At 44.6% G+C, this 121,376-nt stretch overlaps 4 protein-coding genes across 4 annotated transcripts; 3 read left to right on the forward strand and 1 right to left on the reverse strand.

Annotated features, from left to right (window-relative positions):
- The first annotated feature begins 22,887 nt into the window (after positions 1-22,887).
- LOC125620257 (butyrophilin subfamily 2 member A2-like) lies at positions 22,888-79,244 on the forward strand. The gene is made up of 10 exons (XM_048814766.1): positions 22,888-23,045; positions 31,428-31,775; positions 38,506-38,622; positions 47,911-47,937; positions 64,428-64,775; positions 68,408-68,524; positions 69,815-69,835; positions 69,924-69,950; positions 70,050-70,076; positions 78,321-79,244. The coding sequence occupies exons 1-10, from the start codon at positions 22,931-22,933 to the stop codon at positions 78,872-78,874; spliced, it is 1,701 nt and encodes a 566-aa protein (XP_048670723.1). The 5' UTR covers positions 22,888-22,930; the 3' UTR covers positions 78,875-79,244.
- A 14,699-nt stretch (positions 79,245-93,943) lies between these two features.
- On the forward strand, positions 93,944-94,903 carry LOC125620260 (olfactory receptor 6S1-like). Its single transcript, XM_048814769.1, has one exon. The coding sequence runs from the start codon at positions 93,944-93,946 to the stop codon at positions 94,901-94,903; it is 960 nt and encodes a 319-aa protein (XP_048670726.1).
- An 8,967-nt stretch (positions 94,904-103,870) lies between these two features.
- LOC107147945 (olfactory receptor 2A12-like) lies at positions 103,871-104,833 on the forward strand. Its single transcript, XM_015492538.1, has one exon. It carries the CDS (start codon positions 103,871-103,873, stop codon positions 104,831-104,833), a length of 963 nt encoding a protein of 320 aa, XP_015348024.1.
- Positions 104,834-117,492: 12,659 nt separating this feature from the next.
- Positions 117,493-118,464, reverse strand: LOC107147946 (olfactory receptor 11L1-like). The gene is given in 1 exon segment (XM_015492539.1): positions 117,493-118,464. A coding segment is annotated over 1 exon segment (972 nt).
- Positions 118,465-121,376: the final 2,912 nt, after the last annotated feature.

The raw sequence follows: 121,376 nt of genomic DNA on the forward strand, positions 1-121,376 counted from the left end.
AGTGGGGTCAGAGCAGGTGGGACCAGTAAGACTTCTAGAAACTTCTGTGTGTCTTCAGTACCCAACATAGGTGGGATGGTGTGTTTTGAGGATCTTAAGTCCAGCAGTTGAGAAATAATCTCTAAGAGGAGGGTTTCTATCGTAGCTATGAATCAGCTCAGTGCCCATGTGTGGAGCAGGCCTTAGATATTTACCTGGAGAAGCAGCTCCTCACACCACACCCTGGTCCCCACTCCCAGCAGGAATCTGCACCTGGGAGGCTGTCCAGGTGAATGCCACCAGGGAAGTCCCTCCTCCTTTTTGTGCAGTTTTCCTAAGCAGTGAGTGATCAGGGTACAGACTGTTTTCACTGGCCGTGTGTCCACCCAGCACTCGAGGAAGAAAGCACCATGGGGCAGGTCATGTGCTGCAGTGTTTCTTGGGTCTTCAGTTCTCTGGAGAAGATAGAATGTGGCATGGAAAACTGCTCCATTCAAAGACCCCAAATCAAACCTAGGAGACACTCGTGCAGAAGTTAGAAGCTTTTCCTGGAGGACATGCCCATCAGGTTCATTTTACCTGGGCTGAAAAAATTTCTAATTCAAGGAGAAATCGCTGCTTGGTACAAAGTTAAAAGATTGATCCCACCATTCACAAGCTGCCCAGCTGCTCCAGCTGCACCAGAGCTGGGCTTCAGGGTGGTCCTGGGGTTCAGGGTGGACTTAACACACTCAGAGGGACTGTGTGGGCAGTGCCTTTATGCAGAGGAGACGTGCTATGGTCATCAGGGCCAAGTGAGTAACAGGTGACACCTGGGCTCAGATCCCTGCTAGAGCCACGAGGCCCTGGCAGGTCGTGTGTCCCTTCCCCTCCTCTCCCTACTGCTGTGTTCCATGTTGACTGTTGACTGCTGACAAAGATTAGGTTTGGCTCCAAAAATAACCATGAGCAGAGATGCCTGGAGTGGAGGGCAGGTCCTTCAGAGGTGCTCTGCCTGTCCACTCAGGGAAAAAGGACTGAGGGAGACCCTTGGGGGTTGGGGACCCAGAGCAAGGCGTGGGTGGCTCCAGGGCAGTGGAGAACGGGTTTGCTTTTCCATCCCACCCGAGTCTGGTCCTTCACAGCTGGTGTAGAACGTGGTGCCTCATCTCCTGAGATCTGATAGCAGCCTAGTGAGGTGGCCTGGGTGCGGGCTGGGCCTCCTGTTCTTCTCCTGGGGGTGTGGATGCCCACATATGAAGGCTGACTTACAGAATTACAGCACTGCTGAGTGAGGAACCGGGGAGGGTGGAAGTCCTTAGATCCTGAGGACAGGGCTCCTGAGTAGCCGAGGCCTCCAGATCATGTCCTGACCCCTGGCACTAGGACTTCCCTCAGTCCTTTTCTCAAATCCTCCTGCCCAAGCTTCATGGCAGGATGGAGTTGATGCTGTGCAGGAGTAAGGACAGGTGGGTTCCGAACCATAAATCCTTCCTTTTCCTCTGACTTCAAGCACCAAACATGACACAGTTTCCTACCAAGGGCGTGCTCAGAGGGTCTTTGGAAGGGGAGCCTGTGGCCTTGCATTCCCACCATCTTCACACTGCCCATCGTCACTCAGTGTGTTTGGGAGCCCAGGTGACCAATCTTATGTATGGGGTGCCCTTGTGCCCTAAGTGGCTCAGAGCCCAGGATATTGCAAACCAATTGTCACAGGAGTGTCCTACAGAGAAGGAACTCCCCTTCACTGACACACCCTGCATGGCATCCTTGGGAGTTGACTGGAGAGGTGGCCGTTGGGCTGGCGCTTGGTTGTCTAAGGAGCTGAGTCTGTGTCTCTGTGGTCTTGGTGTCTGCTTGGCTCAGCCTCAGGACCAGCCTGGTGAGAAGGGGCGAGGCCCCAGGAGCACTGGGCGAGCACCTGCTACCTCTTCCTTCCCCACCTCCTCTTGGATAGGCCCCTCCACGGCCATCTTGAATTTGCTGACAATGAGGAATCATGGATTCTGGTTCTGTTTGCAGCGCTGTGTGGAGTTGTCGACTAAGTCGGTTCCCTCCCTGTGTCCTGGCCAGCCATCATGGAGGGAGTGAGTCGCGAGGAGAGACACTCTTTGAACATGGAGGCTTTCTGCATCACCTTTGAGGGTGTGGGCCACCAGGTGCAGACCCCAGCTGACAGCCCAGGGGACACTGCAGTGCTCAGTCGTCTCAGTGGTCACGTCTGTAGTGTGCAGGAACAGGGCTCACACCTAATGTGCAGAATACAGGAAGCATCTCCCCAGTTCCTGCTGGGATTTGGAGATTGGTGGTGTGCTGGAGAGACCTAAGTATGCAGGGCCTCCAGCAGCTGGACGTTCCTCCTAGGTTGTGTCTCCAGCCTCAGAGTTTGTGATCTGGCCAGAAGCACGTGGCCCCAAACACCTTTTACACTTGTGCCTTGAAAATGTCTGCAGACCACGTGCACAAGCTGCGTCGGGTGCCGTGACCTCTGACTGTCAGAGGTGGTGTTTGGGTCATCTCTAGGCTGGACGGTCCAGGCAGAGCTGGCAGTGCTGGAGTCCTCTGGCACATTGACTTAGACCTGACTGAGTGGCCTCTCCAGGTTGTGGTTCAGAGCTTCCATTCTGGACCTCGGGCACTGGCACCCATCTGGCTCTTCTACTCTGCCACTTGCCTTCACCACTCATCTCTGCCATGGCCTGTCCATTTGTGGAGTGGCACAGCAGACAAAAATGCCTACTGCATACTGCTGGGAAGGTGCTGGCCCCTGTTGGTGCAGGAAGAGAATGTGTTCTGATTTTTATTGTGGAAGTTGCCCCTGAGGATTATCCAGGGGACCCCCCACACACACCCTGAGGCACTCCCCCAGCAGCTGATCTGGGGCAGGGGTGCATGACCAGGCTTGTTACTTGGCAGTGTGCTTCTTTAGTAGCCCCCAACCCCTGTTCCCACAGCTGGCTGGCCCCATGCTGGTGCTCCAAACAGCAGGCAGCAGCTCCCCAGGTGCTATATGGAGTGAGTCTTCAGAGTCTTTGCTTCCGGATACAATTTCCTGATTGTCCTAAGGGCACTGCAGTCAGGGAGAGGAAAATCACTGAGGTCCATAGCACCCCGGGAGCTATTTGTGCAGGCCTTTGGTACTCCTAAACTCTTCAGGCAGCCATGATGGGAAAGAGCAGTGGGTTCAAGGAAGGGTGGCTATAATAAAATACCAGAGTCTGGTCGCTTTGTAAAGAAAAATGTTAATTTAGGTCACAGTCTTTTTTTTTTTTTTGCTTTTTTTTTTAACTCTCAAAGCCCAAGATCAGGCGGCCTCTTCTGTTTGCCCTGTAGCATTACCTGACAGCTTCACCACATGGCAGGGAATCAGAAAGGGAGCTGCCATATGCACAGGGGTGCATGCTGGGGGGTGCCTAGCTGTATGCCAAGCCTCTCCTGTGGCAGCCCACTGGCTCTGGAAGCCCATTATCTGTCCACTTGCAGGGTGGTGCTCTGTGCCATGAGGAGCCTGCATTGGACCCCAGTCTCACAAGGCCCTGCACCTTGGCCCTGCCATGCTGGGGACCAAGCCTCCATCCCATGAACCTGTGGGGGACATGCTCAACCTTGGAAATGTGGAGGACATGGACATTCAGAGGAAATGAGTGACATGCCTGAGTTCCTTTCCTGGGATCAGGAATCTAGTTGCTTCCCTGGCACCAGATATCCCTGAAGACCTGAGCCCTGGTCGTACCTGGGACACTGAAGCAGGAGCCCCTTACCCCCTCAAACATCCTGAGCAAAGCCGCTGCAGGGAAGAGCAGCTGCCCAGGGGCCGAGCCAAGAGAGAGCTCAGGCCCATGACCAGCTGTCCGCTTCCCTGACCCCAAATGCAAAGCAGTTGGCCTCCAGCCCTTCTGAAGAATGAGAGTAGGTTTGGACTTGTGATCATCCCTCCACAGCAAGTTCACACCGTCAGCTGTCCCCTGACCAGCTGAGCACCATGGTGACCACCGTCTGCCTGGCTGTCCAGCTATCAGAATGCAGGGCATCCCAAGCCAGCCGCCCCAGGACAGCTCTGCCAAGAACAGCCTCGATTCTCTGGTCCCAGCCCTCACCAGCAGTTGCTGGAGGGGACCCAGTTGCTGTTTTGGTGGCTGATGAATTCAGTCTGCCAATCCTCTGGCAGTGTCCTTGGAGCACCTGAGCTACCTGCCTGAGCACTGCTCAGACGACCCCGGTACCCAGCACTGACCACCTACCCTGCCCTCTGCTCCCTCATCAGAGGCCCGTCTCCACACTACCCATTTCTTCTGAGACCTGCAGGGGCAGTGTTGTAGGGGACAGATGAGGCAAGGCACCAAAGATAGCAAGAAACAGTTTTATTTGGCTGTATCCAGGTTCAGAGGGAACTGCTTTTGCTGTAATCAATCAATCCCCCTGAACTCCGAGCTCAGGGAGTTTCAGAACGTTATACCCAGCCTGTAAGGGGAGGGGCTCAGAAGTTCACAGTCTGCAGAAGTTCACATAAAATCAGCTTTTCTTTCTCTGTTCTGGGCAAGTTAACCCTTCAAGGACAACATCTGAGAAGGAGAGAGTTGTTTCTCCCCTTTCTTTCCTCCCCCTGCCAGCTGTTATCATAGAGCCCAGTTGATAACTTCTCTTATCTTAGAAATGTAGACATCTATTTCTGTGAAGCCCCAGCTCAAGGCCAGAGGCCTTGTTAAAGGACCTATCTTTTATTTATCACATTTTGCATTTAGTAAACATACTTCTACAAACTACTACGCTGGAAAAATATGTGTGAAAAACTAGTAAAGGAGCATTCAGTACCTGGAGTGCTGATTTCTTCCAGGCCAATGGCCAATTAAAATAGAGCAACAGGAAAATACAAAGTTTACCTTCATTGAACTCTTTGTAGAGACTCTTTTGCTGATGGTCCTAAAATCAATTATGGTGAAGATTTCTAGAGAAACTTAGTTAAGATTTTCTGTGGAGGAGGGGGTGCCACTACTACAGGGGGTAAAGTCCCATGTCCTCTCATGGACCCTCAATAGCTGCCACCTGGGACCCACCTTGGGACCCTCCCAGATGTCACACAGGGCTCCTTCCCTCTGGCACCAAATGTCTACTCCACCTACCCAATGGCACTGCTGTCCCTCCTCACCATCTAGGCAGCACCCACAGGGCAGGCCTGTAGGGGTTCTGTGTTTGGGATTGGGGTTACTGATGACTTGCTTGGTGCCTGGGAAAGTCTTTGTGCAAAGGCATAGGATGCCTGGTTGCTATGGTAATGCCCTCTATGCTAGAGTCTTATCAGCTTCCACCTTAATCTTAGGCACATAACTCCTGGGAATAAAGGAACTTACTTGCTAGAAAACCACAATGTCTCACCAAGTTCTGGTGCTCCTGGATCTGCCCGCCGAACAGTGCCTTCAGACAACGGACTTTCTTGAGAACTGCAAAAAGCTCCTAATGTTGCACATTGTAACTGTGAAGTACAACTGCAGAATAAGCAACCTTACTGATACTCTAAACAGTAATGTGGTTATGGTACTAATGACCTATGTAACCTCTTGATATAAATAAGTGTGGCTGCTTGGACAAAGGCTTGGTTTGCAGAGGAAGAGCCTGTCTCCAGAGCACCCCTCCCTGAAGACTCTGCCATCTTCCCTGCCTCTGCACCCTGTCCTCATCAATCCCATGGATTTTCCGCCATGAGGCTCTGTCTTCTTTTTAAAAATCTCTGAGTCAAGGTGAATAATAGGTGCCCTGCATCCGCCAAGAGCTTTCAGAAAAATTTGTCTTTTAAGGCCCGTTTCTTGTAGGGCTTTCTGTGAGAATTGTGATCCTCCTGGTCAAATGAAGCAATGGGAGTCCCTTTGGCTTATTTCTGGGAATGTCTGCATACCATCTGGTAGCTTTACCTTTCAAAATAAGTGACAGAACCCACGAGGACCCAGGCGTCCACAGACACTGTGCATTATCACATAATGGAACATCGTCTGCATTGCTCTTATTTGGTGGTTGCTTTACACACTGCATAGAGGATGTATTCTAAAATACACTTTGTGGCCTTATAAGTATAAAATATGTGCAGCGGTGTGTGTGTGTGTGTGTGTGTGTGTGTGTACTTGGTGGTAGACCAGAGGGCTCTGCTTCAGCTGATGGTGCAATAAGAGATACTTGGTTGACGCGTAACTTATTTAAAACAATTTAATTTCTAGACTTGCTGAAAGGTGTGTTTTAAACGCATATATACTTAACCAGAGATCTTCATTTTGAGAAAGACAAAATGAAACAGAAAAATAAAGATACACTGAACTGTATTTAAATCATTATATAAAGTAAAATATTAAATTATATACATATAAATTGTTTATGCAAGGAGGTCAAAGCCATGGGATCATCATAAGATCATGACCCAGTACATCTGTTATTTCATATGTAAAGATGAAAGCAGCAACAAAATGTTTAAAGTGAAACATGAAAGCTTAACAGAAATAGGAGAAATTACTTTTATATCTTACATTTTAGAGAAGTTTAAAGCAAAATAAAACAAATCAGTCTTTAAAAAACACACTTGATTCCTGAAATGTAAGTGCTGAGTGTAAATCTCTGCGTCGCTCCAGGCCTATTTCTACTACCCGGGAACGGGTTCCTTCCCCTCTTCTCACCCTGATGTACCAGAACTGACCCTCCTGTGAGCTGGAGGAAAACCGAGTCACGGGAGCAGGATAGCCAGCCCCTCTGCCCACTGCACCAGTACCCCACAGACTCCGCAGCCTGTGCAGGGAGTGGAGGGCTTGGACTTGTGGGCCTGGGCCAGGGGGGCACTGGGCATCTGGGACAAGTCTTCAGGGAGGGGTGCTCTGGAGACAGGCTCTTCCTCTGCAAACCAAGCCTGCTGCCCACATGGTTTACCTTGGGCTTCCCCTATGGGAAAATGTAAAAATAAATAAATAAATAAAAGAAGCTTTTGGAAGTGTTTGAATCATGAACACAACTACAAAGAATATTGGAGAGAAAGGTCACCATGGAGTGGAGGGAGAACACCTTGTGTACAGTTGAGAAGGGTCAGCAGTGCCTCCTGGGCTTTTGTTTCCTCTCTCCCTCCCCTTCCCCTCCCCCTCCCCCACTTCCCTTCCCTCTTCTCTACTGATCTTCCCTCTATTTGTTTATTAATTTTGACTTGGTGATTGATAGATATGCATAAAGGTGGAAGTTGCTGGGGTATATTTGTACCAGCATATAGTATAATTCTGTCAATTAGCTTCTCATTTCCTCCCTTTTCCCCTCTCTCTTCCAGTTGTCTCAATTCCTACTATACTCATCTTCCCTTTATCTTCCAAGATCCTCCCCCACCTCTCCTTTATCCTCTGAGATCCTCCCCCAGCTCTCTAGTTTTTAAAATAATTTTATTAGAAATTTATTTTTTATTTATTAAGTAAATTTATATGAGATACCTATATAAACCCACATGGAGATCATCATTCATTTATAAATTTAAAAAATATATGCATGTAAATATATAACAGATTGCTATGTTGACTAATATGATGTTTGATATTTAGAATATTCAAGTAAAATGCCAAGAGATGATGGCATTTTAAAATTGGTGCCATTCTTGTACAGCTCTAACATATTAGAAGTCCTGGGATTCTGTCCTGTGTATGGGAGTATTTATGGCATATGAATTGTATCTTAATAGTACCGTTTAGAATGAATGCCTTAAAGGTTAAAAAAGTGTTGCATTCATTTAAAACATGCACTACCAATGTTCATTATACTACTTAAAAATATTATAATAGGGATTTTCAGATCTCACCCATCCTTTCTCATTAATATGTTTTCTCTGGTTTTCAAAGCATTGAAATCAGTGAGCAGAAGTGGGGAGGAAGGAAGTTCTGTTTCATGGATGAAAGGTCCCAGATGGGTAGAGCTGAAAACGCACTCCTTCTAGATGCAAGCTCTGCCTCTGCAGGGAGCGAGTGTCAGGGGGGCTTCTTCCTGAACAGCATCCCAGAAAGACTGTGAACCTAGCTAGGTACATGCGCATACAGTATCAGGTGGCCAGTGTCTCAGGTTATCAATGAAAAAAACAAAACAAAACTTTTTTATATTTCTCTCATTGGAACACATTATCAAAAACTTTAAAAGCAAAACTGAATTTCTAATATATGTTGCTTAATAAATGCATTTGGCCACTCACATAAGAGTTCTTGCAAACAGCCTGGATAAGCACCACCTCCAGCCCTAGGGGTGCAGTGGTTCTCCTTGGGGTCCTCCAGGAGTCCGCAACCCTCAGCTTCTTGCTTAGGGCTGTGTCCTCTCCTCTGATTAGCTTGGGAGCTCAACTTTGTAATTGAGCAGCCTCCCTGAGACACCCATGGGAGTCCCGGGGACTCTATGGAACACAGCAAGGTGAGCCAGGAGAGCCAAGCCACACAGACAGAACTCTGATGCCCTGAAGGGGGCGTTTCCAGTCGGTGAAACCCAGATTCCTGCAGAGGGCGCTCACTGCTCTTGCGACAGAAGAGTCCCCAAACACAGAGAGCAAGAGGAGCCTATGAAGACAGAACTTCTGTGAGATGTTCAGAAAACCAAGTAAGAGGAGGACAAACTGGAAAATGTGTGGCTGTCTTATCCCACAGGTCTTAACCCATGCAGCGCTCCACAAGTCCATGAAAACAGGAGGAAGACAACCCACCACCGTGTGAGCCACGACGTGGGCAGACAGGCCCCCAGAAGGACTCAAGGACCAGGGCTCTTAACCTCACCCAGCAGGGAAATTAAGATCACCAGTATTGTCCCCACCAGCGGCAGCGTTTCCAGTCCCACATGTGTCTGTTGGTGTGGCTGTGCTCACATGTGGCCAGGACAGTGGGTCCCACACCCAGGTAGAGGGCGTTGCCATGTCGCATGGCTTTAACCACCTGACCTCACTGGGCCTCATCACCAAAGCGGACCCAAAGAGCCTGAAGGAGAGAACACAAAGAGACTAAGACGGGGGCATTTGTGGGCAGATTAGCAAATTCAGAACACTCGTCTACAGTCAGTGTCCTCGAAAAATACCAGTAATGCTGGTAATAAATGAAGACAAAATTGATCAAACTATAGGTTTGAGCACACAAAGCTCAGTACTTTCACAGAAATATATAGAATTATTCATTTACATTGCTTAAGAAAATAAAACAAAAAGTCAAAAAAATAAAAAAAAGTTAAATTAGGTTAGAAATAGCATTACAATAAACAAAACAATAAATGGAAGAGCACACATATGGCAAGAGAAATTAGTGAAATTGAAAATCATTACATTAATAGAAAACCAAAATAAAGTCAAAGGTGGTTCTCTGAGAAAAAGAGGGCAAGTCTTCAGTGGAATTTATCAAGGAGAAGAGTTAACAGGAAGTCATAACTAACAATAGCAGAATAAAAGACAAGAAACACATATTATGAACACATTTCTCTTAATATATTTAAAACTGCATATGAAATACACAAAAGTTGCAGAAAAAAAGTAACTTTGCAACAGTGATTTGTGAGAGAATGGAAGCATTAAGCCTTATATTAGCAATACACTGTTTAAGTAGTTTATTGTAATCAGCAGCTAAGAAATAACTCTGTCTCTGTGCCCCACAAGTCCCTAAGGTATTATTGGGAAATATCATAATTTAATTTAGATGCCACTCCAGTCTTGTTCAAAAATTTTAATGTGTTGATTATAGAGGCCACATTCCTATTAATTCTGTGAAAACACTATGATGTTAATATCCAATCAAACAAAGGTTAAGTCCTTGGAAGGAAAATGATTTCCACTTTGACTCAGAAGAGCTGATATAAATGACCTAGAAGAATAGAACTTGTTGACACTTCTCATAATTAAAGAATAAAAGCCAAAACAAGTAAGTATATGTTTAAAATGAAATACAACAAAAACACACCCCAGACCTGCCACAGTCTGGCTGGGCACAAAATAACCGGGAGGTCACGAGCCACTTGTAGGTTCAAACAGGAACTACTTTATTGCCCGAACCCCACAGGAACTCTCCAGACTCCCCCGAAACTCCGTGAGAACCAACGGGAACTCAAAAGTAGCGGGCACCCGAGGTAGCAGGAGCCACCCTATTGCCGGACAGCAGAGGTCTACATACACAACTGAATACACAGCCTTCTCCAATCCAGTATCATCCAGTCACAGCAATCAGTCATCATCCCAATAATTATACACAGCTTAACCCAATTATCACCATCCCAATGGCTTGCTGGTGTTACCCCGCAACCACTCCTTCTGGCAAAATGCCAGGCACCATCCCAACTTGGTTATGGCTCTCAACAAAGACCTCTGAACCATGTGGGTGGTTTTGAAAAATAATAGACACTGTAAATCGATGGAAGTAGCTATGGGACACCTCCATGGAAGAGGTGAGGGAGAAGCTGGAGTTGAAAACACTGTCTTGCTGGAAATACAACCCCGTGGCAGAGCACTTTTCTAATCTGGGCAAGGCCTAAGTTCAATCCTCAGCACCACAGCAAAGCAAAATGCTGACCAACCCTCCTCTGTCCCTCCCTCTTTCCCATCTTTCCACTTCCTGCCTGCCGAGGTTTTTCTTGCTGCATGCAGTTAGAGCAGAAGCTCTCTTTGTGACCTGCTCTGATATTACTGTTATTTTCACTAGTGGCTGCCAGGAAGCAGAGAGGTGCAAAAGGTACAGGGAAATGAACCCTATCAGGTATGACCCAGTGCCCTGCCTCCTCTCATCATGCAAAGTCTACAATGACCACCCAGTGAGTTTATTCTAACCAACATGAACTGATTAGGTTACACTCTCAATCTAATCATTCCATTTGTAAAATATTCCTTCATTCACAAAGCAGCTCTCAGAGGACACTTCATATTTAAACTAGAACATTCTGCCCTGTCCCCCAAAAGCTCATTTTTTTTTTGAGGAGGGGAGTACCAGGGATTGAACTCAGGGGCACTCGACCACTGAGCCACATCCTTAGCCCTATTTTGTATTTTATTATAGACAGGGTCTCACTGCATTGCTTAACACTGAATTCTGAACTCATAATCTTCCTGCCTCTGCCTCCTAAACTGCTGGTATTACAGGCATGCGCCACTGCGCCTGGCTCCAAAAGCTCATTTTCATCTCACAATGCAAAATGCATTTAGTCCATATCCATTAGTCCCATAGTTTTAACAGCTCCAGCATTGCACAAAAACCAACTGCAAGATCTCCCCTGAGACTCCAGGCACACCCATACCTGAGAGACTCTGTTAAAGTCAAAAGCAAGTTACATGTGTGCAGTATACAATGGCACAGAGCACATATTGTGATGGTGGCAGAAGATAGGTATCACTGCCTATGTCCAGGGTTTTGATCAATCCATCAAGATTGGAGGGTTTGACCAAAAGCAGGGAAATGTTGAATTGGAGTGAATGGACCAGTGACAGCCCCTGTATATGAATGATGAGATGGTCCAAAGGACCTTCTGTGTGGTGAACTAAACCAGGCTTCAGGTGCTAGCCAAGTGTACCCTACTAATGAGAGTCTACCCTTATAGCTAAGCAACTGAGCCTCAGCCAATCCCGGGCAGAAGGCTGCCAAATATTGCCCAGATACAGACTCCAGGTGCACCAGTCAGGTCACTTCCACCTGTGATTTCCTGTCCTGGTGTTTGTAAACGTGGTTCACCACATTGCTGAGTGCTAGGAGACATTTGAGACTGTCTGGTGTGTGAAGCTCCTGGGTCTAGTGCTTTCCTTTTGCTGCAGGAGGCTGTACCCAGGTGAGGTGCTCTGTCTCTTTAGCTTCTCCTGTCACATTCACCATGGTAGCCAGCATCCACACGGGGCAGCGAGCACGGGAGCAAAGCTGGCTCCGTCAAGGTGGGAGCTCTTATTTCTCTTTAATTTTGTTTGAATTCAGCTGTGAATGTCCAAGGAGGCCACTAGCCACAGAGTCTGCACTGCATCCTTATCGCTTTCCCCTGCCCTTGCAAAGAGGCACTGTAATGGCTGGCTTCTGACCTCCAGGGTGTTACATGGATTCCCAGTACCTTGATTACCATATTTTTAAGATGTATGTTAAAACACAAGATTCTGGACTGATTAAACAAGTTAATATAGCATGTATAAAAGGTGACCCTGAGGCCTAGAAAGAGGCTTCTGGGCTCTCATTTCCTTGGATGGACACCATTCATGTGAGGCCATCAGTCTGTGAGAATGTAGGGACACTAGTCCACATGGAAATCTTAAAGATTTTAATTATTAAAGAATGGCTTCAAAATGTTCTTATGTATTCGCTGTTAGTGAAGAAAAGGTTGTGTTTATTAATGTAAGAACTGTGTGATAATGTGTAAGTCCTCATTATTATCATCACTTCTCTATAAATTTTAACTTCTTGCTGCACAATATCAGATCCTTTTTAGTTGATCCAATATCAAGACTGTTGAGGGTGGATGATTATATCACAATACAAAACTCATGTCATATTGGCTACAAATTTTAGAGGCTGATTAAACCTCTAATATGTAGGCATAAAAAGAATAAATGCACAATACTGGTATAAAAATTTTCACATGAATACCAACAGGTGCACATGGTGAACTTAAGGCAAATTAGTCTACAATAAGGAACAGCTGAAAGTAATTCTTGTGACTATCAGTGGTGGAAGAGTTCAATAACTTAGGATCTAATAAAATATCTCAAACTTGTTTAAAAAGTTCATGCTTGCTTAAGAGTCTAAATTCTAACATCTGTTTTTAGAAAATACATGTTCAAATGAAGTTTTTGCTTACTTCTTATATGTTATGAAAACTAAGAGTTCAGTACCTTTATATATATACTATATGCATGTGAGTATGTCCACACATACCTCTATGTGGTAGTTCTGCACAGAGGGAGGTGTATTGTTCCATGCTGACCCCTCACACACACCTGTTCATACTCTCACCCACCTATTTAATATTTAGGTTCATCTGAAATAGATCTTGTGATAAATACTAATTGAATTAATTGTGACTAAGTTCAAAGTAAAATATGATCTGATTGCATGGCTTGATAATGTAGACCTCTGAAAATTATACTTAAACACTTGTACATGGTGGTTTGCTCCTGAGTTAGCCTATTTTATGAAAGCACAACAGGCAGCTAAGTGGAAACAGCCTACTTCCTCTTGCAGAAGCATGTTTGAATTATGAAGGATTAGTGAAATGTTGACTTTTCTCACTTACTCTAGCCATTCACACCAAAGGGTCCTGCCTCTTCTTCCTGGTTAGGAAACAAAGCCAGTCAAGCCCAGTGCAATCCAGTTGGATTACCTGATAATTTCATAAACACACTTTTCTTCCAAGCACAAGTGTCCTGTCTCCCCAAGAACTCCACAGGCCCTGGGCACTCTTAAAACCAATCACCCAAAGAGAGTATCTTCAGGACTTAGAAAGTTTACCAGAGGGTGAAGAGATGTATTTCTCATTTTATAAAGAGATGCATTTCTCATTTTATAATTGCTTCTGCTCTCAATATTAAGAATGCCAAAAACGTTCTTCTAAGGTACCCAAAATACATATGTGTGTGTGTGTGTAATTTTAAGCTCATAGTCATAGACTCAACTCTAATTTGTATTGATCAATGATACTATAGCTCATAATCTCCATATTAAATACTACAATGAAGTGGCAAATTAGAAATATCTTATTTATCTCTCTGTTATTTTTCTTCATTTTAAACTTCTGGCTCATAACTGAAAAAAAAAAACTTTAATATTTTCAAGTAGTTGTTCCTTGACTTCAGTGTAGTTGACCCCATTTTATCTATTACATTGAGGTTGTATAATTAATTGTTTCAAAATATGGTATATCCTTGAGCCCAAATTCTGAAATAAAAATCAAGCCTTTGATATAAATCCTCTCTGTGCCTATGTTCCAGAAAATGTGCTCAAAATGACCATTTTATTTACCTGTAGGCTGTACTGAGGAGAAACATTGCTGAGATTTTTAGATTAACATTAACCACCTTTTCTAATTAGGTCATTTCAATCAGAATCTTCTCTCAGGCCAACTCTTTCCTGACTGAGAGTCTGGTCAACAGCCAGAATAAAAGAAAATTGAAACGTACTAAACCATCTTCCCTGCACAGAATGGAAGCTTCGTCAGGCTTCTGACATGCTGGCTGGGGAAGCTGACTGGTCCCCTGTGCAGACTGGCTGCTCCCTGGCTGCCCTGTGCCTGCTGTCCACCCTGCAAGCAGGCATGCTGCTAAGAGCAGAGGGAGCCAGCGTGGCCATGAGATGATCTCCGCAGCTGCCCTATCTCGAAGGCTTGAGTTCTGGAATAGGCCACAGGGAAATGTGTGGGAAACTGGTGTGGGAATTGGATTATTGCTCTGCTCCTCACAGTTATGGGGAGAGAGACCTCTGCCTGCACCGACCTGGTAATATGGAATCGCAGCCGACATTCACTGCAATGAGCCGCTTCCCATCCCGGAATGCGATCCAGTCTGCAGAGTGAGCTCAGCGATTGTGGTGTCCAGAATAATCCCAGATCCAGATGGCAGAAAATGTAGTGACCTAAAAGACATTTAAAGCTGTCAGTGAGTAAACACACACATAGGTAGATATTTCTGAAGTATACTATAAACACATTTTATAGTATATTTTATATACTCATTACATTTTCAGTATAAATTATGCAAAAATATATTACAGAAATAATAAATGTTCTGGGGAGATAATTATCCACATGAATGTCCTGTTTCAAAGGTCTCAAAATTGGCTGAGGAAACACAATGATATCATGAATTAGAATTTAAAATGATAAAACCTGAAAAGCATAAAGGAATTTTTCCATTCCATGCTGCTTTACTCATTAAAACAAAATTTTCATGATAAGATTTTAAAGGATACAATTAATATGTTTTCACAATTAATTCAATTAATGTGTTTTAATTAAAACTCTAAGGATTATAAACAAAATGAAAAAAAGACAGTTTGGATAGGATCCCCTTTTCTAAGATGGACTCCTGGTCACTATATGGGCTCTGGTTGTCCCAGGGCCAGGCAGCAGACAACCAGCGACAGCCCTTTGCCTGGGCGCCCAGGGAATCCGACTAAGCTCATCTGCAGTAAGTAGCCCTTTCCTCCTGTCCCTGCTCCCTTCCTGGCAGAGACCCCCTTCCCAGCAGACCTTGCCAGCAGCCTTCTCTGCTTTGCAGCTGTAAAGGACAAGAGATTCCCTTTTGTCCATCTGTCACCTGGTTGTGAGCCACCATTAAACTGTATTGAATCCAATGAAGCAGTTGGTGGTGTGGACAGGGTGGCATGGCCATGACCTCTGTTCCTGGGTAGCCTCTCTCGGGGGTCTTCTCTCTGGTGCCCTGGTCAGTTCCAAGCCCTGCTGGTGCCCTTGGGACAGCCTGGTGCCTGTTGCTGAGCTGCTTCTTGAGTTCGCCAGTGGCTCCCAGCATTCTCCTTACCCAGGCCTGAGTCTTGAAACCTCCCCTGCTCAGGCCTGAACTCCAGGGTGGACTCTAGACAGCTGGGGTCCTATGTTAGGACAGGACACGAGGGCTATGCCTTAGTATAGGTCTGGGCATTCCTGTGTGTGTTCCTAGTGATAGCCTGGGTTTGCTAAAGGCCTATTCCAAGGTCTCTCACAATTGAAAAGCACCAGAATTCATTTTAATTGACAAAGCATAAAAATGCACACTCATGGTGCACAGTGTGAGGTGTTGTCCCACTTTCTCCTCTCGTGCTTACTTTTATTAAGAGTACCAATTTATCTGGTCTGTGTGATATGGATGACCCCTTTGGAGGAGGGTGGTGGTGTGCTCCCCCATAATCAATCTATAACTGGTAACCTTAGTCTCACGGCCACCATCAGGTGAGAGAGGAGCCCACCTGTTACCATTGCTGCTATACACCATCTGCTCTTGAGAACCTTGTTCCTCCACTCCCTAGATCACCTGCCAACACTACACAGCTGCTGAGGTGCTGCAGGACCTCCAGCCACTGTGCCTGGAACAGAGCAACAGAGGTCATGGCCACGCCACCCTGCCCACACCACCAACTGCTTCATTGGATTCAATACAGTTTAATGGTGGTTCACAACCAGGTGACAAATGGACAAATCCCACTGCATGCCAATGCACAAAGGGACTGGAGGCTTTGCAAGCAGCAGAGCTCACCTTGCTGCTCCCAGGAGAGGTGATACATCTCTCCAAATGCAGACCCCAGTTCCAGGGACAGTGGCCCAAAGCCCTGGAATGACAGGTGCTGCTGCTGATGCTCTTACAATGCTCTCCTTCCTGTAGTCACGCAGAGGGCACACAGAGCCAACATGTGCACACTGAACCCCAAAGCCAGAGATGGGGCAGCTAGATCATAACAACAAAGGAGCCCAAAATACAGGGGAGTAAACACATACCTACAGAAATTAGCAGTTCCTAACTTGACCCAGCAGAATATTCAAAATTTGTTAAAAGAATTTGTAAAGCAAAGAAATAAAAGGACCCTGGTAGCCTTTGTGCTCTGTAACGTAGGTTCAGAACTGAGATCAGCATTTGTTAAAATGCGTAGTTGATGGAGTTTCATGGTCAGAATTAGTACTGGGGTTGAACTGGTGGTTGCACTTGCAGACCCTGCTGAACTGAACACAGAGCTCTAATAATCCTAGAGAAACAGCCAAGAGAGGCGTGAAGGGAAATGGGTTCGCCTTACTGTACCTGCAGCCCTGCAGCTTCCCACAGTTAGGAAACCCTGACCCTACAATAGCCCACTGTGGGCTCAGCTGCTCCAACACAGTAATAATACATGAAAACTAAACCAGGTCCTAGATACTCACAACCTAGCTTGACCTTGAGATCTAGCAGACTCCAGTTAAAGTAGCTGATCCCTCCTTGTAAGTTAGAACTGGAACTTTAAGAACTAAAATTCATTGTACATAATACCTGGTTAATGAGCAAGGGACTATTCTCACTGCACCTTGGTAAGAGCCCACAATTGCCTGAAATCTGCAAAAGGTCAGTGCTTAATTACATTACATTATGAAGTCCAGAGGCAACCAGCAAACACTTTGCTATAATGGATCTCACTAATGTATCCTAGTCAGCGCTGTCTCCACAGCAGGCAGCTGCAGATAGTCCACCTCCACGGCTGCCCCACACACTTACTTGAGGCCCCTCAGTACTCAGCCACCCATCATGCTTTGGTTCATAGAAACAGACCCTCAGAGTCTCAGCCCAATGGAGACACCCTGATTACAAAGTGGATCAACCACGGGCCTCCTGTCCTGTGGAATGGGTGACCCTCCCTGTTTTGAGAAGGATACCATGATGCTGGCTCAGGTCACCTCTCCTAACCCCTCGCCCCACACAGGGAGCCCCTCTGTAGGAAAGGAATGACTGTCAAAGAGAAAGCGCAGGCTGTGTGTGTGTGACACTGCCACACATCTGAAGTGGCGAAGGTCGGGAATCTGCTCCCTTTCACCCTGTACCCAGGATGCCCTTGATGAAGGATGAGTTGCTAAGGCCACCACATTTATCCATGCTTTTACAGATATATTAGCACTGGACCTCCTGGTCAACAACTGCCCCTGTAATCACATTCATGTTGAGCTGTTTCTTAAGGGCCTTCTGCTTTAGGACAGTGTGCTCTGGGAATCTCTTTCCTCTCAGAGTGTCAAAGTGTAACCCAAGGTCTCCCATGTTTCTGCAGATACCAAGAACACAAGGTCAAGCTTTGCAGGACACTCCCTGCCCTTCAGATTTGTGGACATTATTGACAATTCCTAAGACACATGTCTTGCTTCTCCAATCACACAGTCCTGAGCCCTTACAAACACCACTCAGCAGTACCTCCATTCCCCTGCTGGGTCTCAGACAGCTGGAATAATGTGTGGGCTACATAAGGACAAGTAGAGCCCTAAATGGGTGTCTGTCTCACCCCTGGTCAGCACCTCCCTTATAACAAGCTCCTGGCTGACTCTCACCTCAACTAGGCTTTCAAATTCCTTCCCATCTCCCTTTCCTAGGCTTTCCTGTGAGGCCTTGGTGTGTACATGAACTCTCTCCCTGTGGACCTGAAATGTACCCCCTGTCCCTTCTGTATTCCTTCCTGTCTGCCTCTCCTGAGGAGGCCAGTCCACAGGCTCACACTCTTCTGGTCCATGTTCCTCACAGCCTTACCCATAAGCTAGATTCCCGCCCTCCTGGTGGGGTGCATTTGAGCCTACGGTGTCACCACTTAACAACCTTTCTCGGTATTTAGTTATAAGTGGTGGGTATCTTATCTGGGCTCTTTCTCTGATCTCTCCATGGAATTGAAATTAGTATTCCTTGGCAATTTCCACAGACAATGTGGGTCACCAAGACAGGAGACAGAAAATCCACTGAGAAAATACCAATTAACATTGCAGACAACAAGGAGTTCAATTCCATATCCCAGAATCCAACCCTAACCTCCCACGAATGGTGATTCTGGTGGAAGTCAGGCAGCAATGCGTGGCAAGGGCAGCTGCACACCCCTCTGCTCACATTCCACCTTGTTACCCCTGGTCTGGGTGCTTTGATTGACAGCCAGGAGGCCCAAACCCTCCAAGTAGCCATCATTTCCCACAAATCCACATGAGTGCTCAGAGCCACATGACACCAACCTTCATCAGAGTTATCCCTGCAGTCTGAACACTCATTGGTGGACCTTCCCAGTTCAACCATTAGGCAGGTGAAAGGCCAAGGGTTAATTGGCCAGTGAGCGGGTGACCCCAGGTTGGTGCAGAAGCCCCACCCTCAGCCCAGATGCTGCACTTCATGAAACAGAGAGTGACAGCATCCAAGAACACCAGAGGGCAGGGAAGGTCCTGTGATTAAAATCTGTCAGCAGCATGCCCCCTCTCTTCACCCTGGGCAAGCCCTCCACTACCCAGCCCTCTAAGATTGGGTCCTTTGGTTCCATCACGTGGTCTTTTCCCTGCATCCCTCCAGATCTCCCCCATGATCTCTTCTCCTGTTCCTCCAACCATGAACACAGTCACCTTCTCCTTAATGACATGAATACCACTGCACTTCATATGTGCGTAACCAAACAGCTAAGTTACCACATCTACCATATTGACCAAAAGAATACACCATGATATCATTATTATTAAAAAAAAAACAGTTTAAGCAAAGTTTCTAATTCTACCAAGATATCGTTGGAGACACCAGAGCTTCAGGTGTGTTTTCTTGCACATTACTATGCAAGTGAGGGCACTGGGCTGCAGCTGGCCCACAGAGACCCTTTCCTCCAGCCCCTTCCTCTTATTCTCACTTTCACATTTCTCATGACCAATGTTTCCTTTGCTGCTTAGGGCACCTTGTAGCCTACTCTCTAAAAGGCTCCTCTGCTATGCATACCACTCAAATGCCTCAAGTAACCACATTCAGAACCAGTGTCTAGACACCAAGGAGCAACACTAATATGGCTTCTGCCTGAAGAATCCACACTTTCCTGCTCAGGGATATTGCACAGCATGCCTTTCAAGAAACTCTGGATGCACTTTTTTTATCTCTGGGGATTCCTATCTTCTGTGGAGTGGACCTGGTTACTTTATTAAACTTCAATATCTTCCACTCTGTAAAAAAGCCACAACAAGATAAAATGCACAGATACTCCAAGGACTACATTCCCGGGGTTGAGGAAAATTATACTGAAGACACACCAATTTATGTCTTCAGTTTAATATAATCCAGGACCAAGACATGAAAATTTCTATGAACAAATGAAAGCCCGACAAGAGAGGTCTATAAATGGCATGCAGGAAGCTGCTCCATCTGCCTGTGTGCCTGCTGCACCTCCTTTAGTCACAGCCTAAAGGGGAAGCGAGGAAGCCCAGGAAACAGAATGCCCACTTGTTGGAGGCAGAGAAAGACAAATTACATGCAGGGGGCGCCAGCATTTCTAAGACCAACTTGGTGGAGAGTTTCTCACCAGAAAGCCAGGCATTTGAGGGAAACATTCACGATGATCCCATCAGACTGGACTGATGTGCCAAGACAGAACCCATAAACCAGCCAGATGATGACCTAAGTCAATGACGATGCTCCTACTGGAAACATTTTTAAGAAATCAAGATCCCACCTAGCACAGATGACCTATCAGAGTGCCAGTCCGGTCATCTGTTGTTGAGTTGGTGGCTTTCCTCTTACTCAGAGATGATATCCATGGTATGAAATGAAGGGCCATTAAAATTAGTGATATGAATCCACCTATAAATTGCCTAAGTAGTAAATTTAAACAAAATCTAGCTTGCAAATTAAGCCTGATAAGTCAAAACTTCACAAAAATTCTGAGTAGAGAAATAAACAAAAATGTTTAAAAGTATAAATGAGTTCAAGAACATGTTAAAAGAATGATAAAAATCAACAAGTAAAACAACAACAATAACACTTTTTTCCTCTTTCACCAAAGTGAAACACCCTGTAATTAGCAGAAAGTTCTCATTGAAAGGTGTAGGTGAAGTTAAAATACATATGTAAGAGAATTGGGATAATCTACTTAAGAAGCATTTTTACCAAAAGGAAATATTTTCATTATTTTAACAATGATTGTAAAATTAATGTATCTTCCATGCAGCAATAAATTAATACCAAAAATAATTTAGAAATTCCACTATCCTGAGAAAATTACTATGAACTATTGTCTTTTACATTTATAGTTATTTTTCTATTGTTCATACCCATGAAATCATACCCATATCACTTGCTTCTTATTTACTTAAAAAAAGGAAAGAGTATCATATATATATATTAACTTTCTTTAATGACATATTGTGGATTTTTTACACTGTTATACTTAACTATATCAAAATACAGTTATATAACATATTTTTAATGTCTACAAGTATCAAATGATGACTAAATAAGAATTTATTAAAATAAATATTTAAAGGATATTTGACTTATTTCCAATTTCCAGTTATTTTCATTGACAAATAATATTATAATGGGAATCTTCTGTACATGTCTGGGTACTTGTCTAATTTCTTCTTTAGGCTAAAAGCCTAGAGAGAAATTGCTTTAGTAAAAAAGTGTTCATATTGTGGATCATCACAAGATAGATGTCTGAAGGGTCAAGACTTGGGCCAAAATGTGCATGCCACTTAAATTCTACAACAATACTACTAAATTGTTCTCTATAAAATTATTTTAAAAACTAAAACTGATGGACTTGGTGATGCACACCTTGAAATCCCAGTGCTCAGTAGGCGGAGGAAGAGGATTGTGAATTGCCAGAAGCAACTCATAGAGACCCTGTCTCTACATAAAATTTAAAATGTGGCTGGGGATGTGGATCAGTGGTAAAGTGCCCTGGGTTTAACCCCTGGTACAAACGAAAAACCCTCCTATTATCTGACCCTGTTGAAAAAGGGGCTTTCACCTGCTTTATAATAAACATATTCAACTAAAAAAAAACAAAACAAAATAAAAATAAAAGAGTCTGCTGTCTGTACCAGTTGGAGGCTCTGGCTAGAGGCCCATGGCTTCCCCTCCTTGAGCAGCCGATTAAGACCACACCCCAACCCCTTTCCTTATCAAACTCCCACTCAGGGCCTCCATGTACCTGCCTATCACCCTGAGACAAAAACCACAAGGAGGGGCAGCCCTGTGGCCAGGGCCTGGAGAATTATTTAAATCAGCCAATCCACAGGGTGCAGAGAACCCTGGCCAGTACCAGCCCAGCAACCCTGCTTCAGATGCTTCCTAGAGCCTAGCCTGTCTCCCTCAGTGGCCCTGCCTGGCAGCCTGCTCTTCTTCAAACTATAAGTAAGACTTCTAGTTTTCATCTACCCAGGCTCAGTGTTGTGTCTCATCATAAAGAATCTTGTTCTTGCAAGAACCCTAAATATGTTGGGGCCAGAACCTTCATGGGGTACTGAAGTGATCAGAGAAGAAAAGCAGATTCTCCTGATTGCTAAATATCCTTTTGTTGTTGTTGTTTGCTTGTTTTGCTTCAAGCTTTTTTTCTGTCCTTTGTATTAACAATCTTTTTAGAAATATAGAGGCATCAGCAAGGCCCAAGTCTGAACCTTGACATGCACATGGATTTGCAGACCCACCCCCATCAGGATGTAAAACTGCTCCTCTCCCCCAGGGAGCTCCAGTGCTGTCCCTGATGGCTCAGCCCTTCCCTGCCCTGTCCTCCTGGAAGTGAACTCTGGGAACCTGGACCCCAGGGCTGGCTCTGCTGTCCCATTCTTAGAGCAACTTGGGAGTGCCTCCAGCATGCAGCCTCTGCAGCCTGGCTCCTCCCAGCAGAGACCCTGCTGATGCACCTTCCTCTGTGAATGAATATTCCCTTCTGTTTGCCCCAGAGTGATACCTCATGCCTTTTCCCCACTACTTGGAGAATATTGGACTTGTTTCTAAATTTTGTCTCCTGTGAATAAAATTGGATTGTGTGCACACACATTTTCATGTGGAAAAGAGTCATTTCTCTGCCTGGGTCACACAGCAGGTGACTGATGACAGGAAGCCACCATTTTCTCCAGTAGGGCTAGATTTCTGTGTCCCCCCACCTCCCACAGTGCACAGGAAGGCCATCTTCTCAGATCACTCATGGAACCTGTTGGTTTACCTTGTTCCACTCTAATAAGCCTGGTGTGGTTTTATGTTGTCTTTTTCTAGTGACAACTAGTGTGATAATGTGATGGTCACTTAAGAGTGAATGAACAGGGTTGACTCTGCTCAGAAAACCATGTCTGGAATCTAAAATAAGGAGAGTGTGGGTGGGAGCTCTCCTTGTGTCCTAGGGGCTGGTGTCACCCTGTGGTGGCTGACCCTGCCTTGAACTCCTTCTTTGGCTATTTGACCTTGAGGCTGTAAAGGTGCAGCAAGTGGCCCCTCCCCTGCTTCCACATGCCCTGCTGTGGGTTTCTCACAACCAGCTTTCTGTCCAGGGATCCTGTTCACAGTGTTTCAGGAAGAGCGTGAACGGCAGTGATTCAGAGAAAGGACATGACCCAGGACAGCCCCTGGGAGGACAGAGGACTGAGACCCCCCAGGATGCAGCCCTGGAGCAGGAGCCTCAGGACCCTCCTGCTCTGCCTCCTGCTTCCCTGGCCAGGCGCAGGTGAGTGACAAAGGGCATAGCTGCCCTTTCCTTTCCCTGGTGCCTGGGTCAGGGCCCCTCCTCCTCAGGTGTCCCTGAGCCCAGCTCATGCCCCTTTGCTTGAGCTGAAGCCCAGGTGCTTCTGAATTCAGTCTGTTGACAACTGTGCTTTTCTATTTCCTTTGTGAGGATCAAATGATCCAGTCACCCAAAGCTGGTTTTTAATGGAGGTGCTGTAGAAGCTGTGTCTTAGGTAGCTTCTGTGATGTGCTCAAGTTTGTTTGCACCTTCTCTAAAGCTGAGCCCTGAGTGCAGGTGCTCCTGGGGACAGTGGCCGCCTGCTGACAAACCTGGGTTGAGAGCTCAGTTCCCATAGTGCAGGCCCTTGTCAGAGTCTCTGTGTTCACCCTTTGTTATGCTTTGACCTCTCCTGTTATTCCCTGTTGTGTTTGGCCCTGTGTGTTTGGGAAGGAGGGAGCCCCAGTGTGTGCAACACATAGTGCATCCTCTAACACACTGAGCTGGCGTCTGTCTTGAAGTTCTAGTGTTTTACAAGTGTTGTGGGGAAAGGTGATGAGAATCAAGGCATATGCAAAGGCACGAGGCCAACAAACCTGGGGACAAGCTCTGGGACCCCAGGGCCCTGCTGCCCCCACCTAATGCAGGCCCTTGTCAGAGTCTTTAATTTCCTCCTTTCTTAGGAATTCATTTCTCATATTATCCCTGTTTGGTCCTGGCTGGAAAGGAGGGAGCACAGCAGGGGCCCTGCATTATTCCACTGTTGCCCACAGAGCTGGTCTCCTATTTGATAAGTGCTTGGGTTTGAGCTGTTATGATTAAATGTTTCCAATATGGAAACTGATCCAAGAGAAGACACACACACACACCGGCCAAACAACATATTGCTTCACACCAGCATGCGTTCCCATAAATGAAAGATATCAGTGTGGGTGTGAAATGTCTGTACATCTCAATGATTTTATTGAGAAACATCTTGTTGAACAATACACAGACATAACTTCTCAAAAAATAAAACAGATAATTTTAGACTCTAAAATAGTAGCTCAGCCCTCTACCTCAGAAAATATTTTCTACTAAAACACTAGAAAGCAAATGGGACATTGCAATAGGAATATATTTATTATTTTTTAAAAAAAACTACTAAATCTATGAATTTCTCTTTCATCTTAAAACTGCTCAGTTTAAGTATTATCACATGACAGTATTTCCAACATTAGTAGAATTTCACTAAGTAAAAGAAAATATTCCAGTCTTGGCTGGAGATCATTTTTTTTTTCAATTAGTTCAAATTGTGAAACATCCTAGCATTAAGGAGAAAGATGCATGCCATACCTGCAATCCCAGGAACTGGGAGACCAAGGCAGGAGGTTGGAGGTTGGAGGACTGAGATGTAGCTCAGTGCCCCTGGGTTCAGTCCCCAGTATAAAAGAAAAAAAAATTACATATAAAGACCTTGTAATATGTATAAATAGTTTTCCTAGTAAAATCTCTTTAGGACTTGTCCTAAAAAGTGAGTGAATATACTCACAGAGACACAGACAAAATAAATAGGAACAAATTACCAAAATATATGCTCAGAATGTTAGAAAATCTATGGAGGAGATGAACATTATGCATATATATTATGTTATTATATTCCTTTTTGTACCACCTAATAATAAGATCTAGTAACAGCAGAATTACATTTTGGTGCCCTAAAAATTTTGAATGACTGTTTATGAATTATCAGTGCCCTGTGACATTTGTCTCACTTTATACATGAGACCTTTAGAAATTGATAATTCACCAAATGTACCTTGTCTATAATTAAGATTCACCTGCATCCACTGGAGGACAGCTGGGGAAACCTGCTGTTCCCATGAATTTGCTCATGATCTTCCCATTTGGATAAGGAATCCAGTTCATTTCCTGGCTCCAAAGGCCTGCAGGTGCCTGCTCACACTAACTGCACAGCAGGGCTTTCATTCTGAAGTTTGCTTTTGGGTGATCAATATTTTAAAAGCATACAGTACTGGAAGCTTTAGGCCAAGGTCAGAATTCCTCCCCCTGATCCTCCTCAATCCTCTCTGTTGACTGTGGGCTGTGGCTTCTGACCTTCCCTGTCACATTGTGAACCCCACGACCTCTCCTTCTGCTTTCCTCCCTCATCCACCTTCAGTGGAAGTTCATCCCAAGGTCGGGTCAGACCAGCCCTAAGTTCGGAGGTCATCCTGGCCACCTCGTGCCCTTCACTGCTGCTGGGAGGTTCTGACCCCACAGGCCGTCTGGGGGACTCTTCAGTTCCCTGAGCTGGCACCTGTCCTGGTTTTCTCATTTGCATATTCCCAGCAGTTCTTTCAATGTCTGTCAACGACTTAATTTTCCAAGATATGCTTTCCAGTTCCTCCCATTACTGGTTCTGGGAATTCATGAAACTCTCCTCCACCCTCTCACCATCCATCACTCTGAGGTTCCTTCGGGGTTTCCTGTGTGGAATCCCATCTGCTGTCTTCCTCTTGGTTTTTCCTCTTTTTTTGGCTGAGTCACATCTTGCTATGGTCCCTTAACAGGCATGCAGAAGTGCATTTCGAAGCTCCTACTCCAGGAATTCTTCTATTATGTCATCAAATTCAGAATACAGTTTGGCGAAGATTTAAGATGCCTCTGAATTCTGAAACACGAGCCCCCTATTTTGGTGCAGTGTGGTGGGCACTTCATAGGAGAGATTACAAATACTGGCATCTCAGGCATCTCAGGCCCTAGAAGGGCCTCTGCATGCTGAGTGAGGAGCCCCCAAGGCTCCCGGGCAATGCCTCTGCCTGTGTGTGCTGAGCAGGCCTCCTGGTCCCATCGCCTTAGTCTCCAGGCCTGGGAGCTCTCTGGGGCTCAGTTGACTCTCAGCACAGTGCAGCTCCTCCATGAAAGGTCTGCTCTCCCCCGCTGCTCCAGGCCTTGCAGGCTTCCTTCCTCCTGTGCAATTTGTCTGAACTTTCTGTGCAGAGTAGCTTGGAAGAGAATGAGAAGGCAAGTGGCCCCAGAACACTGCCTGGGGGAATGCAGTGCTTCTACCTGGGCTCCGGGTCTCAGACCCCAGCAGAGATCCCACTCTGGAAATCTGCTGCCCTCCCTGAAGGGCCTGCAACAGCCTTCCCTGTTCCCATCTCTGGTTCCCCATGACTTTCAGGGACATGGCCGGGGGTTGGAAGCTCTAGAAAAGTGGTATTTGTTTCTACCCTGTTTCTCCAGCCACCCACTGAAGCCTGGATTTGTCTGCAAGAAAGGAGATGGGAGGAAGGGCCACCCAGAGTGACACCCCTGGAGATGAAGGGTGCATCTGCCTCTGCTGTCACCCAGGGTGCACAGGAGGAGGTCCTGTCTAGGACACATCTGCTTACCCAGGGGCAGTGGCTTTTCCCTCAGCCAGGGAAAAACTCTTCAGCTGTCCTGGTCCCTGGAAATCTTTCAGCATGGGATGAATGTCCTTTGATCCCTTCATCTCCCACCATTGACCTTCTACTCAGTTGCCACTCACAGGATATTAGGAATTGATCTACTTTATAGAGGGTACTTTCTTCATCAGAGAAGGAACATTGGGCTATCCTGCAATGATGTGAACTGTTTTGCAGGAGAGCTCAGCTATTTCCTCTGCCGCATCTGGTTCTGATAGCACTGATGTAAACCTATTTGTGAGGATCAGTACTGTTTTACAACTCCTTTGGATGCCCAGGCTTATTTTTCAAATACTAAGGGGTTTGAAGACTAGAAAATTAACACAGAAGCCTGTTGAAGACATCTTAGATCACAGAACTCTTGAATTACTTGATGGTAGAAAAGTATGATATGCTTGGAGCTGCCTATAGGAAGGCTTGATGTAGAGTCTTACAGTTTTCTTGAAATGATCACACTGGGTGGCCATTTTGATCCCTCTTTCTTATCTTTATTTTTTTCAGTTATTCAGATTTTTTTGGAAGATAGCATTGAGGTATGACAAACATTTTTTTAAGAGAGAGAGAGAGAGAATTTTTTATATTTATTTTTTAGTTTTTGGTGGACACAACATCTTTATTTTATGTGGTGCTGAGGATGGAACCCAGTGCCACATGCATGCCAGGTGAGCGCGCTACCACTTGAGCCACATCCCCAGCCCCATGACAAACATTTTTAAAGTTGCATGTATTTTAAAGGACACATGTGGAGGAGTTTGGGAATTAGCATGCACCTGTGACATTGTCTTACTATCAGGGAACTAATCTCGACTTTCCTCCAGTGTCTCCTCCTACCATCTTGCTTTTGTTATTATTATCACCTTGTGTGTGTGTGTGTGTGTGTGTGTGTGTTGAGGATGCTTAGCACAAGACCTTCCCCTTAGCAAGCCTCTGGGTACTGTACAGCACTGTACATTAGACCTCAGATTGTTGATCTCACCTGACGGAGATCCCATCGATCCTTCAGCCCCTGACTTACTCACAGAGCCTCGTCACACCACGCTCTCATACAGTGTGGGTCTGCCTGTGTCAGCCACTCCACTTGGCACAGTGTCCTCTGGAGTGTGCCTGTGGTCATAAGGGTGCGGTGTCCTTGCTCTGGGAGCTGAACACGCAACTCTGAGGTGTAACCGCGTTTCCTGCAGCCTTTCATTGGGCAGCAGATATCACTGTCTGCACCGAGGTGAGGGACACAGCAATGTGCATGACAATGCGGGTTCCTCTTCCTGCTCAGAGTTCTCCTCTTTCACGTGTGTGTCCTGAGGTAAGAGGACTGGAGCAGGGGGCATTTCTGGGTAGAATGCACAGCCCAGCTCCAAGCTGTTGCCTGCAGTGGCGGGACTGTGCCCATTCCCAGCAGGAGGGGCCAGGCCTGTCTGCTCCTCACCTTTGCCAGCATTTCTTCTTTGTTCTTTGGCTGACAGCCACTCGTTGGGTGGGGTGGATAGTCCACTGTGGCTTTGTTGCATTTCCTTGGAGGTTCCTAGCCTTACAGAAGCTGCATGGTCATTTGCATATGTCCTTGAAGGAAGTGTCTTTGCATGTCCTTTCCTGTTTTCTTTTGGGCTACTTTTATTAGTTTGTTTTGTGGTATTTGATTGCCAGGTCATTTCTGTATCTGAATATCAATCTTGTCCAACACAAGGATTGTGATGTTTCCTCCTGTCCCCTGGGCTGCCCTGTCATTGCTTTAATTGATGCTTTGCTTTTTAGTTGGGTGTAATCTACTTGTTATTTTGGTTTCTGTTGCTTTGTTTTGGTTTCAAAAAAAAAAAAAAGAATCACTGGTCACACCACTGTCTAGTGGCTTTTTTTCTGAAATTTCTTGGAACCTCCATCCTTGGTCTGATGTTTGACACTTTAACCTATTTTCGGCAGACTTCTAAGTGTGACTAAAGGTGAGATCTCCTATTCCAGGCAGATGGCCAGTCTTCTAATCCCACCTCTTGGACTGCTTTCCACGACACCCATTCTTGATGCCCTGGTGGACCACCTGACCACATGCTTGTGGGTGTCTCTGGGCTCCCTGTTCTGTTCCAGAGGCCCATCTGTCCCCATCCTCCTGCCTGTGCTGTACCCTGCATTTCCATGCAGCTTTGCAGTTGGAAAAGTGGGATGGCTCCAGCTTTACTCTTCTGGCTGAGATTGTCAACTCAGTCATCATGGTCTTTTGTGCTTTTGCATGAACGTTTATAACTTGTTAACATTTTTGTGAAAAGTGCCATAGGAATTATATATATATATTTCAATCAACAGATAAATCTGTGTCTTTATCAAGTACAGCACTGGAAGTGCACACACGCTGTGCTATGGTCAAGTCTAGCTGGCGAGCAATGGAGAGCTCCCACAGTTGCTGTCTTTGTGGAGAGAAGGCTGGACACTCCCTCTGTGAGGTCTTCCAGAGCACAGCCATCCTTGAGAACTACCCTCTCCTCACCACCCAGTAGAGGCTGCATTGCTTGTGTTGGTGCCAATGGGAAACAGAGATTTTTAAAGTGTAAAGTCTTTCCATATATTTCTGCTTCTCTATTTCCCTCAAAGAGTTTCCTCATTTCCAGGGACCTGGCGATGCCACCCCTGGGTGTGGATCCAGGGTTCAGCTCATGCTGCTCTGGGGCATCTCTATCTCCACAAGCTGGGGACCTATCAGACAGGAAGGCTCTCAGCCTCAGTGTCTCAGGCCCTGCTGCACCTTCCCAGCCTGTGGCCTCCTCCCTGAAGAGGCACATGGGGCTGGAGCAGCTCAGAGCCTGAGGTCTGTCCAGACCAAGGCCGAGCTGCCCTCCCCTCCACCTGGTGCTGCTCTCTCCAGCTCTGAGGTGAGGTGACATGGGCACAGCCAGCACAGGAGCTGGAATGTGTGAGCTTGACAACAACTTTCCTTTGTTTCCTGTGAATCCCTAATTCCTAGAGCAGTGTCTGCAGTACCATTGAATATTTGAATTACAAGTTTATCAGGTAGAAAAAGCAGTCTAGGCAGAAACTGAGTGGGATCTTCCTGACTTTCTCTCTTACTTAATGCTTCTGATGCCAATTTTGGTCATTTCTGTATGTCCCCAAACAGTGGACGCCTTATTTCTGCACAGCAGGCTTGAACCACACAGTAAATGAAGAATGGCAGTTAGTGCAGATGAGGAAACCACATCTTTCTTGACAGTTCTAGTTTCCCTGCCATGTTACAACACAAAGTTAAAATACATAAAACTGAAATTGAAGGGTTCTGGATTGTTAGGGATATGATGGTCACATATGAACATATGTATATAATGAAAAATATAAAGATTATTGAGGAAATGGGAGAAATGAAGTGTCCTGCCAAGCCAAAAAACTGTCTCCAGAAAGGAAAAAAGAATATAGAACCTCGTTGTTTAACTGAGCATTAGAGAAAACTGATGCACATGCTAGGCTATCTGCTGATGGAATCCATCAGGCCCCAGAGGACCCACTCAGCCATTGCAGAGATGGATGAGATCTCCCCTGGGTGCTGGTCCCCAGATGCCCTCTCTCACATACACACTCTCAAAACAAGTAACTGATACATTGCTCTTGAGTAAGATGTGAAAGTACCTTTGCCACACATCTTTCACCTTACATTAATCTTGTAATTGAAGTTGCCATTTGTTTTAGTTATTTGCTGTTTTCCAAAGGTAAATTGGAACTCGTTCTGCTATAATAAATAGGTAGCAAAACTGGAGGCCTGGTGCCTCGGCCCAATCTGCACTGCCACAGGGAGAAGAGTCTCCCTCTGTGAGGTACACAGTTCAAACTGAAAAGCCCCAGGCTTTCAGACAAACACACCTGATTTAAAACTGGCAAGAGGCACATGTGCCTTTTTAGAAGATTTCCATACATTTCACAGAGACAGAAAAAGGCTGTCAAGAATCTCAAGTATTCTCAAGGGAGCTGTCTGAGGAGAGAGAGGGGAAGAAATATCTCTGTTTTGGCACCAGGAAAGTTCCATGTTTTCCTTTGGATTTGTACAGGTTGAGCTTCCCTTATCTGATAGCTTGGTACTAGAAGTCTTTTGAATGTCAGAAGTTTTTGAATGCTGGGATTTTTGCATATTTAAATGGCACATCTTGGGCTGTGACCCTAACGATGGCATTCACTTGTGTTATATGTGTACTTACACACAGAGCCTGCAGGTGATGTGGCATTATTCTCAGTGAGCCTTGTCTTGACAGAAACCTGCCTGTGAGCTCAGGTAGGCGGTTCCACATGTTGATGCTCAAAAAATTCTGACTTGGTTCTTCGATTTCAGACTAGTGGATTGGGGATGCTCCAGCTGAATTTTCCACTCCCAACGCTATGTCAGAGATAACCTGAGGTCAAGTTTCAGGATATTTATCCTAGGCCTTTCCCTCATGTTAATATACTACACTGGGAAAACTCTGTGGCATCTCATCTTTGTTTTTCCCCTAGCACAAAATCTTTACTTTAAATGCTTTCATATTATATCTCACTATTTGTTTATATGTATTGAATAACATGGTTTAAATCGAGGGGACATTTGCTGGATAGTATTGCAATTCTCATTTTATGCCATACTAATCATGGGTTGTGGGGCAAGTTACCAAGTCACTCTCTGACTCAGATTTCTCATCGCAGAGTGAGGGCAATCTCTATAACACACAGAGCTCTATGAGACTTTAATAACGTAATTTATATGAATTTGATTTCAAACTCTAGGCAAATGGGAAACACCTGAATCTTGATTTAGCTCATCTGACCCTTGCACAGTGGCTCTGTGTGGCTGTGACTTTTTATACCAATGGTGCTCTGGCATCCTGGTGTTAGGTCTGCTCCATAGCTTGGCACAGCTCTGTGTGCTTAGGGAGCTGGTCTGCTGCTCTCATCAGACACTTGCAGCCTTGCCTGACAGCCCCGGGCTGTGACACTTTATCTTCATGATTTCCAGGGCAATTCGATGTGATGGGACCAAGCTCACCAGTCATCGCCAAGGTTGGAGCAGAGGCCGTGTTCTCCTGCCACCTCAACCCCTCCACGGATGCCCAGGACATGGAGATCAGGTGGTTCCATGCCAAGAATTCAGAACTGGTGCATTACTATAGGAATTCCCAGGATATCCTGGAAAAGCAGCATCCAGAGTACCACAGGAGAATGGATCTCCTCAAGGATCAGATCAGCCAAGGGCAGGTGGCCCTGAGGATCCACCCCATCCGCACTTCAGATGGAGGGGATTACAATTGTTCATTTGCAAGCTCCACACACCACAGTGCAGCACAGTTCAGTGTGGAGGTCACAGGTGAGCCTCTGGCCTGAAAGCTGTCAGGTGATTGGAGGTACATTTTTATTCAACCAGTACCCTACAGTGTGCAAGGACAGATGGCAGTGGCCCAAGGACACTGGGGAGGACTTCCAGAATGCCAGGGTTGAGATTGGTCTAGAGTGTCTTCCCACGGATTCGTGTTTTGATAAAAAGGACACTGACATCCCTTTTCCTTTCCAACACACTGATGAAGGGCAGGTGCAAGCAGGGCATCTAAGCATGGCCTGTGCAGAGCCCCAGAAACATGTTTCTGTCTAGAGACTTTGTTCTTATTTCAGAAACACAGGAGGAGCTCCAGGGAGGTGGAGGGAATGTGATCAGCCCAGCCGCAGGCACAGGGTTCTGAACCTCATTCCATCCAGACAGAACGTGCCCTGGTTGACTAGAATCTGACTCTTGAGGGAGATGTAGAAGGGTGTGGGGAGCCAGGGCAAGACGGCCAGTGAGAAGGCCAGGTGTAGGGCCAGAATAAAGAGGTGTGTCTCGAGAGGGTCTTCTGGTGAAGTCAACTTTCTGGTTGACAAAATTGCTTGTGGACACAAGCTGGGGACCCATCAGACAGACATTTCCGTAGTAGTACTCCTAAGCAGAGGATCCAATAGAAAAACAGAATAGATGCATGGACACAGGGGACACCACTCAACAATAGTGAGGAGAGCGTGGACAGGGAAGGAGAAAAGAAAAGGAGGAAATTCTAGACACATAAAAAGAACATCCCAACCTCCCCCACTGGATTCCCAGCTCTGGGGTCCCTTCCCTTTGGAGAAGTCTCTCTCTGTATCTCTGTTGCTTTTGCAATAATCCTGATGCTTGCTTGCTATCCCTGTGTCCTGCTCTTCAACTCTGCTGAACAGAGACAACAATCCCAGCACCCCTAGATGGGCACAGACTTGCACACTCATCCTGGGATATCTTTATCTGCTCACATCTCTGCCTAAGGTGAAGCACTTACATCCCACATCTGTGCACACAGTCACCCCAGAAACTCCTGTGGGGCCGGGACGGAAGAGTAAGGAAGGTTTCTAGTGAAACATTACCTGAGCCTGATTCAGCCTCCATCAACACCAGCACAGTGCCTTGTGCTGGTCTCCGGGAGGAGCTTCTCTCTCCCATTCCTTGAATGAACCCTGGGAGAAACCAGCCTGGTCCATCTCAAGGAGCATAGGGTTCATAACCTTGCAGAGCAGGGAAGCTTTCTTCTAGGCCTCTGTGACCTGTGTACAGATATCCACCTGCCATTCAATGACAATCCTGAAAGTCAATGTGATTGGGAGAAGAGTCTGTCCATCACAGAGACTGTGCTTGGTCTAGTTTCATTAGAACAAGTTTACACAATAAATGGCAGCATTTACCTGATTCTTCCTGGACTGTAGGTAAACACTGAAAAGCGGCTTGCTGGCAAGTTTTAAACAACAGTTGGTGCCAAAGCTTCTGCCAACCAGACCCTTTATAAATCCACCAGTTGAATCTCAGAAGAGTCTCAGAGAGGACAGTGAGCCCTGTCTGTGGCTAGAGAAAGCCTCCTTCTTGCAGCAGGCTCAAGGGTGGTCTTAGAGTTCTTACTGCAAGAGCCAGCCCTGTGCGGTGGAGTGCCACCTGCAGAGGCCATTGAGAGGCCCTCCCAGAGCCGCAAGAGCCAGGCCAGCTGGGCTCGTGCAGTGGCTCGGCCTCACTTTCTGGGCAGAGAGGTTTGTCTGTGACAATGATTTCTAGAGGAAACCAGGCAGGAGACATCTACTTCTAAAGGTATTTCACATACTTCCTAAAGCTTTGGTGAAACCTAATTAGTGGCTATCATCTTGAGAGCCAGTTGGTAGTACTGTTTCTCCAAAGAAAAAAAAAAGTCCTTCCTTTCTCTGAACTGGTAGATTTGCCTGATCCCAGATGCTTTTGCTCTTGGCCCAGAGGAATTCCACCAGCAAACAGAGAACAGCTTCCCACTGCTGTCCCACTATACCCCAGATTCCCTGCAAGCACACAGCTCCCTCCTTGAAGTCAGTGGCTGGGCTGATGGGCCTCCTACTTGCAAATGAATGTGTTCTGAGCTTCAACAGAGGGTGCCTAACATATTTTAGTCTCATGAATCCATGGCTGGAAATATTTTCATACTAACTCTTTGACTTCTCTAAAGCAGATAGGAAAGCACAGGTGTTTCCCAAACAAAGTAGTAAAGGATTTTAATTTTTTAAGGATGCAAACAAAAAAATTAAAGCAAATTCAAGCCTGTGTCAGACTTCCTGGTGAGCACTGTGTGTCTGTGCAGCACCATGCCTGTGAATCCATCACCATTCTGTGGAGGCACTGTGTCCTCCCAAACCCAGGGCTGACTCTCTTGTCAGTTGTAAGCGCTGTGTAAATATCCCAGATTTCGCATCCTAGCTAGTTGAATGTCTGCAGATGGCATCTCTGATATCACTTCAGTGAGGTGGATTCTGAGCTTAGGAGTGAGATGTTCTTCTACCTTTGCAGGCAATTGCTGATGCTTCTGGTCTGCTACAATATAAGTCTGGATGCAAATATTGCAATAACAAATAACCACAGGTGTTTTTTGAAGAACCAATAGGGTTTTCCAAAGGAAAGGCTTCTCTGGTCCCTACATCCAGGAGCTCAGGGTTCCGTGATTTCCAGGCAGGCTGCTTTTTGCACGTGTCGTGGAGTGTGGTGGGAAGTCACTGCTGGCTTTGCAGTTCACACTCCTGGTGAACCAGTCACCCTGAGCACTGTGCTGAGCCAACCTCCTCTTCTCCTGCTGGCCAGCACTGTCCATGGGGCTTCCTGGACCCTGGGGTGTTTTCCCTGAGTACCTACTGCCCATGCCCAGTGCAAGGCAGTGCCTGGGCTCTGCACAGAGTAGGTCTCTTATGTGCTCCTGTGGGCAAAGGTCAGCCCCAGACAGAGCCCTGGTCCTCCCCACTGTGGCCTCAGGCTGTCCTGTGATTTTCTAGGCTGGTTGGGTTCTAGCATGCCTTTCTTCATCTGTCCCCTCCCTCCTATAGGAGTGAGGCCTGGCCAGGTCAGGAAGGGTTCCCTGGAGAATCAGTCTGTGCCAAGACCCCCAGAGTTTTACCTCTGTCAGGCTCCTTAATCTTCCCAGGGAGGAGAAGCAGCACACCTGCCGGCAAGGATGTCCTTCTCTTGCTCTTCTCATCTCCCAAACTAAACCTTTGCCTTTCCTTGCTTTCTCTTCTGCTTTCTCAGATCCCATGTACAGATCCTACACAGCCCGATGGCCTGTCTGCTCTGTTCAGAATATTTTAGTAGAGATATAATTATCCAGTGCCATACAGAAATGCTAGTCACTGTGCTTTATCCCAAGCCACTTCCCCACAGAGGCCTGCAGAGAAAGAGCACAGGGCGAAAGGAGTTCAAGACATGTCAGGTTTCCACATCAATCACCCCGAGGCTATTTTCTCAACAACAAATGTAGCCTTGACCTTGGGGCTGTAGATGTCTTACAGCCTTGTCTGTGTCTAGCCCTAGAAGATAGAGAGTACTTGAAGATAAAGCATGCTCCCTGCTATTAAGGACATCATCAACAGGAGGCTCAACCAATTCCAGTGAGACTTCCATCAGCATCTGGAGACTACTCCTAAGCACAAGGAGGTGGGACGTGTGTTCCACAGCTGGGGAGGCACTTCCACAGATAAAAACTTCATTACCCCAAAACTGCGCTGCCCAGGTAAGGCAGCTACCTCCTGCATGTGGCCACGCAGGTGCAGCTTAACCCTTACTAAATCATACAGGAATGCCAGTCCCACAGCCACCTGTCTAGTGGGTCTCACACAGAGCCCTGACCTTCCTGGGCTTCTCCCATGAGAAGAATTTGTGCAGGAGGCCTGAGCTAGAGGAGGGTGAGTGAATGTTGGGGAGCAGTTTAACCACAGGAGCCTCTAATCCACACGTGCCCTTCAGTTCTCAACCACGCTAAATGGATGGATGGAGGGTCTCAGCCCAACTATAGTGAGCATGAAAAGAAAGGATGAGTCCTGCACTCAAAGGAAAGGGGGAAAGAAAATGGTTCAGAGGGTGTTTAACCACTTGTTCACACACTGGTATAGATAATTCAATTGATTTCTCACAAGTACATAGAAAAGAAATTATTTTGGAGACAGTATTTTCATACTCCAACTTTCACAAGCAGAAGAGTTCGGACTCCTGTAGATCAACCAGGAAGCCCAAGTCCATAGGCCTCAGGGGGGCAGAGTCGTTGACCTCCTAACACAACAGTCTCTCTCTCTCTCTCTCTCTCTCTCTCTCTCTCTCTCTCTCTCTTCCCAGCCTCAGGCCTGGATCCTCGTATTCATGTTGAACCTGGTCCCAGTGGGAGAATTAAGCTGACCTGAATGTCCCCAGGGTGGTACCCGGAGCCAGAGGTACAGTGGAGTGGCCCAGGAGGACTCCTTCTAGAACCTGCCTCGGAGACCAGGACTATAGCAGGAGATGGCCTGTTCCATGTGGAGTCCTCTCTCTCAGTCAGGGAAAATTCCACAGGACACCTGACTTGTTCCATCAGGAACCCTGTCCTCGATGAGGAGAAGAAGACCCATGTGTCCATGGCAGGTCAGTTCCCTCCCAGGTGCTCCTCCAGAGGTTCCAGTGCAGATAGGAAGCTGTGAGGAGCAGAGACCCCTGACACAGACTGCAATGAGGGTCCAGTGGGTGCCTTGCCACTCCTGAGTGGGGACCTCCTGAGATATACCCACTTCCCCTGTGCACTCCTGCTGAGGTCAACAAGGTCATTATTTCACAGGGTAGAAGAGGATACGCCAAAGCCTTCAAGAGTGATAGGAATAAGAGGATCTTTCAGAGTCCCTTGGAACCTTTCCATATCCTCCTGCTCAGACTTATCCACACATAACAATATGGGCTTTTTCCCCACCTGTCAATTTAGCTAAAATGCTGGCCACAGCCACCTCTGTGACCGTGATACATGCACACCGTTTTGCGCCCAGTTTCCAACTACTAAAAAGGGCTAATAATACTGTGTCCTCATGCAGTTGTCATGAAGGCTAATAATACAACTCATTTTGCAGGCAGAGAGCACCAAGCACCCAGGTATGCCCTTCACATACACAGAGTGACTGGCCAGGGGACATAGTCTGGCTCCAACTCTGCCCTGCACCACCCTCTCCCTTTCCCAGCCAGGGGGCAGAGTGCAGCCTGTGCTCCAGGGTATTCTCAGGCCCTTCTCTTCTCAGCTCGTCCCCACCCTTCCTTCCTTTCCCTCCTCATTCCTGGTATCATTCCTTGGACATACCCACCCCCTGGGGCTCATGGGCACTGGGAGCCACTTTTCTTCTGTTCCCTCAAGCGCCCTTTCCTGCTGGTCCTTCAAGACCTAACCCAGGAGCCATCTTTTCTATAGAACTCCCCTATCCCATGTGCACCAAGTGTGCCTCTTCCCGCCCCCATTACCCTGGATTATGTTTGCCTCCTCTCAGGCTGGGTGTGTGAGCCCCTGAAGAGAGGCTCTCTCAGGCCTTGAACTCCCCACTGCCTAGCAGACACCTGCTCCCAAGAACAGATTGCCTGGTGAGTGTGTAAGTGAACATCTGCAGGACGTTATCAGGACCACCAGATCTGGTGTCCACCGCTTTCCCTTGTGTGGGTCACATGTGTTGTAGATCATTAGAAAGAGAGAACTGGAATGAAGTTGGGAATTTGAAAATAAAAGAAAATATATTAGAGGATAGGTTTTTTTTTGTGTGTAGGGGGGGCGAAGTGTTTGCTTTTTTCTTTTTTCTAAATGTCATTCTTGGAAATACAAACCTCCATGGGGGAAATTAACTCACTCCTCCTTAGACTTTGACAGTGAAGAAAGGTGTATAGAAAACTTGGGAGAAACTGGTGAGTCGGGGCTGAGCTTAGCAAACCTCAGCAACCCTCAGGACCTCACATGGAAGGCCCTGAAATCCACATGGAGGACGTGAAGGAGAAGGGCCTTCTTCACGTGAGTGCAGGAGGTCTGCTGAGCTGAGCAGTAACTCACAACCTGACGACCAGCTGCGCTCTGTGGTCATTTCCTAGCCATCTGGCTGAAGGACTGAATGAAACAGCCTGGAGAGAGGGCTGCTCAGGGCCTCTTCTGCAGATGGTGTTGGCCTCAGAGCCACTGTTACTGACCTCAGTCCCCCTCCAGCCCAGCTGGAACTCTGTTTCTGGGACCTGGCCAGGAGCTGTGCCTGGATTAGGCGCTGACACCTCACAGTTCCTGCTCTAATCTGAGAAGAGCTCCAGAGGATCTCAGTCCTCAGACTGTCCTTAGACTCACATCCACGTGATGAGGAGGACAACTGGAGGAACAGGCCTATGATGAAGGCAGTTGGGGCCTCAGGAGGGCAGGGCAGGCAGGTGAAGGAGAGGCTCTGTGGCATCTGCAGACTGTTCCTTATTATAGGAGCACTGTGTGCCACTCGCGTCATGTAGGCTTTAGTGAAATCTGGAGCTGTTCACACGGTGTCTGCTGCTTTACTTTCCTCTCTTCAGCCTGTCCACACAGCTGCCTGGTTTGACAGGGCAGCTCAGGGCCTGCCCAGGCTGGGAGGAGGCAGGAAGTGGAGGTCCTTAGGAGTGCTGGGAGGGCTGGGGAGGCTTGGGGTCTCTGCTGCCTGGTGACGTCTCCATGAGGAAACAGGAAGGACTCGTCCCCATCAGCCAGGCCACCTGCAGTCAGCCTAGATCTCAGTGCCATGGTCCTGTTTTGCAGGTGACCTGTTCCCCAGGGTCAGCCCCTGGACTGTGGTGCTGGGGGTGCTCTTCAGCCTCTTGACTCTCTGCTTGGTGGTCACCGGTATTGTCCTCCTGAGAACCAGAAAAGCCAAAGGTAAGTTTGAACAAGGGGGCTGACATCATTTGTGTAGCAATTAGACTTACATGTAGATCATAAGTCTACTTAGGGTTTTTATCTTTTACTGTTGACTAGGAAAACATGAAGAGTAGGGATGCTCCATGGACACACTCTTAGGTGCTGGGTCTGAACTTCAATTCGCCTTTGTACTCACTTTACCCACTTCTTGACTCATTTCCTTCTTGATAATTTCTAGAAAACATGCTTTCCATGTAGGAGAGAGGTGAGCTGCTTATTAAGGAGGTTTCTGGGTGCTCTCCAGGACCCTGTAGCCACACACTCTGTCCTCAAGGCACATCACAGAGAGCTCTGTGTATGGACAAGAGTGGGCCATCCGCCGTCCACCAAGTACCATCCACCAAGCACCATCTGCTATCCACCATCTTCCATCTGTCTTTTATTTTTTTCCTTTTTACTACACGTTGGGTCCTGCACGTGGGACACAAGGCCTTGGGCCTGGTAGGCCACCTCTACCTCTGAACCACATAATAGCACCCATCTTCCTTCTTCACTATTTTTTCCAGTGGCCTTCCTGCTGATCTGGACATGGCTCCTGATTCAGAAATATCGGTGAGGGGAAAAATGATTCGTATTAGAATGTTTTCTTCCTTTCTCTACATTTGGGGTGTGTAGGTGTGTGCTTACTGGGTTATATTTGTCAAGAGAATGAAGAGTTCTGTTTTCTCTGGTGGTCTATAGATTAAATGTCAGATGACATCTAATAGCCACAAAATCTCTCCTGTCTTATAATCCGTCTCCTCTCTGACTTGATCTCATAATGACCTGAACCTCATGCCTTGGGTTGGCCTTCTCTGGAACAAAGATAGCCCCAGGTAAGAGCTGTGGCCAGGGCTGCCTAGCGCACCTGCCCAGGGACATCCAGTCAGGCTTCACCTGACTGCAGGAGAAAGGACAGGAGGAGGGGTCTTACGGCAGTCCTGAAGTATTCGTCCTCCCATGGGGACATAAGTGGAGATGGACCATAGGGGAACACCCAGGATCCCAGTAAATGCCCTGCAAGACCAGATTGATCTTAGGCCTCTAAGCACACAGATGATCCTCCTGTAGGGCTCACAGTCTCCTTCCTGTCTGAAACCTCCCTGTGCATTGTCTTAAGCTTCCAGTCTAAGAGGAACCAGGGAATCGGGAGAGCTAGAGGAGCAACAGACCAGGTGGAGGGGAGGGAGCATGGGCAGGGCCACAGCCCCCACATTCCATAGAGAGTGGGGTCTGGGTGGGAAGCTTGTTTAAAGGGCTAATTGGAGAGCTATTGAGTCTGCTCCTTCTCAACTTCCTGGCTTTCAGGTGGCTCTTAAACCAGTCACAAAGGCCAGCAAGGCTGTCATACAATCACATGGAGACCAATCTTGTATGAAAGCCTGTTTATATGGGTTGGGCACAGTTCTGAAACATACTAGATAGTTTCTACTTTGGAACTTGTGGAAGGGCTTCTGAGGACACGTGCTGAAACCTGTGGCATGGAATTCCTGCATGGAGAAGCTGTCCGAGGTGTTGGGGGATGCACATGGACACTGTAACTGACAGTGGTTCTTTGGCCACGTGGTGGAGCCCATCTGGGGGCAAATGAGTCTGGGGACTGGATTACATGAGTTGCACTGAGAACACTTTGTGGCTGATGACACCTGGGCAGGATGCAATTGGGGACATTTTAAGGTGTGGATCAGAAAACAATAGGAGTATTTTTTTTAAAGCTGTGGACACATGAAGTGCATTTTTATGGACATGCCCCTTGCTTGACTTTTAAGAGGAGCCCTGCTCATTTGCCCAAGGGAGGATGAAGCAGTCCCTACCCAGTCCTCTCAGTGATATCTGTCCCTTAAGTAAGTCCTCACTTTGAATTATTCCACTTATAACGTGGAATTTGTGTGTGTGTGTGTGTGTGTGTGTGTCAGTTATAAATTCTCCCCAAAAATACTCTGGTGAGATTGAGAATCTTGAAGCTAGTTTCATACAAATCTCTGAAAATCCAGAGAATGATGTGCAGAATTTATAGATATTAATACCTATTTTCTCATCTTTGGGACTTCAGCCAAAACTTGAAAAGAGAGGGATCCTATTCACTCTCCCATCCTATTTCCAAGTAAACACAGTTGGAAATCTAAAGGTGGTTTCCAGTTCGTGACATGCTTGTTTATTCAGAAACCTGGAGTCCTCTCTGTGCCTCTCCTGAGCTGGGCTGACAAGCCTGGGCCCAGGTGCTGCTTTGTCCTTGGGGTTGAGTGGTGAGATGGGCCTCATCTACTAGGGAGAGGAGGGTGCTCTCCATCAGGCTTGTGTTGAGGTTGCTGTTTCTTTCCACAGAAGCAGTGGACAGAGTGAATGATGTGATTACTGAGGTTTGACAGGCAGTGTTGGACCTTTAAAACCAACATTACCTAGTTCATGCTCTTTTATTATTATAGGAACACCAGAGTCCACATAGAATTGAATGTTCCTCTCTGACCCCAGGCACGAAGCAGCCAACACACATTTCTGTACAAGTATTTGCCCCGGGGAAGTTGTTCACATATGTGCAGCTGGAGGAGATGGGCTGGTTTTCTGGGAGCTGCAGAGCTTGCGTATGTCTATTAGGGGAAAGTTGGTTGTTCCATGTACTTAGCACAGACCACCTGTTCTGTGTGGTCATTGACAAGTAATGAAGGAGGTGCCATTAGAGCTCATAGATGTGAGGCTTGGCCTTTTCACCAGGCTGTGGAGCTGCTGAGGAGCTAACACTGAGGTAAGGACGGGGCTGGGGACAGCGAGGAGAGCAGCAGGACATGTGAGGAAAGGAAGTCCCTAAACCCTGGAGTGGCTGACCCCCTGGTTCTAGCAGAGGAGATGAACAGTAGACAGGAGACAGACTCAGAAGGCTCCAAGGCAGACTCCAGGGCACATGGCATTTTAGCACTTTGCTAAGGATTTAGAGGGCAACAGAACAGGGAAGGTTCGTTCAGAAAAGGGCTGTTGTGACTGGAGTGACTTTGGGACGTGGCATTTATTCCCTGGGAACAGGATAGGTGACTAGGGTGCAATTTTCAGGAGGAAGTCAGGAAGGATCCATGGAAGTTCGTTCCTGTTGTCACCAGAGTAAATAGAGCTAAAAGTCATGCTTGATCATTCACTTGTCAGTGTTTGGTCTTCAATGCGACGACTCCTGTCCACTCCTGGTTCATTATGAAGATTAAGTAGTGTGTAATCCACTTAAAGACTAGAGGTAGAGCCAAAGGGAGGAATCCTGTGTAACTGAGTGCTTCGTCTTGCTGTGGATGGCTAGATTCATTGTTCATTCTGATGTGCCTTAGGAAGGAGGGGAGCAAGTGACGTTCATCCTCGTTTTCAAAGGACCTGCCCTGGAGCTGAACTTTCTGGGTTTAAGTTATGTCTCTTATCACTTAGTAGCTTCATCCATCTCTCAAAATACTTTCAACCTCCTGGGCACCTTCTGCCTTTGCAATAAGGCCACAATAATGCTAAGACAGGGGTACAGTTAATATTCAAAAGATCGGAACAGAGCTTGTATTTTGGTGGCAATTGTGCAGTTATTGGGTCTGGGAAGGGGAGATGGTTTTATCTGGGACCCTGTGAGGCTAAAATGAACTTAGTGCAACTGCTTAGTTTTGACCTTTCTGTGTAAAGAACAAACTGACTCATTGAAGTCATCACATAGAAAACAAAGTGTCACTGGACAGAAACTTCTCTCACGTGACTGCTCCAGCTACATGGTCCAGCTGATGGTGGTGATAACACTGAGCCGGTGGTATTGCTGTGTCACAGGACCCAGGCATCACCTGTACACATGGAGTGGAGAAGGGATTTTTGATATTGGTTACATTTCTATTTTCACTAATTCATGTAATTTTTATTTTTATTTTGCTAGTTTTCTTCTTGGCTAAAGTCACAAAGAAAAGTGATTTTTTTTTTAATTTTGGCATGTTATATTAGCCATTCTCTGTGAGGAGGAAAAATCTTTAACTAACCTCATGAACATGATAATTTGTCCAAGAAATGGCAGTGGGCTAAATTTTTAACCCTCAGTGAGGTTTCCTCCTAATTCCAGAGCATACTAGTAATGGTGTCATAAACATCAGCATGTGGACAACAGGTACCAGTTACCTGCCCAGGGTTCTTTCCTCAGAGCCAACAGTGTAATGTGATTTTACTTTTTCAAATCACACACTGTACCCTCAGATAAAGTTCCCAGTGAATGCAGATACCAAGAGAACCCATCCCCTGGTTTTCAGAAGGGAGAGCCAGCCACACCTCCCTACATTGCCTCTGTAGTGACACTTGGGTCTGCTCCGTTGCACAGGGTGCCACCAGAACACGATGCTCCACCACGAGAGCTAGGGCATGCTGTCCAGAGAAGTAGAGCTGATCCACTGCAGGGCCTGCTGGGCCCTCTAAAGCTTGCCCACCTTGTGCAGCTATATCATGAGATGGTTCTGGGGTGGCTGCCAACTCCACAGAGTGAGCAATCCTCTCCACCAGAATCCTGCTTCTCCTACAACTTTTCCAAAGTGGGCTTTTCTATTCTTGAACACATTTGTGATAAACTAAGAAAACCACATAAAAAACACCATTGCAAATTTTGTGTGCACAGCCTTACTTGCCTCAGACACCTGGTGCAGTTCTGATCTTGGCCCAGCCCTGGGAGATGGTGCTCTCTTAGCTGCCCCTGCCTTTTCTCACTTTGAAGTCACACTCAGATCCAGACCATCTGCTGAGAAGGACCTTCCCCACAAGACAAGCTGTGCATCAGCTGTGAGCTGTCCCCAGTGGACCTGCAGGACAAAACTCCACCCAGGCTGGATGCAGCATCAACCGTGAATTGATCCCCATCTGAAATGACACCTCCACTTTTTCACATTCCCAGTAATTCTGCTCAACCTGTATTCCTAGAACTGAATCAGTTCTGGTTTGCAGTGAAGGAGAAAATAAATGAATTAGAAAAAAAATCTGGAAGAAGAGACCATTTATCTATAAGCAGTCTAAGGGAGTCACCTGAAAACATTCCTGACAAGAAGGTTGTTTCACCAACATCGATGTCATTTTACACCTCACCTAGGGCCTTCCTGTGCAAATATTGTACTTCACAGTGTGACATTTGGGTAAGCCAGTTGGAAATGGTCCTCAAACCTGTCATTCAATATTCAAACAGAAATAACAAACGTTAAACAGATGAGCTGTGGAAGAACCAGCAGAAAAGATAAGCGGGAAGAGGCAGAGGGCAGACCATGAGGCTCCTCTTGGGCAATATTTGGAGTTTAGATGTTCATTCCCTAAGTGGTAAAAAATTCCCAAGGATTTAGAGTGAGAGTGGTTTAACAATATGATAATTGCATTTGAGATTTATTTCATTTTTAATGGGTGAATTAAAATTAGACATAAGATTCCACTGTGGTATATCTATAAATGCATACAATATAATTTGGTCAATTTTATTTCCCAGTATTTTCACTTCTCCTCCCTTTCTTATTCCCCCTCATCCACATTTTCTGTTTTACTGATCTCCCTTCTGCTTTCATGTGATTCTTTTTATGCCTTTTATCGCTCTAGTTTCTGCATATGAAAGAAAATATTTGACCTTTGACTTTCTAAATCTGGCCTGTTTCACTTACCATGATGTTCTCCAGTTCTATTTTCCTATGAATCACAATACTTCATTCTTCTTTATGGCTGAGTAAAACTCCATGTGTACATATTCTTTATACTTTCTTCTCCTGAAGTATCTTCACTGGTTCAATGACTTGGCTATTGTATATATTTGGGCTTTGAAAAGACTGCATTACAGAATCCATTGGTGTGTTCAAGAGAGGGCACTGGAGGACCAATGAAGGTCCTGCTCCATTGCTGAGGAAGAGTCAACAGAGCAGTGGAGCTGCTGGGAGTGGGGGGGTGGGGGGACACATTTCTGAAGCCCAGGATGAAACTGGGAGTACACTGGGAGCTGATGGAAAAGGCAGTACAAAAATTTGTCCCTGTTTCTTGAATGACAAATGGATTCAGTGATTTCAATCACTGGAGTCCGTCTGAGTCTTCAGTTCAAGTAGTTTCTGTTTTATGTAACTAGGTGCATCTACATTTGTGACATCAATATTTTCTATCATTATCTATTGTTGAATTGTTCTTTTTACGACTATGATGTAACCTTTGTTTTTTTCTGATTAATTTTGGCTTGAAGTCTGCTTTGTTCAATATGAGATGAGAGTGGCTACCATTGCTTGCTTGCTTGCTTTGGGTTTCCATTTGCATGTTATATCAATTTATATTATTTCACTTTCAGCCACTGACTGTCTGTGCCTTAAGGTGACTCACTTGAAAACAATATAAGGTTAGGTTTTTTTTAAAAAAAAATTACAACCTGCCAGCCTACATCATTTAATTGGAGATTTGAGACCATTTATAGTCAATATTATTATAGAGAGATATTCACTAACTACTGCAATTTTGATTCATTTTCTTTTTTTTTTTTAAAGTCATGCTGATTTTATTGACCACTTGATAAAGAGGGGAAACTAGCTGTCCAAGGGTACCTAGCTAATTTGAGACAAAATAAGTCTTTGATTCTAGGTCTGCTGGATTTCAAAAGCCATGTTCCTGATCATTTTTATGTTTCTGGTTTGACCTTAGACAAGCTATTATGATTTTCAGTCTGCTGAAGCGAGAAGTCGTTTCCTCACATGTAAAGTGGATGTATAAACTTTACAGTTGTCATGTTGCCTTGTTTTTTTTTTCATCTTTCTTGCATTCCTGCAATTGGTTTGTGTATCTGTTGAGATGGATTTATCTTTCACACTGATCTGTGGACCACTGAGGCAATTTTCTTTTTTCAAAGTGTTCTAGAGTGATATAGATTGATACCCCATATGGGTGTGGTATCTATAGCCTTTGTATTAATACTATTTTCATCTAGAGGAGAATGTTCATGAGTGGACCTAACCATTCCTACTGGGCCATGCTCATTTTCTTGAGTTTTTTTTTCACTTCTGCTCTTTGTATTCAAGTGTCAACAAAGTTTGAATTTGTTTAATATATGTGGGGACTAAGTTGCATTGTTTCTTGACTCAGTTTATCTGAGGAGCAGATTCTCTCCTCTCCTTATCTCTGACTGGAAACCCACAGGGCACTCTCTTCTCTTTGCCTGTTTCACTCACATTTTGCTAGGTATACCCTAGGTCATGCAGTAGGTGCAGCATGGCAATATTTGTTATAATCTCCTGCAGCAAATGTCAATGTGACCTTCTCCAGATGGCTCTCACTTAGCTCTCCACTTGCCAAATGAAAAACACAGAGAATTATTTAGATCCAAGTTCACTGTGCAGGCTCTGAACCCACTAAGTTGAGGATCCTTTTCTCTTCTACAGTGTTTCTCTGCCAAAGGTCCCACTGTGTTTCTTTTTCTGTTTGTCTCATGTTTCCCCTCCCAGGGAACTGGCACCACTGCTAGTGCCACTGCCACCACCAGCTGGATTACAAGGTACTTTCTTGTTCTCTGTTCAATGCACCCAAATTTCTAAATCTCTAAAAGACTCTGATTGCCACTTATTGAATTTCACCTAATTCCCTGTTTCACCAAACTTGCTGAGGAACAGTACCTTCTGCTTGAGTACCAAACCTATGAACAACCGCAAATCCATCTTTCCTCTCATCTGCCATCTTGAGTCATATTTCTTTTATTTTTTTAATTTTTATTTTTTGCATTGTCTTTAGTCTTTAAGTTCAAAAAGCTGCTTTTTTTACATTTTAACTTGATTCACTCAGGTCATTTTTCTCCACATCTATTTTCTTTCTATTTCCCTTTTTTCATCATGAGAAACAGAGATTTTTTTTCTTTGATCTTATCTAAATAGGAGGAAAAGACAAGGGCTGGGGATATAGCTCAGTTGGTAGAGTTTTCCCTTGCAGGCACAAGGCCCTGGGTTCAAACCCCAGCACCACAAAAAAGAAAAAAAAATGGGGTGATGGGGGGGGAGTCAGTAAATAACCAGAAAGAACGATTTCATTCTATACGGTTTACAAAAGTAAGTACTATTTAGCAATTCAGTGTTTCTATAGAAGAGAGCTTATTTTCATGATAAGTATTGAAAATTGCTTTTAAACTGGATAATGACAAAGGATAGTTTGATCCTTTCTCATCATTGAGTGGCAAAATTATACTAATGCTTATTAAAAAAAATTAAAGTATTAAAGCTTATTAACTGAAATCCAATAGGATTATTTATCTCTTCATGTGATTTGTTTAATAAAAAGAATACATGCTATTTTAAAAATTTGTATTTGTAATACAACAAAAGCATAAAATCCTCTGTCAAAATCCAAAGGAGAACCTGAGATCCCATTTTTGTCCTCTATAGCAGTCTGCTCATAGCATTGAGCTATAATTGACAGGTGCCTGTCAATGGCCCTGTAGGGGAAAGACCCTATCTTGCTCATGGTGATATCCCTAGTACAGAAGGCAGAACCTGGATTAATGTGGGTCCAGTAAGTGTTTCCTGGCCAGGTGTGGTGGCACATGTCTGTAATCCTAATGGCTCTGGAGGCTGAGGCAGGAGGATTAAAGTACAAAGCCAGACTCAGCAACTTAGTGAAGTCCTAAGCAACTTGCCAAGACCCTATCTCAAACTAAAAATAAAAAGGGCTGGACATGTGGCTCAGTTGTTAAGCCCCCTGGGTTCAATCCCTGGTACAAAGAAAAAAAACGTTCACTGAGTGAACAGGAAAGAGTGTCAATAGCCTCAGGAATGCCAAGAAGACAAATGGAGACAACACGGTGGCCTCTGATGAGTAGTAGACTGTGATGGACATAAGAAGCAAACTGTATAAGACTCAGGACATTCAGGATCTCAGGATCTGGGGAAGTCCAGTGTGGAAACATAAAACAAGATTCCCTTTCAGTCTGTGCCTCGCAGAGTCCAGCAATCTGACTCAAACGGTCACTAGAATCCTACAAAGATGTAGTCTAGGATGAAACTTATTGGTGTCTCAGATCACTAACTAACCCTTCTTTTTTTATTTTTTTCCATTTTTTAGAGAAAATCATTGAAGAACTTGGTAAGTTTTATATCTTTTTTCCATGCTAAATTGGAAATTCAGCCTCCATATCCCCAAAGCAATTATCTCTCTGTGTGATTGGTTGCAGAACAAAGAACATCTCTGTCAATAAAAGGTAAGCAAAGTTACACTGATACCCCACAAACCATTACCTTCAACAGTCTTTTCTCAGTCACTCTGCTAATCTTGAATGTGTCCATCTCATTGCAGATCTGAAGGAAGCTCGAAGTTTTGCAGGTAGGTGCATAGAGAAGGAAGTGTGGTTAAGGATAACCTTATGCCTGTTCTCTAACCTCTCTGGGATTCTATTGTGAGAGAACAGGTTATTCCCTAATGATATATGAGATACAAGTAGGCAAAAAAAAAAAAAATCCTCAGATGCTGGATATAGGGACCTAAGTTGGCTAAGGCATAAGCTCTGGGCGGCACAGACATATCAGGGTCTCCTAACACTGACAGGCAGGCTCTCGTCAGTTAGGAGCAGGTCCTCACCATCCTCTTGTGACCACCACCATAGAAGTTGGGTTGGAGCAGCTTCTCTAGGAACACCATAGAACTCTCCGGGGTGATGATGAAGAGATGATGAAGGGTTAGGTCTCTTGTCTCTCCTTTCCTTTCCAACGTCAAACCCTTCGTGTCCACCAGGTTATTCTCACCAACAGGAACACACACTTTTTCCTCCTTAGTTTTCTTAACAATAAAGTAAACAGCAATCTCAGTGAACCCAGTCTCTCCATCGGGCTGTTATCCTACTCCCCTCTTCCTTTCCAGAACAGCCTCATTTCATACTTGTAAATCCTCTTTCCTAATTTGTATTCTCTGCTGTCTTCCAACCCCAGCTCCACAAATACCCACAGCCTGACAACGGCCCTCGTGGTCCTCAGTGTTCCCCACCACCCTCCTGCTGCCTCCTAGCTCCACCTCCTTCCTCTCCCTCCTCCTGCGGCACTGGCCACTCTCCTGCCCTCTGAACCCACTGCTGAGCTTCTGCCTCTGAGCTGAGCAGGGGAATCCGTCTTCTTGACCTTCCCAACCCTTCTGTTATGTCCCCTCTGTCCATGGAGGGCCTGGTGTACCTAGTGCTAACACCTGGAGACCTTCTGAGTGTCAGAACCTTGGTAAAGACCTTTCCCAAGGGGTTTCCATGCTCCACCCATCTCCTACCAGCTGAGGCCTTGAAAGCTCTGAGGTGACAACAGAAATCTGTTCCTTTCCTTTAGGAAAAGACCTTCAGACTGTAGGTGGGATGGTGTCCTGGATTTTAACAGCATGGTGTTTATTTTCTGTGTTGATGAAAAGGGCCTAGAACACATGTACCTTGTCCATCTGCCCTGCTTTGACCCCTCACAGAGAAGGTGAAGGCTCTTTTCTTATTGCTTACTAGTAACTGATCTCCTTCCTTCTGCAGAGAACATCATACTGGATGAACGCACGGCTCACCCCTCCCTCTATGTGACACAAAATGGGCAGCATGTTTGTTCCCTGTCTGTGAATCAAAATGTTCCTGATAGTCCTGGGCGATTTACTCTAATGCCATTTGTGCTGGGTCGGAACAGCTTCTCTAGTGGCAGTCACTACTGGGAGGTTGAAGTAGCAGGAAAGAACAGGTGGGCTATAGGCCTCTGCTTGGATTCAGTAGACAGAGGAAGAGCTTATGAGGAGACTTGTCCTGAAGCTGGTTTCTGGACCCTCTCCCTGAAGGATGGTCAGTACAAGGTGCTTTCAATGCACTCTTATAATATCAATGTCCCACTAGCGCCAGAAGTAGTTGGAATTTTTTTGCAATATGAAGAAGGTTTGATCTCTTTCTATAATGTGATAGAACTTACCATTCTCTTTACTCTCAAAAGCAAGTTCACCCAGCCCCTGAGGCCATATTTCTACCCTGGACCTCCTACTCCAGGAAGCACTCGGGGCCTAACCATCCTGCATTTTCCATGAGCTTCTGATTTTTCCCTAGAGAAGAATGGAGAAACATTCCCCAAGGGTCATCCTTATGGACCATGGGCACAGTGGCCATTCCCCAGGCAGGATGCTGGGGGGCAGGGGTGTGAGGATCCCCCAAGGACCCTGGCTGCTCCCAGTGCTGTGGGGACTGAATGATCCTCCTCACGGGGCCAGCTCCACTGCTCATCAAACTCTGCCATCCTAGCTGGATTCACTGCTGAAACTGATGAACATCATTTCTCAACAAATATCTCTTTTATATTTCTCACTATGCTTCACAGCTTATTCAGAGTATTTTACTTTTACTAATAAGCTGTTGCTTCTTCAGGAGTATACACCAAGTGCTGCCTAGTTCCATGACTATTTTTGAGCCAAAACAACTGACTGAAACACAGTTTTTGTTTTGTGGGGGAGAGGGGATATACTGAGGATTGAACTCAAGGGCACTCAAACACTGAGCCACATCCCCAGCCCTTTTTGGTATTTTATTTAGATACAGGGTCTCACTGAATTGCTTAGTGTCTTGTTGTAGCTGAAGCTGAATTTGAACTCAAGATCCTCCTGCCCCAGCCTCCTGAGCCCCTGGATTAACAGGAGTGTGCCACCATGCCCAGTGTTGAACACAGGTTTATACTAAGAATCATGATCTCAAGAAACTTGCATCCTGTAGCAGCTGACACACCTGGACTCTAAGACTTTTTCATGCAGGACCCATCTTATAAGCCTCTCCCAAGTTCCGACATTCTATAACACATTTCCTTAGCCTCCTTATCAATTTTTATATATTTAATTGACAAATGTTATATGTAAATTCACAGCTTAAAATATTGGATGTGTGTGACCATTGTGTATTTTTTATCACAATCACATTTCATTAACAGACATACATAGTTTTATATTAAAAGTCCGAACCTACTCACTTTCCCATATAAAGTGGGTACACCTTGTCAGTACCCTCCAGTACCCTCTGACTGCTCCAGGTCCAGGAAGCCATGCTCTGCCCTCTGCTACCCTCAGGCTGAGTTTTGCATATATTCTGTGGATTCTGTGGTAAGTGGTCAACCCAAGCTTCCAAAACTAGGTTAAAGGCCATGGTCACCACAGCAGGAGTGTCAGCTCCAGGACGTCTCTTTCTTCCTGGAGTCACAGGACAGTATGAACCAAACCCTTGAGAGACAAACCAAGCCACCCCTCTCCAGAGTCCAAGATATAAAGCTCGGGTTTTCGCAAAACCCCAGGAAGCATACAGAGAAATTTAAACTCTCACACATTTGCAGGTTACAGCGCAAAATCACACAGCAGCTCAGGGAAGGTTCTGGCAGATTCTCATGAAGGTATCCAGACAAGCACCTTATGATCTGCAACCCCACGACCAGGTACATGCTAGAGAGAAAAGAATGCATGTGAACACAGAAGCAGGTACCAAAACCTCAAGCAGCATTATTAATAGTATCTAAAAATTGGGACCAGTACTGTTACTTGGACATTGTATGAATAAATTTGTAATCCATTCACAAGATGAATTACAATTTGACATTTAAAACATGAAACCCTGACACATTCAACCAGAATAGGACCCTCAGAGAAGCTGAGGTGGGTGACAGAATCAGGGTTTGAGAAGACTGTACCCTATCTTGTGTGGGGTTCTTGACAGGTCAACCAGCCTGTGCCCACGAAAATCCCAGTTTGTGGTGTTAGGAGGGGGAGGGCTACCTGGACGGGGAGGAAGGACAGTCTCGAAAGGGGAGTGCTCCCCGTGTGCCGAGTGGGTGCATGATGTAAACCTAGAACAGAGTCGGCACCTGCTCCCTGGAGGTCCTGGCATCCAGTGCTGGCCACTGTCCTGCAAGGTGGCTGCTCATCGTTCTTGCTTCCTGTGGTTCATGCCCTGATGTCCAGGTGCTGCTGCCTTCATTGAGTAAGGGCTGACCCTCCAGTGGTGGAGGTAACAGTGTGCACATCCATGGTTCATCCTCAAGGGTAGGTCCAAATGGGTCTCCAGCAGTACTCACTCTGTGGGAAGCCAGCACTACACCATGAGTACACTCACATGGCCCTGTGGAGGAGCCAGGGAATCTGAGTCTCCTGCTCAGAGCCTTGTGGATCAGGAGCCTTGAAGTGAGATTTCCAGCCCCACTGAGCCAACCTCAAACTGCAATGTGTGCAGAGATCCAGAGATGAAGCTTCTGACCAAGGCCCGAATCCCTGAGCTGCAGTGGGGAAACCATGGCTGGTGCAGCGCCCTGGCTCTCTCACCTAACTCAGTCTGAGGGGTGTTCCTAGCTGGATGGGAAGGGTGCAGATTGTCTGTGGATTGTGTGTCACCAAGCATTGTAAATAACAATGACCTACAATCAGTAGGTTTGCTCTTTGAGGCACTATCAGTAAGTAATTCTGAAATACATCTGTGTAATGTAGGCTTAGAAAAATGGGAAAGTATATTAAAGGAAATGAAACCTGGGTTTCTCATAGTTGGAAAAGTTAGCTACAAATATGAAGGGGAAGATTAAGATGTTTGCTTTGAAAACTCAGTAGCAGTGAGCACACCAGTGACTAGAGGTTGATCTGTAAAATGCTTCATTCAACGGAACTAGAGGTCTTTAGAGAAAGGGTGGCTTCCAGGAACAAGCAAGCCATGTGGGCTGGGCTCTTCAGTCTTGTTGTAAAGAAGGGAAGCTCTCAGACTGTGACATGGACAGAGACTAACTGTAGAACAGAGGAGGCAGCTGAAGAGGGGCCCTATGTTCAAGTTTGAAAAACAATAAAATTCATAATTAAATAAATATTCCATGTTCCTTGTTGACAGAGATTGATAATGAGAAAAGCACCCTATGCCACATGAGAACAAACTCCTCCATTCAGTAGAATGTGAGCTGACAAACAGGGAAGGAATCTATAACTGTCACATGCAGCCAAGTGCTCACAAGGGCTCAGATCATTCCCCTACAGAGTACTGTGTCACACCTGTCCACAATGCACAGGCCTGCTGGACAACAGCTAGACCCACAATGGCAGTTCCCTTGGATGATGTGTCACGCCCCTGACACAGAGCACTGGAGGCCTCAAGTCTCTGCTGCGGCCTCTCCAAGAACCCCCTCTCATGGTTCAATCTCAAGAAACCTTCACAGTAATCCCCGAGAGCTGCTCTGTGCCTTCCTTGTACAGCACACAGCCAACAATCCAGCAATCCTCAGGTCACAGAAAGAGGAATAGTCCCAGGGTAAAGAGCATGGAATAAGTGACACTAAAAGCAGCCCAGGCTCCTGAATTCTACAATAAATAAGAACATTAACAGGTGAAAAGGATGCTGTTGTCAGGAGTGGCAGAACTGTGGGGGAGCCACTGATGGTGTGGGGTCAACGTTGGGTTGCGCAATGCACAGAGAAGTCATAGATGTCCTTGTTCTTAGGACATACACATTGAATTATTTAATGAGGGGGAAATATGAAGTTTCCAAGTGACTCCCAAGTGACTCACAGAAAGTCTGCACATACATGGTGTGTAGCATGTGTACACATTTAGCACATATGAAGATCTTACCGGATACTTCTAGTCTTCAAACCCTCTGTGAGACTGAAATCATACCAAAATGCCACATTAAAAGATACACAGTATACATGTATAACACCCACTTAAGGACCTCCGCTGCCCTCTGAAGCAGAAGATACCTCCTATTGAGTGTCCTCTTTCCACACCACTCACTGTCCCTCCCACCACAACCACAGTCACCTCCCCTTGGTAACACACTGATGCTGCTAACCTTCATGCACACATAACTGAGCACCATTCACACCTGCCAATAGCATGACTGCCACACCTCTATGCTTCATCTAAGAAACAGACGACCCTGTGAGGGTTGTTAAAACCCTCTCGAATGGCTTAAGAGCTGGCCAAGGCTTCCAAAACCCACCAGAAATAGAAAGAAAATGGGAAGAAATAGCAGATCTAGGAGATGGGAGGCAAAGTAAATACTCTGAGACCTGCAGAGACTTGAGGATTGGTTTCAGAGAATAAAATAAGCCCAAATTTCTAAAGCCCAAACCGAGACCAGGTTGGAGAAGGGGAAAGGTCAACAGAGAGAGAAAGAGGGAGGAGAAAAGCACATAGGTTAACCATTCACAAGGTTTGGAACAAAAAGTAGAAAAAAAATTAAAATGTGATAGTACATCGCTGTTCGAGCAGTAGATCAACCAGTCCAAAACAAAACTGTAAATAGAAAGCCCTGAGGGCACTGCCGTGGTTGTGGGGAGTCCACAGTTGACCAGTGACCCCCTTAGACAACAAAGCCTCTGCCCACCTCCAGACAGCAGCAGATTAAACCAGAACACCCTGCAGTGGGTTCTCTTCAGAATCCAGCTAGAGAGGACGAGTAACTGGATCACTACTAGCTGAAAGTGGCGACAACCCCCTGCCCCTGACCAGGAACAAGGACCACGGGGTGGAGCAGCCCACCTGGGAAGTTTAGAAAGGACCCAGGACTCAACTAGGCTGCCACCAGGCAGACAGAGAAGGAGCAGAGGCCCACAGCTGGAGGAGGTGGAAGTCAGAGCTCAGATCTGGGCAGCAAGGCAATTTAGGGCCTGAGCATAGGGAAGGGGCAGGGGACCTTAGAACAGCTGCCCAGGAAGAGCCTGAGTTGTAAGAAACCTGGAGAGACTGTGCCCCTGACCATGCACCCACATGGGCCAAAGCTCAGAGAAGCCGCCTGAATGTTCACAGCATAGAGTTGTGGATCCCAGATTGTGGCTGTGGCTGGGGAAAGCAGGGCAGCCATGCCTGAGTCCCCAGGGAGCTTAAAGGGAAAGTGCCCAGACCTTTACCACAGCAGAAACTCTGCAACTGCTAGAAGAAAATGTGCACCCAACACTCCTATATGGTAGCACAAGAACCGACTTCCTTAACAGAGTCCCAAATTATAAGAAAGAAAAGGGAGAAACAATAATTGGGGTGGCATCAAGTTAGATTGATTCTGTGTAACAAGAGAAGCAATTAACAACATGAATCAAGAGCCTAGAGAATGGGAGAAGGCTTTGACACCTGCTTCCCAGATAGAGCATTAACATCCAGAATACACAAGTAATGTTAAAAAAAAACCCAAAAAAATATAAATGGGCAAAAGAACTAAAAAGATACTTCTCAAAAGAAGAAAGACAACTGGCCAACAAATATATGAAAAAATATCCAACATCTATAGCAATCATGTAAATGCAAGTTGAAACTACATAAGATTTCATTTCAGTCCAGGGAGAATGTCAGTTTAAAGAATGCAAGTAAAAGTAAATATTGGTGAGGATATGGGGGAAAGTACAATCACACATTGTTTGGGGAGACTGCAAATTATTACAAACACTCTGGAAAACCTTTGGAGATTTGTTGAAAAACTAGGAATGGTACTATCATAGAACCCAGCTATCCCACTCCTTAGTATTTACCCAAAAGAACTCAAATCAGCATACTATAGGGATGCAGCCACATTATTGTTTATAGCAGCACAACTCACAATACCAGACTGTGGAACCAACCCAGGTGCCCTTCAATAGATGAATGGATAAAGAAAATGTGGTGTATATTTAATGGAGTATTACTCAGCCATCAAGAAAAGAAATCAGGGCATTTGCTGGAAAATGGATGGAACCAAAGAACATCATGCTAAGTCAAATAAGCCAGACTCAGAAAGCCAAAGGATGAATGTTCTCTCTGATATGTGGAAGCCAGTCCAAAGTAAGGGAGGCAAGGGATAGAGTGGGAGAGAGGGAAAGGTAAAAGAGGGGGGATTCCACCAAAACAGAAGAAAGACTCATGGACTAGATCAAGAGGATTGAGGAGCGGGAGGAGGAATAGAATAAGGGAAGAGCAGTGGAATGGATCTGATCCAACTTTCCTATGTACACATATGAACCTACCACACTAAGTCTCACCTTGAGGTATATCCACAAGGCACTATTTTTTTAAAAAAAAAAAAGTAAATAGCAGAAAAATCAGTACAGTAGAGGGAAGGGATCAGGAAAAGCAGGATGGGAGAAGAAGGAGAAGTTCTGGGGACTGAACTAGAGTAATTATATTACATAATTTTATCATTATGTGAAAATAAATCCTAATGCTCTGTATTACTGAAATGCACCAATAAAAAATGACAGAGTCACTCATTGATAACTGAGATATTGTTTCAGGACCCCAATATCTCAGCTCTATTTGATGAACAATGCCATAAAAATGAGAAACTCCATTCTAACCCTGTAAACCAAGCTTTCACTATCGCTTTTCCTCATTTTTACCAGTATGAAATGATTCTGCTCTGCCAAGGACAAATTAGGATCCTCTCTGTAAAACCAGTTGGACTTGGCACACCACTCAAAATCTCCCCAAGTTGTGTCCAGAACCAGTGTCATGACATAAGTAGAAATACGACATGGCTTCTTCCTGGAGAATGGGATGTCTGCAGCCAGTTGGAGGCTCTGGCTAGAGGCCCAAGGCTTCCCTCCTTGAGCAGCCGATTAAGTTCACACCCCAACTCCTTTCCTTATCAGGCTCCCATTCAGGAGCCCCATGTACCTACCTATCTCCCTGAGCCAGAAACCCTGCCCCTGGAACCTGGAACCTGGGGAATTATTCAAATCAGCCAATCCACAGGGTGCAGAGAACCCTAGACAGCCCCAACCCACCAATCCTGCCTCAGATGCTCCCCAGAGCCCAGCCTGTCTCCTGGCCCTGGGGACAACTCTCTCAGTGGCCCTGCCTGGCAGCCTGCTCTTCTTCAACCTGTAAGTAACACTTCTGCTTTTCATCTACCCAGGCTCAGTGTTGTGTCTCATCATAAAAGAAAGATTCTTGTTCTTGCTAGAACCTTAAGTGGGGTGGACCAGGACCTTCACTGGGTCCTTAGGAAACCTGAGTTTCTGTGGCAATTAGAGAGAAATGCAGGGTTCAGCTCCATTTATCAACAGAATTGCTGAATAAACTGAGACTTGTTTTTTGTTTTGTTTTCTGTACTTTGCAGTATTATTTATGGTATTTATATTGCCATCATCATATTCACATGTCTTTCTATGAGTTCAGCCACAGTAAAATGGGTCCATTTTCTTATTTGATTCTGAGTCTCCAACCCATCCCTAGATTTGACTAACTGCTTCCTCCTCAGGAGGCAGAGCTGCTCCCTTTTCCCACTCACCTGTCAGGTGAGTGGCTCACACAGCAAGCAGCCTTTCCAGGTGGCTCTGGGACTGGACCTCTCACCTCCCCATGCAACCTCTTCCTTATCCTCTCTGTATCCCAGAGGGACACCTGCTCCATCTTCACTACAGCAGGCCTGTTAGCCTTGATTCTAAGCTCTCACTTCTGAGGGCAAAGCTTCCAGGAACCCATGTGCGAGAGTTCGCCTGGACCTCCATTGTTTCCTCCCCAGGGTTTTGGTCAGTGAATGTCAGCAGTCAGCATTAACCTTCTTTCCCCAGGGTTCTGTTTTAGAGTTCCCTCTGTGGCTGCAGCCCAAAGGCACCTCCTGCATGCCCACCAGTAGGTGGCGCTAGTCTTACTCATTCTTTATTTGGCCTCTAATAAGAGTGTTTCCTCCTGTGGCTTTAGGTTGGCTGTCCCAACCAGCATTTGAAGACATAACAGTCACATGAAGTTGTCACCTCCCCAGTTAATGCACAGTTTTCAATTCTGAATCAGAAAACCCGACATGGACCCTAAAATAGAAAGCCTTCTGGGCCAGAATGTTCCCTGCCCTGAGGCGCTGGCTTCCCAGGTGATCAACAGCCTGCCTCGCTTTTCTTCCTCCTCAGCCGTCCTTACTATGGAGCAGGTGGAAGAAGAGTCCACTTACCTCCTGCTTCTGCTTCCCACATGCAGGTGTCCAGGAGGCCAGCTTTCTGTCCAGGGATCCTGTTCACAGTGTTTCAGGAAGAGTGTGCACAGCAGTGAACCAGAGGAAGGACTTGACCCAGGACAGCCCCTGGGAGGACAGAGGTCTGAGACCCCCCAGGATGCAGCCCTGGAGCAGGAGCCTCAGGACCCTCCTGTTCTGCCTCCTGATTCCCTGGCCAGGCGCAGGTGAGTGACAAAGGGTATAGCTGCCCTTTCCTTTCCCTGCTGCCTGGCTTAGGCTCCCTCCTCCTCAGGTGCCCCTGAGCCCAGCTCATTCCCCTTTGCTGGAGCTGAAGCCCAGATGCTTCTGAATTCAGTCTGTCCTTCTGGCTCTTGCTGATTCCTGTTCTTTTCTCAATCCTTTGTGAGGATAAAGTGACCCAAGTATCTAAAGCTGTTTTTTTTTTTTTTAAATTATGTGTGTGTGTGTGTATACACACACACACACATACATACCTATATGGTTGTAGATGAACACACAGTATCTTTATTTATTTTTATGATCATATAAATCTTTCACCTTTTATTGAAGCTGTGTCTTAGGGGTCTTTTCTGATTAATTCTGCTCAAATTTGTTTGCATCTTCTTTAAAGCTGAGCCTGGAGTACAGGTGCCTCCTGGGGACACTGGCTGCCCTCTGACAAACCTGGGGACAGAACTCAGGGACCCCAGGGACCATTGCTCCCACCCAATATGCAGACCCTTCTCGGAGTCTTTAGCTTCTTCCTCTCATAGGATTTGATTTCTTGTGTCTCTCACTGTTGTGTTTGGCCCTTACTGGGAAAAACGTACACCCAGTGTGTGGGACAGCATCCTGAGTGGCTTTGACACATGGAGGTGGCCTATGTCTTGAAGTTTTGGTGTTTAACAAGAGTTTATGTGAGAGCAAATCTCACTTCCAATAAGGTAATTGACCTACATGAGGACCCAGGAGCTTATAGATAGAAACAGAGACGTTCCATTGAAATGAAAACCACCAACATTAAAATGAAAGATCAAAGCATGTTAGAAAAAAAAATACATATTTACTCCAAGAAAGCCATCCTGATGGACAAGAAAATCAGTAGACATGGTTTCCAAAACAGGTAGGAGACAAGTTTAGATTGTAGGCTGTGTCAGCCTACCACCTCAGAAGTCCCCATCTGTTAAGATCCCAAGAAGGCACCTGGCACCTTGCAAGAGGACCTGGTCACCTCAGTGAAAAACTTCCTTTTGCTAATTTCCCCTTAGCTGTAAGATTCTCTGAAGTCCTTTCCTCTGGTTCCATGATCAGCAATGAGGGCAGGATTGGGTCTAAGGGGATCAGGATTGGGTCTAAGAGGATCCAGCAGGAGGAGGGCCACCTAGAGGTCTAGTGGTATGTGTCTTGCTGCCTCTGTCATCCCCCAGGGCACCTGAAGAAGGAGCTTGTGTCTGAGGTCCTCTGTCATCAAGCAAAACAGATATAGGACTTCTGGCCTCTTCTTCTTGGAAACAATTGTCATTTGCTGCCCCTGCTGAGGTCCTGCAGCCTGGCAGGAGAGTCCCTGATCTCTGTTATCTTCCCTGGTGGCACTGTTAGTACCTGTTGAAAGAGGTGAGACAAGTGAGGTCCTCCATGAAGGACCTCCTGCAGACGACGAGCAGGCTATGCTCATCTCTGGCCTCTAATCACGCTGTGTCACACACAGGAGGGGTCTTCTCCTGTCAGAGCACGAGCAAGTCCTGCCATTTCCTAGTTATTTTAATGTCCTTTTGTCCCCAAGGTCAGGTCTTCCTCTGTCTCATCATCTTCTGGTGACTTCAGTGTCAACCTAGTCACAGGCTGTGCCACACTGACTTGAAAACCGAGCTCCATGATGCTCTGACAACTGGAATTTTTTAAGAAAATGCCAAGATGACCCTCAAAAGTTTCCCAAATCCAGCATTTTGGCTTTTGAAACACTTCAGATTTGTGATTTTCAGGTAGGAATACTGAACTAGTATAGTTCATGCAAATATTGCAAAATCCAAAGATACTGAATTCTGAAACCTGTCTGAGCACCCTAATGATGACAGTTCAGGCCAGTACCACTGCTTTAGCTTTCAATTTTGGAAATTCTCTTTAAAAAATAAACAGAATAAATTTGATTTTTGACCTTTTCTATGGTGCTTGAAAACCATTTTTAACTGTTAGCATTTTGTTTTGTTTTGTGTTGTTTTACATCATTCTGGTGACTTTCTTAGGCAGGTAACACTTATTTTCAATGGTGCATTGATACTGGAAAGTCCTAGGGATGGATGCAATTGTTCCCTTACATTTAAATTGGCTGCCAGGTCACTTTAAGTCCTTCTCTGACACCACTCAGTTCTAGATTTATCCACACCAGCTCTGTGTGCAGTGAATCGCCTCAGGTATGACACCACCCACTCAAAGTTGCTGGAACCACAGCTTAAGGGCTCAGTCCACAAGACCACCCACAGCAGGGGCTACCTATACCTTTGTTCTCCTGACCATGGACTTAGGGGTTCTTGTGACAACCCTCAGAACTCAAAGAAGCATGATGTTTAACATCCAGTTTCATCACTGGGGATATAATGTGGGAAACTCACATGCAGGAGGTCCTCAGGGCAAGGTAGGTGGGGCCCTCCCTGGTGGACTCTGGTGTACCCCTGGCAATACCTTGCTGTGTTCACCATGTGGGGGTTACCTGGCCTGGCTGTTTCAGAGGTCACGAAAGTTTCTTCACAAAGACCTGACTGAGCCAGCCATTGCCCACTGGGGAGAGAACTCAGTCTCCAGGCCCCTCCTGTCCCTGGAGGCTGGGGTGTGGCCCGTAGGTCAAACCCTCACTTCCAATGCCACCCTCACCATGTCTAAGGACAGCCAGGAGCCAACCAATTAGAATGAGCCTCAGAGTGGTCAGAGGGGACAATAAGAAGTAAGGAAAAAGAGTACTGGCACTCTTTTGTGGATATGCCAAAGCTTCTATTGTCCACTAGAGAAAACATAAAAAACAATGTGAAGCCTGTCTTGAAGATTAAGCCTATCAGTATAGACAGGTGATGACCCTACAGGCCATTACTGAATTTTAACTAGGTAGATTTCCAGAACTACTATTAAATGGTCTCCTGGGGCTTTGGGAGGGATGGGAGACTTCTTGTAAGAAAGAACAAGACAGGAGTTCAGATCCCTGTTCTCACGTGACGAAGAAGGACTGGACAAAGGAACCATGAACTTTGGTTTGGCTGATTTTCTGCCTACATGATATAATCCCCAATGATTTGTTTTTGTGCTTTGTCTGAGATTTCTGTGCAGAAATGTTTTTTTTTTTTTTAATTTGTAGTTTAACAACTCATTCATGTAAATGGAACTTTAAAAATGTTAAGTGAATTGAGGACTAGGAAAGTAGTGCACATACCTTTCAAGGCTTTTGATAATTTATTTTCAATTTTAATTGATTTAATTGATTTTTATCTAGTACATATCAACATAGATATGTATATTTTCATGTTGTACAATATGATGCTTTCATATTTTTATCTATTGCAAAATGTTAAGTCAGGGTAACTATCTGTGCCTCCTCAAACACACCACCTGTCATGGTGAAGTCTTCAGCACCTTCCTTGTACTTCTGAGAAGCACAGTGGGTCGCTGTTGCTTGCAGTACTCTGCTGTGGGCAGCCCACCACCTCCCATCACCCAGAGAGCTGCGCCCAGGGCCCACTGCGCAGCCTCCAGGTAGCTCCTCCCTCTCTCCCGCTTGTGCCCATTCTGCTCTCAGCTTCCTGGAGCTCCCCCTGCTGGGGTGTTGGGTAGGAGGCAGTCCTGCAGAACTTCTCCCAGCCTGGCTTCTTTCACTTCACCTGAGGATCTGGAGATCCCACCCTGTTGTCCATAAAGGACAGATTTCATTATTTTTTAAGCTGGAATAACTCCATTCTGCATATGTGCCACTTGTCTTTAATCCACTCACGTATTACTGGAGACCTGGGCTGATTTAGTATCCTGGATACTCTGCATAGTGCCGCAAGAAACTCAGAGCATAGAAGTCTCTTTGGTATTGGGATTGGGGTTTCACTTCATTAATTTTAATTTTTTTTTAATCTTTCCACCCAGGGACCCAGCACCACTAAGTGAGGACACCCCACCCCCAGATTTTTCTTTTCTTTTCTTTCTTTCTTTCTTCTTTTTTTTTCTTTCTTTCTTTTTTTTTTTTTTTGGAAAGGGGTCTTGATAAAATATCAAAGCTTGTCTTGAGCTTGAGATCCTCCTGCCTCAGCTTCCCCAGTCACTGGGAATACAGGTGTGCACCACTGTGCTTGCCAATTTCATTTCCTTTGTCTATGTATACAGTAGAATTATTACTGCCTCCTGTTGTAATTTAATTTTAATTTTTTTTTTTTTTGGCGGGAGGTACTGGGGATTGAATTCAGGAGTACTCAACCATTGAGCCACATCCCCAGCCCTATTTTGTATTTTATTAGAGACAGGATCTCATTTAGTTGCTTAGTGCTTTGCTAAATTGCTAAGTGTGGCCTTGAACTCATGATTCTCCAGCCTCAGCCTCCTGAGCCACTGGCATATGCCACCATGCCCAGCCTAATTTTAATAATTTTAAGAACCTCCATGCTGTTCCTGACAATGGCTGGGCTAATTAGCATCTCCACAACAGTGTGCAAGGATTCCATTCCTCCACATCGACCAACCTTCTTCTGTTTGTCTTTTTGATGGTAATTGCCTTTTCATGGAAGTGAGGTGATATCTCATTTGGTTTTCTCTTGGAGGCACACTGGGAGGTGAGGTTGCAGGATCCTATGGTTTTCCTGTTTGCCAAAGGCTGCTCCAGCACATTCCCAGCCTGAGCGTGCAAGGGCTACCTTCCTCCACACCCTAGCTGATGCTTCTGCTCTTTCTACAAAAGCCTTTCTACTTTGGTTTAAAGGGAGCATCTCCTGGTGGCTTGGTTTGCTTTTCTCAATGATTGATAAAAATCTTTCCATATTCTTGCTGGTCATTTGTTTGTTCCTTGGAAAATGTCTACTCATATCTCTTTATGGTTTTTTATAAGCTTATTTTTCACTGTTCATTTTCCTGAGTTTTGGCCTCTGACACATATGTGGCTGGCACACCTGCTTTCTCCTCTTTGGGTGTCCTTTGGCTTGTCTCTGCTGTGTGACCTGGTTATTTGATGGTACCCGCTGGTTCATTTTGGCTTTTATCCCCTCTATTTTTTTGTATCATATTCAAAAATTATTGGCAACACCAATTCCAGGCAGCATTTTTCATTTTCTTATAAAAATGATACATTTTTAGGTTTTACACTTATTTACCTAATGCAGGTTATCTAACCCTGGTGTGCAGAGGGTCAGATTTTACTCTTCCACCTGAGGATATTCAGTTCACTCAGCTCTGTTCATTAAGCTGTGTCCTTTCCACAGTCCACATTCTTGGACCCTTGCTGGATTTAGACCACAGCCTAGGTGTGGGCTGAGCTCTGGGCTCCTTGTCCCTTGTGCTGATGTGTGCCTGTGTCCATGACAGCACCTAGTGCTCTGCTCACTCCAGAACTGAGGTCCTTAGAAACCAGCAGCTGTGCTCAGGCTGCCTCACTCTGCCTGCTGGAGGGTGTCCACTCTTCATGAGCTGTGCGTTTCCACAGGGACATTCAGGATTTGGAGTCTATTAATTGTGAATAAACCATTTTACATTTTATTTTTTTAAAATCAATTTAAAACACTGTGCTGTGTCCTACACAGTGTGTGCTGAAAAATCACACACTGTGTAATGGTTATGTCCACTTAATTAGCAACCACCTTGATGCACATAGTGGTTCTTGTGTGGAGAGAGCTCACAGCTACACTTGAGAACAAAGTGTGCCATCCTGACTTGTGGGCACATTGGTTTACGCCAGAGACAGCAGAGCTCATGTTGATCTCAGTGGGCAGTAGGAACTTTAAAAAATATTAATTCATCTTTTTAGTCCATAAATACTGCGATACAGTTCCTTTGATTTTTGCTTCTTTAATTTCCTCCACTAGTGCTTCACAGTTTTGGAACACACTCAGTCCTGGTGATGCCGCCCCTGGGTGTGGACCCAGGGCTCAGCTCATGCAGCTCTGGGGCATCTCCACCTCCAGGAAGGCTCTCAGCCTCAGTGTCTCAGGCCCTGCTGCACCTTCCCAGCCTGTGGCCTTGGGATCCTACCTGAGGAGGCACATGGGGCTGGAGCAGCTCAGAGCCTGAGGTCTGTCCAGAGCCAGGCCGAGCTGCCCTCCCCTCCACCTGGTGCTGCTGTCTCCAGCTCTGGGGTGAGGTGACATGGGCCCAGCCAGCACAGGAGCTGGAATGTGTGACCTGGCACACTGATCTTATACCTGAGAAAATATTCTGTCTGTATTACTTTGTAGCATAAAATTATTCTAATTGCTTTGAAAATATATTTTAAAATATATATGTAGAACATATATAGTTGTAGAACAAATATGTATGAGCATATATGTAGAATATATATCTTAATTCATCGAACTTATATTTTATTCCATTCTTTAAAGCAAAGAAACATAGTATACTCATTACTATAATGCTTGCTTTTCATCTTAATAATTACATACAATAGGACAAGTACCTGAATCACCCATTGGCTGATTCCCTCATATCTATAATCAAGATGATCTCTGTAACACATACACTTCTTATGGGAAATCATAATGGATTATATGAACTTACTTCCCACCCTAGGCCACTGCAAGAGCAAAGTTGAACATCTGCAGGTTTCCCTGAGGTGCCATCAGCATCTGGGCCTCTCTTGCCTCCTCTGCTAATGTTGCCAACCTCCCTGTGTTAGGTCGGCTCATGGTGCTAATGCAGCTGGTCTGCTTCTCTCCTCAATCCCAACCATGCCTGCCCCAGACTGAGGAATGACTTTATCCTGCTTTCTCTCCATCACTTGCAGGGCAATTCCAGGTGATGGGACCAAGATCACCAGTCATTGCCATGGTAGGGAAAGAGGCTGTGTTCTCCTGCCACCTCAGGCCAGCCATGGATGCGCAGCAAATGGAGGTGACATGGTACAAAAATCATCAGTCGGGCCTGGTGCACGACTATAGGAATGGCCAGGAACACGTGGAGCAGCAGCGACTAGAATATTGTGGGAGGACCCAGTTTCTGAAGGGGAACATCAGCCAAGGGCAGGTGGCCTTGAGGCTCCAGCCCATCCGGACTTCAGATGGAGGGGACTACAGGTGTTTATTTGCAAGCTCCACAGGGTACAGTGAAGCACAGTTCAAGCTGTTAGTCACAGGTGAGCCCTGGCAAGAATACTCTGAGACATAGTGTGTTGTAGTTTTTTCCTAACAGCACTGTGTGGTGTGCATGGCCAGAGGTGGCTGAGTCCACACAAACAGGGAGCTGGAATCCAGAATGCCAGAGCTGAGCCTCACCTGGGCGGCCCACTCTGGCTGCACCATGTCTCAGTAGAAATCCACTCTCCTCCCTTTTCTTTCTCTCTGTGACTGCTGAAGGGGAGGTGTAAGCAGGGAGCACAGTGTGTCCTAACTCTGAAATGTCCTAGAGACACTTCTTGGTCTGAAGATGTCACTCTCTTTTCCAAAACCCAGAAGCAGCTTGATGTGCAGGAGGGTTCTGAGCAGTCCACCAGCAAGCCTGACTGTCTGACCTCATTCCAATGCACACAGACGTGCCACTGAGCAGTCGGACATGGTGTTGTACACTCTTCTTAAACACCCTTGTCTGTTCAGGTCACAGCTTGTGTTTGTGCCTTACATCCCTCTTCTACAGAGATGTGGCTCCCCTCCTGTCCTGAGTGGCTGAAAGAGTGAGGAAGGTTTCTTTCCTAGACACTGGATTTGCCAGATCCCAGATGCTTCTGCTCTGGCTCAGAGGACTTCTGCCAGCAAACAGAGAACAGCTTCCCACAGCTGTCCCACTTTGTGCCCAGATTCCTTGCAAGCACACACCTTTCCCCTTGAAGCTAGGCCCAGGATACTAGGGCCTTATGCTTGCACATGTGTGTTCTGAGCTTCAACAGTGGGTCACTAATGCATTCCCAGCAATCTACATTTTATTACATGATTGCAGGAGAGGTTCTCCAATATACTACTCGTCAGAATTTCTCCTCAGCAGAAGAAAAAGTGGTATATGTTTCTCTTACCGAAAAACACACAGAATTAAAAGAAACTAGGGCCTATGTTCAGCTTTCGAATTTGAAGTATGTACATATATTAGGCACAACATAAGGGAACCCACTCAACACTGTAAGAATCCAAAGTATCTCCAGCATATCCAAATGTATAGTTGAATTTATAGTTTACCATGGGCAGTAGAAATATTCTGAACTTTATTCCCCACTAAGGACAATATCACACCCTTATCTCCCAACTGTAGCTGTCTCACAACCACCCCTATGCTTCAGATCTGGAGGACAGAGATAGCCTGAGGGGAAGCCACACCCCCTTTCTCTATTGATATTGTCTAGAGCATTTCCATTCAGACTTGTCAGCATCTGAAGGCCACTCCTTAGAGCAGGAAGTGGGAAGGTGCTCCACAGCTGGGTAAGCATTTCCCCAGCTAAGAAGTTCATTACCCCAGAATGCGCTGCCCAGGTAAGGCAGCTACCTCCTGCATGTGGCCATGCAGGTGCAGCTTAACCCCTATAAATCATACAGGAATGCCAGTCCCACAGCCACCTGGCTAGTGTGTCTCACACAGAGCCCTGGCCTATTGCACCAGACAACAGCCCCAGGGCTTCCCCTATGAGAAGAATTTCTGCAGGAGGCAAGAGCAGGAGGAGGGTGAGTGAATGTTGGGGAGCAGTTTACCACAGGAGCCTCTAATCCACACGTGCCCTTCAGTTCTCAACCACGCTAAATGGATGGATGGAGGGTCTCAGCCCTATTGTAGTGAGCCTGAGAAGAAAGGATGAGTCATGAGTCCTAGGAAAGGGGGAAAGAAAATGGTCCAGATGGTGTTTGACCACTTGTATACGCACTGGTCTAACAAATTCAATTTCTTTCTCAAAAACATAAAAAACGTCTTTTGGGTGCACAATTTTCATACTCCAGCTTTCACAAGCAGGAGAGTTCAGAGCCTGCAGGTTGACCAGTAAGCCAAAGTCCATTGGCTTCAGGGGGCAGAGCCATTGGCCTCCTAACACAACAGTCTCTTTTTATCTCACTCTCTCCCTCTCTCAATCCCAGCCTCAGGCCAGGATCCTCATATTCATGTTGAACCTGGTCCCAGTGGGAGCATTAAGCTGACCTGCACATCCCCTGGGTGGTACCCGGAGCCAGAGGTACAGTGGAGTGGCCCAGGACAACTCCAACTGGAACCTGCCTCAGAGGCAAACTCAGTAGAAGGAGACGGCCTGTTCCGTGTGGAGTCCTCTGTCTCAGTAGAGGAAAGTTCCAGAGAACATGTGACTTGTTCCATCAGGAACCCTGTCCTCAATGAGGAGAAGAAGGGCCACGTGTCCATGGCAGGTCAGTTCCCTCCCAGGTGCTCCTCCAGAGGTTCCAGTGCAGATAGAAAGCTGTGAGGAGCAGAGACCCCTGACACAGACTGCAATGAGGGTCCAGTGGGTGCCTTGTCACTCTTGAGTGGGGACTTCCTCAGATGTACCCCTGTGCACTCCTGCTGAGGTCAACAAGGTCATTATTTCACAGGGTAGAAGTGGATATGCCAAAGCCTTCAAGGGTAACAGGGCTGACAGGGGTCTGTCAGAGCCCCTTGGAACTTTCCACTGCCTGGACTCACCCTGCACAACAATTGAGATTCTTCCCCCACTTGTCAAGTTTACCTAATGTGCTTATCACAGCCACCTCTGTGACCTTGACACATGCAGACTGTTTTGTGCTCAGGTTCCAACTAGTAAAAAGGGCTAATAATAGTGTGTCCTTGTGAGGTTGGAATAAGGGTTAATGACACAATTCTTTTCACAGGCAGAGAGGACCAAGCACCCAGGTGTGCCCTCCACCTCTGCAGAGTGTCTGTCAGGGAAACACAGCCTGCCCTCAACTCTGCCCTGCACCACCCCTCCCTCTCCCAGTCAGGGAGCAGAGTGCAGTCTGTGCTCCAGGGTGTTCTCAGGCCCTTCTCTCCCCAGCTTGCCCCACCCTTCCTGGCACCTCACATCAGCACCTGTACATATCCACCCTCTGGTGCTCATGGGCACTGGGGGGCACTATCTTTGTATCTCCCCTGAAGTGGCATTTTCTGCTGGTCCTTCAATACCTAAATCAGGAGCTCTCTTTTCTGGAAAACTCCCCACCCAGTGTGCACCTGTGTCCCTTCAGTCCTCAACCTGCCCTTAGACACACATCTATGTGACGACGAGGACAACTGGACAAAGGGACCCATGATGAAGGCAGTTAGTACCTCAGGAGGGAGGGGGAGGGCAGGTGAAGGTGTATTGTATCTGCAGTCTGTTCCTCAAGAGCTGGTCCCAGAGGATCTCACATGATTCTGAACTTCCTGCGGATCTTACCCCAGGTGGGCTCTGCGTGGCAGCACTATTAGGGGCATTGGGATGCCCTGGCATTTCCCTCAGGCACTCTGAACAGCTCAGCCCTCAGCCCAGGCAGGCCAGCGCCATCCTCAGAAGCCCTGAGCAGACAACTACCCAGTGGGCTTCCCAGCGGGAGCACTGCATGTGGAGCTGGTCTCACAGTGCCTGCTGGGTTACTTTCCTCTCTTCAGCCTGTCCACATAGCTGCCTGTTTGACAGGGCAGTTCGGGGCCTGCCCAGGCTGGGGGGAGGCAGGAAGCGGAGGTCCTTAGGAGTGCTGGGAGGGCTGGGGAGGCTTGGGGTCTCTGATGCCTGGTGACGTCTCCATGAGGAAACAAGAAGGACTCGTCCCCATCAGCCAGGCCACCTGCAGTCAGCCTAGATCTCAGTGCCATAGTCCTGTTTTGCAGGTGACCTGTTCACCAGGGTCAGCCCCTGGACTGTGGTGCTGGCTGTGTTTGATGTTCTTGTGGCTGTCAGCTTGGCGGTCATCAGTGCTATCCTCATGAGGACCACAAAAGCCAAAGGTAAATGGAAAGAGTGGGGCTCACATCATTTTTGGAATTTTCATGGGATAGCTATAAAGTTAACAGGGAAATGGACTCAGGATCCTTCATCATTACAATTGCAGAGGAATCACCTGAGGAGGAAGAGGTCATTCACCTGCACAATCAAATCTTGTGCTTGACCTCATCTTGGACTGTGTGCTTGCTTTAGTCTGCCCATGCAGACAAGGAGAACCACTTGTTCAGGAGGGATTGAGTCCTCTCCAAGACTTCTCGGCCCTGCCTCACTAACTCTCACATCACATGGAGCTCTGTGCATGTGACAAATCAGTCTATGTGATATGGTTCATGGCAGCCATGACTCCCTCAAGGTCACAGTGCATGGCTCTGTGCTTGTGACCAGATGGGGCCATGTGACCTTATTCACTGCAGCCATTCCCTAACATAGAGGAGTAGTAGACCCTGGTTGCAGGTGAGGGGCTGCATTGGTGGGACCAATTCACACACACATGCATTGGGAGAGCTGGATCTGTGATGTCTGCTTAAAGAGCTAATGGGCAGTGCTAATGAGTTTCTCATCCTGAACCCACAGGATTTCAGGTGGTTCCATAAACCAGTCACAGAGGCCAAATGCCTGTCACTTAGTCACATTCATACAAATCATTAACATTAGGTGTGTGACAAAGTCCTTCTTCTTGTTAGTTGGGTGCAGCCCAAGAAGCCCACTGGGTAGTTGTCTGCTCAGGGCTTCTGAGGGTGGCACTGGCCTGCAGAAAATTTTATGTGTAATTCGAAATGAATAAAATCACTTGCTAAGTCTGCAGGGGAGAAGAGGTCTTTGTTCTCTGTAGCCCATGCTCCTAGCATTGAGCTATGATTGACAGGTGTCTCTCAATGGCCCTGAGGGGAAGAGACCCTATTTGCTCATGGTGATGTCCCTAGTACATACAGCAGCAGCAGCACTGAAGTGCGTCCTCAATAAGTGTGTGCTGAGTGGACAGGAAAGAGTGGCTGTGGCCTCAGAAATGCCATGGAGATAAACTGACGCAGAGCAATGGCCACTTATGAGCAGCAGACTGTGGTGGACATAAGAAGCAAATTGTAAAGGCTCAGGGCATTCAGGATTTCAGGCGCTGGGCATGTCCAGTGTGGGAACATAAGACAAGGTGTCCTATCAGTCTGAGCCCCTCAGAGTCCAGCAACATGGCCCACATGTTCAGTGGTCCCTTCCCATCACATAGCAAAACCCAGGATGAACTTGATTGGCATCTCAGAGACTCAGCTTTCTTCACCTCTGTGTTTTCTCTTTAGAGACTCTCTCTGAAGAACTTGGTAAGTTCTATGTCTCTGTTCTATGCTCACTTAAAATTCCAGCCATTTTGTCCTCCAAACACTGATTTCTCCCTGTGATTGATTACAGAGGAACGAAGTTCAATAGGAGGAATAGGTAAGTGAAGCCCGTCCCCCTTGTCCCGCATGCCCATTACTGCAAAACCTCACTGTCCCCGTCACCCAGCTAACCCTGGATGTGTCCATCTCATTGCAGATCTGGAGGAAGCTTGGAGATATGCAGGTAGGTGCACAGAGAAGGAGGTATGGCTAAGAATGGCCTCATGCCTGTCCTCTAAGCTGTCCGGGATTCTATTGTGTAAGAAAATTTCTTCCCAAATGATCCAGAGGATGCAAGTAGGCAAAGACAATGCTTAGATACTGCATGTAGGGACCTAAGTTGGTTAGAACCCAAGTCCCACTATGGGAGAGGTGGTCTAGCTAGACTACCATAAATGCATGCATGAGCTCTGGGAAGCACAGACACTTCAGGGCCTCCTGACCTGACAAGCAAGCTCTGCTCCATAAGGAGTAAGTCCCCACCATCCCCTTGTGACCACCACCACAGGACTCTCTGGGGTGATGATGAAGAGATGATGAAGGATTAGGTCTCTTCTCTCTCCTCTCCATTCTAATCAAGCCCTCCATGTCCCTCAGGTCATTCTCACCAACAGGAACACACCCTCTTTTTCCTCCTTAGTTTTCTTAACAATAAAGTAAACAGCAATCTCAGTGAACCCAGTCTCTCTGTCTGGCTGTTTTCCTACTCCCCTCTCCCTCTCCAGAACAGCCTCATTACACACTTGTGAATCCTCCTTCCTAATTTGTTCCCTCTGCTGTCTTCCCACCCCAGCTCCACAAATACCCACAGCCTGACAACGGCCCTCGTGGTCCTCAGTGGTCCTCACCACCCTCCTGCTGCCTCCTAGCTCCACCTCCTTCCTCTCCCTCCTCCTGTGGCACTGGCCACTCTCCTGCCCTCTGAACCCACTGCTGAGCTTCTGCCTCTGAGCTGAGCAGGGGGATCATCTCCTTGACCTTCCCAACCCTTCTGTTATGTCCCCTCTGTTCATGGAGGGCCTGGTGTTCCTAGTGCTAACACCTGGAGACCTTCTGAGTGTCAGAACCTTGGTAAAGACCTTTCCCAAGGGGTTTCCATGCTCCACCCATCTCCTACCAGCTGAGGCCTTGCAAGCTCTGAGGTGACAACAGAAATATGTTCCCCAGATGGAGCCGTCTGGAGTACTTTCCTGCAGGAAATGAACTTCAGATCAGTACTGGGGATGGTGTACTGGATATGGACAGAGTGGTGTTTATTTTCTCTCCGTGTTGATGAAAAGGGCCCTTAAGGACATGGGCCTTGTTCCTCTTCTTTGCTTTGACCCCGGCTGAGAAGGTGAAGAGTCTCTTCTTTTTTTGTTATAATTTTTTTTATTTGCTCTTTTTAGTTACACATGTCTGTAGACTATATTTTGACATGTTATACATACCTGGAGTGTAACTTCCCCTTCTTGTGGCTGTGTATGATATGGAGTTACACTGGTCATGTGTTCACATATGAACACAGGAAAGATATGTCTGATTCATTCTACTGCCTTTTCTATTGCTACCCATGCTCCCTCCCCTTCATTCCCCTTCATCTAATCCAGTGAACTTCTATTTTCCCTTATGTTGTATGAGCATCTGCATATCAGGGACAACATTTGGCCTTTGGTTTTTTGGGTTTAGCCTATTTCACTTAGTATATTATAGTCTCCAGTTCCATCCATTTACCAGCAAATGCCATAATTACATTCTTCTTTAGGGCTGAATAATATTCCTTTGTGCATAAGTACCATGTTTTCTTTATCCATTCATCTTTTGAAGGGCACCTAGATTGATCCCATAGCTTAGCTATTGTGAGTTGAGCTGCTATAAACATTCATGTTGCTGCATCACTGTAATATGCTGATTTTATGTCCTTTGGGTATAAATGAGGATTGGGATAACTGGGTTCTGCTCTAAATTTTCTGAGGAATCTCCATAGTGCTTTCCAGAGTGATTGCACCAATTTTCAGTCCCCCAACACTGGATGAGTGTACCTTGTCTCCCCACATCCTCACCAGTGTTTTCTCTCACATGTATTCTTGATAATTGCCATTCTGAGTGGAGTGAGAAGAAATTTCAGTTTAATTTTAATTTTCACCTCTCTAATTGTTAGAGATATTGAGCGTTTTTTCAATTGTTGACTGATCATATTTCTTTTTCTGTGAAGTGTCTGTTCATTTCTTTGCCCATTAATTGAAAGGGTTATATATTATTTTCATGTTAAATTTTTGAGTTCTTTATACATCCTGGAGATTAGTGCTCTATCTGAAGTGCAGTTGGCAAAGATTTCTCCCATTCTTTTATAGGCTTTCTCTTCACATACCTGATTGTTTCCTTTGCTGAGAAGAAGCTTTATAGTTTCATATCATCCTATTTATTGATTCTTGATTTTACGTCTTACACTTTAGGAGTCTTACTGAGGAAGTCTGTTCTTAGGCCACCATGATGGGCCTACTTTTTCTTCTAGTAGGTGCAGGCTCTCCCGTCAAATGCCTATATCCTTGGTCCACTTTGAGTCGAGTTTCATGCAGGGTGATGAATACGGTCTTAATTTCATTTTCCTGCATATGGAATTTCAATTTTCCCAGCATCATTTGTTGGAGAGGCTGTATTTTCTCCAATATATGTTGATGGCACCTTTGTCTAGAGTGAGATAACTGTGTTTATTTGGGTTTGTCTCTGTGTCTTCTGTTCTGTACTATTGGTCTTCATGTCTGTTTGGGTGCCAGTATCCACCCTTTTTGTTAATATAACTCTGTAGTGTAATTTAAGGTCTGGTACTTTGATGCCTCTTGCTTCTCTTTCCTTACTCAGGATTGCTTTGGCTATTCTGGGCCTCTTATTTTTCCAAATTATTTTTATGAATTCTTTCTATTTCTATGAATAATGTCATTGGACTTTTAATAGGAACTGCATTCAATCTGTATAGTGCTTTTGGTAGTATGGCCATTTTCACAATATGAATTCTACCTATCCTGCAGAATGGGAGGTCTTTACATCTTCTGAAGCCTTCTTCAATTTCATTTCATAGTGTTCTGTAGTTTTCATTATATTTCATTGTCCTTCATCTCTTTTGTTAGATTGATTCCCAAACATTTTCTGAGGCTATTGTAAATGGGGTAGTTTTTTAATTTCTCTTTCAGTTGATTCATCACTGATGTAGGGAAGCAATTGATCTTTGGGTATTAATTTAAATCTTGCTAATTTAATGAATTCATTTATGAGTTCTAAAAGTATTCTGTTGCTGTTTTTTGGGGGGTCTTCTAAAAATAGAATCATGTCATCAGCAAATAGTGATGGTTTGGGGTTCTTATTTTCCTATTCATAACCCTTTAATTTTTTTCTTCTAATTGCTCTGGCTGGGGTTTCCAGGACTATTAAATAGACATGGGGAAAGAAGGCATTCCTGTTTTGTTCCAGTTTTCAAAGGAATGCTTTCAGTTTTTCTCTATTGGCATCTATCAAGTTAATCATGTGATTCTTTTATTTAAATGTATTGATATGATAAATTCCATTTATTGATTTACATATGTTGAACCAAAGTCGAATCCCTGTGTTGAACCACACTTAATCATGGTGCACCATTTTTTTAATATGTGTTTGTAGGAAATTTGCCAGTATTTTATTAAGAATTTTTGCATCTATGTTCATCAGATATATTTGTCTGAAGTTTTCTTTCCTTCATATGTTTGTCCAGTTTTGGTATCAGGGTGATACAAGCTTCATGGTATGAGTTGAAAGGGTTCCCTCCTTTTCTATTTCATGGAATAATTTGAGGAGGATTGGTGTTAGTTCTTCTCTGATAGTCTGGTAGAACTCCACTGAGAATCCATCTGGTCCTGGGCTTTGGTTTGTTGGTAGGTTTTTGATGGCATTTACAATTTCATTGCTTGAAATTTATCTGTTTAAATTTTCTATGTCGGGCTGGGGATGTGGCTCAAGCGGTAGCGCGCTTGCCTGGCATGCGTGCGGCCCGGGTTCGATCCTCAGCACCACATACAAACAAAGATGTTGTGTCCGCTGAGAACTAAAAAAATAAATATTAAAATTCTCTCTCTCTCTCTCTTTAAAAATAAATAAATAAATAAATAAATAAATAGATTTTCTATGTCCTCCTGATTCAGTTTGCATAGGTCATATGTCTCTAGAAATTTTCTGATGTCTCAAGACTTTCTATTTTATTAGAGTATCAATTTTCAAGATAATTTCTGATTATTATTTCTATTTCAGTAGTGTCCCCTGTGATAATTCCTTTTTCAAAGCAAATAATTAATTAATTACAGCAAGTAATTTGGTAATATGAGACTTCTCTCTTTGTTAGCTTGGCTAAGGGTTTATCATATTTATTTATTTATTGCAAAGAACCAAGTTTCTCTTTCATTGGTTTTTTGGAGGGATTTTTTGTTTGTTTTGAGTTCATTGATTTTAGCACTAATTTTAATCATTTGATGTCTTCTAGTGCTTTTGATGTTGACTTGTTCTCTTTCTAGTGCTTTAAGATATAATATTTAACTATTTATTTGTTGACCCTCTATTCTTTTAATGAATGAGCTCAATACAACGAACTTTCCTCTTAGTACTGCATTCATAGTGTTCCAGAGATTTTTGTATATTGTATCACTATTCTCATTTATGTGTAAATATTTTTAATTTTATCCCTGATTTCTTCTGCTACCCATTGGATATTCAACAGCAAATTATTTAAATGTCTCCAGTGTTAGAGTAGCTTCTATTTTTTATTTTATCATTGATTTCTAATTTTAGTCTATTATGATCTGATAAAATGCCAGATATTATCTTTGTTTTTTGTATTTTCTAAGAGTTGCATTGTGGCATAAGATATGGTCTCTTTTAGAGAAGGATCTGTGTGCTGCTGAGAAGAAAGCATATTTAGTTATTGATGGATGAAATAGTCTATATATGTCTGTTACATCCAAATTATTAATTGTAATTTTTTGTTCTGTAGCTTCTTTATGTCGTCTATGTTTGGGGGATCCATCCAGTGGTGAGATAGGTGAGTTAAAGTCACCCAGTATTATTCTATTGTTGTCTATTTGATTCTTGAAATTGAGAAGGGTTTGTGTGATACATATAGATGCTTCATTGTTTGGGGCATAAATGTTTATGATTGATATGTCCTGTTGATGTATAATTCCCTTTAAAAGTATGAAATTTCCTTCTCTGTCTCTTCTGATTAACTCTGCCTTCAAGTCCACTTTATCTGATATGAAGATGGAAACCCCTACTTGTTTACTAGATCCATGTAAATGACATGATTTCTTCCCATCCTCTGACCTTCAGTCTGTGGATGTCTTTGCCTATGAGATCAGTTTCTTAGAAACAGCAAATAGTTGAGACTTATTTTTTAATACAATCTGCCAGTCTATATCTTTTCCTTAATGAGTTAAGGCCATTTACATTCAATGTTTTTACTGAGAAATGATTTCTGTTATCCTTATCATTGTGATTGATTTATGATTTTTAATTTGAATTAGTTTCTCCCTCGATTTACTATTTCTTTAGTGTATTTCCCCCCTTTGCTAGTTTTCACTTTTATTTTTTATTTCTTTTTCATGAAATACTTAATTGAGTGTGTATTATAGTGCAGACTTTCTAGTTGTGAATTCTTTTAACACTGTTTATCATGGAAGGTTTTATTTCATCATCAATTCTAAAGCTTAATTTAGCTGGGTATAGTATTCTTGGCTGGCATCCAATTTGTTTCAGAGATTGGTATATATCATTTAAAGACCTCCTACCATTGAGGGTCTTGGTGGATAAATCAACTGAGATCTGGATTGGTTTCCCTATAAATGTGAGCTGTCATCTGGCTGCCTCTAAAACTCTATCCTAGTTCAGGTTGGCATTTTCATAATAATGTGCCTTTGGAAAGGCATGTTCTAATTCTGTATATCTGTGGTTCTGTTAGCATCCTGCAGTTGATTTGTTATTTCATTCTTTAGATTTGGGAAATTATATTACTTCATTGAAAAGATTGGGCATTGTTTTGATTTGAACCCCCCGAGGCGTCATCTATCCTTATACATCTTAAATTTGTTTTTTTCAGGTTATCTCATATTTCTCAGAAGTTCTGTTCATGGTATCTTAATATCTCTTCTCCATGGTCAACTATATTTTCAAGATTACACATTTTGTGTTCATTGCCTGAAACTCTGTTTTCCAAGTGGTCTAGTCTGTTGGTGATGCTTTCCATTGAATTTTTAATTTGGTTTCCTGATTCCTTCACTTTGAGGATTTCTGCTTGATTTTTCTTCTCAGAATTTCTATCTCTTTATTGAAATGATCTTTCACTTTCTGTATTTTTCCTCTGATTTCACTCCTTACATCATTCTTTACCTCATAGATCAACGTAACTATGTACATTCTGAACTCCTTCTCTGACATTTCTTCCACTGTGATGTCAATGGATTTCTTCCACTATGATGTCAATTATTGAGGTATCTTGGTTTGTTTGGGACAAAAAGTATCACGATTTGTTCCATTGCTTTTTCCTGTTGTTTGTGTATATGTACAAATCTAACACTATGGATCTGAGGCAGTAGAAATTCTACCCTATGAACTTATAGTGTCCCTGAAGGTTTCCAGTATCTCACCATTTAAGGGGAAACAAATAATAACAACAAACAATGCAAACAATACACAGCATTAAAACAAAAGTTCCTGCTATGACTTCTAAATGTTAATTGTCACAATAAATAGAAATGATACATTATTTCCTACACACAAAAAAACAATGAGTTTGCAAAAAGTGTTTACAATTTTGAATACGGTGGACAGGGAGAGAACAGAAATGATATAAGATGTGCTGACTATGAGGGAAGAGGAGAGAAGATAGAAGTAAAACATTAAAGGAGTCATGAAAGAGAGAACAATAGAGATTGGCTGTTAGCAGAAGAAAAGAGAGAAAGAGAATCCAGGGAAAGAGAAAAGGTAGAAAAATATATATATTTTATATAATATATATTTAATATATTTACATATGTAAATTAAAAGTTCCATAAATAAATATAAAAGAAGATTTTCTTTTCTTTTTTTTTTATTGGTTAAAAGAAGATTTTCAAAAACTGAAATATACTAATCAAACATCCTAGTCTTCCTAAAACTAATTTATGAAAGATAACTGGCTTCAAAACTGCTAGGAATGAGAAAAAACTCACAAATATGAATATGTATAAATGTCCATGAATTATCAAAGTCACAATTATACACTGAAAAGGAGAAAGGAAAAAAACTCAAAGAAAATTAAAGAATTTTTCTGTTGCAGTTTAAGATTCTCACTCCTTTCTCAGCAGTGTTAGGTGAGGTTCTCTGGAGTGTGATGCTTGCTCCTCCCTCAGGGTGGGGTTGCTAGAGTGACAGAGGCAATGCCATAGGTGGAACTCCTAGAGGTGGGGTTTAGGCATGGTGGGGCTCCAGGCACCTCCCTGCATGCCAGTTGGTCTGGAGATTTTAAATCAGGTATCTCCAGGGCCCAGCAACTGCCCATTCATGCTGGAAGTCTGCACCCCAGGATCTCCCTGGGTTTCACTCATGTGATGGAGGAGCAAATTCTCAGTCCACTATGTCACCTGCAGACCTCACATTTCCTGGTCTTGGGTTCAGTCTCCAAACTCCTTCTTTCCAGCCCCACCCTATCAAATTCCCAGCTAGGTGGGTCTCTCCAAGCTTGTCCTGCAAACAGCAGCTTGGAGGGGGAGGGGAAGAGCTGGGTGGGTTTCCAGGACCTATGTCCCCTGTGTAAACCTCTCTCCCAGTTTGATTTTCTCCAGGTTACTTAGGCACATTCTGTGTAATGAAGTGTGGGTTTTATAGACCTATATTTTGGGATAAACTCGAGTTAGCCAGGAATTTGTGCCCTCAGCTGCTGCCCCCATGCCATAGCTGCAAAATGATTCTTCTGTCCTCTTCAGGTAGGTAGGAGAGAAGGGGCTTCTTTCCCACAAAGGGATGCAATGCAGTGCAACTTTTAGTTTAGCTGGATAGTGGTTTTGGTGTCTAAACTCTTTGAACCCAGACATACCTCAGGCCTCCTTATAATGCAGGTACCTTTAATTCTCTTCTCCCTCCACTTTGCTGGTGGAGGGACCACTCTGGCTGGTGCCTCCATCCCCAATAGTGGCTTCGGCACTGGGGATTTCTTCCTTATTTTATTATATTCAACCTCCTGAGTCCTTGATCTGCTTTAAATTCCAATTGAACCCCCCCACACAAACACCTTATTTTGTTCACCGACCTTGCTGAGAATCTACCTGTGTATTTCTTGGTCTCACACCACAGAACTGCCAAGAAAGTGACCCTCTCTATTCCTCTACCTTAACTCCCCCCCTCCCCCAGTGTCTTTTCTTATGCTCACAAGTGACTCATCTCCTTCCTTCTGCAGAGGACATCACACTGGATGCAGACACAGCTCACCCTTCTCTTCATGTGTCACATGGTGGGAAACATGTCGAAACCCTGCCTATGAAGCAAGATGTTCCTGATAAATCTGCTCGATTTACTCTTGCCCCATTTGTGCTGGGCCAAAAGAGCTTCTCTAGTGGCCTTCACTACTGGGAGGTTGAAGTACCAGACAAGTACACGTGGAATGTAGGGCTGTGCTTGGATTCAGTTAAACGAAAAATATCATATAATTACACCAGTCCTGAGAATGGTTTCTGGTCCATTTCCCGGATTGATAGGAGGTATGATGCCCTTTCTGTGCCACGTTTTGTTGTTAATGTTGAAAACCCACCCCTTAAAATAGTGGGGATATTTTTACAGTATGAGAAAGGGTTGATCTCTTTCTATGATGTGAAGGCATCTTCCATTCTCTATACTTTCAAAAGCAAGTTCACCCAGCCTTTGAAGCCATATTTTTCCCCTGGGCCTCATATCCCAGGAGGAAAACAGGCGTTTAAGATCCTCCAGGTGCCAGGTGGTTCTCGCTTTCTCTAGAGTCTCCAGGGGTCATCCTCATAGACAATGAAAGCAGTGGCCATTCCCCAGCCAGGATGCTGCAGGGCTGGGGTTAGAGGAACCCCCAAGGGCCCTGGCTTCTCCCAGTCTTGGGGGACTAAGGGTGGTCCTGCTCACGTGGCCAGTTCCACTGCTCATTAAACTCTGCCATCCTAGCTAATTACTACTGAAACTGATTAGCTTCATTTCTCAACAAACATCTCTTTGATGTTTCTCACCTTGCCTCACTGTCAATTCAGAGTATTTTACTTTCACTAATAACCTATTGGTTCTTCAGAGCTAAACATCAAGTGCTGCCTATTTCCACAAATTTCTTTGATCCAAAATCAGTGACCTGAACCCGGTTTTATACACAGAGCCATGACCTCAATAAACTTGCCTCTTGTAGCAACTGACACACCTGTACTCAAAGAGTTTTTTATTCAAGAAGCACCATATATGGGCTGGGGATGTGGCTCAAGCGGTAGTGCACTCGCCTGGCATGTGTGCGGCCCGGGTTCGATCTTCAGCACCACATACAAACAAAGATGTTGTGTCCGCCAAAAACTAAAAATATAAATATTAAAAAAAAATTCTCTCTCTCTCTCTCTTTAAAAAAAATAAAAATAAATCATCTAAATTATAAAAAATATAAATAAAAATATCAGTATGAAATTTTAAAAAAAAAGAAGCACCATATATCCCTCTCCAAGTCCCTACATTATATAACATATTTTTTATCATCATTATCAATTTTTATATATTTAATTAATAAATGTTATGTAAATTCGTGGCATACGGTCAATTTGATATTGAGAATCCATTGTGCCATTTTTACCAAAATTACATTAAGAGACACAGGGTGTATATAAAATTTCAAGGAACTCTTCACCTTCCAATATAAAATCAGTAAACCTTGAGCAGTACTTCACAGTGCTCACTGACTACTTCAAGTCCATTTAGCCATTCTCTGCTCTGTGCTAACCATAGGCTAAGATTCTTATACATTTTGTAGATCCCAAGGTAAGTGGTCAAACTGAGCTGCCAAAAGTAGATTAAAGGCCAAACTGGAAGGTCAGTTCCAAGACTTCCCCTTCCTCCCAAAGTCACCCAGCTGCATAAATGGAGCCTCTGAGAAACAAAGTAAGACACATACCCCAGAAACATTGATAGGAAGCTCAAAGTGTCCTAAATGCCACCCACAGATTAGCTCAGGTGAGCAAAACCCCAGGGAATTAAAGAGAGATTTGAACTCTCACACATTGCAGTTTGGAGAGCAAAGTCACACATCAGCTCAGGGAAGGTTTGTGGCATATTCTCATGAAGGTAACCAGAAAAGCATCCTACGATCCTCATAGTTACATGTTGGAAGGAAATGAAAACATGTGAACACATGAGCAGGCACTAAAACTTCAAGCAGCCTTATTAATGATATCTAATACCTGGGACCAACACAAATGACTCTCACTTGAAAACTGTATGAATAAATTGTAATTGATTCACAAAATGAATTTGAAAATTTGACAATTTGTTTTTTAATTTTTTTTAGTTGTAGGTGGATACAATATCTTTATTTTATTTAATTATTTTTATGTGGTGTTGAGGATTGAACCCAGGATCTCATGAGTGCAAGGCAAGCACTCTACCACTGAGCTACAATCTCAGCCCAAAATTTGACAATTTGACATTTTAGAATCAAAACCCTGACACATTCAACCGATACAGGATTATCAAAGACACTGTGCTAGATGACAGAATTGAGGTGTAAGAAAACTGTACAGCCATGTATGAGGGTCAGGGAGGGCTACCTAGAAGGGGAGGAAGGACAGTCTGGAGAGGGACATTCTGCTCCCCTTGTGCAGGGGTGTGTGCATGATGTGAACCCAGGGCTCAGTCAGCACCTGCCCCCTGGAGGTCCTGGCATCCAGTGCTGGGTACCATCCCCCCAGGTGGCCTCTCATCATCCTTGCTTCCTGGGGTCCTTGCCCTGATGTCCAGGTGCTGCTGCCTTTGCTAAGTAAGGGCTGACCCTCCAATGATAAAGATAACAGTTTGCACATGCAAGGTTCATCCTCAAGGGCAGGTCCACCTGGGTCCCCAGCAGTGCGTTCTGTGAGAAGATGGCACCACACCATGACTACAGTCATGTGGTCCTATAAAGGGGCCAGGGAATCTGAGTCTCTTGCACAGAGCCCTGTGGACCAGGAGCCTTGAAGTGATTTTTCCAGTCCCATTGAGACAACCGCAAACTATCATGTAGGGACAGATCCAGGATGAAGCTTCTGACCAAGGCCCAAATCCCTGAGCTGCATCTCTCCATGGCTGGTGCAGTGCCCGGGGCTTTCTCAACTAACTCAGTCTGAGGAGGGTGTTCCTAGCTGGATGGGAAGGGTGCATGGTATCTGTGGATTGTGTCACAAGCATTGTACATAACAATAAACTCAATTCAGTAGGTTTTGTCTTTGAAGCACTATAAGAAATTCTCTGCAGTGTAGGCTTAGAAAAATGAGAAAGTATATTAAAGTTAATGAAATCTAAGTTTCTCATAGGTGGAAACCTTAGTTTTCTGTGAGTCTGAAGTGTTTCAATCACTTTTCAGTGATTTTTTCATATACAAATATGAAGGGGAAGGAGAACGTGTGCCCTTTTGTATTCTGGATTGAAATGGAGGCAAATTTCTATATTTCTAAATGTATATATGTGTATATATGCATATGTATAGATATATCCCCTCTATGAAATAGTAATAGATTATCAACTAACAGAAATGTATTATTATTACCAATTCACTTAATATAGACAGGAATCATGAATATGAATGTGTATTCCATATGCACGTGCAGATACCTGTTGCTTAGAAGGTTTCAAACCTTTGAAAGCTCAGTATCAGTGAGCACACCAGTGACCAGGGATTGATCTGTAAAATATCCTCATTTAATGAAACTAGAGGTCTTGAGAGAAGAGGTGATTTCCAGGAATGAGCAAGTCAATGTATGGGTTAGGCTTCTTAGGTTTTGTTGTAAAGAAGGGAATCTCTCCAGATAGTCCTGTTTATTGAAGAATAAATTTTCTAATGATGCCTCTGATTTTCAGAAGAATTGTGATGTTAATTCATCTTACATTTCTACTTTTGTTGATTTGGGTCTTTTCTCTCTCTCTCTCTCTCTCTCTCTCTCTCTCTCTCTCTCTCTCCCTCTCCCCCTCCCCCACAATTTATAATTAGTTTGGCTGAGGGTTTACAAATATTGTTTGTGTTTTTAAAGAAGCAACTCTTTAATCCATTGAAACTGCAAATTGTTTTCTTTCCTCTTTCATTAATTTCATTTCTAATCTTAATTATTTTCTGTCTTCTACTGATTTTGAAATTAGTTTGTTCTTTTGCTTTCTAAAGACTTGAGTTGGAACATAAGCCTATTTATTTGGGAACTCCCAATTTTTTAAAGTAGGCACTCGATGCTCAAAAATTTTGCTTTAGAATTGCTCTTCTCTGTCCCAGAAATTTTGGTCTATTGTATCTATGTTCTCATTTGTTTCTGAGAATTTCTCAATTTTTTTATCATTTCTTTTATGATCCATTCTTCATTTTAAAAGAGTAGTGTTCAATCTCCATGTGTTTATGTGGTTCATTTGGTTTATAGCAATATTTGGGTCAGAAATATTTTTATTGATCTTTATTTGGCTGGTGGCTATGTTTTAACTGATTATTCTTCTGGAGTATCCATCTTTCCAGTTCTGTGTGTTGAAATGTTGTTGAGGCTCACATAGGGCTAGATGTTTTGTGGAGTGACATTCCCTGTTACTTGGCTGAGTTGTGAGAATTTCCTGGCACCAGGATCTCTGCTCTATGAGTCTGAAGTGTTTCAATCACTTGTCAGCCTCTCTTGGAAAAAGGGAGAGCCAAAGGTAGCACTAATGTTGGCAACCGTTGTATAAACTTAAGATAAATGTTTGACAGTCATAGCACCAATTGTCATTTGTATAGGAATGGAGGGGGTCATCATCTAACATCTGAACCAACAATAAAAACCTGAGCTAGATCAGGCATTAAACAGGGGCATCTACTACATCATCCACCATATTAACAATCACTACACAAGTAGGGTAGGAATTATACAAATTACTTAACTATATCAGAAAGTTGTCAAGTGAAAGGAAAATAAACCATTGAGGCAAGAGAAAATCTAAAATATTTAAAAAGTGAATGGAGGAAGACAAGAGAAAAGTAGCAGACAATGACCATAGGGATGGAGAAAAAGGTAATAAAAATGAAAAAAAAATACTTTAGAACAGGGAATTTGGCTAATAGTGTAAGAGAGATTAAAGGGGTGCATTAATAAGGACAAAAACCAAGGTACAAACAAACACACAAATGTAAGATCAAAACCACTCAAACCCATGGATAAATTTTACCCAACTAAGTCAAATTAAGGCTACATGATAAATGAGTCAAGAACAAAGCAATTAAGTGAAAGTTAAGACTGTGGCTGCTGTCACTGCCACCATTGCTGCTGCCAGCCCACTGGCACCAACACCCACTGGCACCAACACCCAGAGGCCTGCGGCCAGGTGCGGGCAGGTTGATTCTACGCAGCAGCTCCATCTTGGGATGCGTCAAGGTCTGGGGGAAGAGGGCCCAGGAGGTTTGCTGCCACTGCCATCTTGGGGTGCACTCGCCTTTGCCTGTGGGAATGCAGGTCCCGCTATGGCTGAGGTAGGGCTCGCCCCTCGCTGCCCTTGTTTCTCGAAGGTTGCAGGACCGTCCACGTTCACCCGTGCAGGTCCCAACTACCACTGTACCTTGACCCGGTTTCAGTCACCAGCTGTCCTGCCCTCAGCACTGTGCTGCACAGGCAAAAAGACAGTCGTGTCCTTTTGATCTTTTTGCTGTATAAGTTCTTTGGTTACATTTTAGAATTACAGTTGAGTCAGCTTATAAAACTTTAATGTCCGTGTGTATGGGTTTACTCATCTCATGTATTTTTTCTCCCTGAGTGGGGCTAATTCCAGTCTCTGATGCTCACCGAGTGGACCCTCTGTGTGGTTAAGGAAGGAGTGGGAGGTGGCCTCATCATACAGCCCCTCCCGTCCCTCCCAGAGCCTGGGGTTTGGGTCTGGAGAGCTCTAGCCTCTCCTGGATCAGCACAGGGAGTCCACAGCAGCTGGCCCGAGTTGCCCCCCCCCGCCCCGCCCCCAGGGGCGTGCTCATGCGCAGCAGCAGGCTCCGGGGCCCACATGCTCTGGCGAGGTCCCCATAATGCTCAAGCAATGGCGTAATCCGGGAAAAAGCGCAATGCAGGACGTGATCTTCCTCTCCTTGCTCCAGAAAGGGTTCCATGGGTGCCACCTGGATATTACGGAGGCTCTGGGCCGGGTAAAATGCCTAGGTGACAGGATCTGGGTTCATAACAGCAAAGGTAACAGGAAAGACTTATTTAGGCAACCAAACAGGCTAGGGATCCCAAATATCTTCTGTAGGGAAGGCCAGCCAACACCTCCTCCCCTGGAGTAGCTGGAAACACGCAGAAAAGCCAGGTTTCTACTCCTATAATGATTCCACTGACAGGAAGACGTGTACACCACACATTTACAACATTATTCCTTGTCAATAACATTACACTTAAAAAATTGAAAAAAAAAAAAAGCAGGAACCCCTGGAGCATGCCTCTGCGACATACAGGCTGTACATGAAGACACAGCTCAGTGCCAGGCCCCACACTGCAAGGTCAGCTCAAGTGGCTGCTCTGAAGTGCCCCACCTGGGCTACCACCCAGACAACTGGAAGTCAGCCAACTGGCTGGGCAGGTTTGAAGACTCAGACTAGGAGACCTGGGTAAGGAAAGTGCTGGGAGCCACGGCAAAGCTCAAGAAGCAGCTCAGCAACAGCCATTGGTCTGAACCAGGGGCATTTGCAGGACCTGAAACTGATCAGGGAGCCAGAGCAGACCCTCAAGGGGCTACCCCAGAACAGAGGTCATGGGCATGCCACCCTGTCCACACCACCAACTGCTTCAGTGGACTTAAAGATAGCTCAGATGGAGGGTCACACTCAGATGGTGCTAGGAGGGTTGAAGGGCAGAACTCCTGCTATTTACAGCTCCACAGGGCAAAGGGCAGCCAGGAAGGCCATGCCGATTGCTCCTGGGGTCTGGAAAGAGGCAGCCAGGGCTGTGGGAAGTGGATTATGCCCCAGCAGGCAGTATGGCTTCAGCCCAGGGCTGCTAATGTGGTTTCCTGTGCTCTGGGGCAGGGGGCTGTCCCTGGCTGTCTGCTGCCTGGCCCTGGGATGATTAGAGCTGGTGTAGTAGCCAGGAGTGTGAAGTCCAGGTGGGAAGAGTGGTCCTCGTAAGAGATTCAAGGAAGGGAACTCACAGTGCCTCATTACTATAAAAAACACCAGTGTATACCATGGAGGAATACCACAACACACCTTGAAGTTTCCCTGAAATCAAAAATTCTAAAATCTCCAAGCACTGATGAATGCTGGACAATGGAAATTCTCATAAGTAAGCTGGTCACCCTCTCTGGAACTTTGAGGTTGTCTGGGAGATTCAGGTGTGCTCACATGGGGTGCACACCAGGTTGCTCCCAATACACCTTTTAAATTAGCCCCAAACTGAAACAGTCACACTTGTCCAAGGTGGGACTGCAGACCAGTATGACTCTCTGGGAAGCAACATGAAAATGCCTCAAAAAAACTGGGATGGACCCACAATAAGACCAGCTATCCCACTCCTAGGTATTTCCCCAAAAGAACTGAAATCAGCATACTACAGCAATGCAGCCAATTCACAGTAGCCAAATGGTGAGATCAACCCAGACGCCCATCAATGCATGAATGGATTAATAAAGTGGTGTATATATACTCGATGGGGTTTTCCTCAGCTGCAAAGAAAAACAAAATCATGGCATTGGCTAGTAAATGGAAGGAAATGGGGAACATCATGCCAAGTGAAATAGGCCAGATTCAGAAAATCAAGGGTCAAGTTTTTTCTCTGCTATGCAGAAGCTAGGCCAACCTAAAGGAAAGGAGAAGGGAAGGGTAGCACATCACAGAGACAAGGGGAAGACCAGTCATGCACAAGAAGGGGAGCCAGAGTCAGAACACAGGGCCAGGAAGGGCAGGAAATGTGGAATGGATATTCACTCATTCAGTGAATATATACACACATGTTATGTGTGCAATGTGTGTATACAAATACAGCACAGGGATCCACCTTTATGTGTGAGTAAAAAGAACCATTGAATATAAATAAATAGAAAAGCCAAGTCCAGCAGAGCAGAGGAAGGAAAGTGAGGTAGGGAAGGGGAAAAAGAGGGCAGGGGAGAGGTGAACTGAAATCAAATTCCATGCATTTCTGATTTTGTTAGGATGAACCCAGCTACTAAATATAACTATAAAACTCAAAAAAAAAAAATAGCGCCAAACCCAAACCTCCCAAATTGTTGAAAAAAGTAAATAAATTATTACATATTTATGTGAAATTCTACAATGTTAAAAGAGAAGAGTCTTCAGGTACCAACAGAAGGTTCATTGACACATTTTACAACTAAAATATTGAGTGAAATTAATCTCTCACAGAGGAATACACATTTCCTGAAAGTTCTTGAACTACACTTTATTTTAAGGAATGCATAAGTGTCAGTCAGCTTTTGTGTCATTGTGACCAAAGTACCAGAGAAAAACAACTCAGGGAAGGAAAGTTCATCTGGGGCTCACAGTTTCAGAGGTCTCAGTCCATAGACAGCAGACTCCATTGCTCTGAGACTGAGGTGAGGCAGCACTATTTGGGGTAAAGGCCCAGAGGAGGAAAGCTGCTCAGCTCAGGGGAGGTCAGGAGGCAGAGAGGGGCATGGGCACACATATCCTTGCAGGGCATGCCCAGGGACCATCCATCCCCACTGCTACACCTACCATCACATCAGTCCAGTCAAACTAAGATGGAGGGCTAGGTTACATCTCTCACAATCCAGTCACCTTACCTCTGAATATTTCTGCATTAACAGGAGCTTTGGGGGACACCTCACATCCCCATGGTAACAGCATATTTGCTGTATAAAAATGGGGAAAAAATGGGAATACTGAATATATCAACTCAAGAAACACATTCATGAAATAAGTGTCTGATTTACCATATCTTTTTAGAATTGCACATTTTTTTCATACTTTTCAGGATCTATGTCACTTGTAAAACTAAAGAAGTCCTTATATTTGTTTATTTCTGGAAATAATCACGAGGTTATCTAATGACAGTGATTGGGCCTGGTCATGAAGTTCTCATTTCTGGTGCCTGAGGGTTTGAACTTCTGGTGCTTGATTAGGGAGCTTCCTTTTACTGCATGTGTAGGAGTAAAGGATGTGTCCCCCTAGGTGCCAAGAAACTCAAATCTCAGCACTCTGGTCCTGCCCCCAGCTGCTTGGGGATGGCCATGCTCATGCAGTGGTGGCTTCTCCTGGAGGTCTAGGGGGGTGAAGTGCCCTGCCATCACTGAGAGAGAGCCACCTTGTCCACAGTCACCTTCCAGGGAAGGGTCCCGAGTTTCCTACAGCCCCTAGCTGTGCCAGATGTGCATCTGAGAACTCAGAGGTGGGAGCAACCTGAGGGCTGCCAGAGGTGAAGGAAGCACACCAGACAGTGGCGGCTGAGCAGGGCAGCAGTGAAGCAGGTTTGAAAAAAGGACTAATTAGTGGAAAACTTCTGATGATTTCAACCTTCTTGAGTTTATTCCCCTCTGCTCTCAGCATAAAAACATGGCCAACCTTGTTCAACCCAATGAAAACAAAAAGTAAGAAGAAGATTTCTCTCCCCTTTTTTTCAGTATTTTGAAGTAATTGAAACTTATTAGTTGAAGTCTTCCTTCATATCCTAAATTCAAGAGCATGAAATGTCACCAGGCACATGTTCATGTGTAATCTCAATGAATCGGGAGGCTGAAGTAAGAAGATCACAGATTCAGGGCCAGCCTCAGCTGCTTAATGAGGTCCTTTCTCAACATAAAAAGGGTGAAGTGTAGCTCAGTGGTAGATCATCCATGGTTTAATCTCCAGTACAAAGAAAAAAAAAAGAGTGGTCATAATTTTAATGAGTTAAATTCGTTTCAACACATTCCTTTATTCCATGATTTTTAAATTATAAGTGACTCCACAGAGTTACCTATAATTTTGTGGTGACTATCAATGAAAGCATTTAACAAATTCCAAAACACTTGTCATTTTTATAATGTTTATATTTAGAAAAAAATCTGCTTGCAATTTTGATATTTATCTCAAATTTATCTTCATGCTTCTCTGAACATCTTTTTTAATTCTAATTTATTTTGTCAGTAATCAGCTCAGTGGTAGATATCCTCTATTATTGTATCATTGGACCTCATCTCTTCCACCATCTTCTCCTTCTGTTAGTTGATTAGGTGTCCACAACATCAGCTGCCTAAAACGTGCTCATGAATTCTGACAAACATCCAAAATTTATGTCTTCTCCTGCAAAACTCAGATCTAAAACCTTAGGCACTCAGGTCACTCCCTAGGCACCTGTAAAATACATATATTCTTACATTCCCAGAAATTCTATTTTGCTCAAATATTTGTCTCTTCATTTATTCACCCATACAAAATGGAGTTGCTGATACTGCAAGTCACACCTCATGGGATTAATATTTGCAATACAGCATGAGGAACACACCTGTAGTCCTGGATCTCTTGGAATGATTCATTTAGCTGGAGGGAAGCATAATAGAGACAATAAGAAATGTTATTAGTGTTCTGTAGCCAAGAACTCTGCATGACTTTGGTGGAGGCAGGTTCCATTCCCCTAGCTGTGAAGATGGTGATGTTTGCAGAAGAGACTATGAAACTCAGGGCATGGAAATACACAGGCTCGGGATTGAATGTAGCTTGAATACCCCACAAGGAGGGAATCTGAGGTACATCATAATCTGAGAATCACTTGGCCTCCCTACTGTGAACCCAAGTCCAACAGAGGTGCAGCATGCAAAGGGAGGGTGAAGAGTTGAAGTTTCCTCCCGGTCAGGTCCTGGGGGTACCCTTAGGGAGCACCTGCCCTTCTATTGGTGAACGTCTGGTGGAAGTTCCTTCCTGTCTTTCTATGTCAGTGCATAATTGTACTTTCCCACCAAAGCACACAAGGGCTCTAATTTCCCTCCTCTTCCTGATACTGGCTACCCACATACTGTTATTTTCACATCTAACTGTTTAACTCTGGACTAATTTATACACTTCTAGGACAGTGAATCAAAATATTGACTAAGCATTCAGGAAGTGCTAGCAATTACTTTTTAAAATAATGTTTCAGGCCAGGAGTGGTGGCCTGAATCCCAGCTACAGGAGACTGTACAGGAGAATCACAAGTTCAAAGCCAGCCTCTGCCATTAAGCGAGGCCCTAAACAACTTAGTGAGACCTCATCCCAAAATAAAAAATAAAATTGACTGGGGTCAAAGCTCATTGGTTAAGTACCCCTGGATTCAAATGCCAGCACCACAAAATAGGGGGAAAAATTTTAATGATGTATGTTAGGTAGCTTCAAATTTTGTAATTTTTTAAAATTATTTTTTATTCTAATTTGTTATATATGACAGCAGAATGCATCACAATTCATATTATACATATAGAGCACAGTTTTTCACATCTTTGGTTGTACACAAAGTAGAATCACACTATTCATGTCTTCATACATGTACTTAGGGTAATGATGACCATCTCATTCCACCTTCTTTCCTACCTCCATACCCCCTCTACTCTCCTCCCTCCCCTTTGCTCCACCTAGAGTTTGTCTAATCCTCCCATGCTCCCTCACAACCCCACTGTGAATCAGCCTCCTTATATCAGAGAAAACATTTGGCATTTGGGTTTTGGAGATTGGCTAACTTCATTTAGCATTATCTTCTCTAACTCCATCCATTTACCTGCAAATGCCATGATTTTGTTCTTCTTTAATGCTGAATAGTATTCCATTGAGTATACATATCACATTTTCTTTATTCATTCATCAACTGAAGGGTATCTAGGTTGGTTCTACAGTTTAGCTATTGTGAATTGTGCTGCTATAAACATTGATGTGGCTGTGTCCCTGTAGTATGCTGTTTTTAAGTCCTTTGGGTATAAACCAAGGAGTGTGATAGCTGGATCAAATGGTGGTTCCATTCCCAGCTTTCCAAGTATTCTCCATACTGCTTTTCATGTTGGCTGCACCAGTTTATAGCCCCACCTGCAGTGTATGAGTGTGCCTTTTTCCCCACATCCTCTCCAACACTTATTGTTGTTTGTCTTCATAATAGCTGCCATTCTGACTGGAGTGAGAAGAAATCTTAGAGTAGTTTTTATTTGCATTTCTTTAATTGCTAGAGATGTTGAACATTTTTTCATATATTTGTTGATTGATTGTATATCATCTTCTGAGAAATGTCTGTTCAGTTCCTTCACCCATTTGTTGACTGGGTAATTTTTTTTTCATGTTAAGATTTTTGAGTGCTTTATATATCCTAAGATTAGTGCTCTATCTGATGTGCCTGTGGTAAAGATTTGCTCCCATTCTGTAGGTTCTCTATTCACCTCACTGACTGTTTCTTTTGCTGAGAAGAAGCTTTTTAGTTTGAATCCATCCCATTTATTGATCCTTGGTTTTAATTCTTATGCTATAGACATCTTATTAAGGAAATTGGAGCCTAATCTGACATGATTGAGATTTAGGCCTACTTTTTCTTCAAATAAGCACCATGTCTCTGGTTTAATTCCTAGGTCCTTGATCCACTTTGAGTTGAGTTTTGTGCATGGTGAGAGATAGGGGTTTAATTTCATTTTGTTGCATGTGGATTTTCAGTTTTCCCAGCACCATTTGTTGAAGAGGCTATCTTTTCTCCAATGTATGTTTTGGCACCTTTGTCTAATATGAGATAACTGTATTTATGTGGGTTAGTCTCTGTGTCCTCTATTCTGTACCATTGGTCTACAGGTCTATTTTGGTGCCAATGTAATGATGTTTTTGTTACTATTGCTCTGTAGTGCAGTTTAAGATCTGATATAGTGATGCCTCCTGCTTCACTCTTCTTGCTAAGGATTGTTTTAGCTATTCTGGGTCTCTTATTTTTTCAGATAAATTTCATGACTTTTATTTCTATTTCTATGAGGAATGTCATTGGGATTTTGATTGGAATTGCATTAAATCTGTATAGTGCTTTTGGTGGTATGGTCATTTTAACAATATTAATTCTGCAAAGCAAGAGCAAAATAGATCTTTCCATCTTCTAAAGTCTTCTTCAATTTCTTTCTTTAGTGCTCTGTGGTTTTCACTATAGAGGTCTTTCATCTCTTCTGTTAAATTGACTCTCAAGTATTTTTTTAGGCTATTGTAAATGGGTTAGTTTTCCTCATTTCCCTTTTAGAGGACTTGACACTAATGTACAGAAATGCCTTTGATTTATGGGTATTGATTTTATATCCTGCTACTTTGCTGAATTTATTTATTCATATTTTGTAATTTTTAACATTTTAAAGTAGTTTTTCTTTTATTGCTTATGTAAAATAGTTATCATAACTCATGGTAATGGTGCCACCTATTTCATATGGTTATCATAAGTTTACTACTAACACCCTTACTATTTTGGGAGATTACTAGTGCATATTATTTACTATGGGTGCTAACAGCTAGTAGATAGTACTTACTAAAGGTTGGCTAAGGCGATAAGGTCTAAGAGGGTGAAAACCTACCTCCTGCCCTGATGGTGGAGGGACAGTATTCTGCAGTTAGTGGAGCCAGCATTGACCGACTGATGATTTCTCTTGAGGTCCCTGTGTTTCTCATGGAGGTTGTGTTTGCAAGTTCACCTGTTCAATTTGGAAAACTTTTACTTTTCTTTTAATTACAGAGTTTTTCTTTTTGGTTGCATAAATTGATCTCTGGAGACCACCGTTCCACTTGAAGCCCTGCCTCTAGGGAAGCCACCGTGCTGAACCTTGGCTTCCCTCCTGCTTTCCAGCTCCAATAACCTGAAGATGAACAAGATCACAGACTTCATGTCAGTTCTTCCTAGAGGCATATGGAGAAGGCACACCACCGCAGGCGAATGTACTTGCACACACACACACACACACAGTTGTAATCTCCATAAATTTGTTTTCTAGCATTTTGAGACTGTCTGAAAAAGGAAATAACTTTTAGAAGCATTCCCACTGTGGACCATACCCAAGTCATGCACTTAAAAGTAAAGAAAACTGGAAGCAATGCCCTCAAACACTCACAAACTTCTGATACACTGTAGCGGGTGAGTAGATGTTCTTTGTTCCCATTTCCTCTTTATATTCTCTCTATGGCTGTGACTCTCCATTTCTTTTCCATCTGCTTTCACTTATTGAGGAACTCATGCAGAGTTTTCTGCTTGACTAGATGGAGCCCCATTACCTCTCCACCTGTGTTCAGTCTCTGCCAGACTTTGCTGTACATCACGGCACACAGTGATTGCTCACAGTTAAGCCAGCTCTATGGGGACCACAGGAGGATCTCATTCTAGTGACATCCTGTAATCAAATGTTGCTTTGCACTTCTCCATCAGCCATTCACATGTCCTCTGTCATGATCACAGGAATGAAACTGATTGCAGTTTTTCTCACCACATCACCTTACTGACACGTTCAGTGCTTATTAATTAAAATATTGAACTCATGTTAATGTATTTGGAAAAGTCATTATAAAGGATTATAGTACAAACCTTCATTTTAAACCAAATCCTTTTTCTTCTCATATCCTGAAATGAGAAAGGATATGAGGAAGAGATATTCTTATAAGAAATTTATCTGCACATCTACTTGCTTTCCAGTGTGCTACAAATATGTAATAATAAAAGTGAATTAAAGAACAAACTAATAAATATTTATGTCATACAAGCATCCAAACCTAAAACCTAATTAGATACAAAAGCTTATCTTGTTTGCAGCACGGGCCTTTGTGATAAAATTTTCCACTAGCCTCTAACACACTCATCCATCACTCTATGGAAAAGTAGCAATAAAAATATCCACTCTCCTAAAGTCAGCTTTGTCAAAGCCTGTCAGTATCAATTTTTTGTTTGTATTGAAATTTGGGATTTGAAATGATGCCTCATTTCAAACTTCTACTCATAAGAGTGGATAACTTCAGTTGATTACCTTGATAACATAACATAAATATTTCTACGTGACAACTTAGTACATACAAAACTGTCTGCAACAGGTTCCTGTTTTCTCTGTACTTCTGGCCCTTGATTTCTGAACAACTGCATAATCTTAGGTTCTTGTTGTTACTCATAAGAAAAGCAAAATCCCAGAGGTTCAATTCCTCTACCCCTCTTCCTGAACACTTGCTTTATCTGTCTGAATTCCAAGATAAGAATAAGCAACAGTGCTATTTTTAAAAGTTGTATTTTGCAATCTTTTCCCTTACTTCTGAATGCTCTATCCACATTTAATGCACAGTGACATCAGATTCCATGGGGAGTTGGCACAAGGCTGACTTTAACTATTTTAGTGGCCAATTTGACAGTGTTGGTTGGTGCTCAGGGGTCATCAACCTATTATGTGATTGTGTATAGTTGTGTTTTTTCAATATTTTTCTTTCTCATTGGTAATAAAATAACTTTAAAAGACACTTTGTATCTATGCACTAATGTAGAGTTGTGTGATTGCAGCTGTGCCTGTCAGCACTGTAAATGAATACTTGGCCTCTGAGAGGGTGAGGGGCACTACAGTATGTCCATGCAGTTGTCCACAGGTCTTGAGAGCCGCTGGATTCCCCATCAAAAGAGGTTCACAGCTTTCCTAAGGAGAGGTGGAAGTTGTCACAAAGTCCATGAGACTCATTCCTATTAGGAGGGCATCCCAGTTATGAGTTCTCTTATCTTCCCTGGCTCATCTCAGGGCCTATTTGAACACTGGAAAATAATCATTTGCTTTCATTATGATTCCCTCCATAAAAACAAAAGGGGCTTAATTCATGTAGGTAGGATGAGTGCCTCCAGGGCGATATGCAAGGAACGGCAATGAACCCCTCTTTCCTTCACTACAGGTGGAAGTGGAAGCTGCATGGATGGGAGCAACCTGACCAGGGTCACTGAGTTCATCCTGCTTGGGTTTCAGAATGAGAAACCCGTGAACATTCTTCTTTTCTCTGTGTTCCTGCTCATGTACCTGACATCTCTGGTCGGCAACACCCTGATCATCCTTCTAGTGTGCTGTGACCGACGCCTGCACTCACCCATGTACTTCTTCGTAGCCAACCTCTCCTTCCTTGAGGTGGCCATCACCTCCACGGTGGTGCCTGAGATGCTGGCCAACACTTTCTCCCTCACCAAAGCCATCTCCTTTGTGGGCTGCCTCACGCAGTCTTTCTTCTACTTCCTCTTGGGGTCCACCGAGTTTTTCCTCCTGGCGGTCATGTCCTTTGATCGGTACGTCGCCATCTGCAACCCACTGCGGTACGCGCTCATCATGAACAGACAGACTTGCGCGGCGCTGCTCCTGGGGTCTTACGTGGGCGCCTTTCTGTCCATCCTGGCGCCATCAGTTTTAACGGCCCCCCTGCCCTTCTGTGGGCCCAACGTGGTGAACCACTTCTTCTGCGACAGCGCCCCGGTGCTGAAGCTGGTCTGCGCGGACACCTCTCTGGCGGAGCTGGCGGACTTCGCCTCCTCGGCGGTGCTGCTCCTGGGCTCCCTGCTCCTGACCGGCGTGTCCTACACCTGCATCATCATCACGGTGCTCCAGATGCCCTCGGCGCAGGGCGGGCGCAAGGCCTTCTCCACCTGCGCTTCGCACATCACGGTGGTAACGCTGTACTATGGCAGCTCCATCTTCATCTACGTGCGCCCGCGGAAGGGCGGCGTGATGGACGTGAACAAGTTCGCCACCGTGCTGAACACCATCGTGACGCCCATGCTGAACCCCTTCATATACAGTCTGCGCAACGAGAAAGTGAAAGGCTCCCTCAGAGACGCCCTGGTGAAATGCCCTAGCAGACTAGGGACATCCATGTGCCCAAGGTGACACTTCCACGAAGGTGCCCTCAGGACGGGCTGCAAAAGCATTTATTGGTACAGAGTTAATTTTCCGTGTGAGGGGTTAATGACCTCTTAATGCCTGTTAGACTCTCCAACAGAGGCTGACAGATGAGAAATAAGACACGTGCTGCATTTGTCAAGCATGATGTAGCTTGTGACAAAAGAAACCGCAAAGCTACAGAGTCTGCATTTGGTGGGTTCCGTTGCTCCTCGTTGCTTCTTGGGCATTTAACTGCTTCCTCACTGTGAACTGCGGATGCCCTGCGCCTCTCCGATTTTGAAAGTCTGACTCTCCTCTTCTAATAGGAAGAATGAGTCCTAATAATCTTCCTCGTGTTCCCGTCTTCCCAGCAGCATCTGCTTACTTGCCAGCAAGCTTCTAGGGCACATCTGGAGCACTCTCCTAGAGTTCAATCACGGCTGGCCAGCGGAAGGGAGTTACAGTTCCCCCATTATAACGTCTGGAAGTCACCGTTTTATTCCGCTATGTTGTCATGAGAAAACCTGGGAATATGATTAGTGATGAAGTTAGTGGGCGTGAACTCCCAAAGAAAAGCCTCTCTAGAGCAGCTGGCCAGCTTGCAGATGGGGATGATGGCAGCTCCTGGCAGCAGCTCCCTCCCCCTCACTGTCCCCAGATAAGGTGGCTCTCCACATTTCCCCTGGAATTGCATGTCCCGGACCTCCCATATCAAACACTACTTTCCTTTACTTGAAATTGTATTGCATCCCCTATTGCGATCGGTTGGTAAACTTCATTGTTACCAACAATTCTGATACAGAATTTACAGAATAGGTCATTCCTATGGCTGTTTTACTTATATTTCTCTTGCTGGTTGTCTTAGTTGAGGAAAATGGGAGAGATTAAATAATATAATTTAAATTGTTTCTGATTTGTTAATGCAACTGAAATAATTCTTTTTATTTATTTATTTATTTATTTATTTATTTATTTATTTATTTATTTATTTATATGAACTAGGGATTGAACTCAGGGGCACTTGACCACTGACCACATCCCCAGCCCTATTTTGTATTTTATTTAGAGACAGGGTCTCACTGGGTTGCTTAATGCATTGATGTTGCTGAGGCTGGCTTTGAATGTGCAATCCTCCTGTCTCAGCCTCCTGAGCTGCTGGGATTACAGGTGTGCGCCACCATGCCCTGCAGCATCTGAAACAATTCTTGTACTTGTAAGTTAGATTCATTTGTGAAATATCTTCTGTAAATGCATACTTTTGTATTACTCACATGTGGGTGTAACAATGTTCTGGGGAGAATTTGAAAGTGTTCAAAAATGTGTTATAAAGTTCGCAATTTTTTTTTTTTAATTTTCCCTTTTCCTAAAACTTTCAAATAAAACTCAAAAGCATGCCAAAGTAAGATCACCATATAACTTCTTCAAGATTGAAGATAAGTTCAGCTATTTGTCAACAGGATAACAAAATTGTATAGATGAAAAATATCTAGAATACCTTATTCTAACTTCTTACATGGTGGAGATAAGAAGGGAGGTCTGAGGTCACAGAGTAAGCAAGGCAGGGGCTGCATGGAGCTCAGAGATTCAGTCATTATTTCTTGAGCTTAATATGTATTTTTATCCTGTTAAGTGCAAGGTTACTCATAGAGTTAATGAGAGCCAGTGTAGACAACCTAGGTAAATATGAAAAGAACATGGGGAAGAGAGATAAACAATAACACAAGACAATAAATGGTTTATTTGTCAATAAGCTTACCACATTTTTGCACATAGACTCACATGAAGGTTCTGAATTAATATTTATATATATCTTTTTTATACAAAAACTGATCCACACATGATCCATTCATGATAACTTTACTGGGGCAAAATGCACACAACATAAAATCTGTGTTTTCCCTGTTGCAGGGCACAGTCCAGTGGCCTTAGGTGCATTCATCTGTGGGCAGCTGTCCCCAGGTTCCCTGTCCAGAGACATGCATCCTCTCAAAATGGAACTCCACGCCCCCTGGGACAGAGAGTCCTCAGCCCTTGCACCACCTGCCTCAGGGGATTTGTGCTCCTCCAGGCTCCTCCTGTAAAGATGCCTGTCCTCTTGCATCCAGGTCAGGTTACATAGCATACAGTTCCAGGTTTATTGCTATTGCAGCACACATCAGAATTTCATTTCTTTTACAAGGCTAACTAATATCTCTCTCTCTCTCTCTCTCTCTCTCTCTCTCTCTCTCTCTCTTTCACACACACACACACACAAACACACAGTCCTTTGCTATCCTGCTCTCTGCCAATGGACTTAGATTCCCATGGTCGTTCTACCATTTGATAAAAAGGAATAATGGTTCTATAGCCATTGGTTTACAAATATCTGTTTGATTTCAATTCTTTTAGGTAGGTATATACCAGTAGTTAAAATGACATGCCATAAGGTAATTCTATGTTTAATCTTCTAAAATTGATAGATATTTACATTTAATTTTTGAGGACCCTCATACTGTCATCACTAGCAATGCTCAGGGGCTTTAATTTATCCACATCCTGTGAACACTTGTTATTTTACAGTTTGGGGGCCTTTTGAATAACTGGCATCCTTTTGGATATGAAGTGGTGTCTCATTGAGCTTTTGATTTGCATTCCCTCAATAATGAGTGATGTGGAATAGATTTTGATGTGTCTATTGGCCATTTGTATATCTTCTTGGGAGAAAGTCTGTTCAAGTCTTTTTCCCATTGTTGATTTGGATAGCTATTCTTAGGTTGACTTGTTTTCTTTATTGTTGAGCTTTGCAGGTTCCTTACATTTTCTTAATATGACTTCCTTACCAGACATATGATTTGCAATAATTATTTCCACTCCACGAATTGCCTTTTCACCATGCTGATTGTGTCTGTTGATGCACAGTTTTTAATTTGGTGAAACACAATTTACTTCCTTTGCTCCTTGTGTTGCCTGCTATTTTGATCTTATCAAGAAATCCTTGCCAAATCAATGTCATAAAGCATTTCCCCTAGGATTTTAACGAGTTTCATAGTTATACATGTGGAAGCTAAAAAAGTTGATTTCTTAAAGGAGAAAATAGAGTAGTGTTCATAGAGGACGGGTAGAGTGTATGTGTTCCTGGGTTCCTAGGGTGGTCAATGGTTACTCGGCTACTTCAGTGGGGGGTGGGGGTGGGGAGTAGAGACGCGGTGTCACAGCAACACAGGGACGCTGGGAGCTGGTGAGAGCTGGCAGGTGACAACCTCAATTGACCTCCAGGCTAGCTCGTTTATTTTTGGAATGCATATAGCTGTTTTAGGGTTCAGGTAGGGCGTGCCCGCCAATCACACATTAGCACCTTAACATCTATAAGCCAATCATCTTATGCCTAATGTAACCGCACTATGAGAAAGCACTAAATCTTGCTGTGGTGATGGAAAGCAGTCTGGAAGGGTCTTTGCCCCTACGGGAGGGGGGCTATGAGTTGGGGGGTTACATGCCCTGAAGCACTTGATGCTCGGTTTCCTGACCTGGTAGTCTGGTAGCTTGACAAAGTTGACCATAAGTGCTGAGGATGTGGATTCACAGACGGCTGGCTAGAGCAGGGCGCCCCATCCTTCTGGTGTTCCTGTCAGGTCTGTACTAGCTAGCATAGGTTTTCCTAGCACTCTGAGCTGCTTGTAGCTGCTAGCTGTGAACCGAAAGTTATTCCAACAGTAGAGCAGGGAGGAAAGTGGGGGCTAGGATAATGGGAACCAAAATAGTTAGAAGGAATAAGTTCTAGCGTTCTATACTACTTCTCTACTACTTAATAAATAACAACTTATTTATTAAGTATTTTTAAATGAACTAGAAGAGAACAGTTCAAAGATTATCAATACAAAGAAAGGATAAACATTTAAGGATAAGAGGCTAATTATCCTGATCTATTACTCATTGTACACATGTAGTGAAATATCACAGTGTATCCCATAAATATGTACAATTAAAAATAAAATATTCTTTTTGGAAAAGAAGAGTTTCTAGTTTTAGCTTGTGGTGAAAACAATCACACGTCTTGCTCCTGATGGTAATGGAAGAGGTTTCTGTCTTGCACCATTGAGTAATATGTTGACTGTGGATTTTCATACATGTTCCTTATTACAAGTTGAGGAAATTTCCTTCTATCCCAAGTTCTTTGAGTGTTTTTATCATGACAATGCACTGAGCATTGTGAAATGCACTCTTACGGAGGTGCCAGCACCAGGGCCCGGAGCCTTTTCTTGATGTTTTTAATGTCCTATTTGGTGCAGTGCTTGACATCACTGTCCTAATTGTTGGGCAGGCTCCTCTCTTCCAAGTATTTCTTGCTTTCGGTGAAATATTAACCACAGCCCATTGTTAGAGTCTGTAAACAAAGTCAAAATAACACCTGGCATTTTGCCAGGGGAATGTTAGAGTTCGTAAACAAGTCTGGATGGTGCCTGGCAAAATGCCAGAGGGAGTGGTTTGAGAAGTAACAAAAGCGAGGCATTAAGTGTGGAGATTCCTGATTGGTTGACTGCTGTATCTAGTTTATGCTAATTAGATAAGCTGTGTGGAATGTATAAATACTGCTCCTGTCCTGCAATAAACGGCTCCTACTCCTGCTGTATCAATCTACACAAGTTGTTCGTCACCCCCCGGTTATTTTGCGGCAGCCGGACTGCGGCAGCCCATGCTGTTCTGTGAGGCTAGCAGGCTTCCTTCCAGCAGAAAAGAGCCTCATTTGCTGGATGCTTCGCCCAGTCCTGTTTACTTTCTTTCTGGAAGCTCTGAGTTATTCCCTTGGCTGTCGCATCCTATGACCACTGTGTAGCCATTTGCAGCCCCTTTCAATACCCTGCAAAGAAGACCAGTTCCTTCTACCCACCTCCTCGTCCCCTCTGGGGTAGGGTGGCTCTCTCCTCACCCTTCCATTTATCACCCTCAAGGCAGGGCTGCTGCTCTGTGGTCCAAGTTGACAGATCACTCTCTCTGTGGAAGCGCCACTCCTCCCCTGGACTTGTGTGGACACTGGTGCCATGAGCCCCTGGGCTTCCTCAGCCCCTTGTCCCTCTCAGCAGGTCCTGGCATTCACAGAGGTTCCTAGGTCCACACCATCTCCACCATTCTGCAGGGGCCCTCAGGCTGAGGCCCAGGGCAGCCCATGGCAGCAGCACCTCTCTCTGCTCAGTGGTCTCTGTGGCTGTGGGACCCCCAGCTTTGCCTGAGTCATCCCCTCTCAGATGAGCAGCCTGTCATGGACAGGAAGCTCCAGGATCATGGCACCCCTCCCAAATCCCTTCACCTTCAGCCTATGCAGTGAAACCACGAAAGACCCACTGGAGGACACTTGGCTGAGGCCAGACATCCTCCAGGGACGAGGCTAAGTGACAAGATCTTTGGGAGTGGACCTCAAAGTACAAGACCCTCAGCCCCACAGACAGCAAGTTAAGGATCTGTCACTACAGCTGGGAGAAGGTGGCTGTGTTGTGTTCCCATCGTCTAAGCTCACAGTCACATGGTGAGATTGTGTTTGAATATGAATTACTTTAAAATGACTAAAGATTAAAAAGCACTTTGATGGTCACAGGGACACTACAGAACTGCACATCATAGATTATCAATGTGTGGGGACAGCACGCTCTCTAAGATGGTCACAGTGATAGTTTGCAGTCACATTGCCTCCTGTTGAGTGTGGTGGTTTACTGAGTTGACATTACGCAGAAAAAGGAAGCACTCAGGTGTTCAGGAAGGGAGGACTCATGCCGTACACACACACACACACACACAGAGGACACGGTCGAGGGTTCACTTAAAACAGAATCTGAACTCCCCACGTCCCTTAGGAGCATCTGAGACACACCCACCTGCTGCTTCAGCTTGGCCACTATCCAGTGTGCCCTGCACCTCTTTCTTCCGTCACCCCAGCCCCAGAAGAGCGAGCTCATGGATGGGGGCGGGGGTGCACTCTCCACTCTGCCCTCCAGTAATCCTTCCTCACCTACGGCATCCTTCATTTCTCCAGGTATCCTCTCACCTGTCGCAACATTACGAAGTCTTTGCTCGACTTTGATCAAGGCCAGTACTTTGGCTATTCTTTATTTTACCCAGCTGTAAGTCATAGTGCTTATCACTGCATGGTAATGTGTTGGGATGAACACATGGACAGGTGAGGTGTCTTTGCCCCTTCAGATGTAAGTTTCATGAGCATCTTGCATATAATCGGAACTTTGCCCTTGTTCCCTCTAATTTTTTCTGGAGATAATTTGATGCTCAAAAACTCAACTTTTAAAGGGAACAGGCAATAGTAACAACAACAAAAAAAAAAACCAGTTATTTTTATCAATTTATACAGAATTAAGTCAATTTTTCTGCCTGTGATTCAAGTTTGTTAAAGGGTTGTTATGGAAGCCCACCCAGGAGCTTTATCTTGCCAGTGTTCTTTTTTTAAAAAAAAATGTATATATATATTTTAGTTATAGGTGGTCACAATATCTTTATTTCATTTTTATGCGGTGCTTAGGATCAAACCCAGTGCCTCACACATGCTAGGCAAGCGCTCTCCCACTGAGCCACAACCCTAGCCCTTGCCAGTGTTCTTGCTTTGGAGAATGGCATATGTCTGACCACAAAAGAGTTATCCACACTTAAGTAACACAACATTGCTTTGTTAATTGTATTACTTATATTTATAACATAATTGAATTTACCTAGGATTTTGCAAATTTTCTGTTCAGAAAATTTGTGTGTCTTAAAATATGTCATTAACATATTAGTTTTAAATTTTTTGAATTTAAAATTCCAAATTAAGGTGTTCCTCTCAGAGAAGTAACAGAGTCAACACCTGGCACCATCAGTAGGAAATTAAAGTTGCATTAATGAGCTGTCTGCATCAAAAGTAAGAGGCACAATAATTAATTAGTTTTTATTTTTTACATGAAGTTAACTGGTTCCCTTTGGGATTCAGCTAAAACTTTGGCTGTTAATATAGTTCACTTAACTCACTGAAGTCTCTATTCCAATTTATGATGCCTAGAAAGCATCTTTCCCTCACTTCACTCTCATTTCCTTGCAGTGAATGCAATATAAATTTGGGGGGTGGGGAGTAAGGAAGGGAATAAGAGGATGTGAATAGCTTCTAAGCTTGACTAAGAATGTGAAATGGGCTTTGCAGATTATTACAATGGTCCTCTCATTCTTTGCAACCTGAGTTCCACAGTGCTGAGAAGCACCTTGTGAAGAAGAGACAATTTCTAGCTAAGTTTAACTGTGAGGAGCCCCAGTGGCTGACAAAGCTGTGCTCCTCATGCCACCTCTTTAATAGGTGAAGATCTGAAAATTTGATCCTTTTCAGGACAATTCATTTACAAAGTACCAGTACCAACTATGAATGAACATGTTGCCTAACATCTAAAAGCAGGCAAGTATGGAGACTCCTCTCCCCAAGCTCCTCCCTCCCCGTAGGCATCCTCCAGTTCCAGCTCTCCCTCTCTGGCTTCATCTGGGCCTCTGTTTCCCTTTTATCCTCCCCCACCATGTGGCTTGGTGTCATGTAGTCCTGCTCATTGATTGATGTAGGCTGTGCAAAATGGAAAAACCCTGAGAAGAGAGTAGATGGAAAAATCTAGAAATATCCTTCATAAAGGATCAAACAGGGAAGCGACAAAGGGGGGGATTTTAAGCAGGACAAAGAGAAAAATTGTAGACATAGAACTCAGTGGAGAAAAGAGTGACGTCTGAGTTTATGTGAATATTGGGCTCCATGTTTTATGATTTCTGCACTGCTGTAATTCAAAATATTCTCAGAGCTGGGCAGAGTGACACAAACTTGTAATCTCAGCAACTCAGGAGGCTGAGGCAGGAGGATCACAAGTTCAAGGCCAGCCTCAGCAACTTAGTGAAGTCCTAAGCAACTTACGGAGACCCTGTCTCAAAATCCACAGTACAAAAAAAAAAAAAAAGAATCTCAGGAACAGGACTGGGAATGTACTCAGTGGTAGAGTACTTGTCACTTGCCTAGCAGGAATGAGATTATGGCTTTGATCCCCAGCACTGGGAGGAAAAAACAAAATATCTCAGAAGCTCTGTTTGTTTCCCTTTGGTGCTATGCTGCATGGTAGCAGCAGTGAACATTGGTGTATGTGTGTCTTAGAAGACATTCTGCACTTCATGTGACCAGTCCACAGCTTCTGTTTCAGCACAAGCAGGAACATGAAATTCATATTTTCTTAAAGATTATAGGAAGTATATTGCTGTAGATGTGGGCACATTTGGGAAACACAGTCCGGTAGAGCCAATCCCACATTGCTTAGAGTAATCAAGAGGCCTGGGTTTGAAATGACAGTATTATGTACTCGGAGATCATGACTAGAAATTCCTAGAAATTCAAAAGCTCCATTGTTTAGATAATTAACTACATTATTTTTACTAACACTAAGGTGGTTGAAATAGACCAATTAGCTGTAGTGTTCCACAAATATGAGATGATAATTTATTTTCCTTAGGGATCAGAAAGAAAAAACAAACCTTTTGTCATGATAAGGGAAAATTATTCTATCATTTCTGTTTTTACTGTAGTTAGAGGAGAATGGAATTATTTTCAGCCTTCAAATTTTCAATGTGTGATGTTGGACAAGTCACCTTATTTTATTGAACCTAAAACATTTGATTAGCAAAATATAGGGGTGCACTGAATACATGGAAAATAGTGAGTAGAGGTGGCTGAAGTTCTCAGCTTGAAACCTAAAGATCTACCTTGCGTCATATATGTAATTAAAATAAATACCTAAGTAAAGTTCTGCTTTGCCAGAAGGCAGGCCACGGGGTGAGAGTGCTGTGCTCTGAGTGTTCTGCTGTTCAAGGAGATTTCACTTCTGTTTAAAACGCACTGACTTTGGCAGTGGAGCCGAGTGCAGGGGGACTGGCTCGACCCCAGGGTTCCTTCCTCAGATGCTGCTTTCTCCTCCCTGCCACAGGCATTGGTCAGTGGCGGCCATGAGACTGGCCAACGCCAGCGTCGTCTCTGAGCTGGTGCTTGTGGGCTTCTCCAATCACCCCCAGGCAGAGCTCCCCCTGTTCCTCCTGCTCTCTCTGGTCTACCTGACGTGCTGCTTCGGGAACACGGCGGTTGTCACCTTAGTGGTCCTTGATGTCTCTCTGCAGTCGCCCATGTACTTCTTCCTTTGTCACCTGGCTTTGCTGAACGTCTTCTTCAGCACGCTGGTGGTGCCCAAGATGCTCTTCAACTTCCTCACAAGCAGGAAGGTCATCTCCTACGCCTTCTGCCTTGCTCAGACCTACCTCACCCTGTTCCTCGAATGCACGGAGTGCTTCCTTCTGGCAGTGATGGCTCTGGACCGCTACGTGGCCATCTGCCACCCGCTGCGATACCTGCTGCTCCTGAGTTGGCCCGCGTGCGTCGCGCTGGCGCTGGGAGCCTGGGCGCTGGGTTTTTTCGCTTCGGTGGTGCCGCTCTCCTGCATCATCCTCCCACTCTGCGGTCCCTATGTGGTGGACTACATTTTCTGTGAGCTGCCCATCCTTCTGCACCTGTTCTGTTCAGACACGACGCTGCAGGAAGCCATGATGGCGGTAGGGGGCGCTGGAACCGTGATGGTACCCTTCCTCCTCATTCTGCTCTCCTACCTTCGCATCCTGCTGGCTGTGATGAGGGTGGACTCTTCGGAGGGCAGGAAAAGAGCCTTCTCCACCTGCACGTCCCACCTGACTGTGGTGACCATTTACTACAGGACGGGGCTGATCAGGTACCTGAGGCCCAAGTCCCTTTACTCGGCGGAGGGGGACAAGCTCATCTCCCTGTTCTACGCAGTTATCAACCCCATGCTGAATCCTTTCATTTACAGCCTGAGGAACAAGGAGGTTCAGGGAGCCCTGGGGAGGGTGATAGGGAGATACCGGGCAGCGCGAAAGCCACAGGCTGCGCTCCTTAGACGCTAGCCACATGCCCACTTTCCTTCTCAGCATGCTCACATCCAAATTCCATCATGGAAATCCAGTCTGGCAGATTGGCAGGTGAAGATCACCACTGCATTTTTGCAAACCTTCCTTAGTGCTTCCAGCTCAATTTCTCCTCTGCAAATGGACATGCGTAGGTGTTCACGTAGGGAGTCTTGGAGCATCTCTCTGCTGGTTCGGAAGGCATACCCGTGAACCTCCCTCAGACTCTACCCTTGCATACCATTTGATTCCGTCTTCTCTGTCTTCCGAAGCCTCAGGTCTCGCTGAGGTGTGCATTACTGTTCCCCACAGCAGCTGCCTGGTGCGGTCTCAATGTGAAGGTGAGTCTCAGCTCTTTCAGAAGCAAAGGAATGGCAATGAAAATGGAGAAATCCATATTGTTTTCAACATCAAGAGATGGAAATATACTTAAAGCTATTAATGATCATTTTTAAAGGAGCATAGATTCTGTTAATTTTTATTTATCTAAATTTTTGCCCATTTTGAATAATTTTAGAAAACTATGTGCTTCCCTTAACTTTAAAATGAAAAGAAATTCTCTATTCAGTTTGTTCCCTATCAAAGACTGAATAAATAATAACAGTAATTCCATTAATTTACTTTTTATATACTTAAATAAATTGGCTACAATATAATAACAAGTGTGGAATTTCCAAGGGCTACATACTAATTTGTTAGTTACTAAGATTGCTGAATTTGGAGGCAGACTGCAGATTTAATTCCAAATCACAACAATTAATTGTTCTATGTTCTTTACAAATAACTTCTCTGTGCATGGATTTCTTACTAGAAAGCTCAGGAAATGCCACGTAAACTTATGATTTTGAACAGGTAGATGGACATTGTCCCCTTAGACCCAGTAACACTGATTTAGAACACCATGCAGTCTAGATCCTCTGCCATCTTCCATCTGCTAGAGAACAATTTCATACTGAAATTGTGATTGTACTTCCACTAAATAGACATCCTATTTATTTATTTATTTTGGTACTGAGGATTGAACCCAGGGGCACTGAGCCAGATCCCCAGCCCTATTTATTTATTTATTTATATTTTGAGACAGGGTCTTGCTAAGTTGCTTAAGGCCTTGCTAATTGCTAGGGCTGCTCTTGGACTTCAGTTCTTCCTCCCTCAATCTCCCCAGCTGCTGGAATTACAGACCTGTGCTACACACCTAGCTTACATAGTCATTATTTTAGATGGACTTTACTGACCACTGTTGGGAGCTGATGTTCCTGTTGAAGTGGATATTGTTTTCGAGGGCCAGGTAGTGTACTCAAAAAAAAAAAAAAATGAGGCTCTAAATATAAGGTGACTAAATATAGGACCCAAAGAACTTAAAACGTGTCTAGTTAACCCATGCACATCTGTACCCTGGGGATAACTAGCTGATCATAACAGTTCATCCCTGTGGGGACAAGTGCATAGAGTACTGCATAAGTGGTGACTGTTAAGGGCGTCTGAGTGGCAGGCCACTCCCCCAAGCTAGGCCGGTTAGTGGCAAATGGAAGGCACAGCCCTGGGCGTTTGGCCTCCTGTTGCAGTTGCTGTGCTTGCTCCACAGCCGGCTCCTCCACTGGTCACTACAAGGACAGTTGGCTAGAAATTGCATTGGTGGCTGCTGAGATCTGCTTAGCTGCTGCCTGAGTATATATACATGGTTACTGCACAATAAAATCAGACCTGCTCCCTGATTGGTCTGCAAAGGTCTTGATGAACGACTCTGCAGCCACACTCTCCTCTACCCTGTTCCGTGGATCTCCTCTCTGAATGAGAGAGAGCCCACACACATCCCTATTCAGATGGACATAGATTTCTTGTGAAGACATTTAATACTAAAATATCCAAGAATCTGGACTTGTTCCTCTGCCATAAATTTTAATATATTTTTATATGCAATGCCACAAGAGAAAAAAGAAGCAAATATTAAGATGGAATGAGACAGTAGGTGCTTAATTGATACATCTATGCCACCATTGCAACATTGTACAAACATGGTTTTGTGTGTCTCCATTGTATGCTTTCATTTTACAGTAGCTGTATGTGTATGGCTTTTGTTGAAAGCAACAATGTTTCTGTGGTGACCCAGAGCCTTGCCATCTTACTGACACAGTTGAACATGACATCTCTTCTTGCTCTCAAGTGCATTGCCTAGCCAGTGAACAATCCTGAGGAAAAACACTGTGTATAAAATCAGAGGCCTGAATAAAATCCTGACTCAAACTAAAGTTAGTAAGCATTACTGTCTGTTTTATTCATCTTGAATTTAATAACTGCATTACTCTTAATTCATTGCAAACTGATAATTTTATGGTTTTAATAAAGTTTCCCAATTACTTACATTATGCAAAGAAAAAAAAGCAGAAATGTTGTATGAGATTGTGGTAGGGGGTTAATAAACCTAGAGTTGGGGCTGGGGATATAGCGCAGTTGGTAGAGTGCTTGCCTTGCATGCACAATGCCCTGGGTTCTAATCCCCAGCACCACACCCCACACACACACACACACACACACACACCTAGAGTCAACAAACTCACAGTGAAAACATTGTGGTATTTCTGTTTGATATAATTATGTGTTAGGTGAAATGAATTTCACAAAGCACCAAATTAACTGTGAACTCATAGACTTGGTTTAATATAAATTAATAATAACTCTGACTGAAAGATCACATTTTAAGACAGCCCATAATTATAGATTCCCATGTTTCATTTTAAATTCAATAGAATTAAATGTTTAGCTACTTCTAATGAAAAATCCCAAGAGCATGGATTTACCTATTTCTCAGTTATTCACCCTGCTCATTAGTTTTCTGGTTTCACATAAGAAACACAAAATACATTCATTTAATACTTGCATGATAATTTATGTTAAAAAAAACTTTGCAAAACTATCTGAATTTGACTAAATTTTGCACTTTATCCTGCAAAGACTTAATTAGTTCACTCTTCAGTTTTGATTGGACCAGACCCTGAAACTACATGAAAAGTAAACCTGAGATTGGTTACTGATAAGATAGGTGTGTGAAAACTGAAACGATTTTGCAAATCAATCTATTCCTGGAAAACAGACAAGAAGTGGGTAGAGGGAAAGGTATGTTTATGGGAGGGTGGCACAGGGAGAAGTCAGTTCCCTGGGTGACTTCAGGTTCAAGGATGCTCTCGGTGCTCCTAGAATCTTAATGAGATCACAGCAGAAGGTGCTTCTTGATTTTGATTCATCATTCCCAACACATAAACAAAGATGACTTTTTAGGGGTCTAAATGGGATACCTGCAACTTTAAACAGAATCAATTTGACCAGTTGAGATGAGCTGAATAATCAAGTAAATTTGTTTATTTATTAATTACATTAAGAAAGTTAAAAGCCCATTAATTTTTTTCTCTCTCGCATACAAAGAGGACAGATATATTGTGTGTGTGTGCGTGTGTGTGTGTGTGTGTGTAAAATATATGGTCTTAATCAGTTCTTTGTTGTGGGTTCTAATCAAGTAAGAATTTGATATGTCTTAATACTTAGAAGCAAACAAGAAAGAAGTCTCTGACAGCATTGCACTACAAATTAGAAGTAATCATCTTCTTCCCAAAGAGTAATTATGTTTAGTCACAAGAAATCGTGTATCTCTTCCTTCCTTTTATTTTCAATAAAATATTTTTGTTTTTAATAAAATGCTTCATAATTTATCTTTCCCCAGCTTGAATATCACACTTGACAAGTGAAATTGTAGAAATTTACTGTACACAACTCAATGCTTTTATATATGAACATACTGTGAAATGATTAAGCCTGTGTTTAAACCTTGAAAATTCTCTTTTATTTATATATGTGAGAATGTTGAGCCCAAAATTAAGAAATTTCTTCCCTACTATGATCTCATTAAGATTTCTGGAAAGCTAGATGTGGTAGTGCACACCTGTAATCCCAGCAGCTTAGGAGGGTAAGGAAGGAGGATCACAAGTTCAAAGCCAGCGTCAGCAATGGCAAGACATTAAGCAACTCCAGTGAGACACTATCTCTAAAAATAAAATACAAAATAGGGCTGGGATGTGGCTCAGTGGTAGAGTTCCCCTGAGTTCAATACCCGGTATTAAAAAAATATATATTTCTGGGAAAACCATGTAATTATTAATTAATGCAGAAAGTTTCCCACAAATGGTCCTTAAAGAAGCTGGCTTCCCTCCATATCTTCCCACAATTGTACTTTTTTGGCTTTGTTTAAATTTGCTGTGGTTCCAGGAACAGAGTTATTTGCAAAATTGTTTGCATTTTCCACATCCACATATTGTCCACGGCCAGTCTGACATTCAGTTTTGTTTTTTGTTTTGGAAGGGGTTGTGGGGGGAGAGTGGGTATAAATAATTGAGCTTAGTGGCACTCGACCACTGAGCCCCATCCCCAGCCCTATTTTGTATTTCATTTAGAGACAGGGTCTCACTGAGTTGCTTAGCACCTCACTTTTGCTGAGGCTGGCTTTGAACTTGCAATCCTCCTGCCTCAGCCTTCCAAGGACATTCAGTTTTAGTGTGATTTTATTCAGGCCTCTGGTTCCACACCCAGGTTTCCACACCCTCAAAACTGCCACAGTCATCCCTTGGATGTGGGCTGTCTTTAAGTGGTGACATTAGGTCCTTGGGGCTTCATACTTACCTAGAATGGATAGAACCAATAAATTATTATGTGCACAGTGCCTGGTCTAGAAAGAAGAATTTTAATTCCATGGAAGCATCAGTTTCAACAATGATACATGCAGCAGTCAGACAAAGTGTCCTTTTAGCCCCATTTCCTTGGGGCTTCCCCTGGCTGAAGCATGGACCACAAGAGCAGGACATGATGTCATGATGTCAGTGTGGACTTGCATATGTAACATGGTGTCATTTAGGGTCAACAAGGTAGCAGCACAGCTCTCAACAGATGTCCAGATGCAGCCACTGCAAAAGGAACCCACTAGATTGGAGTTTGGGCCCACCATTCATGTTCATGTTTCTGCAGCACTGAGATACCTGCTGCAGGAGGCATCATAAACTAGACACACAACCTGTTTCCTTTGTTCTCTGGTGACTTCACATGTGAAAATCCAATGAAGAATAAATAACTGAAGAATAAATCCAGATGCTTGGAATGTTGCAGCATTGAATGTCTTTGGAAGAAACCAGAGGTCTTTCACTGGAGAAGCAGCTGGAGAGCCCTGGATCCAGGTAACACTAAGATAGCTGTGGATGTCATGTTCCTGGGGCTTCTCATGTACCTAAAATATGGACGGAACCCCAAATTACTCTCAGTGTACTACCTGGCCTAGAAAGAGGAGTTTCAATTGCCAAGAGTGGTAATAAAAGTCTGAAAAATTGTCTACTTGGTTAAATTGCATATTTCTCTTCTTTTATGAACTTACAAAATTCAACACAGAACACTTCCTTTGCACTTAGTAACAGATGAAAATGATGGTATTGAGTGTGCTCCGGGTCCTCTGCTCTAGCTATCTTGTTTGTGTTTACTAGAGCAGTGTCCTGTAGGCTGCATCACCTGGTCCATTCAGTATGAAAGTGACGCAGAGTGGTTTTTTGATGAAAGGTGGAAAAACCCAGTTGCTGATTTTGGAATTATCTCCGAAGTCTGCCTCCAATTTCAGCAATATCAGAATAATTGGCATCTGGCTCCTTGAAACATCAAAATTGCAAATGTTGTAACTAATATATCTTCCTAAAAAGTAAGTATATAAAACTTCTATAAGTATTTAGGCATCTAAACTATTTCACATATGGAGCTAATGAATATGTAATTGAGAAGAGTCTCTTTCAATTTTAAGTTGAATCACATTCTTTTCCCTCACAGGTAACATTTTTCTTAAATGGACAATAAAACAAAAATGAGAATGCCTGCACATCTTTTAAAATTTTTTTATTAATTACTTCAAAAGATATTTTCCTTTAGTAAGATTTAAGGGTATATGTATTTCATAAGTTGGACGACTTTTTTTTTTCTTTTTTACTTTTAACCTTGGTATTCACAGAGGATTTACTTTTGCCCCAAAGACACCAAAATTTACTGATTCTCAAGTCCTTCACCAAAAAAAAAAAAAAAAAAGTATAGCATTTGCATATAACTTACACATATCCTGCAGACACTGCACACATCAACTCTAGATTATTTATAATACTTAATACAATGTAAATGCTACCTTAGTTTAGGGAATAATAAGAGAATAGTCTATATGCGTTCATTACAAATACAATCTCTAAAATATATTCAGTGTGAAGTTGGTTGAAGCCATGATCCAGAAACTATCCAGAGTGAAATTGCTGGATCATAGGGCGTATTTTAAATTTTCATTTTTCTCAGCAACCCCCAAACTGTTTTCCATAAGGGCTTCAAAATTTTACATTCTACAAGTAGTACACAGGTTTGTAATTTCTCTCATTTTCAACTAAACTTATTATTTTATGAAATAATAGCCAAAAAAAATGCTACATAGTAAAAAGGACTAGGGTATAGCTCAGTGGTGAAGTACCCCTGGAATCTATCCCCAGTACATAATAATAATAATAATAATAATAATAATACTTTGGACATATAAAAGTGGATATATTTCTGTTTTGTTGCTTTGTCTTGCTAGTCCTTTATCAGCTTCTCCATTCCAATGGAAAACAATATGGAGTTTCCTCAAAAATTAAAGAGAAAATAGAACTACAATATTATCCAGATTACACTCTTCTCCTTAGAATGGAGGAAAAAAATATATAGTATTAAAATGGAATTGTGTACACCAGTGAAAAAATAAATTAGTTTCACTTCTACACATGAGTAACTATCAAAAACAGAACTGTAATTAAAAAGGGTAAGGAAATGTAAATTTATTTATAAGACTTTCTAAAGTGGAAAATTATATATATATATATTCTGCTTAGGCATACATAGATAGTGAAATCAGACAAATTAAGCAAAGGGAAGGTTATTCCAAAATTCAGAATAATAATTATCTCTTAGAGGAAAGAAGCCATATTCTTCTTTAATCTAAAGTCTTGACTACAAAACCAATGAGAACACAAAAGTTTTTAAGCCGAGGTGATTGCTGCACAGTTGGTGTGAACTGAGATCATGGAATGACTGCACTTTGGCTCAGAGCCCAGAACAGAGCTGGGCAGCTGTAGAGGGCACTGGGCCCATGGCATTCTGACCAGATGTTTTTGGGTTGTGCCAGACCACAGGAACCACTACACCCTGGACCCTCACTTGCTCTTCCTGCATCTGCAGCAGCTGAGCAGTGATAACTAGTGAACTTGTGGGCTGTGAAATGTCCATTCCCTGAGAACATGGGTCAGTCCTAGAGTGTCCCTGAGTTCGATTCCTGGGAAAGAAAGAGAGAGAGAGAGAGAGAGAGAGAGAGAGAGAGAGAGAGATACAGATTTGGAGCTATTCCTTGAGTCATCATACAGATTTAGAGATGGGAAAGAAAGGTTATAAATAGATTTTTGGTTAAAACAACAGCAAACATATGGAGAGGATAAAAGATTACAAACCCAGGAAAGAATGTGGATTCATATGCCATTTAGACTCTAAGATCAGGCAGTCATTTTCCTCTATTTTGATCATAAACACTTTTTCACTGTTGAACCACTCTGTAAAGAAAAGACCACTGATTCCAATTTTAAATCAAATTAAGCAAGCTTATATTGTGTACACAAAGAAAGCTGGCCAGGACTGTCTCTCCCAACCCTGGGCTAGAGATCAGCACCCAGCTCTCCAGAAAAGTTTTATAGCACAAAAAGTTGCAAAGGGAGGTGTCTTGAGAACTTATAGCTAACAGGATTTTGACAAGCATAATACAATGATCTGCATGGCTTAACAGTTCAAGGTAGGGAATAAATTCAGATCCCAACATCAGAATTTATGAGGTGCTGCTGAGGTTTAAGAGAGGGTTGTTATCTGGTCAGGGAGACCCAGGCATGGATGAATTCAAGGCATGGGCAGGCATTCCAAACAAGTTGAGAAATCTCAGGAATTTATAGAAAAACAGAAATGAACTTTTCATGAATTTGTGAGGAGATGGATCCCAATCTTAAAATGGAATTAGGCTGAGTTTATCAGTCACTTGGTGGTTCAGAAGTAAATGGGAAATAGAGGTGATTTTCATGAAAATGGAATAGTTTCTCTATTCATCAGGAAATTGAATGTCAATTTTCCTTTTCTACACCATCATTAAATTGTTGGTCATGTTGACAACTTAACCAAAATAAGGATATTCATATAATAAATGCATTGTTTTCATTCTATGTGCACAATAGGTAATGTACCCACGTGATTCAGTTTGTTACATCATAGTCAGAGAACTGAAGCATCCTTTAGGCATTAGTAAGGCTCACAGCCACAGGAATTATTTTCAGCACCAGGTGAGCTTCATTCTAACTCCTGTCTATGTTGTACCTATGACAGAAACACTTCAGGTATCTGAAATGACCCCTTAAAAAGTTGATACATTTATTTATTCAACAACTGAGAATCAAAATAAATAATAATTTTAAAACACATAATATTACTCATATAACACTGTACAATGGTCCAGTGATCTTTGGAAAAGTAACTGAGGAATAAATTGCGCTGAACTTCAGTTCCATTAAACCATCTCCCACCAAAGACAGGGACTCCGTGAGCCTGCACTTGCACAAGCCACTGAAGTGGGAGCAAGGTGTGGGGCGGAGTGACAGCTGCGCGCCTGAGTGGCCTTGCACAGCCCGGAGGGCGCTCCAGGCAAGGCCACTGCTGGGCAGAGGGCAGGCTGCATGCCTGACCCCATCGCGCCCACCCCGTCCAATGGAAAGCTGAACTCTAGGTCTCCTTCTTTCTCAGGAGTGGCTGAGGAGCCTGAGGAAGTCCTTGCTCTACCCCGCTTAGTCCCAGGTGTCCTCCCACACTCCCTTTTGAAAACCTCTTCCTTGGAGAATTTTGCTCCTAAGTACAAGAAGCTGTCTTTCCAGATTAAGATCAACCCCTGTGCCCCGGGCTGCTCCCTCTCATTTGCAAATGACTCTAAAGTCCGGCAGGTTTTCTCACAGCCGGGACCCCTGCAGGGACTGACCCCTCCCCACTTCACTATGCCCAGCTCCTCACTGTTCCAGCGGCCACACCTTTGGCTCTGCTTTCACTCCAAGCCAGACAATGCCTTAAATTACTGATTGAAGACACCAGACCCCTAAGTATCACTTCCTGTCAATCCAAGTAGCTCTCGGGTAACCTGGTTAGATCTGCCTTTAGTTTTTGCTTTGGATTTCTATCCTTGGATTCGCTTACTAACTGACTCTTCATTTATCTTCTTGGTCATCACCGACTTGAAGTCCTTCCCTTTCTTGTTCCGTCTCCAACTGTGCCCACAAGCTCAGCCTCAACCCAGGATGAACCCTGACTTTCACACGTAATCCTAAGGTGCTGAACCCACAGGCAGTGCCACATGAACGAATGATACCACCCTCACTGGGCAAAGTGTGTCTGGGGTACCTGTAGCCCTCCCTTCAAGCCCGAGGGTGCCGCTGTCTGTGGCACATAGGCGCCACCAACCGTGTCATAAACATAAGCAGATTAGGGCTGGGGATACAATTCAGTTGGTAGAGTGCTTGCCTTGTATGCACAAGGCCCTCGGTTCAATCCCCAGCACCACATACACACACACACACACACACACAAATTGGCAAATCTTACTGTATGTTAATTGTATCTCAATTAAAAAAAAAAAAAGCAGATGAGCCCTCAGGTGAAAGTGCCCAATCCTATCTCCATTTCTAAGACCTCATCCAAGGAAAACCTCTGCCTTCTGCCCCTGAGGCTGAACCAAGTTCTCTCCCTCTGAGCACTGCCACTTCACACTTGTCCTGGACCCTGTCCTGCCCAATCCCAGGCTTTCAGGTGCTGCTTATACTAGAGACCTCTCAGGCTTTTGCACACTAATGGCCTTCCCCACCTGCGTTGGAATCGACCCAGGGGCTAACATCTTACAATTTATAAAAACACAACTACACCTACCTTGCGATATTTGGCTCTCACCCCTTCAACACTACCCTTCAGGAAAACTGTTTGCAAACACAGCTGCTCCCTTCCCTCTGGAGCATTCTCTGGGGCACTGCCCCCTGTGGTATCACCCCCTGCATGACAAGGACACTGCCCTCTCGGGACAGCAGTGCTCTGGGTCAGGCAGAGTGCAACCCCCTGGCTCCAGCTTCCCTGCTGTCCCTTCCTCCTGCCAGCTCCACCCCTGAGCCACCAGCTTTGCCCCTGAGCCCCTAGCTCAGCCTCCTCTGGGTGCCTTTTTGTATTTTCCACTCCTTTGCTCTCTCTTTCTTTGCTCTCTTGATTTTTTGTTTCACTCTTCTGAAGGGACCTGCTTATATGGATTTCATTATCAAATCTAAAATCAAACCAGCTTCCTCTACCCCATGAGCTGCTGCATTGACCCCAGCAGTTCCTTCTCTGTCTTTTCTTTAAATAGTCTTTAAATAGTTGTAAATGCAAACTTCATCTTCAATTCTATATTTAGTACCCTCCAATAATAATCATTTCTCTTAGTGCAAAATTCAAAACCTCTACAGGGTTACTAATGATCCACAGGAACAAGGCTCTAACCCCCCCCCGCCCAGGCTGACCTCTGTCCACCTCCCCAGTCACTCTGCCTCCCTCTTCTGTCCTGCATGCCACCACCTCAGCCTGGACTTCTCTGTCCACTTCTGCTCTCCTCCTCCCAGCAGTGAAGGTTGAGCACTAGGTGGGCAGAGCTTCCCTAAACCCCTGCTGATGCAGGCCTTGCTAAGGTCTGCCTTCACACCCAGCCTACTCTCTGTTCCACAGTGTTCTAGAGAAACAGAAGCACGTCCTTATTCTCTATAGGGCTCAAGCCCTCTTGCCTTCTGGAATTAGGCTTCATTGAGGCCAATCTTCCTCGCCTTTTCTATATCTTGTATCTCCAGGCACTGCAGACTGCAGCAGGAGACCTCCTACTTCAGGGGATTAAAAGTATTTGTGGAATTAAGGAATGGAACCGGTGGGGGGGGGAGTGGCAGAGATCTCCTAAATCCTGGCTGAGTGGAGGGGATTTGTGTTGTGCTACGGGCCTAACTCCAGGCCCATTATAGCAGAGAGCACTCTGATCTTCCTCTCCCTTCCCCCCTTCCTTCCTTCCCTGAAACTTCCTTAAGCAGAAAATACTAAAAGTCTAACTTATCCAAGACAAATGTTTGGCACTTCAAAACTCCTTATTTGCTCTGGACCTGGGGATATAGCTCAGTCGGTAGAGGGCTTGCCTCACATGCCTAACTAAGGCTCTGGGTTCAGTCCCTACACCACACACACAAAAAAAAGCTTTATTTGTTCTCTCTTATCACTAGGAGATAATGCAGGACAAAACACAATTCCAAAGTCTTGGTTTCCTTTTTTATTCATTGTTGCCACAGCTGTCACACATCAGGTTTGAGGTGTGCAAGGCCAGTTTCCCAACAGTGCGTAAAAGGGAATCCCTCAGGGACCAGCCAAGCTGCCTTCTCAGGGCTTTTCTATCATCCTCCTTGAAGTCCTTCTTATTCCCAGCATTAGAGAAGACATACTGTGAGGATGGCCTTAGGCCTGAGCCTAAGCCACTCCATTTTAAAAACTCGAGTTTGAAACCTGCAGTCTCACCAGGACACCCCAGAGCCCTCCATTGTGGCCTCAAACAAGTTACTTCCCGTCACCCTGATGAACAGAGTGAAGCCCCTGGCAGGCTGTCCTCACCTGATAAGAGGGAAAGGCAAGAAGATCAGGGGGAAGACACCAGACCAGATGTTTCTGGCCCCAGGGTGAATGATGTTACTGAGAAATCCGGTGGTAGCTGATAAGGATTGAAAGGGGGGTCAAAAAGCCCTCAAATTTAGTTAAATAATAAAGCAAATGAACAGGGATTCAGCCAGCCGAAACAAGGATGCACATCAGGCTGGAGAGCCTGATGAGGACCTGACATCTCATCAATTGTCATGGTTCCTGAGCCTCTGCGTGATCCTCACTGCTCTCAAACTCTACCGCCTCATCTGGACCTTGGTGAGAGCTGCAACTTCTCCCTACAACCCTCTCCTCAACCGGTCGTCCACTCCACCCAGGAAAAGCCTGCCTTGGTTCTGGACCTGGTCATTGAGGTCTGAGTGAGTGTGCATCTGCTGGACATAAAGCCTAAGGATGGAGAATTTTGAACTTAGCACACAGAGGGAATGTCTGTCATGAGCCTGTCATGATTAAGTGTGTTTTGCAGTACTTAGAATTGTTTGCTGTTAATCGATTATGTCTATAGCATTAAGGATTGTTGTTTTCTTGATTAACAATCTATAGAGTTAAACTGTATGGAGTAATTTGAGAGAATAAAGCATTGAAAGGGGCAGAAGCGCGTGGACATTCCTTATTTCTCCCCTCGACTGCATACGTCGCAATTTTGCCCCCTAGCGACATATGCCTAAAGACGGAAGGTCCCCACACAGAGGCCCATCTTCTGATGTCTCATGGGCGGGGGACCTCAAGTCACTGATTCCTTACAGCCACAGGACCCTCTGCACACTAGCGGGGATGCTCAGCCTGGGCTCCGAAACCAGAGTCCTGGTCCTGCCTTGGCCCCAGGAGCTGCTGCTTTCAGACTCTCCCTACCTAATGAAGACCTGACCTCTCACTCTGACTCCACAGCAGCCGTGCTGCCTTCTGATGGCTTTTCTAACAGCCTCCTTGAAGTCTTTGTTCCTCAAGCTGTAGATGACTGGGTTCATCAGTGGTGTGACCACGGTGTAGAAGACAGAGATGATCTTGTTGATTTCGGGTGACAGGTGGGCACTGGGGCGCACGTACATGGAGATCATGGTCCCATAGTAGATGGTGACAACAGCCAGGTGGGACCCACAGGTGGAGAAGGTCTTCCTCTGTCCAGAAGCTGAAGGGAACTTCAAAATGGAGGACAAAATGAAGACATAGGACATGAGGGTCAGGAGAAAGCAGACGCACAGCACTGCGACCGACAGGACAAAGATGGCCATCTCGGTGACGTGGGCACTGGAGCAGGAGAGTTACCTGAGCAGTGGGAGGTCACAGAAGAAGTGGTTGATCTGGTTGGGCCCACAGAAGTCCAGCTGGGAAATCATCATGGATGGCAGAAAGCCTGTGCCCACCCCTGTCAACCAGCAGAGGGCCACCAGGTGCCTGCAGGTGTCAGGGCTCATGAGGAAAGGGTAGTGCAGTGGACTGCAGATGGCCAGGTACCGGTCGTAGGCCATCATGGCCAGGAGGAAACACTCAGTAGTCCCAGAGAACATGAAGAAGTAGAGCTGCACCATACAGGTGGAGAAGGAGATGGCCCGGCCCCAGGAGGCCAGGTTGGCCAGGAGAAGGGGCACAATGGTGGACGTGTACCAGATCTCCAGAAAAGAGAGGTGCTGGAGGAACGTGTACATGGGGGAGTGCAAGCGCCTGTCCTGGCTCACCACTGCAATGATGACGATGTTCCCAGTGAGGGTCAGGAGGTAGATGAGTAGGAAAATGGTGAAGAGCAGGGTCTGCCACTCCTGAAGGGTCCGGAATCCAAGCAGCTGAAACTCGGTGACCACAGACACATTTGGGGCTTGCATCATCTGGGGGCAGGGAGTGCAGAAAACATGTATGAAAAGCACAGGGTGCGAGGACAAGAATATTATGACTGCTGGTGTTTGGACCTTCGGGGCTTTTTTGTTTTGTTTTAGGTTTGCATGTGCTGCTCTTGGGAGGTTCAAATGCACAATCCCATGCTCCTTTTATTTGACCACATTTGGATCTGCAGATCAATGGCTCCGAGCTTCCTGACCCAGTCACTCCTCTGTCTCCTCAGTGAGGATTGCAAATGTGTTCTGTTTTCAAACCTCAGCATGGCCTTGTCTCTCTGTACCTTCAGCAAGTGATCTATTTGACCAGAAGCCTGGGGTCCCCATGGGAGCACGTGCAGGCTTAGGCCACTAACACCCCCACCTACCGCCTTTTGTCCAGTTCCTCTGTACCCTGAAGGAGTGGTGTGCATGGGTCTCTGCTAAATCCCTCACTTGGGCTGTGTCCTCCCCCACACTGGGAGGTGCTGCAGGTTTCCAGCTCACCCTCTCCTGTCCAGCAGTGGCCACCTCTCTGCTGGAGTTGTTCCTGTTTACCAAAAGCCTGGTTTCCGCTCCCTGTAAACGAGAGGTGAAGCACACCATCAAGGTCCAGCTGTGCTGCCTCCGTGGGCGGCCCACCCCCGTGGACTCCTTCCCTGGTGGAGACCATCCCTTCCTTCATTGGCCCTTAGTCCTCTGCTTCATTTATGAGTTGGTTTGTTCGTTTGCTTGTTGTAATGGGGGTTGAACTCGGGCCTCACTCGTGCAAGGCAAGTGCTCTACCACTGAGCTCCACCCCAGCCCTTTCGATTTTAGACAGGGTCTCACCAGTTGCCCAGGCTGGCCTTGCACTTGCCACCCTCCTGCCTCTGCCTCCGAGAAGCTGGGATCACAGGCATGACCACCACTACCCCCAGCTCCTCTGCTTGCTTTGTCCACTGCTCTCAGGACCCCTCCCTCTTCCTGATCAGCTCGTCACTTAACATCGGTGACCTTCCTCTGAGTTCCACCGTAGCTGGCTCTTCACGTTTGCAAACTCTCAGGGTTTACAGCAGCTCAACATGCAGCTCTTGACTTTACTCATTCATTCATTCATGGTGCTGGGGTTACACCGGGCCTCCTGCTAGCCTGACTCTAGGTTCAGTCTCTCAGCTCTTAACCCTCAATTTCACGTGTCAGTCTTGAATATTAGTGTGCAAACAGCTGTCCCATCTGAAATGCACCACAGATGTCCACTCAGCTCCTGAGGCTTCTGTGACCTCACCTCCACCCAGCCTCCCAGAGCTGCCCACCAGACCCTTGGTGCAGCTGTCCACCCCCACAAGGGGGCACTCTTCACCACTGCTCAACCAGAAACCTTGACTTTGACCCAATATTAGACTGCAAAATCAGCTGGCTCCACCTGCAATTATTTCCAGATCCAGGGCGACCATTATTCCACCCACTTTGCTTGCTGCCTGGAATAGGTGCCATCATCTCTCACCCTGATGGCTGCAGCGCTTTCCCTGTGGCCCTCCATGACCACCGTGCCCTACTCAGTAACTCAGTCTCTGTGAGGAAGTGAAAACACATCTTACACAGGGGCACAGAGGAGCTGCGGATTGTCCCTGCTTGGTGAACAGAACACTGGCCAGTCCGCGCACTCTCCTGAAGACCCCCTCTTCTGCTGATTTGCCACTTGGCTCATCATCTCTAAGACTGCAATTCGTTTTTTTTGCTGTGTTCTGTTTTCTCCTCTTGTGCCTGGGCAAAAGCATCAGGAAGGCTATGTCCACTGAACATGGAACCTTTACATGGACTAAGAGGACATCGTAAGCTCTATGAAGCTGCCTTCAGGAGCCCAGCACGGAGCAGGAAGCCTCATGCACACACTGGATCTCTTAAATCCAGCTCAAGATGAGGTCATTGGGGACCCTAGGGCATTCTTGGTTGGCTGGGCCCTGTGGGTCCTCTGCCCTGCCTCTCACACCTGGGTCTGCTCTTCTCCTTGCCCATTTGGCTCCTGACTCTTATCTCCTCTGGGTTCTTTTAGCCACCCAGATCTTGCCTTTCTGTCCCCTTCACAGGCCCCTGGGATATTGTCCCTGGACATGTCTGTGGGCTCATTTCCCACATCCTTTTGCCCCCTCAGAGACCACTTCCTGCCTGAAGTCTAGAGGAGCTGGTCACCTGTGTGACCAGCAGGTGACACCATCCAAGGCAAGTGCTGCCCCTTGGTCTGAAGAGCATATCCCAGCAGTTCTGCCTCCGACCTTCGCATGACAACCAGGGGACACTGGATGCTGGAATTTAACCACATAGAAGGATTTGCTCCAAGACTGGGTGATACTTAGAAGCTGTCTGGGCACACAGCCATGATACAGCTACGCCCCCAGATTCTTGTAGTAATTAACTATGCCATCTTGGAACATGGTCTTTTCCTGCCTTGGTTTTCTCACTTTTTTTGTGTGACATTATCATGTAATTAAGTAAATCTATTTACTGTTCCTTTTAAATGTAATATCCTGCTTATCTCACTCACTTTTACAGACCCTTATATACAGCTTATATCATACTTTTATTACCATTGACCTTGATCATGAATAAATTAAAAATAAATCATTTAGCCATGGGGAAGTATGATATGCAGGTTTGTGAGACCCCAATAAAAGCAAACAAGCACAGCATCCCACTAGACTAAGTTTATACAGTTTTGGGCTCAGTTTCCCAGTTAAAGTTCCTTTTTGGGGTGTGGGGTACTGGGGAATGAACTCAGGGCACTCAACCACTGAACCACATCCCCAGCCCTATTTTGTATTTTATTTAGAGACAGGGTCTCACTGACTTTTTTAACACCTCAATGTTGTGAGGCTGGCTTTGAACTCCAAATCCTCCTGTCTCAGCCTCCTGAGCCTCTGGGATTACAGAAGTGCACCACAGCT

This window comes from Marmota marmota, unplaced genomic scaffold, assembly GCF_001458135.2.
Source record: "Marmota marmota marmota unplaced genomic scaffold, marMar, whole genome shotgun sequence".
NCBI classification, from domain to species: Eukaryota; Metazoa; Chordata; class Mammalia; order Rodentia; family Sciuridae; genus Marmota; species Marmota marmota.

Excerpts from the sequence above, each read along its gene's own strand:
- LOC125620257 (XM_048814766.1), top strand. The coding sequence starts at position 22,931 with ATGACCCAGGACAGCCCCTGGGAGGACAGAGGACTGAGACCCCCCAGG. Across the intron at positions 47,938-64,427 it reads GGAAGCTCGAAGTTTTGCAG|GGCAATTCCAGGTGATGGGA; the intron begins GTAGGTGCATAG and ends CATCACTTGCAG. Across the intron at positions 69,836-69,923 it reads GACTCTCTCTGAAGAACTTG|AGGAACGAAGTTCAATAGGA; the intron begins GTAAGTTCTATG and ends GATTGATTACAG.
- LOC125620260 (XM_048814769.1), top strand. The coding sequence starts at position 93,944 with ATGGATGGGAGCAACCTGACCAGGGTCACTGAGTTCATCCTGCTTGGG.
- LOC107147945 (XM_015492538.1), top strand. The coding sequence starts at position 103,871 with ATGAGACTGGCCAACGCCAGCGTCGTCTCTGAGCTGGTGCTTGTGGGC.